The sequence below is a fragment of the Panthera uncia genome, unplaced genomic scaffold, assembly GCF_023721935.1.
Source record: "Panthera uncia isolate 11264 unplaced genomic scaffold, Puncia_PCG_1.0 HiC_scaffold_1293, whole genome shotgun sequence".
NCBI classification, from domain to species: Eukaryota; Metazoa; Chordata; class Mammalia; order Carnivora; family Felidae; genus Panthera; species Panthera uncia.
In genome coordinates, this window is record NW_026057913.1 from 1 (window position 1) to 144,179 (window position 144,179).

General features: G+C 39.2%; 2 protein-coding genes and 1 pseudogene across 2 annotated transcripts; 2 read left to right on the forward strand and 1 right to left on the reverse strand.

Annotated features, from left to right (window-relative positions):
- Positions 1–4,326: 4,326 nt before the first annotated feature.
- On the forward strand, positions 4,327–15,580 carry LOC125916889 (nephrocan-like; the record flags this gene model as incomplete). The annotated part of the gene is made up of 2 exons (XM_049623146.1): positions 4,327–5,228; positions 14,729–15,580. Coding segments are annotated over 2 exons (1,350 nt in total), but the record flags the coding sequence as incomplete, so codon positions are not given.
- A 10,574-nt stretch (positions 15,581–26,154) lies between these two features.
- On the forward strand, positions 26,155–57,685 carry LOC125916888 (dehydrodolichyl diphosphate synthase complex subunit NUS1). Its single transcript, XM_049623145.1, has 5 exons — positions 26,155–26,603; positions 43,411–43,536; positions 44,456–44,605; positions 50,983–51,082; positions 54,887–57,685. The coding sequence occupies exons 1-5, from the start codon at positions 26,189–26,191 to the stop codon at positions 54,975–54,977; spliced, it is 882 nt and encodes a 293-aa protein (XP_049479102.1). The 5' UTR covers positions 26,155–26,188; the 3' UTR covers positions 54,978–57,685.
- Positions 57,686–96,426: 38,741 nt separating this feature from the next.
- On the reverse strand, positions 96,427–98,853 carry LOC125916886 (ferritin light chain-like; annotated as a pseudogene).
- Between the last annotated feature and the right edge of the window lie 45,326 nt (positions 98,854–144,179).

Consider the following 144,179-nt stretch of genomic DNA (forward strand, 5'->3'; position numbering starts at 1 on the left):
CAAAACCTTAAAAACAACAACAACAACAACAACAACAACAACAACAAAACCAAAGGGTGAGGGGGACACCTGTGTGGCTCAGTGAGTTAAAGGTCCAAATTTGGCTCAGATCATGATCTTATGGTTTGTGAGTTTGAACCCCACGTCAGGCTCTGTACTGGTGATGTGGAGCCTGCTTGGGATTCTCTCTCTCTCACTTCTCTCTCTGCCCCTTCCCCACTTGCACGCTTTCTCTCTCAAAATACATAAATAAATAAAAACTTAAAAAAGGAAAGAAAGAAGAAGCAGTAGCATCAAGTTAGCTCAAGGGCAAAAGCATCTCTTTTTACATCTCTGGAGCACACCTCGGCTTAGTCCAGGAAAATGGAAAAACTAGCCTCGCAGAATTATTTTCCTTTGTCAGCTCTGTAAATCAACGGAAAAGTTGAAAATCAGTGGGCATCTTCTTCACTGTTTGTGGTACCAGAATTCCATATTCTTCTGCTAAATTCATGTTATAGCAGTAAAGTTAAAATAAAAATATGTGTGTTGGGGTAAGATAAACCTGGGTGGGAAGCTCAACTTTTACACTTGCTACCAAGATATACTTGGACTGGTTATTTTACCTTCTTGAGCCTTAGTTTCCCTTTCTGAAAAGGTAATAATCATGCTTGCACACAAGGCTTTATAAACATAGTAAATACTTAGACAATGCTAACCATTTTTTAAAAAGATTTTATTTTTAAGTAATCTCTATACTCAACGTGGGGCTCAAACTCACAACCTCAAGATCAAGAGTCACATGCTCCACTGACTGAATCAGCCAGGCATCCCTAGAAAATGGTAGCCATTTTAATTAATAATAATCAAGAGTAATCGGCATTGACTGACAAAAAGGAGAAAGAAAGGTCTCTGTGCTTCAGCTACCCACTGGATTTGCTTAAGAACATGAACAGTCTACTTAGGCCAGTCTGTACACTTCATGAATAGAAATAAAGACAAATTGAGGCTCTGATACCACACTTTGCCTAGTCCCCAAATAAATTGCCCATTCAGAGCCGTGTCATCTCTGAGCCTTGCTACATAAACAGTAATCTTTTAGGGTTTATGGTCAGTCAGATAAATGTAGAAGTACTAATAACACCAAGTTCTTTTGGGAGATCAACAATCTAAGAAATGAAGATCTATGTCTAGAATCACACATGACTTTATATGAAGGAAAGTCTAGAAAGGACACTTCAGGATGAAAAGTATTTCAGGAACAGTCTTGAGCAGGTCATTAAAAAAAAATTTTTTTTTTTTTTTTTTTGCCTGAAATTCTAATGGGAGATTTGAACTAGGTAACCTCTAAAGTTTCTGATTATCTTTTTTAAAAATTTTTCTTTTAATGTTTATTTTTATTTTTGAGAGAGACAGGAAGAGCGTGAGCGGGGGAGGGGCAGAGAGAGAGGGAAACAGAATCCGAAGCAGGCCCCAGGCTCTGAGCTGTCACCACAGACCCCCAACTCAGGGCTCAAACTCACACTGTAAGATCATGACCTGGGCCAAAGTCAGATGCTTAACTGACTGAGCCACCCAGGTACCCCTAAAATTTCTGCTTTTCTAAAACTCTCTGATTTGTGTCTAGATCTTATCTTTTTTGGAAAACCATTAACTGTAGACTAAATGCAATAGAGAATGGTAAGTTGAAGAAGAAAGGGCTGTAGAGTCCAATAGACCTTGTTGAAATTCTCAACTCTCAAAAGTTTGATAATAGCAAATTTGCTAGTTATTAGAAGAACTAATGATAATATGTTGTTAAAACACAAAATGCAACTGAGTACATTTGAAGATCTAATAATAAGTGATGCATGAATCAGGCAACATCTCATCTAGCAAGCAGAGATGCTCTGAGAAGTTGTACCAAATGGGAGGATTCATAGGCAGGAGGGTAGAGCAAAGGAGTTATTAACAAAACATAAGTAAGGATGGTTTCAGGCAGGTCAAGTTTCTTTGGGGAAGAAGGGACGGAAAGCGTTTTTATCATGGTGATTGCCTCACTAATGCTGATGAAGAAATTTCAGATTGACTCTTAAAAAGTCACATTTAAAAAAATTTTTTTTTGATGTTTATTTATTTATTTTTGAGTGAGAGACAGAGAAAGAACGAGCTGGGGAGGGGCAGAGAAAGAGGGAGAGAGAGAACCCCAAGCAGGCTCCGCACTGTCAGCACAGAGCCCGATGTGGGACTCTATCTCATGAACTGTGAGAGCATGACCTGAGCTGAAATCAAGAGTCTGAGGCTTGACTGACTGAGCCACCCAGATGCCCCTAAAAAGTTACATTTTTAGGAGAGGTCAAAACTATAATTAAGTCTTGATTTGCCATCATGGGTGGGGAGCAAATGACTCCATTTGGGGCTTATGTTTTTTTTTTTTTTTTAACAATATAAAAAAGTACTTGGCACTTGTAGATGTTCAATAAATGCAAGAAAAAAATTATGATTATTACTGGGACTAGGACTAATTAATACATCTGATTAATCATTAAGAAAATATCACATGTTAGCAGCCGCCAAAACTATTATGATTGGAAACATCTGTTATGGAAATTTTAACATGAGGTTTTTCTAACAGAGTATCATATTAGGAGAAGCTTTGAAATATACCATGATTCGGTGCCTGGGTAGCTCAGTCAATTAAGTGTCTGACTCTTGATTTTGGCTCAGGTGAAGATCTCTCGGTCATGAAATCAAGTCCCGCGTCGAGCTCCACACTGGGCATGGAGTCTGCTTGGGTTTCTCTCTCCCTCTCCCCAACTCCTTAAGAAAATTAAAATAAAATAAAATCTACCATAATTCACATCACATGTCTTCCCGGGATAAATAAATATATGGTACAAAATCAACCCACTTTGAAAGTGTTAATCATGCAATTGTTATTACAAAAGGGCTCAACTGCATAATTAAATCAAACATTTAAAACCTGTAGCTAGTAAGGCATAAAATTTTGCCCTGAAAATTTTAGCAATTGAATTCTAAAGCAGATTGAAAATTTTTGTGAAGTTTTACCAAGCTGAAGAAAATCTGGAACAATTCCTCTTTCTGCCTAGAGATGATCTTACTCTAAGAACAAAATACCAAGAATTACATCATTCAGAAGAAGACCTAGATGGCAAGCTAGGAGGTTGACAGATATGTGGAGAGGAGAGGGGTACTTGAACTTGCAACCTATGGAGAAAGCATATCAGATTTGATCATTTCTAAAATCTAGGACAAGAGTAGCATTAGATCTGGGGTATATGTGTGAATGGAATCTTTGTTCTACAGAGATCGAGACACGTGTATCCTGTTTGTTTCTTCATGGATCTTTTGCATCAATGAAGTACAGTTTGAACAATAGGGGAATATGGAGGCTAGTGTTTCAAATTATAACATAGTTGAAATGTTTCTCTAATAGGCCCATCTTAGTGATAGCAGTGTCTAGGACATTTAAAATTTTTATGTTTAATGCTTAAAATTTTTTAATGTAATTTATAACTTAAAAATATATGAACAATGCAAAATGAAGATAATGAAAACCTCTAGTAATCTTGCACTGTAGAGTTAGCAGCTGCTAATAGTTTGGTGAAAGATTTCCAGATTGTTCCCATTCGGGGCTATTATAAGATGATGCCACAAAGAACATCCTGCTTCATAAATCATTGTGCAACTAGTAAGTACTTCTGGCTAGAAATAAGCTTGCTGGTCAGAGAATGTACAGCAAAAGTTGACCAATGTAAAAAAAATTTTTTTTAATGTTTACTTTTGAAGGAGAGAGAGAGAGAGAGAGAGAGAGACAGAGCATGAGTGGAAGAGGGGCAGAGAGAGAGAGAGGGAGACACAGAATCCAAAGCAGGCTCCAGGCTCCAAGCTGTCAGCACAGAGCCTGATGCAGGGCTCAAACCCACGAGCTGTGAGATCATGACCTGAACTGAGGTCAAGACACCGAACCAACTGAGCCACCGAAGCACTCCAAAAAGTTGGCTAGTATTATGTCTACCAATAGTGTGTAAAAGTGCTTAACATATTTTTAATATCCTTCATGTTAGCAATCATGAATAAAACTAGTCAGGACCTGGGGTGCATGCCTGGCTCAGGAGGAGGAGCATGTGACTCTTGATCTTGGGGTTGTAAGTTTGAGCCCCACGTTGGGAGCAGAAATTACTTAAAAATAAAATCTTCAAAAAAAAGTAGTCAGAACCTGAGTTTCCATCCTTTTCTAAAAAATAATTTTAAAGAGGTCCTGAAGGGAAATCTGAAGTATCATTAGTATTGAATGACAACTGCATTTCATTGTGTACGGGTTTTTTTTTTTTTTTTTTTTTGTAGCTGTCTAGCTTCACCCGAATGTTGGCTCTAGAAGATTTTATTCTGCTGGCCAGTGGAACAGAGTCAGTAGAAAATGACACTTTCAAAACTCTGAGTACCTTGAAGACCTTGGAACTCTGGAAAAATAAGTTAAGACGAGTCCCCAGGGTTCTGCCAGCCAGTCTTGAAGTGTTAAAACTAAATGAGAATTCAATAAATGTCCTACACGGATCTGATTTTGAAGGACTGAAGAAATTAAAAATCCTTGAACTTAAAAACAATCTGATCTCTTCTCTCTCTCCCAGCACACTCTCTTCTTTGATCAGTTTGCAGAGTTTGATGTTGGATGGCAACATTATCGAATCTGTAGCTGGACCACTGGTACTTCCCCACCTGAAAAGTATGAGCCTGGAGAATAATAAACTGCATCTTATACCAGCTAGCTTCTTTGCTTCTCTTCAGGCTTTGCAATTTCTCAGTGTCAGTGGTAATTTTCTGACTAAAATTCCTATTAATCTGCCCAAATCCCTGCTCTCTTTAAAAATGGAGAGAAACCAGCTCAAAGTGGTAAGGTTTCGAGACATGAGACACTTGGAGAATCTTTCCCACCTTTATCTGTCAGAAAACTCACTCTCCTCCATTGATGGGGCACAGATCCTTGCCAATTTAACTACTCTTGAGTTGTCCCAAAACCAGGTTCAAACGTTGCCCCTTAAACTACCAGCAAGGCTACAAAAACTAGATATTAGCAATAATCTGATTCAGAGAGTTACAGCCCAAGACTTCCAGGACCTCCGAGACCTGAAACACTTGTTTCTGGACAACAACATTGTCAGCTTGTTCGAAGCTGGAGCCCTGCAGATGTGTTCCCAGCTCTCCAACCTGGCCCTGGAACAGAACCTGCTGTTGTCTATACCTCTAAGGTAAGGGAGAGTTCTCACTTATGTTGACTCCTTTTAACGTTTTCTGAAGATTGGGGCAATTAAGCACAGCATACAAGCAAGAAAAACAGAGCAAACGTAAATGATCTGATCAAGGCTATCCAAGGGTTCCAGGGTAGAGGTTTTAGACGGGCTTTTGGAATCCCCAGCCCTCTAACTGAATCTGCACTAACTTAATTGCTCTCACCTGTCAGACAAGACACCAACAGGGGCGATCTGTATTTGAAAATATACGACGCCACTTTGGCGGAGTATGCTAACAAACATAATATGGGGATGGTATTTGTAAAAATGTATTTTGGTTTTTAAGCATGTGGCCTGAGATCCAGCAACAGGTACACAGCCACTAGCGAAGCAAGGATATGTAAAAGAAATGAGAGGGAAGTTTAGTAAAATATTTTTAAAAGCATTGAAATAGTAGCTATGAAAAAAATCAGAAGTGTATAATCTCATCTTGTATTTACTTGGAATTCTGTTTTTGGGAGACTCGTTTTCTTCTCAGGGCTGTGATCTTTAAAGGACTTAATCCTGGTTCTGCTTCTAACTGTGTCTGCCTGTGGGTGTGTGAGTCCATTTGGGGTGTCTTACCTTGTGTTCTCGGTTGTCTCCTCAGTTCTCTCTCTCACAAACATGCATACACACACACTCCTGCACATATGGACACAAACACATACATATCCTCATACTCTGACACTTAATTTCTCTTTCCAAATATCCCTCCCTCTGTGCCCAACCCACCATCCTGTTCCCCCACCCAGTCATAACTATGACTAATGTACATGTTGACATTAATTGATGCTTTTTATGTAAACTTTATTACATGTTCTACATTTGTAAAGTAGATAATAAAGTAGAAGAATAAAGCCCTATTATTCTCGTAAAAAGATGTTATGTTATTTATTATATGTGCCTGTCAGTGGACTCGTTTTCCTTTTGGTGCTTTATAGGAAAAAAAGGCATCTTGCTCTGTTGATTATCATTATCAAATTGCTTGTAATTAATATACCAACTTCTGGCTTCTGTAAGACCCTATGGCACTCAATTTACTTATCTGCATTGCTAGTTACAATAAACAACTTTTTTTATGAATGAAAAAGGGAAAAATTATCTTTGATATGTACAGATGTTCATTTTTTTCTTTAAAAAGATTTTTTTAATGTTCATTTTTGAGAGAGAGAAAGACAGACAGAGTGAGCACGAGTGGGAGAGGGGCAGAGAGAGAGGAAGTCACAGAATCCAAAGCAGGCTCTAGGCTCTGAGCTGTCAGCACAGAGTCCGACACGGGGCTTGAACTCACAGACTGTGAGATCATGTCCTGAGCCGAAGTCAGACACTTAACCGACTAGCCACCCAGGCTCCCCCAGATGTTCATTTTTTCTAGTTGAAAAAAAGAAGTTTGTTATATAGTATGGTAACTGTACCCAATGCAAAACATGAAAAAATGATTTATCCAATGGAAATCAAGATTTTAAAATATTCAGGGTTATTTGAAATTAAGCAATTTCTTTTAATGTATAAGCGTATGCATACATACAATTAATTTACTTCAACAAATAAGTTTTGAGTGTTTTCCTTGTGCCAGGCACTTTACCAGGCACTTGAGATACACCAGTGCAACAAAAATAAAACTTCTTGTTCTATACAGCTTAAATTCTAGCAGGGAAAGAGTAACCATAAACACAAGGTGTACGTATATAACATTTACATGGTGTTAGGTGTTATAGTTAGCAACAACAAAAAAGGGTGGCTGGTTGCCATTTGAAATAGGGTAAGCATGGTAACCCTCACAAAAATGTAAGCTTTGAGCAAAGACTGGAAGGAGGTGAGGGATTTAGCTGTGAAGCTGTTTGGGGGTGGGGGTGGGGGAGGAAAGTGTTCTAGACAGAAGAGCTGATACAAAAGCCATAAAGAACATGCCTGCAGTGTGTCAAGACTCTAATACTTGTAATTTCAGTCATTTCTCTACTGTATTTCAAGCCTTACTTTCTATCACTATATGCCCCTTTTCCAAGAAAAAACAAATCACATATAGACTAAAAACTCATGAAAGAGATTGGGGAATGACTCTCTTGTCAAGGATTCTCAGTGGGCTGTAACAGCCATGGCAAAACTGTGAATCCAGGGGACTTCTCTATTCAGGTAGCTTTTAGAAAGCATTTGGCTAAGTAATCCTGCTAAGTTTAATGAGTGAAAAGTAGCTTAATTATTTACTCCCGCCAGGGCATTTGTGTGTTTAATAAGTGACTACAGAAAGCACAACGCTTTTACCCAATGGAGTGTATAATAGAATTGCAAGCCTGAGCTAGCCATAATTCTTGAATCTGACTCCACATTACAATTATCTGGAGAACTTTAAAAAAGCATACTTAGGCCCAGACCTCACTTCAAGCCAATTAAAGCAGATACCCAAGAGTTTTTGACCAGGCATCAGCATTTTTAAAAAGCTCCCAAGATCAATTTAATGTGCAGCCAGGGTTGAGAAGTAATGGGCAAGAATAATGGGGCAAAGGACATGAGATGAGACTGGGCTTTTCCTATGAGGATTAACTTAAGCATCACAGCTATCTACTTTGTCAAAGAACTTGGCCAGCTGTGAGAGCAATCTGCTTCTTGTGGAAAGTGATTTTTAAATTCTCCATCACCCCCCACCTCCCCAGCTTTTCTTTGAATTGGAAAGTGTGAATGACCCAGAAAAGGTTCTCTGTGGTTTTCCTCCCATAAAGCATTAAAACACAGTACGATCTGTTGTTTTTGTTTTTTTTTTAATTTCTGAATGTTAAGACTTTTATCCACAAGCTTAAAACAGGACACTTTTTATTTTCATGGGTTTTATTCATACACAAAATTGTACTTTAAAATTCAGTTTTGTATTAATAAACTATAAACACAGGCAACCTGTTACTAGTTGCTAACCTAACCTAATTTGTTGCTTAGTTGCTAGCTATGTATCCTACCACAAATCACAAACCCCTTCTTTTGCCGACCATCCTCCATTCTACATTGTACCAAGGAAGTAACAGTGGATGTTTTCAGGTGCACATATATTCAAATATCTACTACTTTTGCCTCAATACATTATTCGAAATAGAAAATAATACCTAGGGGCTGCTGGGTGGCTCATTCAAACACCCAACATCTGCTCAGATCATGATCCCACGATTCGTGAGTTCAAGCTCCACGATGGGCTCCGAGCTGACAGCTTAGAGCCTGGAGCCTGCTTCAGATTGTGTCTCCCTCTCTCTCTGCCCCTCCCCCACTTGTGATCTCTCTCTCTCTCTCTCTCTCTCTCTCTCTCTCTCTTTCAAAAACAAATTAATAACCATTTAAAAAAAAGAAAAAATAATACCTAACATAACATTAAGTACTGACTAAACCAGCAGTGAGTTCATATATGCATGTTATTTCCGATTACTCTTTACAACAAACCTGCGAATGTACGTACATTTTTTAAACTATTATTTTACAGATTACAACATTAAGGTTAGGAGGTATCAAGAAACTTGCTCAAAATCGCATCGTCAGTAAGTGGTGGAGTCAAGATCAAACACAGTAGTCTAACTCCAGAGTCAGGGAATTTTAGCCACCACGCGAGATTTACCCACCTCTGAGATTTACTCTGCTATAAACAATATATTATACTACTTAAAACTTAGAATGCCCAAGACCTGGGTCTCACTTTTGCTGCTTTTCATTTCACCAATCTGTAGCTCAGTGAACAAATATAAGTCACATCACCTTTTCTTTATCCACAATTTGGATAATTCAAATCCAGAATAGCTTTCTACAACCTAACACAGGCATAGCATTTTACCTTACTTACACTCAGGTGCCATCTACTGGTAAAATGGGGTGTACCCCTTTTTACTTTAAAAAGCCACAGACCCAAAGAACAAACAGCATTTTTAGAAACATGTTTGTCTTAAAATCAGGGAAACTTTTTGAGCATAAATCAGACTTATAAAGACAAAGTATATCAAAGCAATAAATGACCACCCTAAGTTCACAAAATCAGGACATTAGTGATTTCTCTTACAGTGTCATTTTGGTTATAATGTCCATAGAAACACAGAAGAAAAAAAAAAAGGAAGAGCAGGTATAAGTTTTAGATACCCACCCTAGAACTGTTCATTATATTTGTTTAAAAGAAAACTTGGCTTTCTCATTTTCATTAGCTAACATTTATTATGTGACTTCCGTGTATTAGGCACTTTCATCTATAGGGTGGAAAATCAGAAACTTTAAGCCAAATAACTTACCTGAAGTTGCGTACTGGTAAAAAGAATGGCCAAAGTTAGAACTCAAGTCTTAATTAGTAGACTGGACTCTTTGGTTTACTTTATCATATCTTTCCTCAATTTCTCTCCCTTGTACTCTGAAGGGTAATAGTGTCTTGCTTACTGCTACACCATCTGCTAATAGTCCATATTTCCTTGGGGAAAAAAGCTATACGTAAGATTTTCTGTATAACTTTTAGGGATGTACCTTATGTCAGTTGGTATGTACATAAAATACATTGTCTTGGGGACTGACTTCAAATTAAATTTAACTATCAAACTGTTGGCGCTCCTGGGTGGTGCAGCCGGTTAAGCGTCAGACTCTTTTTTTTTTTTTTTTTCCCCAATATATGAAATTTATTGTCAAATTGGTTTCCATACAACACCCAGTGCTCATCCCAATAAGCGTCCGACTCTTGATCTCAACTCAGGTTCCTGAGTGCAAGCCCCGCATTGGGCTCTGCACTGATGGCCCAGAGCCTACTTGGGATTCTGTCTCTCCTTCTCTCTGCCCCTCCCCCACTTGTTCCTCTCTCTCTCTCTCTCTCTCTCTCTCTCTGTCTCTCTCAAAATACATAAAATTTAAATAAAATAAAAAATAAATGTTATATAAATTTAACTATCAACTGTTAAAATGAAAGAAGTGATTTTTCCCTGGTAAGTTCATCTACTTTTTAAGGTAAACTTTATTCCAACTAAGGCGACAACACTTTAAATAAATAATCAAAATCACAAATACTTATATATGTATATTCACTGTACAGTTTAGGATATTAACATAAAATATACAATCATCATATAACCGGGACCACCACAATAAATGTCACTGAATACTAAAAGACATGAGTGCACACTCAGGGGGTTCACACTCTATGGAAATAGCATCTGGAAATAGGAGAATATGAAGCTGTTGAGTAGCAGAAAAATTTTCAGGTTCACAATTGGGCTTCTGTTTTTTGTTTTTTTTACTTTTTATCAATAAGCATTAGCATGACATTTTTCACATTGGTATCCACAGTGAAAAACTTTTTTTTTCCTGATTATAGAGCAGTACCTGTTCAAGACTGAAAACTTCATCTGTTGAAAAATGAAATATCATCCAAGAATTGCTCAACAAGAGCCTATGTCTAGACATAATTTGTTTTTATGTATTTGAGATCATTTAATTTTGTTTTTTTTTTCTATTTTTTCCATTGAACATTATAGAGTATTTTTCTCTCCCTTTACCCTTTCTACTTTTTCTGAGTATCACTATGGACCTAAGGAATCTTAATTTTTTCAGTGTGTTATGATCATTTCAAGTTGCTAGTCTCTTTTGATTCTCAAATTGCTCCAAATTTGTCTAGTGGGTGCCCCTCCAAGGTGGTCCCTGTGTTCATGAGACCCGATTCCATTATTTCTCTTAAAAATTTTTTTAATGTTTATTTATTTTTGAGAGAGAGAGCTGGTGAGTGAGTGAGTACATGTGTGCCTGAGAGCTAGGGAAGGGCAGAGAGAGAGGGAGAGAGAGAATCCCAAGTAGGCTGTGCACTGTCAGGGCAGAGCTGAATGCAGAGCTTGATCCCACAAACCGTGAGATCATGACCTGAGATGAAATCAAGTGTCTGGTGGTGCTCCTCCATTATTTCTCTTTTTTAAAAATTGAGGTCAAATACACATACAACTTGCTTAACCATTTTTAACTGTCCAGTTCAGTAAAATACCTTCTTATTGTTATGTAATTGGTCTCCAGAACTTTTTCATTTTGCAAAACTGAAACTCCACACTCATGAAGCAACTCCCTGTTTCCCCCTCTCCCAGCCTCTGACAACCACCATTATACTTTCTATTTCTATGAATTTGACTTCCCTAGAAATCTCATATAAGTGGAACTATAGTAGTTGTCTTTTTTGTGCTAGGCTTTTTTCGCTTAGCATAACGTCCTCAAGGTTTATCCATGTTGTAGAATGTATCAGAATTGCCTTTGGTTTTTTTGTTTTGTTTTGTTTTGTTTGTTTTTTGTTTTGGGTTTTTTTCATTTTTTAGTTTGTTTTTTAATGTTTTTTAATGTTTATTTTTGAGAGAGAGAGACAGAGTGTGAGCGGGGGAAGGACAGAGAGAGGGCGACAGAATCCAAAGCAGGCTCCTGGCTCTGAGCTGTCAGCACAGAGCCTGACACGGGGCTTGAATTCATGAACTGAGCTCAAGTCAGGGCACTTAACCTACAGAGCCACCCAGGTGCCCCGGAATTTCCTTCCTTTGTAAGGCTGACTATTCCATTGTATGTACATCTTGTATTTTGCCTATCAATTCATGGTCAATGTACATTTGGATTGCTTCCACATTTTAGCTATTGTGAATTTAATATGGGTGAATAACATGTAAATAATGTACAAGATTATTTAATATGTAAATATCTCTTTGAGACCAATCATGCTTTCAATTCTTTTGAGTATGTACCCAGAAATGGAATTGCTGGATCATGGGGTAATTCTATTTTTAATTTTGGGGGGAAGCACCATACTGTTTTCCATAGCGACTACACCATTTTACATTGCCTCCTACAGTGCACAAAGGTTCCAATTTCTCCATATCCTCATCAACACTTGTTATATTCTGGATTTTTGATAGCAGCCATGCTGATGGATATTGCTTATCTTTGAATATGTCATTGCATTCTGGCTCAGATGTTCTAGCTTACCTTGCTCCAGACATAGAATAAGCCATTTCTCTAAGAAGCCTTGCTTCTTTTAAGTGGAAACTGGAATTCTGAAATTAAGATCTGGGTGTTCAGTGTGCTATGCTATTGGAATAGCATTACCATTAGAGTGTAACTTTATTTCTAGATCCTTCCAGTATGCAGAATTAGGAAATATGTATTTTTAAGCTATGAATTCATATTAAAATCTCCAATTCACATTTAACATTAGAGGGTTTTTCTTATTTTATATTTGCATATCTTCTTTTACAATGAAATCTTGGTTCCTAATGATATGAATATACTTACTGATTTGTTTTGTATTAGAGCATTCATTTAAAAAGTTTCAAAATTTCATTACTAGGTGGTGTTAATAATAAGCATGCTAAGAGAAGTTTCCTTGCAGATCCTTTTGTCCCTAGTGTCTAAGGCTTAGATATACCCACCAAGGATATTTAGTCAGAGTACTTTTTCTTTCCTTTATGGGTTATACACCAACATAAACATTGATTAATTAGATATGTTTGTTTCTGTTTGTATTCAGTTTTAGGGCTTGTTTTTGCTTTGCCATTTTTGTTTTGTGAACATGTAAAACATTAATATGATTCAGAAGTTAAAACCATATGCAAACACTTCCTATAAGTAACCAGTTTTATTCACTTCTGGTTTATCATTCTTTTTTCCCCCAAACATAAGCAAATATATGGACATGTATTTTTATTTCCCTCTTACACATACTGTACATACTATTCTACTTTTTGCTTTTTCCCCTTAACCATACTTTCTGGAAATCATTTTGTAGTAATTCATAGGAATGAGTCCCTTCCTTTTTAAAGACTGCATAGTAGTTTTTTACTGTTGTATTTGGTTGTTTCCAATCATTTTGTATTATAAGTAATACCATAATAAACACATATATGCTGTTTTATATTTGTGAACCGTATATGTAGAAGTGAGATTTCTGGGTTGAAGGGTGAATACACAGGTTATTTCTTTAGGCTTTGCTGAATTCTCCTCCATAGGGGCTATGCTACTTTAGTCTCTGTGTATGAGAATGTCTGTTCCTTCACAGCTTTGCCCACAGAATGTGTTGCTAGAAATTAAGATTTTTACCAATCTGGTAGGTGAGAAATGGCATCTCTCTGTGGTTTTATTTTTCATTTCTCTATTTTGAGTATGGTTGAAGACTTCAGGGCTTTGCTTTTCTGTGGTTTGGTTTTTCTTTTAATTTATTTTGAGAGAGAGAGAGAGAGAGAGCTCATATGGGCTAGAGGTAGAGAGAGAGGGAGACACAGAATCTGAAGCAGGCTCCAGGCTCTGAGCTGTCAGCACAGAAACCGATACAGGCTTTGAATTCACGAGCTATGAGATCATGACCTAAGCTGAAGTTGGACACTTAACCGACTGAGCCACCAGGTGCCACACTTTGTCTGGGTTTTAAGGTGCAGATATTTTCCCCCAGTTTATAATTTATCTTCTGACTTTGCATATGTCTTTTGCTATAAACAATTTCTTTTTTTTTTTAATTATGTTTAATGTCATTGATTCATTGATCTTTTATAGCTTCTGGATTTTCAAGCCATAGTTAGAAAAGCTTTCTCATAGAATTAGTACTTCAAAAATGATATAAGTATATGATTTTTATTGTCACATAAGTTTATTATCTCTTAATTTACATATTAGGAGACATTAGTCTATCCTTTTTTTGCTGTTATAAGTATAATTAAATATGTGACAAACATGTTTGCAAATAAATCTGTTTGCTTCTGTTATCTCCTAGTTGAAAGGTATGACATTATTTAAATTTGATACATAGTACCAAATTGTTTCCAAAATGGTACCAATTTAAACTCCCACAATAGAGTTTAAGTTCTTACCTTACAACCTCTTCAGCAGCAATAAATATAAAAATTTAAAACCAGGGTGCCTGGGTGACTCTGTTGGTTAAGCACCTGGGTCTTGATGATCTTTTGATTTTGGCTCAGGTCATGATCTTATGGTTTCATGAGTTTGAGCCCCACATCGGGCTCCTCACTGTGGGTGCCCACCCTCTCTCTCAAAATAAATACACACTAAAAAAAAATTAACCAAAGCCATGTTCTAATTTCATATATAAAACATTGCATCACTTTTTCATTGCCTTTTATATTCATGAAGAACAACACTTTTTCATGTTTTTATTCAATACTTTTTTTCTTGTATAAATTATGGATTCGTGGCCTTTGCTACCTAAAAAATTGGGAACTTTTTTTCTTATCAATTTGTTTCTGTGATCCTATTTGACAACAAAAGAAATTAAAGAGTTTTATGGCTAGGAACCAGAAAACTCAGAGGGTTAGAAAACAAGACCTATGAGAAAGGGTTAAAGACCTATACATAAGACTTAATTTTTCAAAACAAGTCTTGTTTTCTAGCTTCAAACAGGACATGGTGGTACAGAAAAGGCTGGTGTTGCTCAGTCCAGGTTGCCTAGGTAGTTATGGAATGTTGATCATGGCTTCCTCTCACATCCTGTTTCCATACTTTTGCAGGCTTCCAGGGACCTTAGCCAGGCTGGACCTCAAAGGCAATGCCATCCAGGATATTACTGAGAGGGACCTCAAGGATCTGAAGCAGCTTCAGGTTCTAAACCTTAGGAATAACAAGATTTCTGCCTTAGACCTCAAAGCCTTGGAGGGGTTGCCTCGCCTCAGACATCTGTATCTGGATGGAAATCCGTGGAATTGTACCTGTAGTCTCATAAGAGCGAGGGAGATCCTGAAGGCCAAGGGCACAGATGTGAAGGGGGGACAATGTGCTGCACCAGCAGAACGACAAGGGGAAAGCTGGATGTCCTCCAAGAAGATCATGAGACAATGTGAGCATCAACTACATCTAACCGAGAAAAACAAAGAAACCAAAAAGAAATCAAAACCAGAAGAGCACTCCAGCATCAGAATCAACATGGATGATGATTATTATGATTATGAAATAGATTAAGTATGAGCTTTGCCTACAGGTTAGAAAAAAATTTTTTTCTAATAGACTTCATTTTAGAGCAATTTTAGGTTCATAGCGTAGTTGAGACCAAGATATAGAGAGTTCCCATATACCCCCTATCTCCACACATGTATAGACTCCCCCATTGCAAAATCCCCCTTCAAAGTGGAACATTTATTACAATTGATGAACCTACATTGACACATCATCATCAACTGAAGTCCATAGTTTACGTGAGGGTTCACTCTTGGAGGCATACATTCTGGGGACCTGGACAAATGTATGACAACATGTGTCCATCATAAGAGTGGCAGAGTAGTTTCACTGACTTAAAAATGCTCTGTGCTCCAGATGAAGTTTTATAGCGTTCAATCTCTTAAGCAGAAATATACAATAAATTTAGATACGCAAGAGTCTTTTTTGTAAGGTTTTTTTTTTTTTAAAGAATGAAATCAGAGGGGCACCTGGGTGGCTCAGTCAGTTAAGCGTCTGACTTAGCTCAGGTCATGATCTCACGGTCCGTGAGTTCGAGCCCCGTGTGGGGCTCTGTGCTGAGGCTCAGAGCCTGTGCTCAGAGCTTGGAGCCTGCTTTGGATTCTGTGTCTCCCTCTCTTTCTGACCCTCCCCCATTCATGCTCTGTCTCTCTCTGTCTCAAAAATAAATAAACATTAAAAAAAATTAAAAAAAAAAGAATGAAATCAGAGTTGAAGTAAATTGAGGTGGGGGGAGGAAAGGAGAAAGGGACAATGGTAAAAAGATATAAGATTCCTTCCACTTAAAAGGTAATTAGTGTTTTATACTGAAATCTACACAAATAATAATGCCAAATAAATTGCCATCTCACTAACTTCCTGCAAATAGAGTAGCTCATTTTTTCACATAAGATGTTGACTTTTGTATATGAAGCTGATGCCTGCAGGTCTACGCTACTGGCTTTTGACTGTAAGCAATAGAGACATACTCCAACTCAAGCAAGCAAGAAAGTATTAGAAAGATTGGGAATAGCCCACAGAATCAAAGGAAAACTGAAGAATCTGGGAAGAACGGGGATCAGAACTGCTCCAGGGCCCCAGACAGAATGATGTAATGGAGAGGCCCTCAGCTTGTTCGAGGTTCTCTGTGCAGAATGAAGAGCTCTTGCTATTACCAGTGTTCGCTTCCCTCTTCTCAAGAGTCATATCCTCAGAAGGAGAGGCTAATTGGCTTAACTTGGGTCACATGTTCATCCCTGCTAAGGGACAGTAGGCCTTGTGGGACAGTCTTATCAAGACCAAAGGGAAACCAAAAAAAGGGAAAGATAAACTGGCACCTTAAATATTACAGATGTCCCTATAATGGCCTCCCTGAAAAGAGTTGTGTTTTGAGTTACAGTCTGTTTTCCCTGAGTTGACCACAATCCCACACTGCCTTCCTTTTGATGAACTGCATACTTTTGAGAATTGCCTGTCTGGTCATAGAGGTGTGACTATAGAATAATTTTTTTAATCAGTATTTTTTCTATCAATCTACTAGCAATCTTTTTCTATCAATCTACTTGTAAATAAAATCTACAGGCATATAAATCTGAAACCCCATCTAAATTGGCTCCTTTCCTAATTAGTAAGATTTACCTATTGCAGCATTTTACAAAGACTTCCATCAAAATGCTTCTAAAGGCAGAGAAAGGAAATAGTAGAGATTGAGTGGATGAGTAATATGCCCACCAGAAGCTTGAACTTTCACCAAAGTGTCATGTTTTAAAATTTTGTGCAGAATTTGTATTACTTGCTTTATGTCCACATTTTCTTCTCCCAAAATCTTTATGAAATTGACATTCCTTGGAAAAGAGCCCTATTTTTATTGTGGCTTCTAGAACTCCTTGGCATAGTGACAGGTTTCCCAACAACATAAAGCACAGAAGTACAGAAATAAAGGAACTCTTACGTGATTTTCCTTGTTATGGTGTGGGTTTCAACTCTTGTGATGTGTCTGACCTATAATTCTAAGAAAAACCAGTGATTTGTGATATGTAATAATATATAACCACTACCATTGCCTGGGTATTAATAATCAGAATTTCCAAGCTATGAGGGCCTTGAGAAAGAATCTTAGCCTTTTACAGATGTGAGAGCCAGTCTCATAGGGGTGAAGTCACTGTCAGGTTCACGAACATAGAAACTGGCAGAACTAGGGGTGTGCCTGGGTGGCTCAGTCAGTTAAGCTTCTGAGATTTCGGCTCAGGTCATCATCTCATGGTTCTTGGGATTGAGCCCGGCATTGGGCTCTGAACTGACAGAGAGGAGCCTTCTTGGGATTCTCTCTCTCTCCCTCTCTCTCTGCCCCTCCCCCACTCTCTCCATCAAAATAAATAAATAAACTTAGAAAAAAGAAAGTGGGAGAACTGGAACTTGATTGCACCTGGGTTTTTTGTTTTTGTTTGTTTTGTTTTGTTTTGTTTTTTTACTTCCATTCAATACTCCTACTACAGAATTTGCTGTAAGATTCACTTAGGACACACTTTACTCACAATGTCCAGAATAGTAAAATGTTCCATAAAGTATGTGTATTTATTTGCTCTGGTGGCCATAACAAAATACTATGGCTAGGTGGCTTAAACAACAGAAATTCATTTTCTCACAATTCTGGAGGTTTAGAAAGCCCAAGATTAAGATGTCATCAGGGTTGATTTCTAGTGAGGCCTCTCTTCCTACGTTGTAGACCACTGTCTTCTTGCTGTGTGCACACACATGGAAAAAGATCTTTCCTGTCTCTTCTTCTTGTAAGGATACTGGTCCTATTGGATTAGGGCCCCACCCTTAAGACCTCATTTAATGTTAATTATCTCCCTAAAAGTCCTATCTCCAAATCCAATCATATTGGGGGTTAGGGCTTAACATAAGGATCTTGGGGGACACAATTTAGTCCATAACAGTATATATATATAGATAGATAGATAGATAGATAGATCAGTATATATATATACTGATCTACTTACCTATTTACCTATACTATCTATCTCAGTTTGGGGTTCTTGATTAAGTTTATTGATATCTTTACAGAAAAAAGAAAAAGAAATAAGAAAAAGGAAAGAGTGGGGAGAACAAAGTAGAAAAGGATCAGGAAATTTTAAGGCCCAATTATCGCACATTTATACTTATGTAGAGATTTTTAAAAATCAGATATTTAGTTGCTAATCTGAGAAGACAGCTAGCGGGCAAGGTTGAGATATAAGGCAGGTGAAACTTAGAAAGAAGAGTGAAATATAGATTGTGAGATAATGCTTCATGATCCTGGAAGACAGGTGTAGGTTGAGTGTTTTGGATTTGGAGAAGGGGCAGTCATCCTGGGCACAAGGGTACATTTAATATCTGAAAAAAGGGATTACTTTGTGGTAGATAAGGAAAAGGGGAGATTAATGTCCAGAGACTAGTTTTTCCTTTTACCTTTTAGTGCCACTGTCTCCTCATCTGTAAAATGGGGATTGTAGTATACCTCCTAGCGTTCTTTTGAATTAAACCTATATGGAAGAAAAACATTTCCTTAATTGCCCCCATAATTTGCAAATCCTCTTGTCTCTCCAAATGGAGACATTGTTCTATACCTCAGAGGCCAATCACACAGTAGCATATGCAAATGCCTCGCCCCCCCCCCCCCCCCCCCCCCGTTATGCAGTGGATAGCATGTGTCCATACTGAAGGCATTTTTCTTCTCTCACTGCTTTCCTTCTCCCTTTTCAAATCATGCCTGCTTAGACCTTCCAAGAGTCAGAACCGAGCCACTGCCTGGTCAATACTCTCCTACTGTGACTGTTCTCTTGGTAATACAAATCCTGGTTGAAGCCTTTAAATTGCCCCCTGCAAGGGCTTGATTGGTCTTTGATGAAAGACTAGTCTTCTACTCACCCTTGGAAAAGGGAGTGAGAAAAACGGAAATGAATAAATAGCTGAAATGAATGATCTGAAAAGAAGGCACTGAAGCTCCTTTCTAGAACATGCACATGGTCACATGCAAATGTACTACTTTTATCAGAGCTGATATTCTCATTCAGGAGCATACTTAGTGTCTACTTAGAAATACTCAGAATTTACCAACTTTGAAGAGTTTTTCCTCACAGACTTTATAACTTTCTGTTACACAATATGTGCAATAGCAAGAACTTTGGACTTGCCTTCTTGTGATGTGTAGGCTTTCTGTTAATGCCTTTGCAAAGGGGCTCACAAGTTTCAAATTTTCTGCTTTGTTGCACCTCTGAATCTCTTCCCTTACTTCATGGTTCATGGATGTTCTGGTTTTAGATGACAAAGATGTCTCTAAGGCCAATGCTCAGAAAACTCTCCTTTCTCTAAAGAAGTTCTTTTTTTTAATAGTTGTTCACTATGTCCCCTTATCAAATAATGCTCTGATATTGAGGCTGTAGCCAAAAATTCTGGTAAAACAACCATGCGGGGGTGGGGGTGGGGAAGGTTGGAAGAGGGTCGGTTGACATTTAATGCTTTCATCCCTTTTAATTTTTTCATTCCTTTTAAATACAGGTTATACAGATTTCACCAGCCCTGAGAAACAGAATAATCAGTATGTTTTTAAAGCTCTACTTTGCCAGAGGTCACGGTTCAGTTATATCACCCATCATTTAGTTAATTAGACATTTTGCTCTTAGCTGAATTTGCTTAAACAAATATGCACACAAATGAAAAACTACTATCTTTACAAATCAACCAAAAACTCAATGTTTCTCCATCATATAATTGTGTAGTGAATGTTAAAACTTGGATTCTTGCCAGCTTATTAGTCTGAAACCTCAGGGAATGTGTAAAAGTGCTCCCAAAGCGCAATTTTGTAAGAATGAACTTCGTGGAACTTCCTGGTATCATTCCAGTAATAATAATGGATTATCTTAACAGTTTGATTTTGTAACATTACTAGCATCGTCTCTGAGCTCAAGGATTACCTTTATTCCAGATGGTATCTGTTTTTGACAGGGAAGAGCTCCAATGATGGATTTCTTTATGTTTTTCCTCTAAGGTAGAATACTGTTCCAATATTCTCTATAGGCTGTCACAAAACACTGTTTTTAGGAACCCAATACAGAGGATTTTATTTAATAGCCATTATTCAACTTCTAAAACTGTCACTGACCATTGCCTCTCAAGTATTTGCATCCCAGTCTATCTTGGTTTCATAAAATACCTAGTGTATCATCATTCCTTCCCACCTGCTCTCTCCCCACAACACAAACTCCCCACAGGCTGCCCCACCCAGTGTTGGATCATTGTTATTCAGACTTCTAGTACTCATTTCTGCTTTAGGATTAACTTATCAACCACTTTTTTTAAAAGAATCACAAATGCCAGGGCGCCTGGGTGGCTCAGTCGGTTAAGTGTCTGACTTCAGCTTAGGTCATGACCTCACGGCTTGTGGGTTCAAGCCCCGCATCAGGCTCTGTGCTGACAGCTCAGAGCCTGGAGCCTGCTTTGGATTCTGTGTCTCCCTCTCTCTCTGTCCCTCTCCCACTCGTGCTCTGTCTCTCTCTCTCTCAAAAATAAACAAACATTTAAAAAAATTTAAAAAAAAAGAATCACAAATGCCACTGAAAATAAAACTGTCTGACAGACAATAAAGGTCCATGTATTACATGAAAAGTAATCCATGATAATTCTTCCCTTGGAAATGTGATGGAATTTCAAAATGGGATTCCTGTGTTAAAGGTTATGTGTATTTTTAATTATAATCGATAATATCAGATCATTTTACAAATATTACCTCCTCCAAATGTATCAACTCATCAGCAATGTTTTTAGATACCTGTTTCTGCCTGGTCATCATCATTTACCCTCAGTCTTTACTTTTTGCCCAACTGATGAATGAAAAAACAGTACCTCATTGTTTTGATTTTCACTTTACTGACTACTTGTGAGGTTGAGCATATTTTTATATGTTTGTTAGCCTTTGCATTTCCTCTTCTGTTGGTGATCTGTTCACTGTGCCCATTTTATTTTTTAATATGTATTTATTTTCAAGAGAGAGTGAGAGATCAAGCAGGGGAGGGGCAGATAGAGAAGGAGACACATAACGTGAAGCAAGCTCCAGGCTCTGAGCTATCAGCACAGAGCCCAATGTGGGGCTTGAACCATGAACCGCAAGATCATGACCTGAGCCAAAGTCAGATGCTGAACCCACCGAGCCACCCAGGCACTCCAGGTTGGTCAACTTTTAAGGTAAATGACCTAAGAGTACATATTTGTACAATTCATGCACAAATGAATGTGGCCGTGTTCTAATAACTTTTTAAAAACTCATAGTTGACTTATAGTTTATGATTCACCATGTAAGGAGCTTGGAAGTTGTCAATCTGTTGCAACCACAAATAAAAAAGCTGAATGAACTGAAAATCAACAACTCTTTTTTGATCCAGAAGAGAAAGCGAGATCCCAATTAGAGAGCCAGGTGAATGCAGAGAATCACAGGAGCAGAAAGCCCTGAGCAGAGGCCTCTGCAGGAACCTGTGCTATGGCAGAAAAATCTGACCTGTGATGGATAATTGCTAGAGGCTCAGAGTGGACAAGTCTGAGAATTAAAAGCTCTGGAGGGGCTGGCAGACACAGGAGGTCCCCCACACTTAGGTAAGCTTCACCTTCAGGAACTCAACCAGGTTCTCCAGTGAATATTAGGGGGAAAAAAATCTCCTCATGCTTCTGACAGCAGGAGGAGAAAAAGAGCCATTTTGAAAAATGCCAGAGCATTCTGTTCTTCTTAACAGGGGTACTCTCAAGAGAAACTATTTTACCACAGTCTAAATTATTGGGGTTTTATCCAATCTAGGGGGAAGGGAAATACCCAACGCCAGCCCTGTCTAGTCATCCTGGCCCACATAAGACGGGGGGTGGATTAGGGAACTGAAAAATACTTGCGAGTTCACAGACCAGAGGCACAAGGCTCACTAAAAGACTGAGATCTGATCATAGGATTGCAGAACGCTTCCCACCCTCTGCACCTTGACACCACATTACTAAAGGACTGTTCCTTCCACCCAGTACATCATGTCCAATCACCAAATAAAAATTACAAGGCATTCTAAATGGCAAACAAAAACAAAAACAAAAACCCAAAAAACAGTTTGAAGAGAGAGAGCAAGCATCAGAACCTGACTGAGATATAACGAGGATGTCGAGGTGACATATCAAAATGTCATACACTTGGAATCACAGCATGCTTGTCCCCATAATGTTTGAGACTTACCATATTTCTGAGGCTGTAGAATTCTTTCTGCATTTATCTGTCCCTGGTAGAACTTGGGTGGTGGGAATTATGCTTAAGAAGTTCAAAATTTATATTACACTTTATTTATATGAACACCTAACATTCCTAAAAGTGCCACATTCATTGCTTTTTTTCTTTTTTTTTGCAAGTGACAAAATTAGAAATTCTTTTTTTTTTTAATTTTTTTTTTAACGTTTATTTATCTTTGGGACAGAGAGAGACAGAGCATGAATGGGGGAGGGGCAGAGAGAGAGGGAGACACAGAATCGAAGCAGGCTCCAGGCTCTGAGCCATCAGCCCAGAGCCCGACACAGGGCTCGAACTCACGGACTGCAAGATCGTGACCTGAGCTGAAGTCAGACACCCAACCGACTGAGCCACCCAGGTGCCCCAGAAATTCTTTAGAAAAGAGACAAGTCCTTAAGCTTTGGATTGAATGGATATACATAATAAGATAATATGTTTTCCTATTGTTCCAGAATTGTGGCAGAAAACAACAGGCATCAAATCAAACCTCCTACTTTTTTATTTTTAATTTTTTTCAGCTTATTTATTTTAAGAGAGACTGAGACAGTGCGTGCAGGGGAGGGGCAGAGAAAGAGGGAGAGAGAGACTTCCAAGCAGATGCTGCACCGCAGTGCAGAGCCAGACGCAGAGCTCGCACTCACAAAAATGAGATCACGACCTGAGCCGAAACCAAGAGTCGGACGCTCAACCAACCGAGCCACCCTGGTGCCCCCAAATCCAGCTCCTTCTAAGGGCAGAGAAGTAGCTGGAATTTGACACTTCCATTCTCAGCCTACTGAAAGATGGCAAAGAAGAAAAGGGGGGAGCCCCTGCCTATCTCCTTTCAGGAGGCTGAACATTTTGAAGTCAAGAGACCTGTTACCCTACCTACGGTTACTCTTGGAGGAAAAAAACAAACAATTGAGGACAGGAGGCAGGGTCTGCATGTTGGGGGTGGTGGTGGTGGGATACTGTCAGACAGAAATGGAGCTAGAACCCCTTTGCTTAAGTTTGCAATTCAAGGAAGTACAAAAGTTGCAGCCTGCATGTGCCTGCAGACCTGAGAGCTGACCATGGAGAGATGAGACTGATGCCTCTAGTCTTGCCAGAAGTGGCAAACATTGGGGCATAGAGGTGAGTAGAACAGAGAAATGTAGCCGTGTGTGTGTGTGTGTGTGTGTGTGTGTGTGTGTGTGTGTGTAGGGGGCTGTCCCTTGGAATACACAGCCAAATTTCAGAAGGATGCTGGTGCCTGAAGAGCTTCCTTAGCAGAGCATCCCGTAGTCACATAAATGGCAATGGCTAGTGAGGAAGAAGACTGCAGGCTTTCCTGGTCACCACCTTTCCTCTCTCCCTCCTCTTTGTCCATCACCAGACAGAGGGACCGGAGAGATGTAGAAGGGAGTGAAGGGCGTGCCTGGTGCTTAGCCCTTACTTCCCCTGGCTGAACTGCCAAAGGGAGAAAAACTTTGACATGGACATGAGATTCCAGTTTCTTTTTTTAACGTTTATTTTTGAGAGACAGAGAGAGAGAGAGACAGAGCATGAGCAGGGGAGGGGCAGAGAGAGAGGAAGACATAGAATCTGAAGCTGGCTACAGGCTCTGAGCCGTCAGCACAGAGTCCGATATGGGGCTTGAACCCATGAACAGGTTCGAATTCACGAATCATGAGATCATGACCTGAGCCGAAGTCGGACGCTTAACCGACTGAGCCACCCAGGTGCCCCTCCAGTTTCAAAATAAAGTGAAGTGATGGGAGCCTGGATGGTTCAGTCGGTTGTGTCCCACTTCATCTCAGGTCATGATCTCACGGCTTGTGAGTTTGAGCCCCGTGTCGGGCTCTGTACTGACAGCTCAGAGCCTGGAGCCTGCTTTGGATTCTGTCTCTCTCTCTCTCTCTCCAAAATAAATGAACATTAAAACTCTCAAACATCTCTTAAAAATAAATAAATAAAATGAAGTGAGTCTTGGACAATGAGACTAGTCCAAAAAGTGACAATGACTGAAACACTAAGGTATGTGGCCAAGAAGTTAACAGATGTTTCCCGTGGGAAAAAGGGCTTGAGAGAACAAAGACTAGGTAGGCATTACAAAAATGCAATTATTTTATACATGCTATATGCAACATGCAATATTATATATATAAATATCTATCTATATTTTTATATATATTTATATATATATTCACATTGAACAACCCAGGTTTAGCTGTGCAGGTTCACTCCTACTGGATTTTTTTTTGATACATTTTTTTGATAAATGTATTTTCTCTTCTTTATGATTTTCTTAATAACATTTTCTTTTTCTCTAGCTTACTTTATTATGAGAATAAGGGATATGATACATATAACATACAAAATATGTGTTAATCCAGTGTTTGTACTACTGGTAGGGCTTCTGGTCAACAGTATGCTGTTAATAGGTTTTGGGGGAGTCAAAAGTTATATGAGGATTTTTGATTGAGGGGAGGGGAGTTTTGGCAGCCTAACCCACTATATTCCTCAAGGGTAAACTGAATATGAAAATGGAAAGTGTAATAAGTAGAGCCATGAAATTTGCAAACAGTGGTGAGATTTACAAGGAAGAAATGACTTCAGGCTAGGAGATCAAGAGAATTTTCACTGAGGACGTGGCCTGTACGATGATGCTCGGGAAATGGGTTGGGGCTCGGGCAACACCTACTTGGGAAACAGGGATTAAGGAGAAGGCAAGAGAGCAAAGGGGGCAGAAAAGGTACAGAACTCCTGCAGGTACGGAATTGGCCTGGAGGAATACTTTGTGGTCCAGATGGGCTGGAACAGGAGCCTGTGTGAAGGGGATGATGTCACTGCATGGGCAATTTCCACCAGAGAGAGGTGGTTACTCAGGTCGCTCATGCTGGTAGTCGGCGATCGCGTGCTGAACGAACAAAACAATAAACTGACTGGATTGCCAGGCCGTGGAACCCCCTTTTCTGTATTAAGCAATGGACAGCCAGTAAAGATTCCACTTAGAGGGGGAGGACATGGGCAGAACTATGTTTCAAGAGCACTCCTAAAGATCCTCATTCACATTTTGGGAAGAATTAGCCTCAGGTACAAGGTTTGACTAAAGAACAGGAGCAGGACCTCCGTAAGGCGCACGCTTCTGTCTTCCGTACCCCTCCTTTCCAGGACCCTCGTTGACCCCCAACATCAGCACTTGCTGAAGGCTACCTTCTGTTCCTAGGTTCTTTCTGGAGTTTGCAATGTAATGTAATCCAGTTGGGCCACTTTTATCCCTTAGAAACCGTTTCTGGCGGGGCCGTGCGAGGAGACAGGCAGTAGAAGACGCCCAAGGCCTCGAGGGACGCGGAGTGCCTGAGGTGGCCCATTCCAACCTTGAAGACAAGTGCCTTTCTGTCGAGTCCTGCGGGCAAGGGTTGGCGGCGTCTGTTCCTCGTTCTCCACACGACTAGGGGGCGCCCTCGGTCCCCAACCCGCTTAGTTCCCAGGAGCTCGCTCTCCTTCGCGGCGTCTGGTTAGGCCACATCCTCGGACTCAGAAGTCGCGTCAGAGTTCCGCATCGACCAATCAGAACTGTCCATGTACTAGTGGGGGCGGGGCTGCCGAGGCAGGAGGAAGATGGCGGCGGGGGCGAGGTGAGGTGTTGGCAGTGGAAAGGGGTTCAGGCGTGGGGGGCGGGGGAACGTGGAGTGATGGCCCGCGCCGGCCGCAGGGCTGGATAAGAAGCCGTCGCACCACGGGTGTGGGAGGGCGGGAGGAGAGGGCGCCTGGACGCCACGGGAGTATGACGGGGCTGTACGAGTTGGTGTGGCGGGTGCTGCACGCTCTGCTCTGCCTGCACCGCACGCTCACCTCCTGGCTCCGCGTTCGGTTCGGCACCTGGAACTGGATCTGGCGGCGCTGCTGCCGCGCCGCCTCTGCCGCGGTCCTAGCGCCGCTCGGCTTCACGCTCCGCAAGCCCCCGGCTGTCGGCAGGAACCGCCGTCACCACCGGCATCCGCGAGGGAGGCCGGGCCCGGCCGCCGCCCACCCCCGGCTGCGCTGGCGCGCGGACGGCCGTTCCCTGGAGAAGCTGCCAGTGCACATGGGCTTGGTGGTCACCGAAGAGGAGCAGGAGCCCAGCTTCACGGACATCGCGAGCCTCGTGGTGTGGTGTATGGCTGTGGGCATCTCCTACATTAGCGTCTACGACCACCAAGGTGAGGTCCGGCGCGGGTAGGGGGACCCGGGCGTCTCCGACCGGGGCGGGGGGGGACCGCACATCCGGCAGGTGTATCCGCGGCGCGCCGCGCACCGCAGCGCTCCCTGCTCTTCCAGTTGCCCCATCCCACGGCCCTTCAGGGCAAATTACGGTGCTAGCGCTTTCGAGGAAGGGAGATAAGCTTTATTGAACACAAACACCAACATCTGAGCTTCTCCACGTATTTGCCCTCCGCCCCAACCTTTTTTGTTGTTTGTGTTTTTTCCTACACTGTTTCTTCAGAGAGATTCAAGGCACTGCTCTTAAATCATTGCTAGTCTGTGAAGGCGCATAAGCTGAGTGGTTGGGGGCAGGTAGCGTTTGAACTGGGCTTACAAAAAGTATGTGAGAGTCTGGATAGGCAAAATGAAAATAGTCACGTGTGTCTTCAGAGGTCTGGGATAGTGTGCAATCCTTGATCCTTAGTGGCTAACACAGTACTTGATATAGTAATTGCCGTTTTTTAAGGTTCGATTGAGGGAATGCATTTAACCATGGGGAATTTTTTAAGTACGAGAATTCACCATTTATTGGGTGGCTACAAACCTTAAGCACTGTGCTAATAAACACATTCCTTGTAATCTTACTTTTAACTCCATGGATTCTCAGGTTTAGGGGAGTAGATACATAAGTAACTTGTTGGTGAATAGCAAGAAGTGTTGGGAGTAAGTAACCACGATGAGAATGGGGGAGAGAAATTCTGAATTGGAGGAATTTGAGAAGTTCATGAAGAGGAAATGGGCTTTCCTTTGGACTGAAATGATGACTAGGAGGTCAGGTTGAGGAAGGCTCTAAATGGCAGGTTTGGATTTCAGTCAGATCCTGAAAGTAGTGTCATTTCCTTTCCTTAGATATAAAGATGTGACGATAACAATGATTTAGGTGTATGGGTATGAAGGAAAGAAAACTAACGTTTTCTTCTCTGTTCAGTAACGTAAATTACTGGTATGCTCCACAGAGGCTACGGTTTGATTTTTTTTTTTTCCTTTAAATCTTTGTCACATAGGCAGGTGTAAGTGCAGGGTTTTGTCCGAAAGGGTACGTCAAGGTCAGACAGGAACTCTTGCAGGGTATTAGAGTAATCTTTGACTGACCTGTCACCTTCCGTGCAGTCAGCAAGGAATATAGTGACTCAGTAGTCTGTCATTATCAACTGATGATATAACCTGTAGGGTAAAGTTTAATAGGGGCTGACATTTTATGGAACTTGCCAAAGAACTGAGCAGACCAATAGAAATACAGGACTGTTAGGAAGCAACCCAGTCTTTGCTTAAACCAATGCAACAGAAACACTGTGTGGGGAAAGAAACAAGTGAAGCAGAAATGGAAATCAGTTAAAGCCATTAAACAATAGGATGAATTAACTTATAAGTGAATCCCTTATATACAGGTGATTCTTTTAAAGCAAGTACCTTTACGTTCTAGTAGGAAATGCAGATGTATATAGCTACATAGTTTAACTTGGTGACTGTGCCTACAGATTGTAATATTGCAACACTTTCTTCTTCTGATAATTCCTGTTCTTGAATTGCTGATATGGTTCAGAAATATCTTGTGCCATATTTGCTAAAAGAAAAGTGATTGTTGATGAACAGGGAGAAGTCAAGCTAACCAGATATTGACTGAAAACCTGAAGGAGTTTTAAGGTCATTTCCAGGGAATTGACATAGGGCACTTTGTGCCCAACTGTAAAAGCAGTTTTAATTATTTTTAAGGGGATAATTTCATTGTTTGAAACAAGAGACTTTTTTTTTTAATTTTTTTTTAATGTTTTATTTATTTTTGAGACAGAGAGAGACAGAGCATGAACGGGGGAGGGTCAGAGAGAGAGGGAGACACAGAATCTGAAGCAGGCTCCAGGCTCTGAGCTGTCAGCACAGAGCCCGATGCAGGGCTTGAACTCACGGACCATGAGATCATGACCTGAGCTGAAGTCGGACGCTCAACCAACTGAGCCACCCAGGCGCCCCTGAAACAAGAGACTTTTGACGTACCCATTCTTGATGTTCATTCATTCATTCAACAGTGACAGTTGGCTGTCTATTAACTATCAGGTATTCGTTTGGGCATGGGGTACACCAGTGCACAAAACAGACAAAAATCCCTATGCTCATGGAACTTACGCTTTAGTGGAAGCCTGACAAATATTATATAAGAGTAAAAGAGTGGTAAATTAGATCATAAGTGAAATGAGGAAAAATGAAACAGGGAATGGGAATGTTGAAAGGCAATGGTGGGGTGCAGCGTTAAGTAGGGTGGGCAAGGAAAGCCTCGTTGACTTTTGAGTATTGACCTGAAAGAGGTGAGGAAACGACCTGTGGATATGTGAGAAAAGTTGTCCTTTTCAGGGGAGGTATAGCTGCTTACGCTTTATTTAGTTTTCCCAAACAAACTTTTATTTAAACCCATCTCTTTATAAGTTAAAAAAAGTCCCATTGACATATTCACAAATGCCACATCTATTGAGTACCTTATGGTGTGAAGCACTGAGATACAAAGGGATACAAGAACTTGTGTTTCTTAAGAAAGTTAAAGTATCTCAAGGATGTCTACTAAAAATTAATACAAGCTAATATATAAATGCTAAGTGAGTGGCAGAGACTTTATTTAAGGAAAGAAAAATCCCTGCAAAGCAGGGTCACCCCCATATGCCCCTGATAAGGAAGGAGGTGACACTTGAGCTAGGCTTTGCCAAAGTAGGTAGAATTTGGATTAGCACGAACAGCAGTGTTCTCTCTCCCTCCCTGCTCTGTATGTGACTAGGGAATTCCCTTTTGGTGGCATTCCTACCAGACAAGCCTTAACAACGGTGCTGAGGACTGTGGGGAGCCGTAAATATAAGCAAGTTCTTATAAAGAAAACTTGAGAAATGAGGTAGGGTGAAGGTTTCCGTGACTGTTCCAGTTATTTACCCCGGGGCATAGTGTTTTAAAACAACAGCTTATATGTTGACTCAGTTCAGTTGGTCATTTCTTTTTGGGGGTTGGTCACTCATAAGGTTGTGGTCAGATAGTGGCCAGGACATAAAAATTTCTTGTCATGAGTCTGATACCTGGTTCGTAATGGCTGGAATCGATGAGGGCAGGTTGGTCATCTGTCTTCACACAGTCTTTCTACCTGACGTGCTTAGGCTTCCTCATTAACAGTGGCCTCAGGGTAGTCAGATGATAGAGTTGGCTTCTCCCAGAAAAAGTTCTCAAAGACCTAGCCAAAGGCCAAAGCTTACACGGTTTCTTTGACTTAGCTTAGGAAACCATGCAGTGTTACTTTTGCTGTACTCTCTTGGTTTGAGACATCACAGGTCTGGCCCAAATCAAGAAAATGGTGAAATAGACTTTACCTCTCATTGAGAAAATAGCTTATCCAGAAAGGTGCAAGGGAGACAAGTGTGGGAAGGATGGGGGTCAGGCAGGGGGATTGATGGCAGGGATCTCGGAGACGAGCTACTGTACCTCCTTACATCTTTCCCTGTCCTGTACCCTGTCACTTAAGAATTGGAGTTTACGTAAGTATTCATTCTAATTAATTATAATTGAATCTAGATTATATTTTATTCTTGGACTTAAAAAACCCCTTGATATTTACTTTGGTTTGATTGCCAGCAAACTGAACTTTTTATTTTCATTTACCTGCCATATTTCTTGATTGTAATAATTTCTGCCAGTAATTCTTTCACATATTAGAAATTGGAGTTGTTTTCTCAGGATTTCTTAAGCCCAGAATTCTAGTAAAGAGGTTCGCCCAATTTGTCTCCATGATTATAATTGAAGAAATGACCATAATTGGGATGGCACAAAACCTGGAGTTCAGGGACTTTTGGTATTACCACCTTAGGGGTGTTGTGCTGGCCTGGAATCTCACTTGAAGTATGCTGGGCTCCACATTATCTGGGTGTGTATTATTCATCTTCAATGATGAAGCCTGTTCTTCAGCCCAGTTATATTGGTGCCATGTTGGGGACCTTGCTGTAGGGCAGTATTTTTCAAAATGTGGCCTGTGGACCATGTGAGAAGGAGTTTCTGGGAATACTTGTAAAAACTACAGATTCAACACAATTATTGATCAGACTGAATTAGGGGAGTGGGACCTGAGCATCTCTTTTTACCCAACTGCCTATATACTGCCTTTGTGCCTTGAAGTTTGACCCTAACACAAATTGAGGGATACTCTGCTGCTTGCCTTGCCTCAAAGTATTCATTCTTCATGTTCCTTGTCATGAATGAGGAAATCTGGGTAGGATTTTAGTATTGCTCGTTATAAATTGGAGTGATCTAGGATAAGGCATTGCCTTCCGTGTGAGGATCCAGCAACAAGCAAACAGAAATCTTTCATGATGCTCTTTCTAGTGTTACTTCCGTAGTTGTATTAACAACTACTAATGTGTAGTACACATTAGTGTACTAGGTGTCTTCTGAAATTAGTTTTGGGTACAGATTTCTCACACTGGCATTAAAAATGTCTGTCCAGTGTACTCACGGCTTCCCTAACCTACTTCTCACATTTTATATACCTTTTGCCTCATCCACATTTAGGTTACTTGATGTTCCCCTTCCCGGAATGGCTCTTCTCCTTTTCCTGACAAATGGCTGTCTCCCTGTCAGAAGGCTGTCATTGATCCTTGTAAGTCTATCCTGTCACCTCTTATGTAGTCTCTCTTGACTGTTCCATTCCTAATCTTGCTCTTTTCTTGAATCTCCTCAGAACTTTGCATCTTGAAAGGTATTTGGATTTTCTAAAATAGTAATCATGTATATGTGCCTCAATTTTCTTACTAGATTTAAGCTCCCCAGATACTGTCCATCCTTCTCATCTTTGCTTCTCCTACAGCGTGTAGGTAGCTTGGTGTTCTCCGTGTAATTTGTTTCTGAGCACAAGTACCCAGGAACCTTAGAATAATGGAAGGAAACGAACATAGTTTCCCCTAGTTACATATTTGGCACACTGACGGAGATGCTGTTGGGAAGCATGGTCTTACTAAATACTACTTCTTCTCCTTATGTTGAAATACAGAGTTGGAAGGAGGGTTGAAAATCCAGTTGTACTGTGATTACATGTTGACACAACGAGCAGTACAAACTAGGCTACTTGTCTTCCCTCATGTGGAAACTCATGGAAGGCAACATCTGTTCCTAATCTTCACCTTTGTGTAGTTCACATCTTGTACATAATTTCACATATATCCTAGCATCCTGGAACGTCTTCTTCATTTTGTGCCAGAGAGTTAGCTACCTGTCAAAAGGCTATCATCAATTCTTGTAACGTCCGTTCTATTACTTCCTAGGTAACCTCTTGACTTATTATTCCATCCCCAGTTTTGCTGACTTTGAAAAGCTTTATTCTGCTTTTGGCAACTTTTGAAATGACCTTCTCTTGAGTACCCTTCTGGTTAACCATAGTACTGGATCTATTTATGAAAATAAACCTTTACTTAATGGGAATAATTAGTCTTTGTTGAATTCTTTCTGTGCAAAGAAGTCCGTTAAACCCTTAGCAGTTTTACAAATTAAGAAACTGAGACTGAGAAAGCTAAGAACCTTTATCTGGTAAGGAACAGGTCTAGAATTTGAACTAAATCTTATTCCAAAGCTTTTATACTTAACCATTTTGCTATACTGACTTACACTCCTAAGAGAATGGGACTACAATAGTCACTTTTAGTACTGTTCCTAATTATGTTAGGTCATCTGAAAGCCTCGGTAAAGTGGTTCTTATCTACAGGTGATAGAAATGATTTGTAACATAATATGAAGGCAAATAGAATTTTCTTCCTACCACTAATATAAACGTTCATCCTGTGACTGATAGGACACTTTTTTTATTATTTTTTTTTAATTTTTAAAAAATTTTTTCATTTTTTTGAGAGAGAGAGAAAGAGACAGAGCACAAATAGGGGAGGGGCAGAAAGAGAGGGAAATAGAATCTGAAGCAGGCTCCAGTCTCCGAGCTGTCAGCACAGAGCCCAACGCGGGGCTTGAACCCACAAACCGCGAGATCATGACCTGAGCCAAAGTCAGACGCCCAACCGACTGAGCCACCCAGGCGCCCCATAGGACGCTTTTTTAATCAACTAAATGTAATATCATGGTATTCCTGCTCTGTACTGAACTGTTTCTTTGTCAGGTGAGCAGAGTCTGTGAAGATACTCTCATTTTTAAAATGGGTACCCAGGGGCTGAGAGAGGCCACATGGCTTGTTAATTTTACACATCTATCCTGCTGAAGAGCTGGGACTTGAAACACAACACTCGTTCCATTATGCTGTGCCACCATCACACACATACCTTCCCTGCTACAACACGCTGATTCCTAATCCTGGGGCTCTCTCTTGAAATAAAACTGTTTAATGGTGTATAAGATTTATTTTTTTTAGGACTGCTTGAGTCATATAAAATTTTAATGGTAGTTTTTTTTTTTCTTAATTTTAAATAATTGCTCCATAAGTATTATATTTTCTTCACTGAAGATTGCCTCTGATAGTGTTGTAAATGGATTGTTAGAGAAATTAAATGAAGGTAGCCACTAGGTAACTTACTTAAGTGTCTAGTTTAAAAGGAAAAAAGGTAGGCCATTTTGAAGGACAGGCATTTATTTTTAAAGAAGTATTACATTAATTCCATAGCTGATGAGATGCTTTGTAACTAGGAGAGATTGTTTTAGTGTTTATCTCACTTTTCTGTCTTCCCTTCCTGTAGCCTTATAAATACTTGATGTTAGTTATATCTTAAAGTCTGTTTCTGTAGAAAGGAGGGAATAACCATGGTAAAAATTCTAATTTCAGTTAATTTTTTTTTAATGTTTGTGTATTTTGGGGGGAGAGAGGCAGAGAGAGAAGGAGACACAGAATCTGGAGCAGGCTCCAGGCTCTCAGCTGTCAGCACAAAGCCTGATATGGGGCTTGAACTCATGAACCACAAGATCATGACCCGAGCTGAAGTCAGATGCTCAACTGACTGAGCCACCTAATGCCCTGTAATTTCATATTTAAAAGAAAATATGTTAAATATGTGCTTTAAAAGTCTCATTTTATGGAATTGATTATTCATTTCACATAAATTTTAGAAGAAGCAGGATTTAAGGAATAGAGATAAGATTTGCTGACTGAATATTTGTCTAATTAAACTCCTTACTTGGTTTCCTGAATTTGAAAAAAGTATGTATGTCATGGGTGTATTAGCCAGTTAACGTGTACATGAGTTGAGTGAAAGAGTAGACTATATTGAAACCTATAATTCTAAAATGTCATTTTGATTGGTATAGTAAAGATTTCAAAGGACTCCAGTAAGGTACCTGAATATAGCATATAATCGAATGGGTGGATAGAGCATGCTTAATTCGCCTCTCTTTGAAACGTACGTATGCTTGGATTTCTTCCTGTCTTGCTATATGTTCCTTCTGAGCCTCTGGCTTCTCGTTTTTTTCACTTCTAAATTTTGGGGGGTCCTAGAGTATTGTGCTGCATATATGCCTTTGTCCTTCTGTTGTTCTTGCTATCTCCTAGGTCAAGGGTCAACAACTTTTTCTTAAAGGGCCAGCTAGTAAATATTTTAGGTTAGTGGGTTATGGGTTTCTGTTAAAACTACTCAACTCTGCCAATGAGGCCAAAAAGCAGCCATAAAAGAATGGATGTGGCTGTGTTCCCATAGCAGTAGTTTGCTGACTCCTGTCCCAGATGATTTCTCTAACCATATCATTTTAAAAGTCCTTTAAATGCTCATACCCAGATTTGTATCTCCAGTCCTTATCTCTCCCATAATTCCAGATTCCATATCTAATTCACTGCCTAACAGGTTTACTTTTATTAGGCATCTCAGGTACTTAACATGTCCAAACCATGTCTCGAATTTCACTCTCCTCAGACCTCTCTCACAGTTTTTCCCATCTTAAAACATACTAGTAAGTGCTCAAGCTAAAAACTTAGATGTCTTCTGTGAGTCTCTTACATTACATTCCACCTATAATCTACCAACAGGCCTCCCTGGCCCTACTTCTAGAATATGTTCCAAATTGGATACTTGTTTTGGTTTTTCGTTGTAGCCACCTCAGTTTGAGTTATCATTATCTTTCACCTGGATTATTGCTGTAGCCACCTGATTGGTCTTCGTTTATATTCTGGCCCCTGTATAATCCATTCTTTACTCACCAGCAAAGTGATCTTTCTTGATAACATCATTTAAGCTCTGAGTAAAACCTTCCAACGGCTTCCGTTGTACTTGGAATGTTTTCTCAGCTCATTACCAAGGCCCACAGACCCCTTTGTATTACCCCTTTGTCTGGCCTCATATGATGGCCTTCATTCCACTTAATTTCTATGTTCACCAATTATATTGGCAATATATTTTCTTTTCCTTGAATATGATGAAAACCTAAATGCTGAAAGAATATGCAATAGCTCTAGTAGTAATCTTAATCCTGGGAGTATTGATTTTTATATTTTGAGAGCTGGAACGAATCAGCAAAGGCTTTTCTGTTAAATAATGCAATTGTTGTAATAATCATGAGATTAGCACCAAGGAAGAATACATGTTATATAAATGGAAAAAGCAGGATATAAAATTGCATAATCATATAGGCCAGTATTATACATGGGTGGGAACAAAGACTAGGAATAGGAAACACTAAAAACTGGAAGTGTTATGGTGATGAGGTTAGGGAATATTCAGTTTAGGATGAATGGTTACCTTATTGTCTAAATGTTGAGCATCTTAAGTAGTTTTTAATACTAGAATTCAAAATAGATATTTCTTAGAATATGAGAAGTTTACATTTGGCCCCCAAAGTGTGTAGCTAATGTTTGTCAAGAAATACTAAAAACATTGTAGTCTTTCTGAGGTCCAATTTTTCTGGCATAATATTTTATTTATTTTTTTACAGAAATTGTAGATGTTTGTGTGTGTATGTGTGTGTGTGCATGTGCGTGTTTTAAAAGATAGTTCTTTTATATATATTATACACACACACACACACACACACATACAGTTTACACTTAGGAAATTGAGAATACATGAGGTATAGTTGTAGAGCAACAAAATATAAAATTCTTGAAATCATTATTGCAAAATCTTATGTTTTCTTTTTTCTTTTAATAAAACTTTTTTTAATGTTTATTTGTTTTTGAGAGAGAGAGAGAGAGAGAGAGAGAGAGAGGAGCGTGAGCAGGGGAGGGGCAGAGAGAGAGGGAGACACAGAATCCTAAGCAAGATCCAGGCTCTGAGCTGTCAGCACAGAGCCCGACACGGGGCTCAAACTCACAAATGTGAGATCATGACCTGAGCTGAAGTTGGACACTTAACTGACTGAGCCACCCAGGTACCCCAAACTTATTTTTTCTTAATTCAAATAATTGTCAGCCCTGTGAAACCTCCTTAAGAGTCTTTTCAAAAAGGGCTCTAGTTTTAGTTTTTTCAAAAGATACTGCTTATTTGTAAAAAAGCCAGTTTTATATATTTAATAGAGTTCAACTTTTAGGGAGGGGAATTCAGAATTTAATGGGTGTATTAGTAAAGTGGGTTTAGCATCATTTGTTTATCAATGTTAGAAATAGTTACTGAACTGAATAATTAGAATCCAGGAGACCTGGATTCCAGGCCAAAATCTTAGACTCTTGGCCAAGGACAGTTGCTTGACCTTTTTGGGTCTCTTTCCTCATCTGTGAAAGGATGGTTTAAAATAATTATTTCAGCTTATTACTGTATAATTCTGTAAATTACGATTTTCTGAAAAATGTATTTACAAATGTTTTTCCCTTAGGTCAGTTATTTCTGAGCGAATGTAGTCTCAACTTCCTTTTACATAAAATGACTTTTGTCACAGTTTCTTTTATTACACCATTTTGGCGTTAGTTTAGATTCTGTGAAGGCAAACAAGATGAAATGTGATATGAGAAAAAGAGCTCTGCAAGTATGAATACTTGCCTAATACCATACTATGATATTAGTGGAGGAATTGCCTATCAGAGACAAAGGCACTCTTATATCTTTCTGCATTTCTTGTGTATCATGAGAAGTATGTATGTGTAGACTTTGAATCCTGAAGAAAATTTTAAGATGATAGTATTGCCTATGGGTAAGTGAGATAGGCAGCATAGCATATAATCAGATTTCTGGAAGGGGCAAGCGTGAGTGATCAGGAATCATCTTGCTGATACTCTGTTTTATCTATACACTTCTCAGAAACTATACTTGGGCATTTAATTTCTCCATCCAAATTAGCTGAGACAAAGGTTGTGTTTAAAATAACTTTATGAACTTCTTTATGAAAGATACTTTGTAACTGTGGCTCTGTGTATTCTTCCTTTTTAACAGAATTTCTGCCTGTATGCAATAAGGAAGTGCCTGTTTTTATTGTGAGAGGTTCCTGGAAACTTCTTAAAAATTCCACTTAGTGACCTATCCATTTAGGTTTTGTTGTTAGGTGGCACTTTGTGCACTGATTAATTCAGTTTATTAAATAAACATTGAACTCCTGCTATGTGGAAGGTACCTTAGGGGAAAAGAAATGAGTAAGCCACAAGTTCACAAGGAAGACTACAGTTCAGTAGGGGGATTAAGCTGTAATTATGGTACAAAGTAGAATCTCGTTTATTATGGAGTTTGAACAAAATGTGTGTATTTGGAGGAGGTAAGGGTGAGTCAGAGGAGGAATGGGGCATATCTGGCTGGGGGATTGGGAAGAGTCTCTTAAGAGTAAGTGACATTTTAGCTGGCCTGTGAAGAGTTTGTAGGTGTGGGGCTGGGGAGGTAACATAAAGGATGGAGGTTAGGCTCATGTCATATGTTTTGAGGGGAATATACGACAGTTCTAATTTGCTGGGGACAGAGTACTACAGAGAAATAAATTCATTTGTTTCATAAACATTATTTCCACCCACCAAGTGTGGAAGCGTAGGCTGGAATCTTAATGCTGATCTGAGCAGTTTGTTCTTAGTATACTAAGCATTTTGGGAGCCATTGAAGATCCTAAATTGGAATATGTCAGGATTAAAGATGAACCCAAAGATTAATCTGGTTGTCAATCTAGTGATACATGCTAGAAGGGGCAAGAAGACCCATTGGAAGATCATGTGATTGTAATATTTTAATGAAAAAGAAAAACTTGAAACAGTTGGGGACAATGGACAAATGGAAATGGATAGGGGAAATATTGCTGTAGATGAGTATATGGGTTTAGCATGTTAATAGGGCATTGGAAGTGGTAGTGAAAATACTAGAGTGGAGAAGATATTTGGGTGACTGGGCAGGTAGTGATGCCTTTATTAGAAATAGAACAACATGGGGCAACTGGATGGCTCAATTGGTTAAGTGTCTGACTTCGGCTCAGGTCATGATTTCATGGTTCCTGGATTTGAGCCCTGCATTGGGCTCTCTGCTGTTAGCACAGAGCCTGCTTCAGATCCCTTGTCCCCTTCTCTCTCTGCTCCTTCCCCACTTACATGCACACATAAACTCTCTCTCTCTCTCTCTCTCTCTCTCAAAAATAAACTTTAAAAAAAAAAGGAACTCAAACAACAAAAAAGGCTGGTGGTTTTTTTTCTTTTTAATTATATAGTTTTACCCCAATTACCATTTTAAATCCCCTGTTGTCCTATCACCCTTATACATTCACTGTTGTCATATAGCCTATTCCCTTCCAAGCTTGGTTCCTAAGTGCGTATAAATTTTACAGTTATGGTACTGCTCCATTTTTTTGGTAAACTAGATATAGGGGTACCTGGGTGGCTCAGTCGGTTAAGCATCTGAGTTTGGTTCAGGTCTTGATTTCACAGTTCATGGGTTTGAGCCCTGCGTCAGGCTCTGTGCTGATAGCTCAGAGCCTGGAGCCTGTTTCTGATTCTGTGTCTCCCTCTCTTTCTGCCCTTCCCCTGCTTGCGCTCTGTGTCTCTCTCAAAAATAAACATTTAAGAAAATTAAAAAAAAAAAAAACTTGATATAAGTGTTTGAGAGCTAGTTTTATTTAAAAAAATTTTTTAAGTTTGTTTGTTATTTTGAGAGAGGGAGAGAGACAGTATGAGCAGGGGAGGGGCAGAGAGAGAGGGAGGGAGAGAGAATCGCAGCAAGCTCTGCATTGTCAGCACGAGACCAGAGCTGGGGTTCGAATTCACGAACTGTGAGATCATGATCTGAGCCGAAGTCGGACACTTAATCAACTGAGCCACCCAGGCTCCCTGAGAACTAGCTTTAAGAGATCAGCTGCTATGTTTTTTAGGTATGTTTCAGATGCTTACAGAACTTCTGGGTAGAATGAACTGGAATTTTCTTTTTTTTTTTAATGTTTATTTATTTTTGAGAGAGGAAGAGACAGAGCATGAGCAGGGGAGGGGCAGAGAGAGAGGAAGACAGAATCCAAAGCAGGCTCCAGCTGTCAGCACAGAAGCGGGGCTGGAACTCACGAACCGTGAGATCATGACCTGAACTGAAGTAGAAGGCTTAACAAACTGAGCCACCCAGGCGCCCCTGAACTGGAATTATTAAATGCTGATCCTTGTTTTTACTTAAAATTTTAATGTTTTGTTCATCATGGGATGTTTTTGCATTAAGTTGTTGAAGATAATGCGTTATTCTTTATCTTAGAGTTTTTTGATGCCAACTTAAGTTTTGCTTCACTTATCTCACCCTTGTCCTGGCCCTGAGTGGTTTTAAAGTCCCATGAGTGACTAGACTCAGAGAAAGAGGAGCACATGGACAGAAGGAGAAGGCTGAGATAGCAACTCTAGGAGTAATCTTCCAGTTAGAAGTGGGAAGAGGGAAAGGATTCAGTGCAAAGGGAGAAGGGGCCATTCAAGGCGCAGGCTGGGAGTAGAACCAAGAAAGGGAGTTTAGACAAGTTGTGGGATAAGGATGGAATTTTGAGAATGGAGCAGCTTGGTCATTAATGGTAACACTTCAGAAAGATTGAGAAGGAAAGGATACAGATCGAAAAGAGGTAGTGACCATTTTGGTGACAAAGAATGTCATCCATTGATTTGGAGAGAGCAAGAGTTCCTGAAATGTGTTCCTATTTTAATCTGGAAGCTAAGGCAGAGATGAGTGAATTAGCGAGCACGGAAGCATAGGTCTTTGGAGTATTGAAGGAAGGGATCAGTGTCCTGTAAATAGACAAAAGCAAGGGTTCCTAGTGGTGGGTTACTATTAAAATGAATCTACATTCTAGTAAGTTCATATGTTCTAGCAGTGTTGTAGAGATTTTACATTGTTTTTGAAATTCATATGCCTTCCATAATTTATTTATTATTTTATTTTATTTTATTTTTTGAATTTACATCCAAATTAGTTAACATATAGTACAACAATGATTTCAGGAGTAGCTTCCTTAGTGCCCCTTACCCATTTAGCCCATCCCCCCCCACACCCCTTCCAGTAACCCTCTGTTTGTTCTCCATATTTATGAGTCTCTTATGTTTTGTCCCCCTCCCTGTTTTTATATTATTTTTGTTTCCCTTATGTTCATCTGTTTTGTCACTTAATGTCCTCATATGAGTGAAGTCATATGATATTTGTCTTTCTTTGACTGACTGATTTCGCTTAGCATAATACCCTCCAGTTCCATCCATGTAGTTGCAAATGGCAAGATTTCATTCTTTCTGATTGCCGAGTAATACTCCAGTGTATGTGTGTGTACACACACACACCATATCTTCTTTATCCATTCATCCATCCATGGACATTTGAGCTTTTTCCATACTTTGGCTATTGTTGATAGTGCCGCTATAAACATTAGGGTGCATGTGTCCCTTCAAAACAGCACACCTGTATCCCTTGGATAAATGCCTAGTAGTGCAATTGCTGGGTTGTAGGTTAGTTCTAGTTCTATCTAGTTTTTTGAGGAACCTCCATCCTGTTTTCCAGAGTGGCTGCACCAGCTTGCATTTGCATGCCTTCCATGATTTATATCTATGATATAGACCAAAGTGTGGTCTAAATCATTTTTTATTTTTTACTTGCATAAACAACTGGAAGTCTTATAACATTAATAAGCCTATATCATGTAGCTGTCTTATAGTACATGCTTTTGTGTCATACATGTGAATTTTATGACTGACTTGAACATAATGTTAATATCCTACACATCTGTATTGTTGCACAAGTATTGCTGTCCTCAACACTGTTATTCCAATAGCTTCTGATATTAATCACCTTCCTTTAAAATTTTTGTTTGTCTTTGGGACTATGTATTTTTTGTTGCTTTGCATATGGGTACTACACAGTGTTCACTTTTATACTTCCTAGCTTTTGGTCTCATGACTGTGGGCTTTCATAAGGTGCCACAGCCTTAGCCCCCTGCTCTTCTTCACGTATGCTTCTTTACCTTTGCAGATCTTATTTTTCACTTCTTGTGTGTCTGTTTGGCTTCACCTTAAGGATGGTGACTCCCAAATGTGTGTCTGTATCCCCATCTTTTGTTATGTTACCTTCCCAGCCTTACCCCTGTAGAATTCTCCTAATTCTCCATGGGCTAGATGAAATGTCACTTACCCTAAAGAGGTCTTTTTAAGTCCCCTAGACAGTCTCTGACTGTTGCCTTCTTTCGGCAGACATTTATTTGCTGAGTGTCTGTTCTGTGCCAGGCACTGTGCTAGCCCCTGGTGAGCAAACACAGTTAAGATCTCTACCCACGTGGTGCTTATATCACCTCTTTTGGTTTTTTGTTTTTTTTGTTTAAGTACGCTCCACACCCAGTGTGGGGCTTGAACTCATGACCATGAGATCAAGAGTTTGATGCTCTATGGACTGAGCCACCCAGGCGTCTCTATGTGACCTTTTTTGAATGTCCTTCCTTCATGTGTCTTAATCACTTTTTCAGTACCCCTGCCCAAATATTCTATCATCAGGTGTCTAAAACTTAAGCTTATGTTTTCCTTCAAACCAGTTCTCTGCTAGAAATTCCACACTTTAAACAAAAGTTATTATTTTCTTTTAGCTAGGATTAATGCCATGGAATTTTCTCTGTTCACCTCTCATTAAGTCATGCTTTTCATTCTCTCAGTTCTTTTGTAATGAACTCCTTCCATTGTTTCATCAAATTACGAATGGACTATTGCAGTATTCTGCTGCCTGACCTTCTCTATACCGTTGCCAGGTTAGTTTTCCTAAAGTTATAAATTTCCACCTTCCCACATGGCTTAGAAATTGTTGGTTACCCACTTGGTAGGCAACATGAAATGAAAACTAGGTCCGTCCCCTTTTCTCAAATCCTTTGCACCAGCAACATTTGTCTGTCTTTTGAGTATTCAGTGTTTTTTTCTTAAACATTTTCCCAAACTAAATATCCTCTCCATCGTCTTTAACTTTCTAAGGTTGAAGCTCAGTTTTCTACCTTCCGAAAGCTCAGCTCAAGTCTTGCTTATTTTACAAAGCTTTCCCTACCAAAGGAGAATTTTTTTTTAACCTTTGAACTGCTATTACACATGGACTAGCAACGTAATGTGTATACAGCATATTCACCAGATTGTGTTATTTTATATATTTTTAACTATATTCTCTTTCCCAGTTAATCTTTGAAGTACTTTAAAGTCAGATCTGACTGAGAGTACAGAGTAGGAACACTTGGTAAAGATCGAAAAGGCAATGACCAGTAAAAAAGCTGCCCCTCTGAAAATAGCTAAATAGTTGTCACTTGTTTTTAGTTAGAACTCTCTTCATTAGTTTCATGTTAAATTTATGCCACATAGTTACTTCATCTTTTTCAATGACATAATAGTCGTTAAAAATTTTAGCTTTTTTTGTGCATGGTTGAAGGATCAAAAACAGTTTTAGGTAGAGTATTTCCATGCTTTGCTGGAATTTACTAAATTTTGATTTTGCTACTTTTGTGTATTCTCTCTATTTTCTACATAATTCTCTTTTTAAAAAAATTTTTTAATGTTTATTTTTGAGAGAGAGAGAGAGAGAGCGAGCATGAGCGGGGGAGGGGCAAAGAGAGAGAGGGGACACACAGAATCCAAAGCAGGCTCCAGGCTCTGAACTGTCAGCACAGAGCCCAACGCGGGGCTTGACTCAAGAACCTTGAGATCATGACCTGAATCGAAGTCAGATGCTCAACCGACTGAGCCACCCAGGCGTCCCTACATAATTCTTAATAGTTCCTCTTACCATTAAAACAACGAATCGGGGCGCCTGGGTGGCTCAGTCGGTTGAGCGTCCGATTTCGGCTCAGGTCATGATCTTACAGCTCATGAGTTTGAGCCCCAGTCAGCCTCTTTGCTGACAGCTCATGCTGTCTCTCTCTGTCTCTCAAAAATAAATAAACATTAAAAAAATAAAAAATAAATAAAACAACGAATCAAATAGAAGTAATAATATTGAATGCACGTAGTGGGTCTGCAAGGAAAGTGCATCAGACTGGGAGTCCACAAGATAAGGGCTCTGGGCCACTGCCACAGTTACAGATTCTTGAACAAGTCTCTTAAGGACTCTGGGTCCCAGTTTCTTAATCTGTAAATGAAAATTTCAAGTAAAAGATAGCTTAAAATTTCCTTCTAGGTGTAAATTTTTTTCATACTCATATTGGCTCCAAGTAGTCACCTCTATCCTTTTTTTTTTTTTTTTTTTGTTTTTTTTTTTTTTTTTTAATGTTAGCCTGACTCCATACTCTTATGTTAACAGAGTTTTGTTTTGTTTTTCTTTTAGACTCCGGTTGAGGCATAGTCAGCAATGCTTCATGTGGAGTTTGTTCAGTTCTGGGTGCAGTGATGTTTTCACAGCAAATATCCATTAATTGTTGAAGAGGATAAATTAACCTAGTTGGGATTTACTTGCTTTTTTTCTTTTTAAGGTATTTTCAAAAGAAATAATTCCAGATTAATGGATGAAATTTTAAAACAACAGCAGGAACTTCTCGGTTTAGATTGTTCCAAATATTCACCAGAGTTTGCGAATAGTAATGACAAAGACGATCAAGGTAAGCGTGAGTAGCAAATTGAGTATCTAACTTACACAGATGTATTTTGTGTTTCAAGGCAGGTCCTGTCACTCATTCATTCATTTTGCGCTGTTAGTCTTTATTGTCACGCTTCTTTTATCATCAGATTTAGACTTTTCTTTCTTCATCTTCTTCAAAGAATTTTCAGAAAAAGATAAAATCGTGACTTTCATAGATATTAAAAAATACACACATGTTAAAGATTTTATTTAACTAATGAATAACCAGGAACCAGGCAGATTTTGTAACCAGTTCAAAGAGAGTCCAAAGAATGGACACACTTACAGGTAAGTAATATTGCAATGAATATGTAAATGGAGGCAAAACTGGTTTTTCTGTTGGGTTAGAGGGAAGATAACTGAACCTCTACCAGACAAGAAAGAATTTGCATTCTTGTCTATAGACAAGAATTTGGCATTCCTGTCAGGTACCTAGAATCCTGTCAATTATAAAATAGCTCCCACAGAATCAGATTCTGATAAGGTAGACAGTACCTGTTTCATTGAAACACATTTTTTCCCCTATATTCTTCATTTTTATCTTTTGTGTTACTGCTAACCGTACTATGATTGTAGATGGCATTTTAGGTGAGTGAAAATTGTAAACTAGCGTATGATTCCTATTTTCTAGAGGATTTATTCAGAGATACAAGGTCTTTGAGTACTTTGAGAGGAAGGTACTATATAAATATACACACAAATGAGATGTGTGGGTCCTTTCAGAGGGGAGTAGATAAGTATGTTTTGATATTCAGTTTGAAGGACTTAAATGATCCATGTTTACTATAAGAACTATGCTTTTATTTTAGTCTGAACTTAATATTTCTTGAAACAGATTTTGAAATGTGTCTGGAACAGGATTTTTTTTTTTTTAATAACTTGTTGTTTTTTTTTTTCAGTTTTAAATTGCCAATCGGCAGTGAAGGTGCTCTCCCCAGAAGATGGAAAAGCAGATATTGTGAGAGCTGCTCAGGACTTTTGCCAGTTAGTAGCCCAGCAGCAAAAGAGATCCACAGATTTGGATGTAGATATGTTTGGCAGTTTACTTAGTAAGTCATATATAGACAGATATATATGTTTTCAGTTGTGTCCTACAACTGTACGTGGTTTACGAGGGTACACTATGAAGGAGAGCATCTGGGTTCCTTTTGCACCATAAAGCCTGATTTTGTTGTTGTTGTTACACTTGTAATGTTTCTGAAATTTTGAAGCCCCACATGTTGAAAATGATTTTGAGATAATGAGATTTGTAGTCAGCTCTGTAGTCAGCTCACTTGCAAGAGAACTTACTGGTAAAGGAGAGGATATAAGAGGATTTTGTGGGGGGCTGAAGAATGTTCTTGAATATCGGACTTCTGCTTGTCAGCCTTCCTGTGGGATGTTTTCCTACACCGTGAGTTTTCCAATTCTCCAGACACCACATGGGCGTCCAGCAGTTCAATTCACTTCTGACACTAACCACCCAGAGATAGTGTTTGACTCTGTAGGTTGAAGGGCTCAGTCACACAAAACGGCCCCCACTTCAGATGCCAGTTGCAGTTTTCAGGCCGCCTGTACAGGCCACCTGATCAACTACCTATAACTAGGAGGTCCCTATGACTCTCTCCTAAGGTTTGCTAATTTGCTAGAATGGCTCCCAGAACTCAGGAAGGAACTTGACTAAACTTTATGTTTACCAGTTGATTATAAAGGACACAACTCAGGAACCGTCCAGCGTAAGAGGCATACGGGGCCAGGTATCGCCAGGGGATGCAGTCATCTTCCGTGACCTCTCTGGGCTCATCACCCTCTCAGCACCTCAGTGCATTCACCAACCTGGAAGCTTTAGGAACCCTGTCATTTAGGGGATTTTGTGGAAGTTCATTTATGTTAGCATGATTGATGAAATCATTGACTATTAGGGATTGAACTCAGTCTCCAGCTCTTCTCCCCTACCTGCAGGTTGAAAGGTAGGGCCGGAAGTTGCAGCCCTCTAATCACATGACTGGTTTCCCCAGCAACTAGCTCCCATCCTAAAGCTATCCAGAGGCCTGCCCAGAGTCACCATTAACAGAAACTCAGCTGTGGTGGAAGGGGGCTTATTATGAATAACACAAGATACTCCTCTCACTCCTATCATTCAGGAAATTCCAAGGATTTTAGGAGCTCTGTGCTTGGAACCTGGACAGAGACCAAACACGTATTTTTTTTATTATAATATCGCACTCCTCTTACTGTTTCTTTTTAGTTTGAACTATCTGTTAAGTTTGAATTTAACAGCTATTTAGGAGGCAGTCCCAAGAATATAATCTTATTAGCATTCGTCACTTTATTTTTAGTGTTCTTTCTGTTATGTGATATGAAGTATACTCACTGTATTTGTCATGTTATACCAAATATAACATTATAGGGTTTTTTTCCTTCAACTATTTATAAAAGCCTTTAATTTGTTTATTCTCTGTAGAGCCTCCTAGGAATCTTTTGCTTCAACTTTATGGTCCTTCTGCTTACTGGCATTATCCTTGATCCTTTTGTTTTTTGTTTTTTGGGTTATTTCTTTTGTTTGGGAGTGGGCAGAAGGGTAGGAGAGATGGGGTGAGGGGAGGCTCGTAAGTAGGCTGCTTGCCCAGCACAACCCCTGATGCGGGGTTCGATCTCAGGACTCGTACGTCATGAACTGAGCCAAAATCAAGAGTCAGATGCTTAACCAACTGAGCCACCCAGGCACCCCATCCTTGATCTTTTGAAGAAAGGCAGTGCTTCTAACAAGTTCATGTCCATTAATAGCTTCTATAGCTATGCAATTTCAGACATACATTTTTGTTCATTCAAATAGAGTCTCCATTTACCTTATTTATTAATCATGCATTTTTTTTTTATCTAACTCAGTCATTTACTTGACTCTCCATTCTTGTTTCTTCCACATTGACACATGTTCATCATACAGCACATTTGCTCTCTGGCCTCCGGTCTCACCAACTCCTGTCTTTCACTGACTACTCATTTCTTCCCCTACTCTGGTATTCTCTCTCATTGCCTGGCTGTATTTAGGCTGAATGAATAGACTTAAAGTAGACCATTGTAGGGACTCATTGTAGGTTACTGGATGTTGACTGTTTCCTGGATTCTGTAAGGCCCCAACCATAGAGTAATTTATGAGGGTGTCCTAAAAGTGATAGAGGGACCAAAGGTGGTCCTTCAGGGAGCCTATGGAGAAGTGCCAAAGTTTTGAGACCAGGTGTTGCCTTCAGGGGTGGCAAACTCACGATAAGTGAAAAAGTACACAGTCCATAAGTTAACTTACTAATCTGACAGAAGCAGACCGCCTGAATACTGTTACCTTATGATTGCGAACTTCACCATTCCTACTTGCATACAAGGCAACTACATATCTGCTTTTTTTCTTTTACTATACTTTTATCTTTTCTAGAAATGTTATATAAATGAAATCATATAAAATAATCTTTAATGTCTTGTTTTCTTTCCTCAGCATATTATTGAGGTTCATCCATGTTGCATGTATTAGTAGTTCATTGCTTTCTGTTGGTGAATAGTATTCAGTTCTGTGGATGTACATTTCGTTTATCCATTCACCAGTTGATGTGCATTAGGTTTGTTTGAATAATGCTGCTGTGACTATTCACATATGAGTCTTTGTGCAGACATGTTTTCCTTTCTTTGGTAGATGACTAATAATGGAATTGCTAGGTTGTGTTGGTTGAGTGAATGTTTAACTTTTAAGAAACTGCCAAACTTTTCCAAAGAGGCTATAGTATTATTATATTCTACCAGTAATGTAGAGGAGTCTAGATTCTTCACGTCCTTGCCAAGACATAGTATTGTCAGTTTTTTGTTTTTGTTTCTTAATTTTAGCCATTCTAGTGGGGATGTAATAGTATCTTATTGTGGTTTTAATTAACATCTTCCTAATGACTAATGTCATTGAGCTTTTTTCATGTGCTAATTTGTCATCTGTATCTTCTTTGGTGAAATATCTGTTCAAGACATTCTGCCTACTTTTAATGGGTTGTTTGTCTTAGTTTTAAGAGGTCTTTATATATTTGGGGTACAGATCTTTTTTTCAGTAGTAAGATATGACTTAGGAATATTTTCTCACAATCCATGGCTTACTTTTTTTTCCTTAAAGTATTTCATCTTTGGGTGACTGGGTGGCTCAGTTGGTTAAGTGTCTGACTCCGGATTTCAGCTCACATCATGATCTCACAGTTCAAGATTGAGCCCTGCCTTGATCTCTGCACTGAACAATGCAAAGCCTGCTTGGGACTTTCTCTCTCTCCTCTCTCTCCCTGCCTCTCCCTCTCTTCCCCGCAAAATAAATAAATAAAAACTTAAAACAAAAACTATTTAATCTTTATGAAATCCAGTTTATCATTTTTTTCTTTTGTGGATCATGCATTTGGTGTCATATCCAAGAAATCTTTGCCTAACCCAAAGTCACCATTATTTCCTTCTAGAATTTTTATCACTTAACCTGTTCCGTTTAAATCTGTAAGCTATGTTGACTTACTTTTTGTGAATGGTGTGAGGCAGCCAAACTGAGTTGTTCTTCTGCCACCATTTTTTTCTCCCTTGAATTACTGTGACTCCTGTGTTGAAATCCAATTTACTATAAATCTTTGAATTTATTTCTGGACTTCTTACTCGCTGCCATTGGTCTGTACTGCCTGTCCCTTCAAATGCCCCAAGGTCTTGATTACCGTAGTGCCTACTAATGATAAACTTTGAAATCATGTCCTTAAAGTCCTTCAACTTTGATTTTCTTTTTTGAAGTGAAACAACTTTGGCTAGTCAGGAACATTTCATTTTCATGTAAATTTTAGAATCAGCTTCACCAACCCCAAAGCACCTGGTTTTGGTAGGGACTGAATTGCATCTGTAGCTCAGTTTGGGGAGATTGACCATCTTAACAATATTGAGTCTTCTAATCCATGAACATAGCATGTCTCCATATTTGGGTCCTAATTTTTCTTTTAACAGTGTTTTATAATTTCAGGATTTGGGATTTCTGCTTCTTTTGTTAAATTTATTCCCAAGTATTTTATGCTTTTGGATGCTGTTATTAATGAGATTGTTTGCTTAGTTTTGCTTTTAGATTGTTTGTTGATAATATATGGAAATATAGTTTTGGTTTTTTTTTAATATTGATTTTGTATTTTGCCACCTTGCTAAAATTCACTTACTAGTTCTGATAGTTCATTTGCAGAGTCTTAAGATTTTTTTTTTTAATGTTTATTTATTGTGAAAGAGACTGGGGGAGGGGCAGAGAGAGGGAGAGAGAGTCCCAAGCAGGCTCCGCGCTGTCAGATGTCACAAACCATGAGATCATGACCTGAGCTGAAACCAAGAGTTGGACACTCAACTGACTGAGCCACCCAGGTGCCCCTTAAGATTTTTTTTTTTTTAATGTTCATTTATTTTTGAGAGACAGAGACAGAGTGTGAGCGGTTGAGGGGCAGAGAGAGAGGGAGACACAGAATCTGAAGCAGGCTCCAGGCTCCAGGCTGTCAGCACAGAGTCCAACGCGGGGCTTGAATTCACAAACTGTGTGAGATCATGACCTGAGCGAAGTCAGACACTTAACCAGCTGAGCCACCCAGGCACCCTGCCCCTTAAGATTTTTTAAATACACAATTGCGTTGCCTATATATATATAAAGATGACACCCGTTGCCTCTTCTCAAATTTTCTATTTTTAATTTTATGTTTTAGTCTCACTTCTTGTGTCTGTCTAGTTTTATGTGTCAGACTGTCATTTGCACACTGGTTGTGCTCTAACAGCTTGAGTTTGGAAGGCTCCCCTGATCTGTATGATGTTGGCTGCTGGGTTCAGAGTTCCCACCAGTTCTCAAGTCTTCTTGGTTACTTTTCCTTGGTTACTTTCCTCCTTTGCATGTATGCAGTTTCCTCATCAGCTATGGGTATGTGGAGGGCTTAGCTGAGCCCTTATTTTCAGGATCTGCCTGGTAAATTTCTGACCATTAGACTGCTTGCCCTAACTGGGACCACAACATCAAGCCAACAAGCTGTGTGTTTTCCTCATTTATTTCCTTTTGAGTTTGCCGCTTGGTGCTTTTAACTGGCAAAACCCTGGGCTTTCATCGTTGCCCCCTCCTGCCCACAATCTCCAGTTCCAAATTGAGTTCGTATCTTTTGGCCACAGGCAACAAATCTACCAATTTTGCCATCAGCCCCATGCTGGTAAACGTATAATTTTTTCCATTTGATTGGGGGTAGAGGCATGGGAGTTAGGACCATTCCCAGGCAGGAAAGACAAAGACCCTTACCGTTCTTACCTGAAGCCCTAGTTGGTGTTTCATTTTTTTGTTATTAAAAGAATAATTGTCTGCTTCTGGCCAGTATCCGGTGCCCTTAAATGTTTGGTTTTGTCAGTTTAATACATATTTTTGGGGGGAGGATTCATCACCTTCTTCACACTACTCTTAGCCAGAAATTCCTTCTTGCCATTTTTTATTTAATTTTTTTTTTTTAACTAAAGATAATTTGCTCTTTAGCAGTTAGAGGAATATATATTCTTCTTAGTCCACGCACTTTTACCAATATGGACTTTAAAGAGACTTTTTTATGGAAATAATTCTTAATTACTGCTGGATGAGCCTGTCTAATCTAGTCTCCTTATTTAACAAGTGAAATGACTAAGCCCTGGAGAGGTTGTGCGACCGAAAGTTAATGGCAGAATTGAGGTTATTAGAAACTGTTGCAGCCTGGGTTTCTTGGATAATAGCATCTTTTCTGTTCTACCAGTGACTCTGTTAATATTTATTTTACTTTATTTTTTAAGCAGTTGAACTATCCTCATCCCCTTTTTTTCTCAAACCAGGTCTTGTATGGAAACCAGTTTGTGAGACTGAATGAATGGCCATGCCTTTGTTGAGGCAGGTGTCTGGTCTTTTCCCTCCCTAGGCTGGAGCTCTGGAGAAAACATTTATACTAGATAGCTAGGAGTTGGGTTTTTTTGTTCTCAGCTATAAAATAAGGGGTATTGGGGAAGGAAGGGTTGTAGTTACTTTTATGGTTCCTTTTCATCTCTGAAGTTCTGTGATTCTATGGCCAGAATAAGCATTTGTGCCCCTAAAACAGTATGGTTCTCAGGGTGCCAGGAGAACTTTGGAGTCTTGAAAGATGGATGGGATTTGGGGGCTGTCTGGTTTAGGATGGGAGTGGGGTACCTTCTTATCAGGTAATCCATTCAGTCAAATGGTCTTTAGAGAAAGCGTTCACATTTGGAAATAACATAGATACTAAAGTATATGTTGGGCAGGGGGGTGGTGGTATGGAAACATAGGAGTGAAGTTTGTGAAGAAAACAGATAAAGCATAAAAAGCCAATTTGATGAACAGATTTTGCCCTTGGTCATTTTATTTGTGAGCAATGCATGTTAAATTCCTGTGTATTTCTTTCTTTATAAGGTTCAAATGGTTTCCCCGATCCTGATTTAGTACTGAAGTTTGGTCCTGTGGACAGCACATTAGGCTTTCTTCCCTGGCACATCAGATTGACTGAGATTGTGTAAGTAATTAAAAGTGTACTGACTTTGATTGAATTCAGCAAGTGTTTCTTGAGCCTAGCACTGTACTAGGTATGGTGAGAATTCCCAAAGACTTATAATACTGGTTCTTTGCCTCAGGTATTTCACAGTATCAGTGGTAAGCTAAAGACTCAGACACAAGAGAGAGTGCTTGTGCAAATATCTGGCATTAATACAAATTGTCATAGGAGACGAGTGAGAGAGATATGCCTGTGGGTCAGGGTTGCTGATTTTATTGTGTTGTATTGTGTTTTTTTTGTTTTTTTTTTAATGTTTATTTTTAAGAGATGGAGAGACAGAGTGTGAGTGGGAAAGGGGCAGAGAGAGAATGAGAGAGAGATACAGAATCTGAAGCAGGCTCCAGGCTCTGAACTGTCAGCACAGAGCCCCATGTGGGGCTTGAACCCATCAGCTGTGAGATCATGACCTGAGCCGAAGTCGGATGCTTCACCAACTGAGCCACCCAGGTGCCCCCATAGTTGCTGATTTTAAAGAAAAGGTCTGACATACTCCAGGGCATGTAAAATGGATAGAATTTTTGTAATTACAGAAAGGGTGAGAAGTATAGGGGATGATGGACAAGGAAAAAAGAAAAGCTGGGAAGTGAGGAGTGAACATCTCATTTTAGAGAAATCATGAGGGAACCGGCCCTACCAGAGCACAGAGATTTGGCATTATGACATTAGATGGTAGTACACTTGACCCTGGAACAATGTGGGCATTAGGGGTGTGGACCCCCTGTGCAGTCCAAAATCTGTATATAACTTTTGACTCCTCAAAAACTTAATAGCCTACTTTTGACCGGAAGCCTAACTTAATACATATTTTATGTGTTATATGTATTATATTCTGTATTCTTACAATAAAGTAAGCTAGAGAAAAGAACGTTATTAAGAAAATTATAGGGAACAGAAAATACATTTATAGTACTGTACTGTATCAAAAAAACCAAAGCTGCGTACAGATGGACTCATGCAGTTCAGACCCATGTTGTTGAAGGGTCAGCTCTGTAAGATGAAAACAAATAATTTGGGTGTATTGATGCTGGGAAGGTTTTAAGTACCAGCACTAAGAATATGCATAACGGTTTAGACAGGAAGTAGGAAACCACTGAGCCTGTAGATAGTGTGGAAATGGTGATTTTAGAAGATTTGTTTGGCACCTGTGTACTAGAGTAGATTGGATTTGGGAAAGAACCTGGTAAAGAGACAAGTGAAGAACGCTTGGCTATGATTTAGGGCATAATACAGCGCGGAGAATGAAATTGCTTATCTAGAGCAGAGTTGGGTAAACTTTTTATATAAAGGTAAGATGGTAAGTATTTTTGGCGAATGTGTGATCCATACAGTCTCTTTGCAGCTACCCCTCAGCATTGGCAGTATAGCTGAGCAGCCACAGACAGCGCAGAACAAATGTGGGTGACTGTGTCGTAATAAAACGTCATTAAAAAAAAAAACAGGTGGCAGGCTCATGGGCTGTATTTGCTGACCCCTGATTTTAAAGAGACTTAGTAGCCTTAAAATATATTTAAATTCTGAGTCTTAGGAGGAACATTCTATAAATTCTGTCTCTAATGAGAATTATTTATCAAGCATAATTACAACTGTGCTAAAAGTCCAAGAAGAAATGAAATGACTCCTAAGCTGTTAAGCCTAATTATGACGTTACTGAGAGAAACTACAAAGTCAAGGGAGCATTGATTTTGAAAAAAAAAAAGGTTGATTTCAAGGATAAGATGATTTCAAAGCCATAGTCTGTTTCGTGGAAACACTTACAAGGGCAGATGAAGATGCAGAATTGGTCCATGGATGAGAAGTCAAGGGGCTAAAAAATGTATATTTAGAGTTTGACAGTACTTAGAAGTAGTAGTAGTTGAGTCTGTGAGAATAGAGGAACTTTCTCAAGTGTATATAGAAGAGCACAGTATCAAGGGATCTTTTGGCCTTTTAATAAATGCTCCAAGTTCAGGGGCAAGACAGGGTAAAGGTGTCAAAAAGGCAGAAAAGAACCCGTAGCATTGTAGAGTCAGAAAGGGCTGTAGATCATATGGTCCTGCCTCCTCATTTTGTAGGCGTGAGGAAAATGGGGAGGAGACGTAGCTCTTACTATTGCTTGTAGTAAAGTGGAATTAGAACCCACATCTCCACAAACTCTGGCTTTCCTATGATGGGTATATGTTTCTCTTGTTTCTTTTTCTCCAGGGGTTTTCTGAGTTAATTTCAGGTGCCTTGTGCATTGGGCTCCAAGGAAGGTAGCAGTGCTGCTTTGTGAGGTTGAGAGTAGTTTGAAGGGAAGAGTGTGTTTTAGAACAGATACATCTCAGTTTGAATCTTGGTGATGCTTTTCAGTAACATGACTTTGGATAGCTTTTAAACTTCTCTGTATTTGTAAAATGGGTATTTTAATAAGAAGTTGAGGATTTAAGTCAGATAATGGACATCAGATACCGAGCACATAATAAGCTTTCCTGTGGATCTTTGTACATATGTCTGTCATGGCCCTATCACGTTATATTAAGGTTTGCTTTGGATTTGTCTACTGCCCACCAGACCGTAAGCACCTGATGTCTTAACGTCTTAATCATAACATGGAGAAGTAGAAGGGTGGAGCCCTAACAGAACAGACAGGAATGGCAAGACCACTTTGGGGGCAGTGAGGAGGTAGTGGCGCTAAGTGCTTCTTGAGTGATAGGAGACGAAGCTATTGATGAAGAGGATAAAATGGGAAAGACTTAGTCAAGTGGGTTGTTTGAGGAGGACATCTGAATGAAGCAAGCTTCAGCAAGAAGAGTGTCGTTGACTTGTTGTTTGAGGATATCTTGTGAGGGTATCGCTGCAGTGGAGTGAGTAAGATAAAAGGTTGATGGCAGGATTAATAAGAGAAGGAAATGGAGGAAAAGGAGACTTGTTTCAGAATTTTTGGCAGTTGAAGGAAAAAGCTTATAAGTCAATTATATTTCAGTAAAGCTAGGGAGGGGAAAAGGAAGGACAAAGAAAGCCTAGCTACGAGAACCAGCACATGGTCAGACAGGAGTCTGTTTGTGGTAAGTTTGTTCAGTCTTTTTTTTGTGATGTATGTGCCTGGAGCTCCCAGTGCGACTTGTACTCTGACCAGGTGTTTGGCTCTGATACAGTTTGGAATTCCCAAAGCCTCACAAGAAAGCTGTGTACGTTAGAGAATTGTTTATGTCGATTATTGAAAATTATTCTAAGTATTTAAAACACCTAACAGGGAACCTTCTGGCTGTACATTCATTCTGCCCTTAAAGTGTCTTCACATCGCACTGTGATTGCCGCCTTGAGCGAATGGAAATGGTAGAGATGAACGTTCATTTGTTGGTTGCTCACCACGTGGCTTCAACATGCAGTCGCGTGAGGGTGCTGTGCTGCTCTGCCAGTGCTAAGCCTGGCTTTCATAGACCGCTTCACGCAGTGTGGGCTTTGCTCTGGCAGAGAGGACTTCCTAACGTGAACGTGAATGAGATCCTTACAAATAGGTCTCCAGTTCTGCATTGATTTAGACTTCGGCTGATACAGGTTCTGAATCTCTGTCTTGCTACAAGTTGCTTTTCTCTCCTTAGGGAAAGAAGGAGAGATTATTTTGTACTTGCGCTGTTTCCCAGTGAGTTTAGCTGTCATTTAGTAGAAATGGTTTGACATACTCTGTGTTTATCATTTACTTTCTTCTGTCCTTAACGTCTTTTGGGGTATTTTCCTTCTGGTTCCCCCCTCCACATTACAGTGTATCATCTAATTGCTTTTTTTCCCCCTGTGCTTTCTTTTCAGCTCTTTGCCTTCCCACCTAAACATCAGTTATGAGGACTTTTTCTCTGCCCTTCGTCAATATGCAGCCTGTGAACAGCGTCTGGGAAAGTAGTGATCCCTGGTTGTGTAATTTGATTTCAGGCTTTTGGAGAAAAGGACCCAAGTGACTCTGATGTTTACAAAGCACCTATGAAACCCTGTACACACCTAGTTCATAATCCTCATAATTTATCAACAAACACAAAAAAGTGTCTTACTTGAGAGTAAGGGTATGTGTGAATATGTGTGTGTGTGTGTGTGTGTGCGTGTGTGTGTGTGTGTGTGTGTAAATAAATTTATAAATGGGGGAAGTATTGGAGAAGGAAATACATAGATCTGCAACTTTGAGCAAATAGCAGCAGTGTTTTAGGAGCTGAAATTTCAGATTTAAAGACTTCAGCCTCAACTACTTCCCTATTTTTGTGGGGAGAGGAGGGGGTAACTAGAGCTATTTGGTTGTTTTGAGCGGAGGGGAATCGTTTTTGTTCAGTCTTTCCTAGTGACCAAACTTAATTTTTAAGAATAATGTATTGACTTATTAAATGGAACCGTTTTGAGTTTGAGGGATCTCCGGAAGGATGGAGTTCTGTGTTGGTCACATGTTAAAAGTTTGCTCACCTTTGGAGTAGAGGGAATACCTATTTTCAGATATCCGTCCATTTTCATCTCATTATAGTTAAACAATGTGACTTGTGAGTGTTGCTCTGATGTCTGTGTTCTGGGTTGTGAAAATTATTTGAAAAAGAACTCTTACTACATTGAAATGTAGAATTTAAAAAATTTAAATATCAGTCAAAAAAAGATGAAAAAGTTATAATCTTAAAGGATTATAAGTTGGAAAATTTCCTAAAATAGGAAATAAAGTTTGATTCCCTTATTTGGTGGGCAGTATGTACCCAAAGTTGGTTTAAAAAAAAGATTCCCATTAACTTTCTATTTAAAAGAGCATTTGAGGAAAGTTCTCAAGGCAGCTTTTTTCCCCTAAAGTAGTAACCTATTACTCTTTGGAATAGCACATTTAGGTCTATGTTAGTTCCCAGGATTTTTACTCAGTAAATCCTGATGGTGGGGGACTTTGCCTAAAAGATCTTTAAGTAAGATTGAGGCCTGTGTAGGTAATAAAATATTACCAAAGTCTACAAAAGTAATTTAAGTTAACCTTACATGTTCTCTTTCATGACAGAGAACAGCACTGGTTCTGTTATTTTTTAAATGAATAAATGATTTTTTGATGTTTAGTATTTCTTCCCTCACTACTGATCCTTGGACAGAAACCATTCTTTATACTTGATGGACTGTTTTCAGAAAAATCTTAAGTGTACAATAGTTGTCTAAAATTGTACATTTAGAATGGAGTAGCTTAAATACTAGGTCTCAGAAGTCTAAAAAATAGCAAGGAAGACTGGGCTTGGAAAGCAAGGTCTAAAGTTGCTTGTCATATTCTAAAGCTCTGAGGAGGAATAAATGTTTGGACTTTGGACTATAAGACCCCATTTATGATTTTAAAAACTACACTTGAAATAAAATGATTAAACTAAATTTTGGTTCAGTGACATTACTTTGCACTTCATAGTCCTTTGTACATTGTAAGACTTTTTTTAAGTCTTAATTTATTGCTACAAGTTTTGTGTGAAACTATAGCATATCCCTGAACTTTACCAATTTCTGATTTCTGTTCCCCTGTACTGTGATCCATGTTCAGTTGAGGGTTTTTTGCCTTAGTTTGAGACTGAATTTATGTCTTTTATAAACATGGTATGTGTCTTTTATAAACATTCTGGAATATGTATGGCTTCAATGAATAAATTTAATGGGTCTGGTTGAAGTGAAGGGATTTAATTTTGGTAAAATGAAGTTAATCAAACATTGCCCACTGGGATGTAGCCAAAGTCTCTAAAAGTTTAATGGTTAAGCCTCTGTACTTTTATTTTATCCTTCCATTTCATAGCAGTGTAGTATTACACATCAAAGTAAATCTGTAACCTGTGACTTGAGTCTGTTATAGTCCTAGAAAGAGACCCTTAACACAAGTTGCTGAGGATTCTGAATTCAGATATAAGCATTCCAGATCCTTCTCCTCATGAGTTTAACTGCTTGTATGGTCTCCACAACTTGAATGGCATTGGTCATTCTGGAATTCCTGCCAAAATCATCACAAGTTCCACATCATCAGGGCTCCCTGGGTACTCCCAAGAAGAACTGATATTCTTAAAGTTTAAACAAACTGTTACCTTTAGGTGTACTCAAGGTATTTGTCTTTAAATTGTTTCTTCTTGACACCCCTGACAATGGAAAAATTATCAAAGTAAACCTACTCTAAGGATGGCAGGTTGGAGCATAGCAAAAAGTCTGCGTGTTTGAATCCATTCCCAATTCTGGTTGTATTTTGTTTCTTACAACTGATTACTGTTACAATAGAGTTTGAAAGCTGCTTTTGACGTGAATAAAAGAAATCCTGGTATGTTGGGACTAAAGCTTAAGAATACTTGTCTCTGAGAGGAAGGTGTTCTAATGTTAAGGAAACAGTGCCAAATACACTGTGCGTATCTACAGTTTAATCTTTGAATGTATGTTATTTGATTAGCTCCCTCCTGTGTGATGGCACCATGCATAGAGTCAAATCTTTGTGATGTTTTGTATGGCTATAGACTTTGGCAACATGTACATAATGTGTAAAGCAAGTTTTTATGATTGAGGAATCAAATTTATTGAATTTTATTATTGAAAGTTGAAACAACATGTATGTACAAAAACAATAAAAGAATATACTCTTTTCATGGACTATAGTATTATGTGAATGCTACATTTATTCCAAACATTTAGGGCCTGCAGAAATGTACTGAGAAACTCATGGCTAGATAGCAATACTGTTTTTTTTTCCCTGATGGTATGTTTTTGATTGAAATATATTCTCATTTTAACCAGGTTAAGCATTTGGAATCTTAATGGTATTTACTTTTTGCTAGATAACGGCAAGATAAAACTCAGCTTTGCCATTGCTAGAGTTGACAAAATTCCACAGTAATTAAGATCAAATTGATTTTTGCTGAACATGGAATGCCAAGTTAAAAATGTATGTGTGTACTCTTTTAAGAAATTTGGCAGTCCTTATCAAACTAGGAAATAGAATAGTAAGAACCATGGTTTGTCTTACATTGCATAGAATATTCGTTTTCTATGTATCTAATTGCAAGACAGATTTTCATCTGAAATCAGGTTTTTCAAAGGGCACATTTTTAATTTTGGTTAATAGGAAATGCACTTAACAAAAATTAGGAAGAGTTCAGTATAGTTTGAAATAAAACCCAGGAACCAAGAGTAATGTAAGCACTTGTCCAAAAATCCTACTTGATAGGCCACAAACTGTGATAAAATTGGTGGGGAAAGGGAGTGCAGAAAGAATTTGCTTGTGGTTTTATTTATTTATTTATTTTTATTTTTTATTTTTTGCTTGTGGTTTTAAAGAATACTCATTATAGAAAAAAATAGAAAATTTAGAGAAGCTACAGTAAAGGAAAATAATTTCTAATACCATCATTCATTGGTTACATTTTTGGTGACAATCAAATTTTTTTGTACTTCTATTTGAAAAAATGAATTCTGTAACAGGTTTAATAAAGAGATTCTTTTTAAGCTACAAACTATAAATTGAGAGTCTTGCATTCTGTTTTGTATTTAATTATTGTGTCCCGATATAAACAGTCACATGAGCACATGAAAATAAAATGGGAGAAATTACAGTCCACGTTCAGTTACCCTTAATGAGTATTTAACCTTAGTCCAAATTCTTCAAGTAATTTTGTACTCCTCTTTTTTTCCCTCCATCTGTCTTGTAGAGATTTGGGAACTATACATAAATTTTAGCATCTAGATACATACATCCGGAAGAATGCAAAAGATAAAAATTAGATCTACTCCGAGGTCAGACTATTTGGATTACCTGCTACTGACCATGTTTATACTTCCCATCATTAGTAGTTTTAATCATCATTTAAATTTTAATGAGGACCAGGAAAACAGGATGTTTGGCTCAGAGAAGGAAAACCTGAGCAAAATGAAAAGATCTGAAGGTAGGGCAGTCATAACAGCATAGTTCTACTTGTATAGAGTATCTAATATTTCCATTCTGATAAAGATTGATTTCAACTGCTCTATCTTTAATGGATCTGGTTCTATGAAGCCTTCCTTTCTTTTTAGTAAATGTATATTTTGCAAGGTTATTCCTCAGTAACAGTTACTCATAACTGCCTTAAATTTCTTATTTTTACAAAATTTAATGGAAAGTAAATAGATAATGGGAATAGTAACCAACTGTTTTAACCAGAGAGGAATCAATATTTTAATTAGATTTCAGATAATTAAACAATGGAACATCAAGAAAAACATGGAAGTTACTTGACAGATGTTTGACAGCATTTGTCTAGAGCAGTGGTTCTCAACTGGAGTGATGACACCCCCCAGTGGACATGTGAAAACATTGGGAGACATTATTATTTGTCACAACAGGGGGCATACTACTGGTATCCAGTGGAAAGAGGCCAAGCTAGGGGTGGTGATGGATAGTGCCTAAAATATGCTGTAGCATAACTTTAAAAAGCAAATCAAGTTTACTTGAATCTATAGTTCATGGTTTAAAGATGAAATACACATTTGCTTGTATATGCATATTTTAATTCTGTGAAATGATACGTTAGCTTCTTTCCATGCACGAGTTCTCATTATTTTCACATTTTTCCTTGATGTTTTGAAACACCAGTTTCCCAAAGCCTGTCAGTTTGTTGTCTAAGCTTATTTGAAAGAAAGCAGTGTTTTTTGAAAGATGGTAATGCTTTACCCCTGTATGATGTTATAAGAAATTCCGTGCTTCAATTACCTGTTGTATAAACATCAAATTAGCAAATTTTCCCCCTTAATCTGCATGTAGTTGATTTCCACATTATAACCACCTAATAATGTTCTTAAAAATGCTTGTTGTAACATCCTGTGCTTGTTTTTGAGGTCATATTTCCAAGAATAATGATTAAGCATTGTTATTTTTTTATAATTTTTTTTTTAATGTTTATTTTTAAGAGAGACAGAGACAGAGTGCAAGCTGGGGAGGGGCAGAAAGAGAGAGGGAGACACAGAATCTGAAGCAGGCTCCAGGCTCTGAGCTGTCAGCACAGAGCCTGACGTGGGGCTCAAGCCCACGAACTGAGATCATGACCTGAGCTGAAGTCGGACGCTTAACCGACTGAGTCACCCCGGTGCCCCCTTTTTTATTTTTAAGTAATTTATCTGGTGGCCTTTTTTAGTCTTCTGAAAGTGATATTCAAGTGGCTTCAATCTAATGTGATTTTCCTAAATATTACCTGTAATTCAAATAAGTAATTGGCGTGCTTCTCATAAAGAGTTTTTTCTTGGCCTGGAGAAAGATGACTTCTCTGAGGGAAAATTATAGAGAAATAAGCCTGCTTTCATTCAGGTGTACACGGGATACATATGTGTACGTAGAAATAGTCCCGCCAAGTCTGTCACTGGCTTGGGAGTGTGAGATGCAACACCAAATATAAAGCATTCGGGAGATGAATAGGAATACACAAAGCATCTCCAGGCAAATGATTTCATTAAATATTAATTTATGAGTTACTTGGAAGCAGAAGCTCATCTATACGTAAATATGCAGAATACCTAATTACTTGCAAAATCAGACGCTATCAGATGTATTCTGAGGTCCTCAGCGTATCAGGTGGAGAAGACCAGCCATGATGCTCACAGAATATCAATTGGTGATGCTTTTAATTAATTTAGAAGAAAATCATCGCTGACCTGCTGCCTACTCATGAGGGCCCAGGCAGGGGAAAAGAGAAGTTAAATAAATGAGTACGTGTGCTTTGGAATGTGAGTTTTTGTCATCATAAAAAAAGAAACAGATATCACACAAAAACTAGTACTACTTGAATCCTGAACTGGTGATTATGTCCAAGAATTCTCTGGGATTCTAGTATTTTCTAATCTAGCATGTTGTCCGAAAAGATGAACCTGAAACTTGCTAGTTAGGCCTGGTTTGAAGAGGGCTTCTCCAACCTAGATGTCAGCATCATTCCTTTTTACCTCAAAATCTCTGTCTGTCTGCAAGCTGTGTGAGGAAAGGACGTTTCTTCGCGTCACAACTAATCCTCACACTGTACCTCTGATACCATCTCTTCCTCTCTTCAGGACCTTTGCGTTTTCCTTCCCATTTTCAGTCTCTGTCTGCTAAATACAGGGGATTCTTTCCCTGAGTTACAAATGTTACATTTCTAGTTTCTGGGATTCTATACTCTCCTGTATACTTGGAGTTTATGATTCATTTGTTTTCCTAAGAAATGAATTCTAGAAAGACCCAGTATTAGTTCCCTAACCTGTTTTTGTTGTTTAATTTAAAAATCTGCAGACCAGGGTGCTTGGGGTGGCCCAGAGGCTTAAGTGTTGACTCTTGGTTTCGGCTCAGGTCATGATCTCAGGGTTTGTGAGTTCGAGCCCTGAGTTGGGCTCTGTGCTGACAGCAGGGAGCCTGTTTGCAATTCTCTCTCTCCCTCTCTCTCTGCCCTTCTGCTTGCTTACTCTCTCTCTCTCTCAAAATAAATAAATAAGCTTAAAAAAAAAACTTGCCAACCATTATGGCCATCTTTTTAAAAAAATGTTTACTTATTATTATTTTTTAATCTTTATTTTTGAGAGAGAGAGAGAGAGCAGGGGAGGGGCAGAGAGAGAGGGAGACACAGAATCTGAAGGAGGCTCCAGGCTCCGAACTGTCAGCACAGAGCCCGACACGGGGCTCGAACTCACAAACTGTGAGATTATGACCTGAGCCAAAGTTGGACGCTTAACTGACTGAGCCACCGAGGCACCCCGTATGTGTATTTATTTTTAAGACAGTGCGAGTCAGGGAGGGGCAGAGAGAGAGGGAGACACAGAATCCAAAGCAGGCTGCTCTGCGCTGACAGCAGGAAGCCCGATGTGGGGCTCGAACCCACCAACCGTGAGATCGTGACCTGAGCCGAAGTCGGATGCTCAACCAACTGAGCCACCCAGGTGCCCCATGGCCATCTCTTTCATTCCAGGTATTATGCTAGATACTGAGGGTATGAAGACAAATGACAAAGACCCCACCTTAGCACATACAGTGTGAGATTAGTCTTGATAAGGAGGAACACTTTTACCCCAGAGACAGGTCAAGATATAACTCGCGGGAAATGGGTACCTAAGTGGATCATCAGGTTGCAGTGTGATAAGCAAAATCATGGTCACTTTACCATTTTGGAGTAAGGATGTCTACTCCAGGGCAGTGGTTGGAAGGACAGGAAAGGATTCAGGAAAGGAGTCTGAGCTGCATAAGAATTGCTTATTGACAGTGAAGGCAGCTGGGGTACGTCCAGCATCTCAGGAAAGCAAGACGTGAGCATGGGAACCAACAGCTGACACTGGAATATAAAGTGTGAGACAGAAAGTAATAACAGGGAGGCTCCAGAAGGGCTTGGTCTTGAATGCAGAGTTTAAAAGCTTGAACCCCGGCTGTAGTAGGCAGTAGGTGAGGGAGTGAAACGGTCAGAATCGCACCTTGCATAGTTCTGGCAGCCATGGAAAGGAGTCCTGGGAGGGATGATACAGAGACAGAGCACTTTGGGGACAAGGAAACCAGCCTTCAAGCCCCTCTCATGTCCACGTGCATTCCTCCAACAATCTCACCCATTCTCACGGTTCCCACTACCTCTTTACATAAATAGCTCAACCTATATTTTACCCACCATCACTACTGACTCACTGATGCCTAATTCTACCACATGTTGAACATCTTCACATGGAGGTTTTCCGGACACCTTACACCTCTCACCCCGTTTTCCCTTATTCCCCTTCCCCCATGGACTTTCTGATGCCTCTCTCTGCTAGTTCATCTTAAATCCACCCAGACTCCCTCTCTTTACATTTGTAATACCTATTTCTTTGCCCCCCAATTCACTTAACTGTCCAATTTTTATCGATTCTTCATGCCCCAAACTTCTGGCTTTTTTTTTTTTTTTCCAGTTTCCATGCTCAAGACTTTAGCTAAATTGTTATGTCCTCTTACTAAACCATCACGCTAATCTCCCAATAACTATCCAGCTTTATATCTCCCTTCTGATGTCTTCTATAGACTAGTATAAGAAGAATTTCCTAAAACATAGTTTTGCTTTCTTTGTTCCCCAAGTTAGGTCCTCCTATTTTCTAACCAGTAAATTCAACTGTTACACTGCCGTTCAAGAATCCTCTATATGAGTCCAGGCATTATGTTTAGCTATATTTCCTCTTACTTTTTAAAAAAAACACCCAATAGTCCAGCCATGAGGTACCACTTCCTATCTCTTAACTTAATAATCTCCTGCTTCCTTTCATTTGCTCGAATTGTTGCTTTTAATTGGAATGCTCCCCTTCTGTTTCTGCCTGCCACAGCAGTTTTCATTCTTCAAAACCCATCTCACCAGTGCTACTCCTTCCATGATGTCTTTTCCATCTCTTCAAACTAGATATAGCGTTGTCCTCATCTGACCACCTCCCCCAGAGCATTTCCCCCTTTTTGATGGACTTACATCACAATGATATAGTAATGTATATATCCCTTTGGTCCTGTACAAATGTAAGCTTCATGAGAGCTGGGACATTATCTATCTTGCTTAACCCCATACTTGGCACATACTAGGTTTTCAATAAATATTTTTTAATGTTTTAAAGATTTTGTGAACAGAAATTTAATGCTATTATTATTTTTTTCATCTCCCGCCATATACAACATGGTGCTTGGCATGAAGTAAGAGGTAAATAAACTGTTCGAAATAACTCGATGTCTTGGGATCTCCTATGTACGTATTACCATATTCACCTTTCTAAAACGTTCTTTTCATATCACTTTCCTACCCACAGACCTTCCTCTAATCTATGACATAAAGGCAGACTCTTAAAACAGACATCCAAAATCCAGGACACCTAAGTCCAAGTACTCAATCTCTTCTGAAAAGTTACTCTATTCATTGATGACAACCATCATTGTCTGTTGGGGGCCGGTCTCTTCCTTGCTGCCTAAATAAGCCATGGCCAACATCATGACTAGGATGCCACAACATCTCCAAACCCATGCCCTTCCAAATTCTATCCATCTCCAAAGTTGCACCCAACTCAAGTTTTATCTCAGTTATATTGTCTTGCCTCACCATTGTAGGCTCTTTCTCTTCTTCAGTATGGTTTAGTAGAAATAGCAGGGACTCTGGACTCAGTTAAACCAAGGTTTGAAAACCAATTTTACTGTATGATTGTGGGCAAGTTACCTACCCTCTACGACACTCTTTTCTTATCTGTGCAGAAACAACAAAGTGGTCACAAAGTGTGGCTATGGGTTTAGGTGAAATACTATACCTAAACCATCCTGGCACTTAATACATGCTAATTTGTCCCCTTCTTTTTTCAGTCATTCTTGAGAATGGACATTATTGTATTATTGATCATCTTTTTATTTTTTTGAGAGCAAAAACTTTCCCCCATTATTAAAAAAATATTTTTTTAAGTTTACTTACTTTGAGAGAAAGTGTGCATGTGCGCACATGCACGTTGGGAAGGGGCAGAGAGAGGGGGAGAGAGAGAGAATCCCAAGTAGGCTCCACACTCAGTGCAGAGCCTGATGCAGGGCTCAATCTCTCAACCATGAGATAACAACCTGAACCAACATCAGGAGTCAGATGCTTAACCGACTAAGCCACCAGCTTGGTACTAACAACATCAGGAGTCAGATGCTTAACCGACTAAGCCACCAGCTTGGTACTAAATACTTTCTTTTTTTTTTTTTTTTAATTTTTTTTTTAACGTTTATTTATTTTTGAGACAGAGAGAGAGACAGAGCATGAACAGGGGAGGAGCAGAGAGAGAGGGAGACACAGAATAGGAAGCAGGCTCCAGGCTCTGAGCCATCAGCCCAGAGCCCGATGCGGGGCTCGAACTCACGGACCGCGAGATCGCGAGATGGTGACCTGAGCTGAAGTCGGACGCTCAACCGACTGAGCCACCCAGGCGCCCCGGTACTAAATGCTTTCAATACAAGTTTTCAAACTTTAAAAATGTTGAAAGAATGGTACAACAAACATCCATATACTTTCCATTTAGATCCAACAATTGTTAAATATATTCCAGTATGTAATTTATCTATGTATCCATCTTATGTGTATATAGATAGATGTATAGTTAGATGTATGTATACATACCTACACTGTATATATACATGTGTGTGTGTGTGTGTGTGTGTGCCCATGTGTGTGTATACAAGTGTATATAGTAGTCCCTCCTTGTCTGTGGAGGATTCGTTCTAAGACCCCCAGCAGATTCTTGAAACTGCAGATGGTACTGAATCCTATATATGCTATGTACTTTCCTATACCTACAAACCTATGGTAAAGTTTAATGATAAATTAGGCACAATAAGAGATTAACAACAATAACTAATAATAAAATAGGACAATTATAACAATATACTGTAATAAAAGTTATGTTAATGTGGTCTCTCTCTCAAAATATCGTATTGTATTCTACTGAGCCTCCTTCTTTGATGATATGTAAGATAATAAAATGCCTAGGTGAGGTGAATGATGTAGGCACTGTAATGTAGTGTTAGGCTACTATTGACTTTGTGATCATATGTCAGAAGGACTACCTGTTTCCAAATGGGACAACTGTAGTTTCTTTTGGTGAATAATTTTTTTTTTTTTAATTTTTTTTTCAACATTTTTTATTTATTTTTGGGACAGAGAGAGACCGAGCATGAACGGGGGAGGGGCAGAGAGAGAGGGAGACACAGAATCGGAAACAGGCTCCAGGCTCCGAGCCATCAGCCCAGAGCCTGACGCGGGGCTCGAACTCACAGACCGCGAGATCGTGACCTGGCTGAAGTCGGACGCTTAACCGACTGCGCCACCCAGGCGCCCCTTTTGGTGAATAATTTGAGAGTAACCTGCAGACATAAGACACTATACGCCTAAATACTTCAGCAAGTATGTCCTAAGAATGAAGACATTTCCCCACATAATCATATTGTTCTTTTTTTTAATGTTTATTTATTTTTGAGAGATACAGAGACAGAATGCAAGTGGGTTAGGGTCAGAGAGAGAGGGAGACACAGAATCTGAGACAGGCTCCAGGCTCTGAGCTGTCAGCACAGAGTCCAACGTGAGGCTCGAACTCATGAGCTGTGAGATCATGACCTGAGCCGAAGTCGGATGCTCAACCGACTGAGCCACCCAGGCACCCCAATCATATTATTCTATTTCCCTGATCCATACCCAGAATGCCTCTTTTAGTGGACATGGTATTTAGAAACCAAGAAATGGACAAGAGGTGTGCTTATTATTACTGTCATTGCTTCTAGGTCCTTTCACGGAACGGAAAATAAGTTTTGTTTTTTTTTTTAACCACAAGGCAAAATTGATATTTCCAATATCAGTGGGTTTGTTCTGCATCTTACTATTTTTACTTATACCGGAAATATTTCTTTGCTATGACATAAAAATCTTCCTAATTATGGCTACATGGTACTGTGTTGTTTGGATGTTCCATAGGTTATTTCAGTAGCCCTATTATTTGGATTGTCTAGTTCTTTGCTATTACAAATAATACCACATATATTCTTTTTAAATTTTTTTTTTCAACGTTTTTTATTTATTTTTGGGACAGAGAGAGACAGAGCATGAACGGGGGAGGGGCAGAGAGAGAGGGAGACACAGAATCGGAAACAGGCTCCAGGCTCCGAGCCATCAGCCCAGAGCCCGACGCGGGGCTCGAACTCACAGACCGCGAGATCGTGACCTGGCTGAAGTCGGACGCTTAACCGACTGCGCCACCCAGGCGCCCCAATACCACATATATTCTTGTGTGCAAGAATTTTATTTATAGAGGTAGAAGTAGGGTTATGATTGCTGTGTCAAAGTGTAATTATTGCTAAATCCCCTTTATGGGACCTTTCACTTGCAATATATAAGAGTGCCTATTTCTTCAGAGTCTATGAGCAACTTCTAGATTTTTGCCAGTTTGATGGAGGGGAAATTTTTTGTAGTTTTAATTTGCATTTTATGGTAGATTGTGTTTCCAAGGATGGCTGTTAACAATTCCCACCCCCATGCTTTTTTTTTTTTTTTGACAATGTTACCTTGCCAATTTTCCATAAGGAAGTACAATCTGTTCCCCCTTTCCTTGACACTGGGCTGACCAGTGTGACTATGATTAATCACCAGAAGTGACACTGTGCAACTTGCAAGCCTGAACCTTAAAGATCTTGCTTCATTTTCCTTGCTCTTGGAGCCCTGAACTGTCACATAATGAGGTCTACCTTACTGGAGAGGTCACATGAAAAGAGAGAGAGCGAGGGCAAGAGAGAGAGAAAAAGAAAGAGAGAGAGAGGGAGGGAAGGTGCTAACTCAGTCAGCTCTCAGGTTGTTCTAGCCATCCCAGACAGGTGGGTGAAGGCTTCTGGGATATTTCAGTACCAGCAGAACCCAGCTGATGTGGTCTCAGGAGTGCCCCCAGGCCACGTGGAGCAGAATTATCCAGCTGAGCCTTGCTTAAGTGTCTAACCAATAGAATCATGAGCAAATAAAATGGCTGTTATTTTAAGCCAGTGAGTTTGGGGGCAATAGAAAACCAAAACACATTTCTCTTATTACAAATAAGGCTGACAACTTTTTCATAGGTTTATAAAACCATATCCTTTCTTTTTATCTGTAAATGTACATGTCTTTGTTCATTTTTAATTCTGTTTTCTAGTATATGTTTTCCTCTTTTTTATGAGCTCTTTACAAATTAGGGATGTTTGTCCTTTGTCTGTAATATGAATTGCAAACCCTTTCATTCCAGTTTATCATTTACATTTTGATCCTGTTTTTAGCTTTATCTTTTACATGCAAACATTTTTTTTTATTTTTATGTTGTTTAATTTATCAATCTTTTTTAGGTTCTAAATTTTGATTTATAGTTAGGCAATATTTCCCCACTTACAGGTTATAGAAAAATTCACCCCTATTTTCTTCTAGTATTTCTATAGTTTCTTGCCCTCCCTCCCTCCCTCTTTTTCCAAATGGCTAACCAATTGTTACATTTTTCCCAGGTCCATTTTTTGTCCAGTGATTTGAGATGCCATGTTTATTGTACAGTAAATTTTGATTTGTCTTTGGATCCATTTTTGTACTTTTTAGGTTCCATTAGTCTGTTTACCCATGCACCAATACCACACAGTTTTGATTGTACTGTCTTTAATATTTGATAAGGTTTGGCATCCCTACTGTCCTTTTTCAGGATTTCTGAGCTATTTTTGCTTACTTACATAATTAACTTTAGACTAAGCTTATTTACTTCCAGAAAATAACTTGTGTTTCTTTGTTATTTTTGTTGTAGTTTAAATTTATACAACTTGGAGAGAATTGACTTTTTTATGATGTGGAACGGACTTTCCAAGAAGAGGAGACATCATTCCACTTGTTCAAGTTTACTCATGAGTTTTTCAGTCCTTCACACTTGTTTAAAATTTTTATTCCAGGGGTGCCTGGATAGCTCAGTGGGTTGATTGTCTGACTTTGGCTGAGGTCATGATCTCACGGTTTGTGGGTTCAAGCCCCGCGTAAGGCTCTGTGCTGACAGCTCAGAGCCTGGAGCCTGCATCTAATTCTGTCTCCCTCTCTCTCTGTCACTCATGCTCTGTCTCTCTCTCAAAAATAAACATTAAAAATTAAAAAAAAAAAAAAAGGGGGCACCTGGGTGGCTCAGTCAGTTAAGCGTCCGACTTCGGCTCAAGTCATGATCTCGCGGTTCGTGAGTTCAAGCCCCACATCAGGCTCTGTGCTGATGGCTCAGAGCCTGGAGCCTGTTTCAGATTCTGTGTCTCCCTCTCTCTCTGACCCTCCCCCATTCATTCTCTGTCTCTCTCTGTCTCAAAAATAAATAAACATTAAAAAAAATTTTTTTTAATTAAAAAAAATTTTTTTTAATTTTAAAAAAAATTTAAAAAAAATTTTTTTAAATAAAATAAAACAAAAAAATTTTTATTCCACGTATTTCAAATTTATAAGTTTATTTTTGTAAGTATTTAATTTTATTTTTTTCCTTTTTTTTATTTTTATGTTTATTTTATATTCTACTACCTTACTGAATTTTCATATTGTTTATATTAGTTTTGCTTTTGTTTTTCTTAGGTTTTCTAGGTATTCTATCACATAATAAGCAAATAGAGATAATTTTACCTCTTCCTTTCCAATATTTGTCTTTAGCTGTTTGTTTGTTTGTTTTCTGTTCTAATTTTGTTGGCTAATATCCTGAATATAAAGAGTGGGGGAGATAATGGTAATACATTTATTGACACAATTTCCCAGTAAGTCTGTGCACTGCAATGGAGAGAGTCTGCCTAAGACTTCCAAATTCATGTTCGAACGACCCACCTAAGCAGTTTATAGCTCTGTAGCACTGCTACATATTTCACTTTTCTAAACAAAATTCTCAGTGCTGATGACACTTTCTAGTTTTCATTTGCTCTAATATCATAAGTAAGAATTATTTGGCAGCTTTACCAAAAGAATATGGCCACCCTAGCCAACAATTTAAAAATGTAGCTGGGTGCCTGGATGGCTCAGTCAGTTAAGCATCCGACTTTGGCTCAGGTCATGACGATTGGTGAGTTCCAGCCTTGCATCTGGCTCGATGCTATCAGCACAGAGGCTGCTTCAGATCCTCTGTTCCCCTCTCTTTGCCTCTCCCCTGCTCTCTCTGTCTCAAAAATAAATAAACATTAAAAAAATATTTTTCAGAGCTCCTGGGTGGCTCAGTCAGTTAGGTGTTGGACTCTTGGTTTCAGTTCAGGTCATGATCTCAAGGTTCCTGAGTTTGGGCCTGCATTGGTCCCTGCTCTGACAGCGCGGAGCATACTTGGGATTCTCCCTCTCTCCCTCTCTCTCTGCCCCTCCCCAGCTCACACACTCTCTCAAAATAAATAAACTTAAAAAAAAATGTAGTTTCAAAATTACTTAAGAGCAAAATGACAAGCTTTCGAATAGGAATATTGTATTTTTATTATACAAACAAGTTCTAATGACCAGGCAGCATGATCTAATGATCAGGCCTGCTAAAGCAGCATGTTTTAGGAGGAAACTACCAGAGACAGACTAAATAATATTCAAGGGATCCCATGCTCCATTCAGTCTAGAGAAATGCACAGAGCTAAATATATGAATGCAGGGCTAAATATTCTATTCCAGGAGGACAGTTGGATTATTTTGCTGCTAGGCTGCATGAATAAGAACGTACTGGGCTTCCTGCTGTGATCAGGGCCAAGGAGAATGTTGACATCAGTCTTATTCTAATAGCTCAGACTTTGAGTCCAGGTATATTTATGGGGTGTGGGTTGAAGTATCTCTCCTTTTTTGTGTTCAGGGACTGGGTCCAAGTCCTATGTGGTAAGCTAATAGCAAGATTTACCCATCTCTGTCGTGGTATAACCAGAACACAGGGGTCCAAGATTTGGGGTTGACTGGGAATGATTCCCTTAAGTACAAGACATAGCCTATGTCTGTGGAATTTTTCATATTCCAATTCCGTCTCTGGGAACCAGTCTTTAGGAAATCAATACTAGACAAACTAACAATTAGTCCTCAATTTCCATCACAGAAAGACCATTATGTTGTCATTTCATATGTATTTCACTATATATTTATATAAAAATCTGTAAACATTTGAAATGGTTTCCACTGATAAGTCACCATATTATGATTTGAACCCAGTCAATTGTGAGAAAGTTACTTTTGACTGTAACACTTAAATTTGGATGTTTTTAGTATGGAAAAAGAGAAAAATACAAGTTATCTTTAAAAGGAAGTAAGTGCTTTGAATATAAAATTTGCTTCCCTGAGGGCAAAACGTAGTTTGCTTACTGCAAATAATTTTCAGGCTACAATATGCTTCTGCAAAATTTCTAAACCTAGTTTTTATTATAATTCAATTGATCTAACAAACAGCAGTAGGCAAAACAATTTTGATATATTATTAAGCTATAAACTGATTCAGAATAGGAAATCAGAAAGGAAGAAACTTTGGGGATCTGTGAAGATGGTTTTTTAATTAATTTCTTCATATATTTGAAAGTAAAATATAAGTAACTGAAAAAATGAAATATTGATACTCGTTTTGTTTCATGCTTCCTAAGCTTTCATAATTTATATTATTTTTTTTATTAAGGAACCTATATAGTAAGAATATTTTATATTAAAAGAGCCAGAGTTTTATATTTTCTGTGTATGGCATTATTTTGTTACTTATATAGATTTTTTTTTAATTTTAAAATGTCTATATGATTTTGCATTTTTCTTTGATTAACCATTAAAAAACTCAAATGTGTTTGGTATTTTCATTGACTACAAAAAAATAAATTTCTGTTGGTTTAAGCCGCCAAATCTGTAATTTATTGCAATAGCCACAGAAAACTAATACAGATGGAAAATATGGAAAAGTTATTAAAGTGATTATTAAATTGATCATGGTGGTAGAAAATAGCCTGACTGGTTAATGTAGATGTGTCAACTGATGTGGGTATGTCAAATAAATTTACAAATAACCAATTTGTCTTTCTATGTAATTAATATTTAAAATATTCATGTAATCTGTAACTATTTGTCTATATAATCTCTGAATTGATTCTAAGTATTGTGCTAATATAGACTTAAAAGTTTTTAAGACAAATTGCTTAAAAGGCAGAGTTCATTTAAGGCTGAGGGGAGTGTGAATTTGGCTTTCTCAGTAGGTCATTGAATGGACAGCATGAAAATTACTTTTTCTTCTTTTTTGATTTTTATTTATTTTTGAGACAGCACAAGTTGGGGAGGGGCAGAGAGAAGGACACAGAGGATCCGAAGCCAGCTCTGCATCAACAGACTGATCAGCAGTGAGGCTCAAACTCACAAAACTGCAAGATCATGACCTGAGCTGAAGTTGGATGCTCAACTGAGCCACCCAGAGCCCTGAATATTACTTTTTGAACAAATAGTTATAAGGTGGATGCCAGTCTCATGTTGCTATGTCTAACAGTTCAAAGATGTATTGGATAGTCAGCATTTCTTTTTTTTTTTTAATATATTTTTTAATGTTTATTTTTGAGAGAGAGAGAGCACAAGCAGGGGAGGGGCAGAGAGAGAGGGAGTCACAGAATCTGAAGCAGGCTCTAGGCTCTGAGCTGTCAGCACAGAGCCCAACATGGGGTTCGCTCAGGAACCACAAGACCATGACCTGAGCCAAAGTCAGACGCTTAACAGACTGAGCCACCCAGGCACCCCGCATAGCCAGCATTTCTATGGCATTTCCAAACTTTCACTCCTGTTAACTCACTGTTGGTCTCGATAGAACACAGGGTCCTACCTCCCATTATAGTAACCACAATGGCCTGATTCTCTTTCTCCTCTCCTAGGAGCCAGGACATGGTCACGTTACTTGGGTTTGGTTAAACACTCCCACCCAGGACTCTGACTCTTTGGTGACTGACGTTTACATAGAGACAGGCGTAATTCATAACAGCAGGGGCAGTTATTTCTGCCAAAAGCTTCCTTTTTCTGCCCTTTAACACTGCATTGGTGTTGGCCATATTCCAAGTTTGGTCTTCCAGAAGCCCACTAATGACATCAACTCCTAATATTCTTTGATAAATCCCATTTACTCAAGAGAACTGGTGTCAGTTCTGTTATTTTTGCTTTGGAGGTTTCTAATACGTATAACAGTCTTTCCTAGTATTTTAGTATCTATCTTCAGATTTTCTTTTTTTTTTTTAAGTTTATTTATTTATTTTGAGAGAGAGAGAGAGAGAGAAAGAGAGAAAGTGGGAGAGGGGCAGAGAGAGAGGGAGAGAGAGAGAGAATCCCAAGCAGGCTGTGCACTGACCGCACAGAGCCAGATGTGGGGCTCAAACGCACAAATCTTAAGATCACGATCTGAGCTGAAACTGACTCCAATGCTTACCTGACTGAGCCATCCATGCGCCCCATATCTTAATATTTTCTTAGGAGTTCAGGCTTCAGTAATCCAATAGGATTTCTAACTCAGAGATTGTGAAGGTGAGCCATCATGTACAGCCCTAAAATTGTTAATGTTGATTATCTTTTCGAGACATACCAAAATGTATAAAGTAATTGAAACATCTATGCAGGTCTTTGTGACAATGTAGCAAGTGTTTTAGCATCCCCATGATCTGTCAGGATAACTAAAATTCTGCTTGATATTTAATTTGTATAAGATAAAAGTGATAAGGTATTTTGGTTGATTAACAATGTGGTGCAGACTGGAAACAATATAATAAAATTTATTATTGAATGCGCACTTCATGCCAGTCATTGTCTGAAGCATTAAACACATACTATCTTATTTAATCCTCATAATAATCTTATGAGCCAGGTACCATTAAAATTCTCCAAGGAATAGAGACACCGGCAAAAGATAAAAGAGGGGAGGAGTCAAGAGTTCTGTTATTTCCCATTGTTCACAACTTTAACCACTATTAATGAGTCATTTCTGTAAGACTTTCTGACTTCTCAAGTGCAATCAGGTCTAGAAATTCAGTCAATGCAAGACTTAATGTGTCCTTTTACCGACAACTTAAGCATGGCTCTCAAAAAAGCACCATCTACAGATGGTGTGGCTGGAGTGGCAGATATAGATTGAAGCCATCTGCAGAAATTCAAAAATAAATCTGTAGTTTAATTTGCTACAGATGTAATGATTATAGAGAGGTAATAGCTGTGTGCTATCTTAATGTTTAATTTTTTTTAAATAAACACCTCTTTATTTAGGAAATCATTTGGTGGCACAAAAACAGACACTCAGATCAATGGAACAGAATAGAGAACCCAGAAATGGACCCACAAACATATGGCCAACTAATCTTTGACAAAGCAGGAAAGAATATCCAATGGAATAAAAACAGTGTCTTCAGCAAGTTGTGCTGGGAAAACTGGGCAGTGACATGCAGAAGAATTAACCTGGACCACTTTCTTACACCATACACAAAATAAACTCAAAATGGATGAAAGACCTCAATGTAAGACAGGAAGCCATCAAAATCCTCGAGAAGAAAGCAGGAAAAAACCTCTCTGATCTTGGCCGCAGCAACTTCTTACTCAACACGTCTCTGGAGACAAGGGAAACAAAAGCAAAAATGAACTACTGGGACCTCATCAAAATAAAAAACTTCTGCACAGTGAAGGGAACAATCAGCAGAACTAAAAGGCAACCGACAGAATGGGAATGGTGGCTAACAGGTACATGAAAAAATGCTCAACATCACTCATCATCAGGGAAACACAAATCAAAACCACAATGAGATACCACCTGTCAGAATGGCTAACATTAACAACTCAGGCAACTGACACATGTTGGCAAGGATGAGGAGAAAGAGGGACCCTTTTGCACTGCTGGTGGGAACGCAAACTGGTGCAGCTGCTCTGGAAAACAGTATGGAGGTTCCTCAAAAACTTAAAAATAGAACTACTCTATGACTCAGCAATTGTACTACTAGGTATTTATCCAAGGGATATAGGTATGCTGTTTCGAAGGGACACATGCACCCCCATGTTTATAGCAGCACTGTCAACAATAGCCAAAGTATGGAAAGAGCCCAACCAAATGTCCATTGATGGATGAATGGATGAAGAAGATGTGGTATATATATATATATATATATATATATATACACACACACACACACACACACACACACACACACACACATTGGAGTATTACTCAGCAATCAAAAAGAATGAAATCTTGCCATTTGCAACTATGTCGATAGAACTAGAGGGTATTATGCTAAGCGAAATCAGTCAGAGAAAGACAAAAATCACATGACTTCACTCGTATGAGGACTTTAAGACACAGACCAGATGAACATAAAGGGAAGGGAAACAAAAATAATATAAAAACAAAAGGAATATTAAAAATATATAAAAAATAACATAAAAAATATACAAATACAAAACATAAGAGACTCTTAAATATGGAGGACAAACAGAGGGTTACTGGAGGGGTTGTGTGGGGGGGGGATGGGCTAAATGGGTAAGGGACACTAAGGAATCTAGTCCTGAAATCATTGTTGGACTTATGCTAGCTAATTTGGATGTAAATTTAAAAAATAAAATTTAAAAAATTAGTTAATTAAAAAACACAACTTCAGGACATATGAATACATTGTTAACTTTTACTCATTACTGTACCATAGGGAGATATTAAGTAAACTATGCAAACTTAGATTGTTTTGGATATGGAAAATATTACTCAATTCTTGGACTATAATTATAAAACTCTGTTGTCAATATTCTGGGGTAAATAAGTAACAGGTAGAATTTTATTGAATCTGAGTTTTTTATTTAATTTTTCTTAAGTTCTTTAACTGAAACAAATATTTATTGTTCCAGAAAACCATTTGGGATTGCTTAAGGCAATCTCAATTTTGTAGCTCACTGAAAACCTTATGGAGAATCTTGATATAGAGGTGTAGACTAAAAATAACTTTTAAAGTAGTCAATGTGGCTTAGGTTTCATGGTCAAACTGGTAGAAACAGCTGGCTTTTAAGTCTGTTCTGTTTTCATCCCATACTTTTACCCAATGATAGTTTACCTCTTTATTGCGGTGGGCTGAAGGCCATCATATACATGGGATGGATTGTCTGAAGCACGTCTATGATTCAGGCATCCTCCTGCTTCCTCTGGATCATATATACGCCTCAATTTCCTTTGTTCTTTCATCTTCTATTCATTCTCAAACAGCTTCTTACCTCCTTCTCCTCCTGGCCCCAACTTTCCCTCTGCAGCTTATTCCATTAGGTGTGTTTCAGTTATTTACTGCTGTATAACAAAGTACCCAAGATTTACTGGTGGAAAACAAGAACTGTTTTGTTATTTCTCACCATTCTGTGGGGTAGGAATTCAGACAGGGAATAGCAGAGATGACTTTTCTCTGCTCCATGTCATGTCTGCTGGAGCTACCATGTCTAAGCAGTTTCCTAACTTGCATGTCTCATGCCTCTATTTGGAAGTTGTCAGTGGTAAGGGCTTGAATGACTCTGCTGGGGTCATGTTTAGTGCCTTGTTCTTCTTGTTGGCTGGGTTCCCCAGTTCTTCTCCATATAATCTTATGACCTTTCCTCTCCCAATGTTGTCTCCATATGGCCTCTATATGTAATTTCTTCAGTAGGGTAGACAGACTTCTTACATGGAAGGTCAGGGGACTTCTGCCTTACTTTTGGTTACAATAGGTCATGGGATTGGCTCGGATTTATGGGGAGGAGATTACACAAGGACTCCTTTGAGAGTCACCAAAGAAATACACCAAGTGTACCAGTGATGTAACGGTAGCATTTCAGCTGCCTTTTGTACCCAACCATTATGTGCAGAAACACGCAACAAAAGCTTTTTTTCCACTCTTGCATCAGTTCAGATCAGTATTATCTACTCACAGATGCAAAAATAATTACTTCACATACTATTCTTTTAATGCTGTCATTGCTTCTTTGGGTTAGGTCAGATTTATAATAGCTTTGGTCAGAGGTTAATACAGAATTTAGAACAATGAGTTGTGCCTTAAATTCACAATAAAGGTCAGATCAGGGAAAAGGGAAAACAAATTTCTAAGAAAAGGAATACGTAAATCCTATGGGTTGATTTTATTAAACTGACATTCTTAAAGTATAATTTATGTAATATAATTTAAAGTATAATTAATAAAAACAAAATATATAGATCCTGAGTTTTGACAATATCATCACATATATAAATGTTACCTAAAACAAGACAGATCATTTCTATTACCACAGAATGTGTTCTCATGCTCCTTTCCAGTCAGTTCCCTCTTACCTCCCAAAGCAGCAATTGTTCATATTTTTATTACCACAAATTAGTTTTGCTGGTTCCTGAATTTCATGTAAATGGCATAGATAATGCAACCTTTGTGCTTAGATTTGTTTACTTACCATGGTGTTTTGAACTTTATCTGTTTAGTTGGTGTATAAGCAGTTGGTTCTTTTATTATCTGTTCCTTTCTTAACGAGTAATTTTCCACTTATGGATATACGACATTTTGTTTATCCATGCTCCTATTGAACTGGTAGACATTTTGTTTGTTTCCAGTTTTTGGCTACTATAAACAATGATGCTATACCCATTCTTGTACCTCTCCCCAACCCCTTCTCTCACACAGATCCACATACTTGCAGAGTCAAAGAGTAACTTATGATAAAGTATGTGAAGTATATATTCTGATACAAGCCCTATGTGTTAAAATTATTTTTATTCCCAGACTATGGATCCTTATTCATTTTCTTAATGATATCTTTTGATGAGCAAAAACGTTTAATTTTGATTAAATCCATGTTATAAATTTTTAATTTTATGGTTAGTGCTTTTTTGTTTTGTCTAAAAATATTTTAACAGTCTAATATCACAAAAGGTATTTTTCCAAGTTTTTTGGTAGATACTCTATGATTTTAGCTTTATATTTAGGTCGAGTTCCATTTAGGCTAATTTTTGAACTTCCATTTGAATTAATATAGTGTGAAATAAATGCTGAGGTCCATTTTTTTATATTTTTCTCCTATTGAATTACCTTGGCACTTTGGTCAAAATAATTATATATATATATATATATATATATATATATATATATATAGCTTCTTGTCTAACGTCTTTGTTCTGCTTCACTGACCTATTTATTTATTTATTTTTTTTTTTCACTGACCTATTTAAGCTCATACCAATGTCACACTCTCTTGATTAATGTACTTTATATTAAGTCTTAAAATCATAGGATATAATTCCCTCAACTTTGTTCTTCTTCTTCATGTTTGTTCTTCTTCAAGTTTATTTTGGCCATTCTGGACCTTTGTCTTTTCCTTTTCTTTTCTTTTTTTGTTAATTAAAAAATATTTTTAAATTTAATTTTTATTTTGTAATGTATATTTTTAAAAAGTTTATTTATTTTGAGAGCTAAAGAAAGTGAATACGAGTCGAAGAGGGACAGAGAGAGGGAGAGAAGGAGAGAGGGAGAGAATCCCAAGCAGTTTCCACACTGACAGCTGGGCTGGCATACATGACTTTGAGATCATGACCTGAGCTGAATTCAAGAATTGGCTGCTTAATCGACTGAGCCACCCAGTCGCCTCAAGACCTTTTGCTTTTTCATATAAAGTTTAGAATCAGCTCTTCAGTTTCTGACAGAGTTTCTTGGAATTATGATTTAGATTGCATTGAATCTACAGATCAATTTGGGAAGAATTCAAATCTTAAAATTTGAGAGTCTATCAATCTATGTACATGGCATATCTCTCTATATAGATTTTCATGAATTTCTCTCTGCAATGCTTTGTGTGTGTGTGTGTCTGTGTGTGTGTGTGTGTGTGTGTTCAGATTTGCACATCTATTAAGTTTGTAGATAATTTTTTTGATATCCTGTAATATGGGTAATTTCACTATTAATTTATTAGTTTTTATAGATGCTATAGTATTTTCTTTATAAACAATGATGTCACTTGTGATTAAGGATAGTTTTACTTATTTCTCTCTCATATTTATGCTTCTTATTTCTTTTTCTTGCTTTATCAAACTAGCTAGGGCTTCCACTATAATGTTAGAGAGAGTACACATCTTTTTGTTTTCTCCAGTCTTAATGGACATACAGCAGTATTTCACCATTAAATATGATGTGGGCTGTGTATCATATTAAGAGTCACCCTCTATTTCTTGTTTGCTGCCAGTTTTTATTTTTTAATTCATTAATTGGTATTCAAACTTATTTTGTTGTTATTCTCTATCCCAATTGTTATATAGCTTTTCTTCTTATTGTTTTATGTGATGAAGTACATTGATTGATTTTCAAATATTAAACTAATCTTACATTTCTGGGACAGAATCCACTTGGCCATGATATGTCATACTTTTTATATGTGTCTGGAATCAGTTTGCTAATTTTTGTTAAGGAGTTTTAAAATATGTGCTTATGAGGGATATTGATAGTGTGCTTTTCATTTATTGTAATGTATTTAGTTTTGGTATGAAGGATATGCTGGCCTCATAAAACAAGTTAGGAAATGTTCCTTCTTCCTTTATTTTATAAAAGCATTTACGACAGGTATTATTTCTTCCTTAAATGCCTGATGGAATTCATTGGGAAAGCCATCTGAGCCTGAAGTGGTTTTGTTGTTGTTGTTGTTGTTGTTTTGTTAATGTTTGTTTATTTTTGAGAGAGAGAGTGAGACAGAGTGTGAGTGGAGGAGGGCCAGAGAGAGGGAGACACAGAATCAGAAGCAGACTCCAGGCTCTGAGCTGTCAGCGCAGAGCCTGATGCAGGGCTTGAACCATGAACCATGGGAACATGACCTGAGCCAAAGTAGGACACCCAACTGACTGAGCCACCCAGGCACCCCTGAGCCTGAAGTTTTCTTTGTGGGAAAGACTTTGATTACAACATCACTTTCATAGATGTACATCTATTCGGGATATTTATTTGTTTTCTCCTAAGCGGGTTTTGGCAGTTTGTATTTTTCAGAAGATTTATCCTCTTCATCTAGCTGGTTGAATTGTACTGGCATAAAGCTGTGTGTAATATTCCTTTATAATTCTTTTAATATCTGTAAGATCTATAGTAATGCCCTCTTTTTTATTTGTGATACTGATAATTTACATATTCTCTCTTTTCTTGGTAAGCCTTTCAAGAGATTTATCAATTTTACTACTATTTCTCAGGAATCAGAAGAAGCAGTCCCTAGTTCTAGTTTGGCAACTGAAGATAAGTTATTTAAGTTTTTCAAAGCTTAACATATGGTGCAATGTTAGTGTCAGGTGTAGAATTTAGTGATTTATCATTTCCATATAACACCTGGTGCTCATCACAATAAGTGCCCTCCTCAATACCCATCACCCATTTAACCCATTCCTCTGCCCCCCTCCCCTCCAGTAATCACCAGTTTGTTCTCTATAGTTAAGAGTCTGTTTCTTGGTTTGCCTCTCCCTCACCTCCTGTATTCATTTGTTTCGTTTCTTAAATTCCACATATGAGTGAAATCATGTGGTATTTGTCTTTCTCTGAGTGACTTATTTTTTTCTAAGTTTTTATTTAAATTCCAGCTAGTCAACATACAAACAAATAAACATAGGGGTAAAAAAAAAAAGAGAGAGGCATTAACATGCACCGTATGTTAACTAGCTTGAATTTAAATAAAAACTTGGAAAAAAAGTTTTTCAGGTCTTGATTTGCTCATTTGTTAGAGTCGCTCTAAATCAGTTTTCAAATCTTATTTTAAAGCAGTAGAGCTCCCTTTTCCATCAAAAATCCAAGTCCTAAATATGAAGCAGATAAAAAAGAAACTTCTCCGATTAAAAATTCCTTATGTAAAAGGCTGAATAATATCCCATTGAATGGATCTATCACGTTTTCTCTATCCATAGAGGAATGCAATGGGTTTGGCCTGGAAGCTGGGACCACAGGATACAGTCTGGAGCCTGGGTCCATGGAGGGTGGCCTGGCACCAGGGGTCACTAGGGAATACTTGGTTCTTGGATTCACCATGAACTGGGTGCTCATTTCACTCTCCTTACCCCACTGGGAGGCTGTCTCTGTCTGTGCTGGGCTGGCTTGGTTTGAAGGAGGAGTGATGGGGGAATCATGTGAAACTGTTTTTCCTACCCTCCTCAATGCATCTGTTCTTGTTTCTGTTCTCTATCTGGGTGCTGTAGTCTCTTACCTGGAATCCTTAGCTCTTGTGAAGGTGTTTTCATGAGTTGATAGTTGTTCAAAATGGTATCTTTTTTTTTTTTAAGTTTATTTAGAGAGAGAGAGAGCAGGGGAAGGGGCAGAGAGAGGGAGAGGGAGAGAGCATCCCAAGCAGGCCCCGCACTCTCAGGGCTGAGCCTGACACAGGACTCCAACTCAGGAACCATGAGATCATGACCTGAGTCAAAACCAAGAGTCAGATGCTTAACCCCAAGGCATCTGGGTGACTGAGACACCCAGGTGCCCCCAAAATGATATTTCTGTGAGGGGACAAGCACTGGAAACACCTATTGTACCATCTTGCTGATGTTACTCCAAACTATTTTAAAACTGGACACAATAAGGGCCATTTTTTTGATGGAGTAATCTCGTTGCTATCCCTGTCTTAGTGTTATAAATCTCATTTCTCAAAAAGAGTTGCAACATCAGCAAATTTTGACAAATTAGTTATTAAGTATATTGGCTCTGATGAAGGCAGATTTGTTTCCTAATGATCTTTAGCATACCGAAAACAGTAAGTCTTGTGTATGTTAGTTTTTGCGCAGTGAATATTAATGTTCTCTTTATTTTTCCCGGTGATATAATATCAAATAGCTTTTGACAAAATCAGTCAACTGAAACAAAATTCTGAGGTCACCTTAATGCCTGATCATTTCATTTGGGGTAGAGTTATATGCATTGTGTTTATTTTTCTTGTTTTATTTTCATGGCAAGACACATGATTTCAGGGCAATGTACCTGGAGAAATCACATTTCTATTACATATATTACATGAAATAGGAAGGAGAATTCTGCCATCAGAGTATAGGAATTGATTATCTACCTATCATCACCTATTATCTATCTCTAAATATATCCTACCTCGTAGGAGAGAAGATGCCTTTGGTGTCTCTAGAGAATATTCAGGTATGGGGCTTCTGGAAAGAATTTGTTGTACTTCTGAGTTACTAGTGGATGTTTCTTCTATCAACAGTATTCATCTTCATCCAATAGGTCCTGTTTCTCCCTTTGCATCGGCTACTAGGGTAGCACCAAATGAGTATTCCACTTTTATTGAGTACTCTCATTATTAATTCTGCCTTCATATTATAATTTTTAGCTTTAGTTTTCATTAAGCCCAGTTTTCTCATTTGCTTATTTTAGTTTTTGAAAAGTTTAACTTGCCATATCCAGGTTGTCCTAAAAAAGTGGATATTACCTCTGCTCACATTAAATCAAAAAGTATTGGCAATGGGGTGAGGGTGTTATCAGGCTTGAACAACTGGAGGAATTAGTCCCATCAACAAAGATAGCCCAAGTCTCGCTGGCTCTTGTCCTTGGACTTCTCTCCACTGGACTCTGAGACCTGTGCACCTGGTGACAGATATGTGCCCTCTGCTTCCCTTTCTCCTTTCCCAGGAGCACAACCTCTGGAGGCAGATGTTCTCCACCCATTCTCTCTCCTCCAGGCAACTCATGCAAATAGATTTCACAGACTTGCAAATGCACTACTTCATTAAAATTCCTGAAATGCTTTAGCTCAATCTAGATCCACACTATAGGTTTATCCAACCCGGGAGGCCACAAAATGTACCACAGAGCACAGTAAAATCACCAGACTTGCTCTATTGTCTTTTTTTTTTTTTAATTTTTTTAACGTTAATTTATTATTGAGAGACAGAGAGAGACAGAACATGAGCATGGGAGGGACAGAGAGAGAGGGAGACTCAGAATCCGAAGCAGGCTCCAGGCTCTGAGCTGTCAGCACAGAGCCCTATGCAAGGCTCAGACTCACAAACCATGAGATCACGACCTGAGCCGAAGTCGGACGCTTAACCAACTGAGCCACCCAGGCGCCCCAGACTTGGTCTATTTTCTTTCCCTCTGGTTTATTTCTCTTCAACCCCAGAGCTATGTTCCCATTCCAGGTAGTCCAGACACTCACCGCTCCCTCTCCTACCATTACTAGGTCACGGTGTCTCTGCCATTTACACCCATGTTGGTCATGGCCTCTCACATAGTCTTACCCTTTATGATTTTTTAAAAAATTTCAACTCTGACTTACATGCTATTGGATATAGATGGAAATAGCTCAGTGAATTTCCTGACACTTGGAAGAATATGTGATTCTTGAGAAAAACAGTGTGCGCTGATAATCTATTGGGAGAAGTCCAAGGGTCCTATGCCCTTTATGGATTCAAAGAAAAGAACATTGACTAAGGAAATTATTCCCCTCTTTTTTATTTGAGTCCTTCCAAGTTAGATTTTCTTCCCATTCATGAATTATTCTCTTTAGCTATTTGATTCAAGTTTGTTCAATTAAATATTGAACTATATGTAAAGCAGAGTTATAAGCTATAAAATAAATAAGGCACTACTCCTATTCATACGAAATTTTAGAGTAATACATTTTTTTTCTAACCTCTGGCTGCAAAGAAGAATCACTTGGGGAGGACATAAAAATACTGATGCCAACAGTCTATCTGCAGGAACTCTGATTTAAATGATTTGGTGTGGGGTCTAGGACATTTCTTTCAGGTGATATGCATGTGCAGCTAGAGGTGAGGACCACTAAGGCCAGCATGTGGCCTGTGCACAAAATACCTGTGCTACAAAGCAGAATATAATTGAACGGTGATAAGACCAGACACCATTGTTAAGATAAAGTCCCTACTCCCCATGACTTTTCATAAGCACCTGCCCCTCTCTCCCACTGTATTCTGGGTTAGTTGCCCCACCAATCTTTTTTCATAAATCCCTACAGTTACTGCAGACATAGCATTTATCACTAACTTTTTCTCCCCCATTTATCTATAACCAATGTTTTTGTTTAGATCAGGGCCCAAGGTCTGCAGTCAGATTAATGTGATTTCCCGTCTGGGCAGCTCATGATATAGGCAAGTTACTTAACCTGCTATGCATCCTAGTTCTTTATGTGTAAAACGTCAATAATAATAGGGTCTAGGTGAGAGGGTTGACATGAAGATATAATAAAATATTGCCTATAAAGCATTTAGTTCAGTGCTTGTAACATAATGAGTGAGCCACTCGTTAGCTATTGTTATTACTTGTCTCTCTGACCTCAGAATCCTGCATGCTGATTTGTACTTGTTAAGTATTTAATACATAAAAATACCACTATACTTGACTTCACAGGCCAGATTTATTAAGTTCCGATGAGTGTTTAAATACTTCTTTAACAAAGGCAGGCTGCTGTTTGTCCACACTGTGCCTCTGTGCAACTTAGGAAAAGGACCCCATGCTGGTTTTTCTCTTTTTGTTTGTTTTGTTTTGTTTTGCTTTTTTTTTTTTTTTTTTCTGAGATCAATCTGTTTTCCACACTTCCCTGTCATGGTGCCTGACCATTCGTGACTACATCACGTGGGCTCCCTTGCCAACAGACTTGGGTTCTGCCAATGGGAAAGTAAAAGGGCAGAAGGAGAGTTGGGATCTTTACTCCTGCTCCCTGCTTGGGGCTGCATCTCTGGCAGTGGCTGACATCTGTCCACAGGGCTAGAGCTCCAGTTTTCACTGGATTCTGAGAACACCATTTCCTTCTATGCTCTCAGGTTTAGGAATGGTGATGCCTTCCCGTTCTTGCCAGTCTCCAAGTGCAATATCTCTTACTGGTCTCCTTAGCTTGGTCCACACATGGAAAGGGTGGGGAGGCAATCTCTTCATTGAAGTCTTTTGAATGGAGTTGGAAAAGCAGGTGCCTACCACCTGCTTTTTCCTCATGACATTTTACTGCCCTCTGCTGGAAACTTGTGGTAAGCAATATGCATTTCTTAAGTCTCCAAAGGGAATGCTCCCACTTAGATGTGGGTTGAAGTAAACTCAAAGCACGGCAAAGTCAGAGGCACATTGATGGCTTACTATACCTATCCAGCCATCTTGTACCTCAGGACGAGACCCCAAAGCCTCTACAGTTAGTTATCCAGGGTGTCACCTGTGAATGCTTCTTCATTCTGTTTCTCTCTTCAGCCTCTTTCATAATAATTATTATTTGGTGGGGGGCACACTTATATGAAAAAGTATTCATTGTTTATCTGAAGTTTAAAATTTAACTGGTCATCCTGTATCTTTATATACCTAATCTGGCAACTACTCCTTGGACCATTAGCAGCACAAACATTGTTCTAGGGCCAAAAACAAAAGAGAAATGTAGTTGATTCAGGGTCACACTTCTACAGGGCAGGTCTGATTCGTCCTACCATATGCCTTCCCACTGCTTGTTTGTCCCTTGAAGAAACTTCTCTTTATCAGTACTGGTGTGCTCCTTCCAAGTGCAGCTGAGTCCTTTCTGGGATGTGAAAAGAACAAATGTCACCACTTAGAGTTGGAATGTAGCTTTATTGTTTCTATAAGATCCAGATAGTGAGCAACATGGAAAATAAAGGGGGAAGTTTTGTTATGTTTGCATAATTTTCAGTCTCAACTTTAATGTCTTAATATTATTTATTGATGATTAATAATAAAGGGTCCTTTAAACACCTCATTTTTAATTACTTTGACATATTGCTGATATTGCCCTGGTATAAATGTTAATATATCATCATTTATCTCAAATGCCTTATTAAAATACTACTAGTTATTCAGTTTTGACCAGATCAAAACATTATAAAAATACCAAACATACCAAACATACCTAACTGGGCCTTCTCTATGGTACATGTGTCTCTTTGCTATGTTTACACTTACTTTTCATTCACCAACACATATTTTTAATATATAGAATGAAAATGACATTTTTTTAAAGTTTATTTTTGAGAGAGAGGGAGAGAGAAAGAGAGGGAGAACGTGAACAGGGAAAGAGAGAGGGAGAGAGAGAATCCCAAGCAGGGTCCACGTTGTTAGCACAGAGTCCCATGTGGGGCTCAATCCTACAAAGGATGAGGTCATGACCCGAGCCGACATCAAGAGTTGGATGCTCAACCCACTGAGCCACCCAGGCGTCCCAGATATTTGATAGGCACAGTGTGCAAACAGTGTAAGTCCCCCTCACTGGCTCTCAACTTCATACTTCGACAAGGGCACCACAAATACTTGGTGGTTTATATTAGTTACTCCTATATAACAAATTAATCCAAGTCTTAGTGGTTTGAAACAACAGCATTCATAGCTCACAGTTTCTGTAAAAATGTTCCAAATATTTAGTGTTATCTTTTTTTTTTTTTGCCTCTGCCTTGAACCTCATAACTGTCCCTCCTGTCCCACCGCTGCCATCCTGGGTGGAGCCAGCCATCTCTCTCCGCTGGATCACCACCAGAGCCTCCCCTCATAGCCACTCCTGCCCCTCCAACATCGTCTACACAGCAGGAGATGATCTTAAAACCAAACCATACCGCTGCCTTCTCCGGACCCACCCAAAGTCTTATGCATTTATACCCCACGGAATCTGGGGGCACAGCTTAACTGGGTCCTCGTACCCCACGGAATCTGGGTGCACAGCTTAGCGGGGTCCTTTGCTCCAGTCTCAGAGTCTGCGGTCCAGGATGGCCAGGGCTACGGTCACACCTCAAAGCTTGAGTGGGGAAAGAGTTGCTTTTAGCTCACTCAAGCTTATTGGCAGGATTCAGTTCCGAAAGGATTGTTGGGCTGAGGGCCTTAGTTCCTCACTGGCTGGCATGTGCTCTCAGTTTCTTTTCAGTTGTTTCTTTTCCCAGAGGCCTCTCTACACTGCAGCACAGAACATGGCAGCCAGTTTCTACCAGAGCAAGGAAGCAAGAGGGCCAGGGAGTGCCAGCAGGAAGTCACAGTCTTTTGTAACTTAATCATTAAAGTTACACCCTCATACTTTTGCTATGTTGTTTGTTAAAATGAAGTCTTGAAGTCCAGCCCTTAGGAGAAATTAATTTTAAGAGCAAAAACTAAAGTCACCTTTAATATACTTTAATTTCTGGTTTTGTTTTCTAAAAAGTCTGAGCTCATTGAAGTGATTACCTTGACAGAGAAGAATAGAGGGGAATGGTTTTTAAAGTAAGGATGGGTGAGTGGGGGGGGGGCGGGCGGTGGGGTGGGAGTGGCAGGAGAGATTTCCCGAGGAAAGAAATTTGCAGCCAAGGAACCTGTTGAGAGCTACTGCCTTCTGGCTGAGTGGGAGGAGGGATCCGCGTTGGTTTTAGCCGGATTTAAAGACAATAAGTGCGTATTTCTCCCACACCCACGTAGATCTGTGGACTGAGAGTCATAGTCACTTCTGATATTTGTTAATGTTTATTCACTTTAAAGGCAGACACGTGGTGGAGAGGGGCAGACGCCCAATGCCTTGAACTAATTGCATAGTCATTTTATGGGTTCAAATCTTGGCGTGTATAATTTAAATTGGTTGTTCGTAGAATTCTGTAAAGCCTATATGAAATCATGCTAGGTAGAATTAGTTCCAGAGCAATTATTGATGCTTCCACCAGGCTTAATATTCCTTTTCATAATTATTTTCCAATACATGAAATCCTGAAAAAAAGACCAGAACAAATGAGTTTTTGCTCATTTAACTTACTATTTTTAGTTATCAGAATATAATGTTTATTGGACTTGGAAGATAAAAATGTTACAAACATTTCTGAGTTAGAGATAAAATCTTAGTTAAATGAACAAAAATAATGATACATTCCATGTCTCATTCTTAATTCTATTGCTTCTTCCATTTGGGGTGGGAGAGTGCAGGGTGGGGGAAGAGGCAAAAGCATTCGCTTCAGTAAAAGAATAAAAAATTCATATAATGGATGCCGCCATTGTATCACTAGAGTTTCAATGTAAAAATGTCCCTCCACCCCGCAAAACATAAACCTGTTTCAAACAAATGTATAGTTTTGGGGGTTTTTTTAAAGGTATTTTTCTCTTTTGGCACAAGAAAGCTACAGAGAATAAATGACATACCATGCGTCCTGTAATTGCTTAGCTAATTGTAATACTATGTAAAATTATGAGAGCAAACATTATTCCTCAAGAAAAAAAAAATCAAACATTTAGTGTCACTTCTTGTTCTTCTATCTGGGACCTCAGCAGTCAGATCACACGACTCCCTTCTCAAGACCTACCCAAAGCTTCTCATCCAGCTTTGAATAAAGCACAAACTGTTCAGCTCTCCCTAGCCAGCTTCTCCAACATCAACCCTACTCTCCTCCATCCTTTGTTTCTGTCCTCATACTTACTAAATTCTGGAGCCTAATTTAGATGAGTGAAGCATGCTGAAAAACAAACAGATGAATAAACAAAAAGTAAATCTGCTGGAGGTAGTCAAAGTATGCACACTGATTATTTTCAATGGATAGGTTTCCCATGAGCTTTTGCCTGGATCCATTCATGTTCTGTCTCATGGTAGAGCCTCTAGTTCATTCTGTCAAATGACTGAATATAATTGAGGACTTAGTGTGGGAAGCAGATTAACCCAGGCTTCTTTGCCATTACTCTCCAAGGTGAGTGAAAATGGCCTGCTTGGCTTTTGGCGAATCTTTTATTTTTTTATTTTTTCCTTTTTAAAATTTACATCCAAATTTGTTAGCATATAGTTCAACAATGATATCAGGAGTAGATTCCTTAGTGTCCCTTACCCATTTAGCCCATACCCCCCCCACAACCCCTCCAGTAACCCTCAGTTTGTCCTCCATATTTATGAGTCTCTTATGTTTTGTCCCCCTCCCTGTTTTTATATTATTTTTGTTTCCCTTCCCTTATGTTCATCTGTTCTGTGTCTTAAAGTCCTCATATGAGTGAAGTCATGTGATTTTTGTCTTTCTCTGACTAATTTCACTTAGCATAATACCCTCCAGTTCTATCCACGTAGTTGCAAATGGCAAGATTTCATTCTTTTTGATTGTTGAGTAATTCTCCATTGTATATATATACCACATCTTCTTTATCCATTCATCCATCGATGGACATTTGGGCTCTTTCCATCCTTTGACTATTGTTGATAGTGCTGCTATAAACATTGGGGTGCATGTGTCCCTTCAAAACAGCACACCTGTATCCCTTGGATAAATACCTAGTAGTGCAATTGCTGAGTTGTAGGGTAGTTCTATTTTTAAGTTTTTGAGGAACCTCCATACCTTTTTCCAGAATGGCTGCACCAGTTTGCATCCCCACCAGCAGTGCAAAAGGGTCCCTCTTTCTCTGCATCCTTGCCAACATGTGTCAGTTGCCTGAGTTGTTAATGTTAGCCATTCTGACAGGTGTAAGGTGGTATCTCATTGTGGATTTGATTTGTATTTCCCTGATGATGAGTGATGTTGAGCATTTTTTCATGTACCTGTTAGCCACCTAGATGTCTTCCTTGGAGAAGTGTCTATTCATGTCTTTGCCCATTTCTTCACTGGATTGTTTGTTTTTTTGGTGTTGAGTTTGATAAGTTCTTTATAGATTTTGGATATTAACCCTTTATCTCATATGTCATTTGCAAACATCTTCTCCCATTCTGTCGGTTGCCTTTTAGTTTTGCTGATTGTTTCCTTTGCTGTGCAGAAGCTTTTTGTTTGATGAGGTCCCAGTAGTTCATTTTTGCATTTGTTTCCCTTGTCTCCAGAGACGTGTTGAGTAAGAAGTTGCTGCGGCCAAGATCAGAGAGGTTTTTGCCTGCTTTCTCCTTGAGGATTTTGATGGCTTCCTGTCTTACATTGAGGTCTTTCATCCATTTTGAGTTTATCTTTGTGTCCGGTGTAAGAAAGTGGTCCAGGTTCATTCTTCTGCATGTCGCTGTCCAGCTTTGCCAGCAGTGCTTGCTGAAGAGACTGTCTTTATTCCATTGGATATTCTTTCCTGCTTTGTCAAAGATTAGTTGGCCATGCGTTTGTGGGTCCATTTCTGGGTTCTCTATTCTGTTCCATTGATCTGAGTGTCTGTTCTTGTGCCAGTACCATACTGTCTTGATGATTACAGCTTTGTAGTATAGCTTGAAGTCTGGGATTGTGATGCCTCCTGCTTTGGTTTTGTTTTTCAAGATTGCTTTGGCTATTCGGGGTCTTTTCTGGCTCCATACAAATTTTAGGATTATTTGTTCTAGCTCTGTGAAGAATGCTGGTGTTACTTTGATAGGGATTGCATTGAATATGTAGATTGCTTTGGGTAGACATTTTAACAATATTTTTTCTTCCTATCCAGGAGCATGGAATCTTTTTTCATTTTTATGTGTGTCTTCTTCAATTTCTTTCATAAGCTTTCTATAGTTTTCAGTGTAAATATTTTTCACCTCTTTGGTTAGATTTATTCCTGGGTATTTTATGTTTTTTGGTGCAACTGTAAATGGGATCGATTCCTTGATTTCTCTTTCTGTTGCTTCATTGTTGGTGTATAGGAATGCAACCGATTTCTGTGCATTGATCTTATATCCTGCAACTTTGCTGAATTCATGAATCAATTCTAGCAGTTTTTTGGTGGAATCTTTTGGGTTTTCTATATAGAGTATCATGTCGTCTGCGAAGAGTGAAAGTTTGACCTCCTCTTGGCTGATTTGGATGCCTTTTATTTCTTTGTGTTGTCTGATTGCAGAGGCTAACACTTCCAATACTATGTTGAATAACAGTGGCAAGGGTGAACATCCCTGTCTCGTTCCTGACCTTAGGAGGAAAGCTCTCAGTTTTTTCTCATTGAGGATGATATTAGCGTTGGGTTGTTTATATATGGCTTTTATGATCTTGAGGTATGCTCTTTCTATTCCTACTTTCTTGAGGGTTTTTATCAAGAAAGGATGCTGTATTTTGTCAAATGCTTTCTCTGCATCTATTGAGAGGATCATATGGTTCTTGTCCTTTCTTTTATTGATGTGATGAATCATGTTAATTGTTTTGCAGATATTGAACCAGCCCTGCATCCCAGGCATAAATCCTGCTTGATCTTGGTGAATAATTTTTTTTAATGTATTGTTGGATCCGGTTGGCTAATATCTTGTTGAGGATTTTTGCATACATGTTCATCAGGGAAATTGGCCTATAGTTCTCCTTTTTAGTGGGGTCTCTGTCTGGTTTTGGAATCAAGACAATGCTGGCTTCATAGAAAGAGTTTGGAAATTTTCCTTCCATTTCTATTTTTGGAACTGTTTCAAGAGAATAGGTGTCAACTCTTCCTTAAATGTTTGGTAGAATTCCCCTGGAAAGCCTCCTGGCCCTGGACTCTTGCTCTTTGGCAGATTTTTGATTACTAATTTGATTTCCTTACTGGTTATGGGTCTGTTCAAATTTTCTATTTCTTCCTGTTTCAGTTTTGGTAGTGTATATCTTTTTAGGAATTTGTCCATTTCTTCCAGATTACCCACTTTATTGGCATATAATTGCTCATAATATTCTCTTATTATTGTTTTTATTTCTGTTGTGTTGGTTGTGATCTTTCCTCTTTCATTCTTGATTTTATTTATTTGGGTCCTTTCCTTTTTCTTTTTGATCAAACTGGCTGGTGGTTTATCAATTTTGTTAATTCTTTCAAAGAACAAGCTTCTGGTTTCATTGATCTGTTCTACTGTTTTTTTTTTTTTTTGGTTTCAATAGCATTAATTTCTGCTCTAATCTTTATTATTTTCTGTCTTCTGCAGGTTTTGGGTTTTATTTGCTTTTCTTTTTCCAGCTCCTTAAGAAGTAAGGTTAGGTTGTGTATCTGAGATCTTTCTTCCTTCTTTAGGAAGGCCTGGATTGCTATATACTTCCCTCTTATGACCGCCTTTGCTGCATCCCAGAGGTTTTGGGTTGTGTTGTTATCATTTTCATTGACTTCCATATACTTCTTAATTTCCTTTGTAACTTTTTAACTTGGTTAGCCCATTCATTCTTTAGTAGGATGTTCTTCAGTCTCCAAGTATTTGTTACCTTTCCAATTTTTTTCTTGTGGTTGATTTTGAGTTTCATAGCATTGTGATCTGAAAATATGCACAGTATGATCTCGATCTTTTTGTACTTACTTAGGGCTGATTTGTGTCCCAGAATACGGTCTATTCTGGAGAACGTTCCATGTGCCCTGGAGAAGAATGTATATTCTGCTGCTTTAGGATGAAATGTTCTGAATATATCTGTTAAGTCCATCTGGTCCAGTGTGTCATTCAAAGCCATTGTTTCCTTGTTGATTTTTTTATTAGATATCTGTCTATTGCTGTGAGTGGGGAGTTGAAGTCTCCTACTATTATAGTATTACTATCGATGAGTTTCTTTATGTTTGTAATTAATTGATTCATACATTTGGGTGCTTTCTCATTTGGCGCATAAATGTTTACAATTGTTAGGTCTTCTTGGTGGATAGACCCCTTGATTATGATATAATGCCCTTCTGCATCTGTTGTTACAGTCTTTATTTTAAAGTCTAGATTGTCTGATGTAAGTATGGCTACTCTGGCTTTCTTTTGTTGACCATTAGCATGATAGATGGTTCTCCATCCCCTTATTTTCAATCTGAAGGTGTCTTTAGGTCTAAAGTGGGTCTCTTGTAAACAGCATATAGACGGATCTTGTTTTCTTATCCATTCTGTTACCCTATGTCTTTTGATTGGAGCATTGAGTCCATTGACATTGAGAGTGAGTACTGAAAGATATGGATTTATTGTCATTATGATGCTTGTAGAGTTGGAATTTCTGGTATGTTCTCTGATACTTTTTAATCTTCGTGGCTTTTGGTATTTATTTATTTATATATATATATATTTTCATCTTTTCTCCCCTCAGAAAGTCCCCCTTAAAATTTCTTGCAGGGCTGGTTTAGTAGTCACAAACTCCTTTAATTTTTGTTTGTCTGGGGAACTTTTTACCTCTCCTTCTATTTTGAATGACAGCCTTGCTGGATAAAGAATTCTTGGCTGCATATTTTTCTGATTCAACACACTGAATATATCCTGCCACTCCTTCCTGGCCTGCCAAGTTTCTGTGGATAGGTCTGCTGCAAACCTGACCTGTCTTCTCTTGTAGGTTAGGGACTTTTTTTCCCTTGCTGCTTTCACGATTCTCTCCTTGCCTGAGTATTTTGTGAATTTGACTATGATATGCCTTGTTGATGGTCGTTTTTTGTTGAATCTAATGGGGGGTCCTCTGTGCTTCCTGGATTTTGATGTCTGTGTCTTTCCCTGGGTTAGGAAAGTTTTCTGCTATGATTTGCTCACATAACCCTTCTACCCCTCTTTCTCTCTCTTCCTCTTCTGGGACCCTTATGATTCTGATGTTGTTCCTTTTTGATGAGTCACTGATTTCTCTAATTCTTAAATTGTGCTCTTTTGCTTTAATTGCCCTCTTTTTTTCTGCTTCGTTATTCTCTATAAATTTGTCCTCTACATCGCTGATTCTCTGTTCTGCCTCATCCATCCTTGCCGCCGCTGCATCCATCTGTGATTGCAGCTCACTTACAGCATTTTTAATTTCACTCTGGCTAGTTTTTACTTCTTTTATCTCTGCAGAAAGGGATTCTAATCTATTTTTGACTCCAGCTAGTATTCTTATTATTGTGATTCTAAATTCTGGTTCAGACATCTTGCTTGTATCTGTGTTGGTTAAATCCCTGGCTGTCGTTTCTTCGTGCTCTTTCTTTTGGGGTGAATTCCTTCATCTTGTCATTTTGAAAGGAGAAAAGGAATTAATGCGGTAGAAGAATTGAAATTTTAAAAAATTAAAATTACAAAAATATTAATATTAAAAATTAAAAACACACACACACACAAATCGAATAGATGATGCTAGATCCTAGGTGTGTTTTGGTCTGGATGTTGAAAGTGGTTTGACAGATTAGAGAAAAAAAAGGGGGGGAGAAAAAAAGGAAATCGTTTGAGAATTTGAAAAAATGAATACACTGAAGTAGACTAAAATGAGATGATGGGGGTAAAATAGAGTTTGAAAAAATATACACAAAAGTAAAGAATATAGTAGAAAAAAGTGAAAGAAAAATATTTTTAATAAAAATTAAAAATAAGTATGAATTTTTTCTTTTCCTGTGTTTAAGAAAAAAAGAAAAGAACAAAAAAGAGAAGAAAGAAAAAAAGAAATTGGTTGAAATTTTGAAAAAGTGAATATACTGTAGTGGACTAAAATAAAATGATGGAAGTAAAATAGAATTTGAAAAAATTTACATAAAGGCAAAAAATATAGTAATAAAAATATTTTTAATAGAAATTTAAAGTAAAAATTAAGTTTTTCTCTCTCTGCATTCAAGAAAAAGAAAAGAAATGAAAAAGGGAAAAAAGAAAAAGAAAGAAAAAAGGAAATTGTTTGAAAATTTAAAAAGGTGAATATACTGAAGTAGACTAAAATAAAATGATGGAAGTAAAATAGAATTTGAAAAAATTTACACAAAAGTAAAACATATAGTTATAAAAATTAAAGACAAAGATTTTTAATAAAAACTGAAAATAAAAATGAATTTTTTTTCTTTCTGTATTCAAGAAAAAAAAAAGAATTGTAAAAGAAAAAAAAAAGAAAGAAAATTGAATAGATGAACCTGCTAACAGATTGAAGTAGGACTGAAATTGCTTTGTTTTCCCCTAGAAGTCAGTCTATGTAGCTCTTTATAGTCTATAAATTAAGCCAGCGGTGAGACTTGTGTTCTTGAAGACTGAAGTTTGCCCAGTTGTGCAGGGCGAAGTGTAACAGCTCCGCTCTCCACTAGATGGCGCTGCTAGCCTACTGGGGTGGATTGTTGCGGTGCTCGTAGGTGCGTATACGCATGCGCGGGAGCGGTGAAAATGGTGCCACCCAGCTACCCAGTCTGTTCTCCTGGATCAGCAATCGTGCAGTGGTCCTCTCTTTTCAGGTTTCGTCCACTCCCCACTTTTTCATTCTCTGTGACCAGGCCCCAGGCAGTACCTCTCTCCCAAGTTTTGTCTCAGATGTGGCTGTTTTCCCCTGCCCCTTACTTCTGAAGGACTGCGGCTTTGACCCACTCCGCCCCTCTACGGGAGGGTCTCACTGAGCAATGGCCGAATGAGCAATGGCCGAATATTGGCTGTACCCAGGAACTCCTGCTGGACCCTGCTGCTGCCAGTGTCCCAAGACTGAGGCCAGTTGCCAGCCTGCCCCAGAAAATGTTCGCGAGATAGTGTAGCAGCAGCTTTTCAGGGATTATGGAAAATCACAACACACATCTGGCACCAGGCTTCACCCTTAACGACCTCGTTCCAGCACCAGTGAATGTGGCCGTTTTTCTGGGGTCTGCTGGGACCAGGTGGCTTCAACAGTCTCTACCAAATGTCCTTCCAGCAGTGGAACTGCTTTTCCCTGTGTGGCCCAAGAACCTCCCGGACCCCACTCTGTTCCTGGGGATTTGCCCTTCCCACCAGAGCACCGCCAGGTATCGAGCTGCAGAGTTGCAGCCTTTGTGCTCCCCTTGTTTACAGTCTTAAGGGAAGTTAAACCCTCTCCTTTCTCCTTTCTCCCTTTTTAGTTTAGTCCCTGTGGCTGTTTCCAATTTTCCACTTTCTCTCCAGCTGCTTTTGGGGACGGGTGCTTTTCCCGTATTCTCCCTCCCTCCCCAGTCTCTGTCCTCTTTCCTCCTGCAAAAGCGGTTCCCTACCTGTCACAGCTTCTCACTCCCCAAGTTCAGCTCTCCATACCGCGTACCTGCTGAATTCTGTGGTTCAGGTTGTGCAGATTGTTGTGTTAATCCTGCAATCAGTTTTCTAGGTGTGTAGGATGGTTTAGTGTTGGTCTGAATGTATTTCATGGATGCAAGACACACAAAAAACTTTCATGCTGGCTCCTTCTCCGCTTTTGGCTAATCATTTGAGGAGGGTTAAAAGATTCATAATGTATCTGTTTGATGAAGTTGAGCAGTAGTATCTGTGGGCCAGATATTTCATGGTATTTAGAGACTAGGCAGTGGATTGTGAGCTTGGGGCAAATTTATTTGTTATTAATTCTTTTTCCTTCAGCTCACCTCATGAGCAGATATATAGTTTTCAAAAATAACCTGTCAACAACTTTGGAATCTCCCAGTTGGGTAGGTCCTTAGAGAGGAGATAGATTTTCTTGATTAAACAATGTACCACCTCACTAGACAGGCTTGAAAGAGATGGAAAAAATGGAGTTATTAACCATCTCAGTGCTCTTCAGAAAATGCAATTTCTATTTCAGCAAGGCAAATAATTTCTCTTTGGGTAAATAACAAAAGTGGACTGTAAACTCTCCTTCCCTTTGTGCTATGCCTGAGAACTCAGGTCTGTAAAGATTCCACAGGTTCACTTCCTTCTCCCAGTTGTCTGTGCATGGTGGACAGAGTTGAGGCCTGGAAATGTTATGTTATGACTTTTAGAACTCTTGCAGAGCACATCCTGCCTACTGGGCTTCAAGTTCTCAAAAGAAAATATAAGATGTTGTGCAAACCGTATATTAACAAGATGATGAAAACAAAACACAAGATGGTACATTAAAAGCGTTCATCGTTTCCTCCAGAGATTCAAAGACATGCCTATCAGGCACCTATAATATGCTTAGTAATTGGTTAGGATGAACAAGCCATTTATTGGGCATTCAGTAATGACATATACACGATGAATACTAGGAGTCAAATATAGCATGATAGAAGACAAAATCAGATACCGTAAGGACCAAAAGGATGGTGGTCAAGAAAACTGAGATAATCAGCAAAACCTTTAAGAGTCTTCACTAGTGAGAATGATTTGCCTAGTAGCCAAAGCCTTCATTGTTTTCCTTATGGAGCCAACATGATACATTGCCTGATTGTTTTTTATCAGCTAACATTCCATGCCCTCAGAAATGTGATCATTTAGGCCACAGCAGGCTTCTTCTACAGAGGCCTAAGTCCTCCTGAGTTCTTCTATTTATCTGGGGACTCCAGAAATTTGCAGTGTATGGTCAGGCTTATGAACCATATGGTCGAGGAGCCCCTCAAAGGACAGCTGGGCTTCAGAGACATGCCCAAGGGTGAGCCTTTGGAAGAGATACTCAGCCAAGCCAACCTATGGGCCAACGAGCCTGCAGATCTTAGTCAGGTGTTTCCCCATATCCTTGACGAGTTTTACCTCTACATCCAGAAAGTGGTTCTCCAGGAAGTCACAGACATGGGAGTCTACTCAGGCAGAACCCAGGGCATGCATATCTAAAAGGGCCTCGTTCAGGTTCTTTTCCAGAACCAGGTGGCTTCCGAGGTGTCCAGGGTTTTACCTATGCATCCTGGGACAGCTTCTGCATGTTCTAGAAGAGGGTGTGGCTGCTGCACTCGTTTTGCATCTTCAAGAGAAGCTCAGTGCCCTCCAACCTCTCCTCAGCCAACCACAGAAGAAGTGCCCCCTTCCTCACCCCCCAGCCACATCCTTGCAGTGGAAATAGAAGCCAAGAGAGAGGTAGGTGTAGGAGGCCCTCAGATGCATGTTGACGATGAGGTTTTTGGCAACCTCCACCTCAGTGTAATATTTCTAACTAATCTGGGAGCTCGTGGTTGATTGGTAATTAGGAGCTAAGTTGGAAAGAAAGTATTGGTTGGTCCCAGAGGCAGATGGTGGCCAAGAAGATGGCTCTGGTTGCCACTGGCAAAAAGGTTAGAGGGTGGTCAGAGGCTAGTAGAGGGGGCATTCCTGGGTCTGTTCTGTCCAAATACTGTTGAAGCAAAAGACAGATCCCTGGAACCACTGGGCACACCGCCTCACTGCCCCTGTCTTCTTCTCAAGCCTTACTGTTATTTTTTTTAATGTTTATTTATTTTTGAGAGAGAGAGAGAGAGAGAGAGAGGGAGGGAGAGAGAACAAGCAGGGGAGGCACAGAGAGAGAGGAAGACAGAGGATCCAAAGTGGTCTCTGTGCTGACAGAGGCTTGATCTCACAAACTGTGAGATCATGACCTGAGCTGAAGTCCCACTCTCAACCAACTGAGCCACCCAGGTGCTCCTCAAGCCCCACCATTATTGAAGGGGCACAGACCTTGGAATCAAAGCAAACTGGGCTTGAGGGGTGCCTGGGTGGCTCAGCCAGTTAAGCGTCCGACTTTGGCTCAGGTCATGATCTCACGGTTTGTGAGTTTGAGCCCCTCATCAGGCTCTGTACTGACAGCTCAGAGCCTGGAGCCTGCTTAGGATTCTGGATACCTCATAGCATTCGGAATTGCCCCTCCAGTGAAATCCTAAAGATCTACATTTTTTACATTACCTTTTCATATCATTCTAACTCTCTTATTTCTATACTCATACCTATTCTCCAATTTTTCTTGATTCTCCATTCATCCTTGTTCTTCCTCTCCTTTCTTGTGTCTCAAAGTATAGGCATGACTAATAACACTCTTTGACAACTTTCTTGTTTCCTCATCTAGCCTCATTTAGCAGCAAAACTCCACTGCTAAATCAAACCACATGATTACCTCTTCTGTTTTTATACCCAGTCTCTAGAGAGCTATTAGAAAAACAAGATTAAACTTTGGTGAGTATTTTTAAGTATACTTTTTCCAGCCCAGCTCTGGTGAAGTTCCTCTGAGCTCTTCACATTTCAAAACACAACATTCTCCTTGGGTTTCCTGCATATCACCTCTCTGAAATCTCCCAGCTGAAACTCTAGCCATGTACATCATGAGAGGAACTTCCCTATCTTTTCTGCTACTTCCCCTCTCTCAATCGTTTCCCAGTTCCTCCCCCTATAATTACATAGATCCACATAGTAGAAGGTTCTGTACTTATCTTTTCCTATTTACTTTAGGACGTCATTCTATTGTTCACCCCTCTCTCTTCTGTTGCTTTACTCTTCATCCACGTACTTTCTTTCTCTCTCAAATTGAAATATGTCCAGGGTCTTCTCTCCTTCATATGCTCCCCTTCCCCAGACACTATCTTTTCTTTAATATTTATTTATTTATTTATTTACTTTGAGAGAGAGAGAGAGAGAGAGAGAGAGAGAAAGTGTGCATGTGAGTGGGGAAGGGACAGAGAGAGAGAGAGAGAGAGAGAGAATCCCAAGCAGGCTCTGCACTCTCAGCACAGAGCCTGACTCAGGTCTCCATCTCACAAATCATGAGATGACGACCTGAGCCAAGACGAAGAGTCGGGACGCCTAACCGACTGAGCTGTGTAAGTGCCCCTCCCCAGACACTATTAACTCTCAGTTTGAAACATTCCTACTGGTCTTTGCTGTTATAAATCTCCTACCTCTCCTTCCTCCTCCTCTTTCTCCCCCTCTTCTTCCTCCTCCTCCCCCTTCATCTTTGGTCTTCCAGTAAATACATGAACACTTTGTAGAGTTCTATCTTCAACCCTTTCCTACCGTCATTCTGGATCATCTCATATGGAGATTCTGGTCACAGTATTTAATAACTGGCAAAGGTGGGCATGGACAAATAGAAACAGATTCTGGCCATAAGCATCTGACAGAGCCATGCCAGAGCATCACAGCTGAGCATTAGCCCTGCCTCCACGGCATCCACAGTCACCTGTTCCCCAATCTGTACCACCACCCTGAACCTCTTCCGTAAATCAAAGTGGACACATTCACTGGGACATAGCACAGGCACCATAAGTTTAACGTTTCCTAAACTGAGCTCTTCTTTCCCTCTTTCTTCCAAATGTGTCTTCTCCTGCACTGTCTGCACTTCTAGGGAGTACAGAGAGGGGAATGGCATCCTATTCTATGTGGAGTAAAACTGTTTCACCGCTGTGATCTTAGGTCCATTTTCTACCTTTGCTGCAGTGAGAAGAATACAAATCTTGAACTGTGAACTTCCCTGCTAAAATCCTACAATGGCTTTGAACTGCTTTGAGGATAACAATCATACTCCTTAGGGCATCCAACGCTCTTGCAGACTTGGCTTCCACTTACCTCGTTGACATGATTGACCTCTCAGCATGTCTCAGCACCCTTAACCCTTCATGCCCTCCACTTTATGCTAGATGTAGCCCCCAATATCAGTCCCCAAAGATTGTGCTAGTTTTTCCTTGTGCCTTTCCACAGCACCTCTTGGCTACCTGGGCCATCGTTATCACCACCAACTCACCCTGACTTCTTTGTTAGAATAGCTCCTACGTAACTTTAAAAACCTAATATCTAGTTTTAAAAAACACAAAAAACAAACAACAACAACAACAATAACAACAACAACAACAAACCTAGTCAGAGATGTCATTCCTTTTAGGAAGACTTCTTGAGCTCCCCACTTTCCAGTTTGGGTTAAATACACTCCCCTACTCATGACACCTCACGGTTACCTCTTCCATTCCACTTATTAGAAATTAATGCATCTCTCTATTTACCTGTTTGCTCTTCACCGCGATGTGAAGTCCTTAAAAGCAGTTGGATTAGTGGCTGGCACACAGTAGGAGCTCAAGAGTTTATGGATTAAGGGGCTAATTGCACCAAGCAGGAAGATCATAAATGAACACCAACATGTGACATCCTGGTGTCTGTTCTTTGTTGGTAAAAAGGTTTGTTTATCATTTGAAAAAGGCTTGAAACACTGCCTGGTCTTTGTTCAGTGTTTGGAAAAACTATCAAGACACATGAAGTGTCCCTCAGGAGTTTCTGAGAATCTAAAACTGATGACAGGGCTCCGTGAGCACTTCCTGCCCCCCTGTGGGCACCACAAGTGCCTAATGAATCTTGACTGACTAACTCTACCTCTCCCGGTGCTTTGCCAAAACGCCTAGAAGGCTTTAGGTTAGTTTCATTTATCGTCCTTCTTTCTAGATTTTTCTCTCATAGAGTAGAAATGGTAACCAAATGGACATAAGTAATAACTTTGCTTTGTATTTTGGGTCTTTCTCAAATCCTGTCTCTATTTTAATCATTTCAGTAGAGCTAAATAATTTATCTTGTAATGTTTCTCTGTTGCCCTGTAATTTTGTCACATCAAAGTCTGTTCCAGACACAAATTGTGATTTAGTATGTATTGTTCTGGATCCTGTATTGCCTGCAGCCATTTGATTTAAAATTCTAGAGACAGGTGTTGAGATTACTAGAGGCTGAGCCACTGTGTCTGGGTGAGGGTGGGGTGGGGTGGTAAATATGTGGAGAAAAAGCAAGTCTGTGAGCAGGGAAGGAAGAGGTCACCTTTAGTCATTACAGCAGGCAAAGTAATTGGGAACAGATTAACTGCACGGTGGTAAAGGTCTCCTTCTTCAGAATCATCTTATAAATTGTTTTCCAAATTGTGGTTAAAACATTCCCTCACTTGCCCTTCCCATCCTCATCTCTTACTGCCCAACCGCCCCCCCTCCAAGGGAGATTAGCAAAAAGTGGACAAAATTAATTTCTCAAATTCTTAAGTAGAAAGAAGTTCAAACCAATTATATCAGAGCATTTTATCCTTCTTGTGCAGATGCTGTTGATGATAATTTGAATTTTGCTTATGATTGAAATGCAAAGTAACTTCTTCCATTTGTGATTCTTCCTGGGGCTTCCTGATCTTATTGTCTGTCTCAGACCATTCTCAGTTTCTTTCCTTCCAAGGCTAACCACCACAGGGCCTTGTGTTGTCTTCTGAATGTCCAAATGGCAAGGCTGGTGTTTCTTAATTCCAATTAGCATTAAGGAATGTAAGGGAATTAGCATTTATTGATCACACAGGATGTGCTAGCACAGTGCTGGGTGCTTACAGATGCTATCTCCTCTAATTCTCACCGTAATCTAGCGATGAAGAGATTATTTTCAGCCTGTTAGATAAGTACATTGTTGATTTGACCAACAGAACACAGATTGTGGGGGAGCCTGGACTCGAATCCAATTAAGATTGATTCTGAAAGCTCATTATCATTCTGTTGCAAAGGTTACATCCTGCTATGACCATGGAGTTTCACAAATTTAGCATTTAATTTCTGTTATTCTTAATTGAGTTTTTCTCTTAAACATTTCATTGTGGTTCTTTAAAAAATATTTTGTAATGTTTATTTATTTTTGAGAGACAGAGCACGAATGGAGGAAGGGCAGAGAAAGGGGGAGACCCAGAATCCAAATCAATCTCCAGGCTCCAAGCTGTCAGCACTGAGCTCGACATGGGGCTCGAACTCAAAAACTGCGAGATCATGACCTGAGCTGAAATTGGATGCTTAATCGGCTGAGCCACTCAGGCGCCCCCTCATTATGGTTCTTAATGAATTCTCTATGTCTCTTATAAGGTGCTTCAGAGGATACTGTGCATGTACACATACGTGATATGCATTAGAAATTAGAGATAGTTCTGTTTATACATTAGGATATTTAGCCAATAGCATTTTCTTTTTTTTTTTTAATTTTTTTTTTTTAATGTTTATTTATTTTTGAGACAGAGAGAGACAGAGCATGAATGGGGGAGAGGCAGAGAGAGAGGGAGACACAGGATCGGAAGCAGGCTCCAGGCTCTGAGCCATCAGCCCAGAGCCCGACGCGGGGCTCAAACTCACGAACCGCGAGATCATGACCTGAGCTGAAGTCGGAGGCTCAACCGACTGAGCCACCCAGGCGCCCCAGCCAATAGCATTTTCTATTGAGAATTCTTCCGTTTTCTATACTTCCCAAATTGAGAGTTTTATACAATGACCTATAAATGTGAAGGGCTTCTCTGCACAGATTTTGGAGTAGTTGACATAGTCCAAGTTCTTTTGCTCTTCTCTATCTGCTCTCATCACCTCCCAACCTCATTTTCATTTGCTTGCGTTGTGTTCCCTCGCAACCTGACCTCAGTTGATATCAATTCCCAGCAGCCTACTCCACTCCTTTGTCCCCTTCTCTTTTTCTGAGCTGGTGTGTCCTTTTTTATGAAACCTTTCTCTGTCTACTCTCATCTTTGAGTTCTTCTTAGTCAGAAAAACCCACTTGAAACAGTGAGATAAAGGATAAGTAATTGTTCGCAGTATTTCTACAACTAAATGAAAAGAGCAAGGGCATTGGTTTATGATTTTTTTTTTCTTTTTAAAACTCGTCCACAGTGGTTGGACAATGCTGGTATATGGTGAGCCCTCAACAAATATTTCCAGGTGTTGGTCAGGGATGCCTATGAGGTGATAAAAATACAGGGGCTATTCAAAATGGCTTTTTTTTTTTTTTAACTTTACTTTGAGAGAGAGAGGGGAAGCATGTGGGGGAGGGGCAGAAAGAGAATCTCAAGCAGGCTCCACACTGTCAGCACACAGAACCCAATGTAGGGCTCAAACTCACAAACCCGTGACATCATGGCATGAGCCAAAATCAAGAGTCAGATGCTTAACTAACTGAGCCTCCCAGGCGCCACCAACATGGCATACTTTAACTGTTGTCGGTTTCCATGTCACAAACTCTGAAAGTGACCAACCCAGTGAATGAGGCGAGGCCTTACCATCTGCCAGGTACATCTAGAGTAAAAAGTCTTAGGAAAGGATCCTTAATACAAGGAATACGTTGGCATTATTTAAGGGCCGAGTTAATTAGATGTTGTGATATACACTATAAACAGAGTCTCACATGACCCAATCTTTCTAGCCTTGTCGTTCTGTCCTAAACATACTCAGGGCTTTGGCTTCCTCACACCTGCTTTGTGCCATCAGCCCCAGTCACCAGCTTTTCTCCATTTTCACTCACGGAAGTTCCTTAAGGCCCACGTGTGCTTCCAGAGCATCCCATACTCCTGCTAGCAAAGCACTTACAACAATTTAAATTATCTGTGTGGCTGGGTAACGTATCATGACCTCCCTGTGAGGCTATTATATGCTCATTGCTTCAGAGGAATAATGTGGAGAGCAGAGAGCAAAAGGCTCCTTCAACATTTTGGAGGGAGAAGGGCGTCCCCCTGTGGCAGAATTTGCTATCATGGAACAGAAGAGTGGTTCCATTTGTATCAATGGTGGCTGTGGGGAAATAACTTCACATCAGTAAGAGCAAAGAACAGGTTGGGTGAGCCTTCTGTTGGGGGATTTGTCCTTTGCTTCTCAAGACCAAAAAGCTAAATGTCACTGAATCTATTTCCAGGAGGACAACATGAGCTACTGAAATAGTAATTACCAATGGCAGAAGACTATCACTGTTGTGAAGGCTCACTCTCATCCGTGTTTAACTGTTAGGGTGCCAAGCCATAGCAGGCTTCCACTGTGATAGTTGATTTGTAAAACATGAGCTTATGCATTTCACATGCTGTGTCCTCATGACTTTGATTTCAGTCATAATGAGCACGAGCAGATATCAATAGTGTTTTGTTTATTTACATATTTTTTTCTAGTGAAAAAAAATTTTAATATAATTTATTGTCAAATCGGCTTCCATACAACACCCAGTGCTCATCCCAACAGGTGCCCTCCTCCATGCCCATCACCCACTCTCCCCTTCCCCAAGCCCCCATCCACCCTCAGTTTGCTCTCTGTATTTAAGAGTCTCTTGTGGGTTGCCTCCCTTCCTCTCTGTAACTATTTTTCCCCCTGCCCTTCCCGCATAGTCTTCTGTTAAGTTTCTCAAGATCCACATATGAGTGAAAACATGATATCTGTCTTTCTCTGACTGACTTCTTTCACTTAGCATAATACCCTCCAGTTCAATAGTGTTTTTATATGAGCCAGAAATACATTTGTTCATGACTTGAGAGTAGTTATTTTTGATAATACGATGATGTAAGATAATTTCAATACTGGATTTTCATTTCACAGGGTAATTATAACCACAGCAATAATTACCAACATTGTCATGATGGGGACCATTTGTTGAGTGCTTACTTGGAATACCAGTTGTTCTAAGAATAATTTTGAACCTGTGGTTTAACTTTTTTTTTTTTAATTTATTTTTGCGAGAGAGAAAGCATGTGCACACAAGCAGGGGAGGGGCAGCAGAGATGGGGACAGAGTTTTCCAGTGAGCTCTGCACTGCCAGCAAAGAGCCCAATGCAGGGCTCAAACTCACAAGCCCACGCCATGAGATCATGACTTGCACTGAAGTCAGACCTTAACTGCATGAACCACCCAGGTACCTTGGTCTAACTGGTTTTGAATCTAGGCCTAAAAAAGAAGGAGGTATCCTTCTCCTGTCCTTCTTGGGACCACATCTTGAGAGCCTTATGGGAACAGCAGAAACTCCCAGAGTGGCCTAGGGGAAACAGAGTATGGGAGACTGGAATCTCACCTTCTTTTTTTTTTTTTTTTTTTTTTTTAATTTTTTTTTCAATGTTTTTTATTTTTATTTTTGGGACAGAGAGAGACAGAGCATGAACGGGGGAGGGGCAGAGAGAGAGGGAGACACAGAATCCGAAACAGGCTCCAGGCTCTGAGCCATCAGCCCAGAGCCTGACGCGGGGCTCGAACTCACGGACCACGAGATTGTGACCTGGCTGAAGTCGGACGCTTAACCGACTGCACCACCCAGGCGCTACGGAATCTCACCTTCTTGAATATAGCTTGGGGATTGCCAAGACTAAGAGAGTCTCTGAGTTCCGGATGATAGAGGGTTGAATTATGGGCTCCAAGGGATACATCCACCCAGAAGATCAGAATGTGACCTTATTTAGAATAAAGGCCTTTCTGATGAAGTTAAGGTAAAGATCTTGAAATGATATCACCCAGGATTAGATTGGACCTTAATGATATCACCCAGGGTTAGGTTGGATCCAGTGATGAGCATCCTTATTAGAGACAGAAGGAGATACAGAGAGAAGAAGGCCTGTGAAGAGGAGGGCAGAAATTGGACTTATGCAGCCTTAAGCCAAAGAACGCCAAGGGTTGCCAGTGGCCACCAGAAGTTTGAGAGAGTCTCAGAACAGATTCTTCTTTAGATCCTCCAGAAGGAGCCATCCCTGCAACACCTTGATTTCAGATTTCTGGCCTCCAGGACTATGAAAGGATAAGTTTCTGTTGTTTTGTGACCCCCAGTTTGTGATAATTTGTTACAGCAGCCCTAGGAAACTAATGCAAGAGCACCAATAGTCAGGCATGGGCCTGAAAACAGTCTTCCAGACACAATTTGCAAATCATCACATAGAGAGCCCCTGACTGTCCCAGCTCAAGGGGTTGTTCTCCAGCATACAGCTGGAGCAGCCCAGAAGAGATCTCAGGCCAGGATAAGAGGACAAGGGAGGATAAGAGCGTGGGTTGGTTGTCTATTAAGTTGTAAAAGTTCTTTATATATTCTAGAAAAAATCCTCCATTGGACATATGCTTTGGCAATTTTTTTCCCCAAGTGTGTGGCTTGGCTTTTCATTTTTCATAACTGTGTCGTTGGATGAACAAAGTATAATTTTGATGATGGCGAGGCCTGCAACTTTTGTCTGTATAGATCTAGGAGAGGCACTGTGACTCTGGTCCCAACAGTTGTAGATGCAGTGGTTTCTCCTACCTAGGGTTGGAGAATCCTGGAGCTAAAAGCTACAGAAACTGTTCCCTGTCCCCTTAATATGCTGGTCTTTTGCCTATTTGCTTACACTTCACCCTGCCTTACTGTGGTCTGTGTGCGTCAGGGCAAGCTCCCTTTGCAGATTCCCTCCCCAGTGGGTGTTTGGTTATGTTTGGCCAGTGGGTGGCGATGTCAGGAGACTGGCAAGGCAGGTATAGAGAAGTGAATTCTGTCCTTCTTCCAGCATTTGGAGGAATAGTGGTGAGGGCTACAGTGGCTGAGGCTGCACCAGCAATAACAGTAGCTGGAGTACGGGCTCTGGTTTCTGCACAGGCAGCTCAGGTCCAACGGGAAGCTCAGCAGCACATTGAGCCCTGGCTACGAGTAATGCTATTTTCCCTTTCTGCTCCTCCAACTACGGCCGGTAGTGGTTTCCCACAAATACGGATCCCCAAGGAACGTTATTTTTCTTCTTTTGTCTTTCCAGCTGTTCCAACACCCTTGCAACCAATGCGTGTATTAAATTTCCTCTGTTGGAAATTGAGAGAAGTGTTTTTCCCCCTATCCCGATTGAACTTGACTGATATATTTTACTTCCAAATGTGGCAGAGAATCCTGTCCACTAGCAGGCCAGCTCTGCAGAATTGTTCTAGGAAGTATTGTTGAAGGCTCTCCGTAAAGGCTCTCCCCCTGCCCTTCTCAATTATTCAGGAGGCTTTCCCCTGCCCTTCTCAATTATTCAGGAGGCTCTTCCCCTGCCCTTCTCAATTATTCAGGAAACATCCTGTACACCCATCTCTCTGATCTAGCTTGGGGCTGTGGTCAGGAAGTCACACATACGATGTGGTGACCAGAGATCCAGCATCTCTTGAGTGTCATAAGAGTGAGTGCTGATTGCTAGCAAGAACACAGTGTGGACAGGTTGGGAGTGTTTGTGGATTTCACTTTGTTGGGTATTTGTGACCACAGCGATCAGTTGTATGATGCCTTGTAGGTGTTTTGTTTTTGTTTTTGTCTTTTTTGTTGTTGCTGTTTGGGGTCTTCTTTTCTTTTCTTTTCTTTTCTTTTTTTTTTTTTTTTTTTTGCACACATTGACAATAAAAGTGTGGCAGATATGCACACAAGTTTTAATCAGACAGATCTGAGTGAATCCAAATCTTCCCCCTTATGGCCTGTAGGTTAATGTCACACAGTCTCTGTTTTCTCACTGAGGGTAAAATGTCAGCAACAGCCTTCTAAGATTTTGTACAAGATTAAGTGACATTACCTGTGGATATATATGTAAAGCACTCAGCTTAGAGTTTGGCATATAGGTAAGTATTCAGTAAAAAAATAGCTATTAAATTCCTGGATTTGCAACATGGTTTTTTTGCCTGTAGGTATACCTTTTAAGGACGTGAAGGTACAAATTACCAATTTTAGCAAATCCACCAACTTGGGAGACTGCTTGGGCCGGGGCCAATTTGTGTCACTGGATGCTGTGCCTTCTCCTGAGACACAAACCCAGAGGTCTGCTTTGAGGAGATGGGAAAATGGCTACTTACTCCTGCCAGCCCCAGTGATGGTGGATCGTTCAAGATAGAGCATGAGAGGAGCACACTAGGAGGAGTCCAGGTAAACTCCCAGCTGGTTTCCTTCACAGACCTTTCCTAAGAGGCAAATGTAGTCACCACCATTTCATAGAAGTCTGCAAAAGGCTGCTGATGAATGTGTTCCACTTTCTCAGTAGAGTGCAAGTTTTGAGATTGGGGACAATTTTTTGATGTCTTAACTCATCAGCAACTAAAAAAAAAATTTTTTTTTAAAGTTTATTTGAGAGACAGAGACAGAGCATGAGTGAGGAAGGGGCAGAGAGAGAGAGAGAGAGAGAGGGAGACACAGAATCTGAAGCAGGCTCCAGGCTCTGAGCTGTCAGCACAGAGACCGGCATGGGGCTCAAACCCACAAATGGTGAGGTCATGACCTGAGCCCAAGTCAGAGGCTTAACTGACTGAGCCACCCAGGTGTCCCACTCATCAACAATTTTGTTAAGAAAGTCTCCCTAAAACAAAGGCCGTTTCTGGGAATATGCCTTACAGACCTCCATGAATGATTCTGGGGAGGAAACCTGTAGAGAAAATTTAGCCACGGACATAAGAAATCAACTGGGGGATTCTAGGAAAGATCTTCCAGGCTGCAGGAGACTCATCCCATCTTTCCTGCTTTGGAACTTATCAACATTGTCAGAAGTTGTGATGCTTGGTGCTATTGCAGCCATCTTGCAACCATAAGGTCACGAGAATCACAGAGATGCACAGGTAGCACTCTTACATTATGTCCCCACCCCGTAAGTGCCTACTCTATTGTGTTGCTTTGACCCTGATTCGGTCTGGGCGCAGTATGATGTCCAGTTGGAGTTTGATAATATCTACTGGTTGGTAATATCTACTTGAGTGTTGCTCCCAAATTTTTCTCATTATACTTTCTGTACCGGACTATACTTTAGAATATATGGCAAAGGAGTCTGACTCTGTTGGTAGAGACTTTCTGTCTCTGAATCAATCTGGTACAGAGAAGATTATGTAGTGTGGCCGCTCCTCATCCTGGTGTCTCTGGTAAACAGGCTTACACACACAATTTTGTCAGGGCAGCAGAGATTTCCATACTGAGAGACCTTCAGTTATATTAGTGCTGTTTGGCTGTAGACAGGCTCATGCTTGCTGTCATAACCTCGGTAACTGATTCTACAAGTAACCCCTCCAACCCCCACATCAACTGAAGCAATACATTCCTGATGGTTATATTTCTTTATTTTTTATAGCGGCTCTTATACAACATTTTTGTGTCATCTTCTTTTGCTTTTTATGTTTTTTGGTTGTTTTGTTTTTGTTTTTGTTTTGCTTTTTTAATTCTTGAATCCTTGAAATTTTTGTGTTTGGCACCAAAAATGTGTTTTGCTTGCCCTAATGGCTAATTACTTGAGGTGGGAAAAAATCTGAGCTACAGACTGATTAACAACATAAGCTTGGAAGTTACCACCCACATGTGGAGCCACTCTTTTTCAATGAAAATATCTCACAGACTTACATGAATCCATAAAGAAGCTTAAACCATATATTTTGGGAGAAGAGGAAACGGGCTTCCCTTGGAAAGGCTCTTGTGACCTCTATTTAATCACAACAGAGACCTATTTGTATGGTTATAGCCCTGGCATATTTTAGAGTCAAGAACAGGCATTGAAATTGCTAGCAATTTTGCTCAAATAACTTGACTGGATATACATGTTTAATAAGAAGTTTTAGAAAAAGTTATTATTCCAGTAATTTCCATAAGATATAATATTTATACATAATACCATTTCAATAACATTCTGTAAACTTGAAAAAGAGCATCCCTTCTTTTAAGAGAGCTATCTTGGTTTCGTTTTGATTGTAAGAGTAACACATGCTCTGTGACAAAAATTCAAACTACATATTCAAATGTTCAAACGTATAGTGTGGAGGTTCCCTGTAAGCTCATCTCCCAGAGACAACCACCGCTAACTCTTTAGTGCATAGACTTCCAGTTTTTCATGCATACATAATATATTTATATAAATGGGATCTTACTCAACATACAGTTGTATAAAGTGCTTTTGTCACTTAAAAAATATATCTTGGGGTGTCTGGGTGGCTCAGTCGGTTAAGCGTCCAACTTCGGCTCAGGTCATCTCACAGTTAATGAGTTCGAGCCCCGCATCAGGCTCTGTGCTGACAGCTCAGAGCCTGGAGCCTGTTTCGCATTCTGTGTCTCGCCCGATCTCTGCCCCTCCCCCCCTTCTCCCTCTCTCTCTCTCAAAAATAAACGTTAAAAAGTTAATATAGATATAGGTATAGATATAGATATAGATATACCTATAGATATATCTATATATATCTATCGTGGATATCTTTTCACTTAAAAAATGTATCTTGAGCATCTTTTCAAGTTAAAAGTTACCTACTTCAGCTTTTAAAACAGATGCAAACTGGTGCAGCCACTCTGGAAAAAAGTATGGAGGTTCCTCAAAAAAGTAAAAATAGAACTACCCTAACGACCCATTAATTGCATTTCTAGGTATTTATCCAAAGGATATAAAAATGCTGATTCAAAGGGGCACATGCATCCCAATGTTTATAACAGCATTTTTAACAGTAGCCAAATTATGGAAAGAGACCAAATGTCCATTGACTGATGAATGGATAAAGATGTGGTATATATGTACAATGGAATGCCACTTGGTGATGAAAAATAGTGAAATCTTGCTATTTGCAGCAAAGTGGATGGAGCTAGAATGTATTATGCTAAGTGAAATAAGCCAGTCAGAGAAAGACAAATACTGTATGATTTCACTCATTTGTGGAATTTAAGAAACAAAACAGATGAATATGGGGGAAGGGAAGGAAAAATAAGATAAAAACAGAGAGGGAGACAAACCGTAAGAGACTCCTAAATACAGAGAACAAAAACTGAGGGTTGCTGGAGGGGAGTTAATTGGGGAGATGGGCTAAATGGGTGATGGGCATTAAAGAAGGCTCTTGCTGAGATGAGCACTGGGTATTATATGTAAGTGATGAATTACTGAATTCTACTCCTGAAACCAATACTACATTGTATGTTAACTAACTGAAATTTAAATAAATTAACTTAAAAAACAGATGCATAATAGCATAATGAGTAACTATACTATATTTTATGTAATCAAATAAATAAACATTTAAAAACGTTTTTTTTTACTGTTTTAAATAAATCTACAGGTAACACCTGCATCCGGATATACTTTGATTATTTTTCTGAGGATATATTCTAAGAAATTGAATGACTTATTAAAGAATAGTTTAAAATTTTACACAATTTGCCAAATTTCTCTAGAAAAGTTATCTCTTTTTGCATTCTTGCACACAATGAATAATTCCTTTACCAATATCTTTACCATTGCAAGCAGTAACAATTGTTTGAATGCTTGTCAAACTGAAAGATAATATCACTGATGTTTTGTTCTTTAACTAATGACTGGTGTGGTTGAACATCTTTTCATTGGTTTATTGGCCACTTGCATTTTATACTTTGTTAATCACTTGAGCATATCCTTTGCCTTGGTCAATAAGAGGGTTAATCTCTTACACATGAGAGTTTCTACAGATTAGAGGCTTCAACTGTTTATGTTTGTAGAGGTTACTTACTGGAGATTATTTATCTAGTTTATGGAAGGTTAGTCACGTATATGGCCCCAGTCTTCCTGGGAAACAAGTTGAGTTGGTTCCTCCTCTTTGTTTTGTGCACTTCAGACATGCATTCACTAGAACACTTGTCACTCAGTACTGACTCGTTCATTAGACATGTAGCTCATGAAACACAGGGAAAATCCTTGTTCATCTTTGTGCCTTAGTATGAGCATGACACTATGAGAAACTCACCGAAAGTGGTAACCAAAGCAAAGCCTTTTGGGTTTCCTTTTTTCCTCCATCTTCCAAAGTGCAGCTCAGGTTGAATCTGCATAGTAATAGGGCATGCAGGTTCGCTCTCTCCAGCCCAGTGTTGAGCACTTTCTGGGTGCCAACATTAGAGCAGAGGCAGGTGATGACCAGAAAAGGACTAGATCCTCTTAGTCATTTGCCTATTTTTCAGTTCAAGGGAACTCTCTCCCAAATTTGGAAAGTAAGGGCCAAACTGTCTGTATATGTGATACTGTATATGAACGGAGAATGGAAACAAAATGACAGATGCTGGCAAGATTTAGCCTTAAAAATGCATCAAAAATGATAGCTATAGATAGGACAATGACTACATTTTGAACCACAATTAAGTATTTACTCATTTATTTCTAGATGCAAATGTATCCAGCTTTTGTAAATTCATTTTGCAGCTTATTCTCTTTTTAGTGATCATGCTGATAACTGAAATTTCTGAAGAGCTGTTGCTAAGCAATGTAACTTGAAGCATGTAATGAAGCTTTCTGGTGACTGCTTAAATGTAAGAAAGTCCTATCATAAGTTTACTACTTCGTTATCAATCTACTTTTAATGTTTGTATGATTGTATCATTCCTTCTTACTTAATTAAAAATTTTTTTGCAGTCATCTAAAACTGATCTAATAAGGCAACTGAAGACTAAGGGGGAAATCTCTTTCAGAGAAAAATATTTATATAGTGACAAGGAGATAAGACTTTGGTATTCAACATTGGGTTAACTGTCATTATCTAGCTGGGTGACTTTGAGCACCCAGTCCCTCCCTCTTTCTAACTCAAGACTTTACTGGAAGTCTCAGCCAATGTGATAAGACAAAGGACATGGAATATAAGCAAGGGGAAAAGACAACATTTTCTGAATAGGTTGTAGTCTATTGTACATGTTGAAACTCCAAATGACTTTATGAACAAGTTATTAGATAAAATGGTTCAGCAAGTTTTCTGTATAAAAGATTGACATATGGAGTACCTGGGTGGCTCAGTGGGTTAAATTTCTGACTTCAGCTCAGGCTATGATCTTGCAACCTGTGAGTTTGAGCTCCGTGTCAGGCTCTGACAGCTCAGAGCCTGGAGTCTGCCTTGGATTCTGTGTCTCCCTCTCTCTCTGCCCCTCCCCCGCCGGCACTCTGTCTCTGTCTCTCCAAAATAAATAAACACTAAAAAAAAAAAAAAGATCACCATACAAAAATCATTTGTATTGCCATATCAGAAATAAATAAGAATAAAAAATGAAAGAAAGATGCCATTCCAAGAGCACCAAAAACCCAAAGGTAACCTAGAAGTAAATGTATGTGAGTTATCCATGGAGAATATTAAAATACATTACTAAAGGACCTAAGGAAAAAATCTGAACAAGTAGAGGTATATACTATGTTAATAGATGAAAAGAATTGATATTGTTGTTATTAAAATACTTGATGTTATTTCTTCCCCCAAAAGCTTACAAACTCAATAACATTCCAATAAAATCTCAATAGAGTTTTTCATGGAACTTGACAAATTGACCCTGAAATTCATATGAAAAAGGCCAAGAGGCATCTCATATAAGGGCCAGAAGGAGCTAAAACAATTTTGAAGAAGGCAAGGAGGGGAGGCTCACCCTTCAGATATGAAGATAAATTATAAAACTATAGTAACATAAGATTGTGCTTTTTTCCCCCAGAGATAAAGATTAATGGAACAGATTGGTACAAAATAGAGCCAGCAAAAGCCCAAACTCATATGAGCATTTGACACTTGCCAAGGAGACCTCTATAAATCAGTAGAAAAAGCATGGGCCTTATTAAATAGTGACAGTACAATTTAATAGCATTAGATAAATTTAAAAATAAATTCCAGGCAGATTAGAGAATTAAATATGAAAGACAGAATTTTAAATCTCTTAGAAGAGAATACTGATGACTATCTTCATAATATCTGTTAGGGAAGTATTTCTTAAATATAAAGTCATGAAAAAGGATAAACAAAAAGTTTGATAAATTTGAATATATAGACACTGAAAAGTTCTTTGGTTATAAAAGATATTTAAAAGGTTCATTTGCAACTAACAGACTGGGTAAGATATTTGAAATAAATATTATTTGGGGCACCTGGCTGGTTCAGTCTGTAGAGCATGTGACTCTTGATCTCAGGGTTGTGAGTTCAAGCCCCATGTTGGGGGAAGAGGTTACTTAAAAAATAATAATAATTAAAAAAAAACTGCCAGCTTTTTTTTTTTTTTTGTTAAAGAAAAGAAGTGTAATTGACAGAATTAGTATCTAGGATGTGTAGAAAAGACCTACGAATCAATGGGGAAAAAAAGCAAACAGCCCATTATAAAAATGGGCCAAAGATACATGTGAACAGGCAATCACAGTAGAAGAGAACACCTGAATGGCCAATGAACATATGGAAAACAGCTCAACTTCTAGTTGGGAAAGCGAAAATAAAAGCAATCATGAAATAACATCTCACATACACAAGATTGGCAGAAATGGAAAAGCTAGATAGTATTAAGTGTTGCAAGACTTTGGAGGAATGAGAACTCTCTTCTAGGACCTTTGGAGGCCAAAGAGAAGAGAGCTTAGTGTTTACTAGTGCGGACTCTGGAGCTATGTGACATACTTCAAATACCCAGACTTCTGCTTCCTTGTCTACAAAACACTAATAACAATAATAAAAATAATTTAAAAAATGATAATAATAATAACCACACTTAAACAGAGCTTCCTGAGACTGGGAGGTATCTGTTCTAAGGTACCTCATAGGGTTTGTGCGACGATTCAATGAAAACAGTGCCTTGTCCCAGTGCTTAATTCATGAGAGTTAATACTGTGCAAGTGTCAGGTTTTTTTCTTTTTTAAGTTTATTTATTTATATTGAGAGAGAGAGTTAAAGAGAGCACATGTGAGCCACAAAGAGGCAGAAAGAGTGACAGTTCAGAGCCCAACATGGAGTCCGAACTCCCGAACCCTAAGATCATGACGTGAGCTGAAATCAAGGGTCAGATGCTTAATCGATTGAACTACCCAGATGCCCCAAGTGTTAGGCGATTTTATTTGTTATTACCTAGTAAAGCTAAAGCTGTCCATACACTTCAATCTGATGATTTCAGTTTGAAGTGCAGACTCTTGCACATGTGCTTCAGGGAATTTATAATATGTATTGCCGTGTTGTTTATTACAGCAGAAAGTAAAACGGCCCAAATGTGTAGGAGAAAAGTAGATAAGTAAATTGTGGTACTTTCATTCAATCTTGTAGGAGCTCCATAGAGTTGCATGAGTAAGTGTCAAAAATATAATTTTTTCCCAAAAATGTAATGTTAACTGTAAAGCAATACATAGATTGATACATGTGATAAGGTACCATTTATTTAAAGTTTAAACACGTGCAAAACAACACGATGTGTTTAAGAACAGCTGTAAGTGTGGCAAAAGTATAAAACCAGTTACGAAGGACCCTACCAACTTCAAGATAATGGTTACATGAAGGTCAGAGAGGGGCATCAGGAATCAGGGGAATCAGGGATCCAGGCTGATGGGAACACAGTCATATCATGGTTGCATCATCTGGAACACAAAACCTCTTCTGTTGCTGCAGAAGCAGACCAGCAAGACAGGAAGGGCACTAAAGAGCTTTCTACAAGCTCAGCCGGGAAATGACAGAGGTTATTTCTGCTCACATTTCACTAGCTAGAACTAGTCACATGATCCCACCTGTCTGTAAAGGACTGGGAAGGGCATATTTTGACAAGCACTATTGATGTTTGCCCACGCTTGGCCTGTAAACTGTCTTTTTTTTTTTTTCCTCTTGGTCTGAAACTCCTCAATAATTCACTCTCTCTGGATCCCTTGATCATTGGATCTTCAGGACTAGCTCTGTCGTCAAATGCCTCGAATGCCTTCATAGATACTAACTGCTCATTTTACAGAATCACCAGATGGGAGCAGAGGTTACCAGGATTTTCTCTGACAGTGACTCAAAAAGAAAGTCTGCAGTGGTTCCCAATCTTTTGGAGGTTTTGTACAAGTATCTAGAATATTTTGGTTAAAAAAGTAAATGTTAAATAGTAGTTGTTTATAATTATCCTTTTAAAATAATTTAGGATAACTCCTTAGTGACTTAATAAAGCTCTTTGATTAGAGTCTTTGAATGAGGTACATGCTGACTGGTGGATCATCCATGAGCTTGGGAAGCTTTGAAAGGCTCATTCATCAAAGCCAGCAGTTTTGGCAAACTCTGAGCTACAGCTTTAATTAGCATTATGTTGCTTTCTTCAGTTTGGATTTTGCATAAGTTAAAGCAGCCAGGGAAACATTTTACTCAAATCCACATGCTCACTCAGCATCACCTACCGCTTTGGTTTTCCATAAATAGCTCAGGATGAAGAGTTGACAGTCTACTTGTTTCCGTACTCACAGCTTGGGTGCCTCAACTGAACATATGGAAAGGTAGATTTCAGGGGCTTTGTGACTCTTTCTGAGCCAGGGAAGTGGGTACCTGAGGCTGTTTTTTTAGTGCCTTCCTTGATCCCCATCTGGCTTTTAGGTTTGGAGCTGGCCTTATAATTAAGTCAGAGCTCTAGCTGGCTTTGATGTTGCCTTGGCGTGATCTTCTACTTTTTCTGACTACCTTCAGAAACCAGCGCTCTCATAAGTCACTCTCAGAACTGCCTAGATCCTTGTAGACACCTGTGTCAATGTGACTCATAATTCAGTGTAAGTGTTAAATAATTTGGGTCTACCATTAGGCCAATTTCTATAAACATACTATTGGAAGAGAACAAAAACCTCTCTGTGGGATATACTGTATTTTACAGTTAGTTCTCCCTACTATTGGTATATTCTTCACTCATTTCTAATTGAATAGTGTATGAGTTTTGAGCATTTGTCTCCAGCACTGGATGGGACAGGAAGAGGAACATGGATGAAGGTGTGCCGATTATAATGGGGCTAGCCATTCACCATGCTAGGAGATTGCTTAATGCTTTCTGGCAGGTTGGTGGAATCTCTTTGTCCTCCTTTGCTTCTGGAAATGGATACCTGACTATAGATAGATCCCATATCTCACAGAGTTTATTGATCCCCTTTGAACCAGTTGAGCACTTTCAGTGCCTTCCAGGATAAAAAGGGAAGTGGATCTTTTCTTTCTGCATTCCATATTCTTCTATGAGCAGATGAGCATGAGAGTTCACTTAATGTAAGCAAGAGTGTGTTGAACATGGAGATACATCTCCTAGATTCTTTCCAGTGGAGAATTTACTGCAAGCCTCTCACCGCTCCTTCAGCGTCAGCTGCCTCACTCAAGGGCTCAACTGGTCAAGATGGGGGTATAAAGGCCTGGACATTTGGGCCTGATGTGGGCCAACTTTGATGGGCAATATTTGCCTCTGAGGTCCCCCCTGGGATCGGCTGAGGCTTTATCATGCTGCATTATAGACTTTTCCCTCCACCCAGTACTGCTCTTTCCTCTCCCTTCCGTAGGTGCTGATCCTTCATAATTCCCTCCATTCCCACTGTGTCTCTGCATCTGGTTTTGGATAACTGTACCTGCAATACAAAACAAGGCTCTTTCCTTTTCAGCCAACCACATATGCCACACTCAGCTGTGACTTCTCTATATCCAAGAGCAGTGGCCCGTGGTGGTGGGGGGAGGAGTATAGAATCCAGTTGGGCCATGAAATTATGGATTCCAAAGATACTGATAAGCAAGGGCGTGGGTGCTTTGAGTTCATCGAGTCCAGATTTTCTGAAATCATATTCTGAGGAAGATGTTAAAGAGCATTCCCTGCAACAAAGTTCCCAGGGTGGAAACATTTAGGAACTACAGCACATTACATTTCTCTTTGGAGACTTGTCATGCATATTAATGCAAAATTCTGTTGTAAAGAACATAATTTAACTTTAGCTTAATGATCATTATCCAAATTTATTTGATTTTGGAATCCTTTTATTCCCATGAAACAACTATTAGCAGCCCACAGTGCTACAATTCTTTTGATGGCCCTTTGGGAAGCTTCAATGAAGACATATGTAGAAATTGAATCTTGAATAGACACAGTAACTCCCAATAGTGGCAGAATTAACTCTTGGTAGAATCAGGACTAGAATGTGGGGCTCTTGATTTTTTTAAAATATGTTTTAAACATTTATTCATTTTTGAGACAGAGAGAGACAGAGAATGAGCAGGGAAGGGGCAGAGAGAGGGAGACACAGAATCCGAAGCAGGCTCCAGGCTCTGAGCTGGCAGCACAGAGCCTGATGCACAGAACTCACGAACTGCGAGATCATGACCTGAGCCGAAGTCGAAGTCGGACGCTCAACTGACTAAAGCCACCCAGGTGACCCAGGGCTTTTGATTGTTTTCCCAGTACTCTACCTGTGAGGTCCAGCTGCCTCTCTTACGTAATCCTAAGGGGATGTTAAATTGTTTGGTCTCATTTTCAGCTGAGGTTCAAAGCCGGTAAGAGCAAACTTCTCCCATATTCCAAATTATGGTGTTAGACCTCTAAGCAAGACTCCCCACATGATGAGGCAGACCACTTGGAGCCAGCTCTCACTAAGAGGCTGAAGTGGGAAACTGGACAGTTGTCTTAAGAGAGTGGTCATTATATAATGACATAAGGGGTGTTACCTTGCCCTTCAAGTACAGTGACAGTGGCTTCCAGGGACTCCCCCAAGGGCTACTTTGCATCTCCTGCCCAAAGGGAGGCTAGAAATCAGCCTGCAGCTGCAGATCAAAGAGCTATGCTTTAGGAAATAACCACAGTCCTACCAGTGATGGGACAAAAAGGACATTTTCCCACAGTGGGTTCATGAGAGAGTTGACCTGGAGTCCTCAAAAAGGGCTTGGTACAGGAGTAGCTTCCTGGAGTAGAGATCAAAACAGAAAAATGATTGTGAAGGTGGATTACTGAGTTTCAGAGCCAAAGAAGGGTTTCAAAAAGCTACTCGGAAGACACAGGAGGAGTGTCATCCAGTGACTGGGGGTTGTCCAAGAGCTCACAGAGTCTGCCACAGAGACCCAGTCAGGTTTAAACACTAGTGTGGCCAGGGTGAGCTAATGCTGGCTCAGTGTAGGAGGTATTGGCCCCCAGTTCTCCCTTACCTACTTTCTTTTCCTTCAACATCATGGTAGCTGCTCATGGGAGAACTGGAGGAACTGGCAGGCTGAATGAAGAAGCAGCCAACCAGGACCCCTCTCCTGGAGCAACACCCACAACGGCCATTAGCTGAGAAGTGCTAGGTGCTAAGTACTAAGTGCTAGGAGATGCTTGTTCAGAGCTTTACAAGTTAATATTACATTGGACTTCATCTATTATTTACCTAATGGTGACGGTTCTGATGCCTCCAAGTTACTTGAAGACTTTTATTCTCTAGAAGAAAGGCTGTGAGATGCCCAGGATTTCATTCAGGGAGGGAGTGGGGTACAGGTTATCTAGACAAAGGAGCTGACAACAGATTTGCAGAGGCAGTGCTGAGAAAGAAACATCACTGGATGAATCCACGAGAACACTATAGTCGTGAAGAGCAGGGGCTGTGGAGCCAGATCATCTCAGTTCACACCCTACACGTTGCTGTTTCCAAGTTACTTAAATTCTCTGTTCCTCTGTTTCCTCATCTGTAAAATGGGAATAATAATAGAAACTACCTCATAAAGTTATTTTGAGAATTAAATTGGTTAACGCATAGCAAACACATAGATTAGTGCCAGACATCATAATAAATGCTTTATAAATATTGGCGATTATGGGTCTAGCACTTTTGTTACCTGTTACATAAGCACGAATGTTACAAAGCAAGAATGACTGTTTCAGAGTTGATGGTAAACCAAAAACCAAGTTATTAAGTGAATTTTCTCCCCTCTTGAACTACTTTCTGTAGTTCAGGGATTGGTCTGTGTCCCATGATAATGAGGTAAGCTCATTACCATTCTATTGATAGTTCCACAGATTTCCTTTCTAGGAAAAGGTATGATGTATGCACAGCTGGCTGTGTAGACTCTGGCATAACTCCCTAGCCTTCCAGTCTTCCCTGAGGCCTCTGCACCAGGCCTTACTGTTGAAGGCAGATTTCATCTGCACGTCAGCAGGAAGTGCTGTCCCCGGGCCAATCTGGCAGAATTGGAACATGCCATTCAGCATTCATGACCTTGTGCCCTAAAGTGAATGTTTAGCATCGTCTGAAAAAGATTTCAAGTCTGATTTGTTGAGTCACATGAATTCCAGCGTCCCCTAATAGAAAACCTTTTTAGTTCCTTGCCCGTGACTTCAATCTGTACCTTTGCCAAGGAGGAAGGGATAGAAACTCAGATTTTTTTCCCATCTCTTGGAAAATGAGATGTTTGAGGTTTGAAATCTGCCTAGTAGTTTCCAACTATTCAAAGCAGAATTTAAAACAGGAAATTGAAGAGAATTTGACATTTAATTTCTATATTAATGAGTCATGTCACTTGTTCTTAACTATGATCTACACACTTAGCATTTAAAATCAGCAATCCATTTTGCACCATATGCAGTTGAGTTAAATAATAGTCACATATGAACAAGAAGGTCAAAGATGTATTTTTTAGTTTTATGTTCCCAGTTCGCTTGTCTCTGTTTTGTATTTATTTCTTCTCTTGTCACATAAACGATCTGAAACGTGATATTCCAGCACTAGGGAAATGACTGAGACTATATCAATATGATGACTTCATATATGGTCTAACTAAATTATTATGAATACAGAATAGATATTACCTTGTCAATGTGGAACTTACACACACACACATAAATTAATTGGAGGTGCATTGTTTAGATTTCTTATGTATCTTTATCTGTGTGACAAACCTTTGACTTCTTAAAAAATATAACTGAAGTCAATGACTACTAATTTTGACCCTATATTGGCCTTTGAAACCAAGAGCCATTTAGTTAGTTCTGTCTTCCTAAGATCATTGTCTCCTCACTGGAAACCTCTGAAGGAGATTTTGCCTGGATAGGGGTATGTCGGAAACAGTGCTTCAGCCAACTGTCATCTAGAATGACTGGACCACTCTGCAAAGTTAATTTTATGGCAGTTTATTTTATTTTGTCATGTACTTATTAGAAGGAATAACTTGTCTAAAGTTCTATTTATGGTAGGAGAAAGTTTGTCGTGTAGCAGTGACGGAACATTCAATGGCTCTATGATGTTGGTTTCATAAGATGCAATTGACCCCTACACAGTGTGAGAATATGTGTTTCCTTTAATGTGAATTCAAATTTTCTAAAACTCCAAATCTCTTATACACATTAAGTATTAAAATCCAAATAGCTCTTACTAATCATATATATTCCAGGTAAGAGAGAGACCCCAAGCAATTAATTGGTTCCAGAAGAAGCAATCATTAATCTTATGTGATTTAACAGAGCGTAAGTATACCTGAACCTAGCAACAGATCTGCTCTGGCATTAAATATAATACATTTAGCCCATTGTGGGTCATAGGTTTTTTTATAAGCTCTCTGGATGCATCTCAACCAGAAATGGAGCTAATTGGTGAGTCAATTGCTATGGATTCTAACGCACCTCTCAAGGGAGAGTGAAGTCAGATAGGAATGTTGCTAGCCCAAGAGTTGAACCCTTAGCCAGAAGAAGACTGGAGGAAATTTGCTCTTTAGGGCTTATTAGGATTTATGTCAGTCCAGTTAAATGTGTGAATTAGATATCCATAAGAAGCCAGAACTAACCAGAAGAAACTCATGACTCCGTGAAGTAGGAATACACTGCTTTTCCATTATTGCCTGGTAAACTTTTGATAAAAGCCAAGGAGGGAGACCAAACCAAGAGCTTCATAGCCATTAAGGACAATAGGGTAAAAAGAGGTTTAGGAACAAAGGAAAATTCTCTTTAGTTTGAAGGACAGCTGAAAACTTACTTGTGTGTGTTTTTTTCTCTGTTTCATCTTTTATTGATGGCATATGTGTAGAGGTTATAAAGTTATTATAAAGTGAGAACTGTTTATTCCTGAACACTTTAATGAATTGTCTTAATCTGAGTTATAGCAACTCTTAAAGAATTTTCTTCACCGGGGATTAGTTATCGGCAACCCACCAAAGACATTAAAAAGTTTCAGGGATCAAAATATGCCACTCTACTCATTCTACTTGTGAATTCAGTGAAAAAGAATTCATCCAGTTTTGGTCAATTTTCCATTACTACCTGATATTTTCAGATTTGTCTCAAATGCTGTAAAGGTAAGACTCATCCAGTTAATAAATGGTAAAAAGAGGACTACATTTGTGCATATCAGAAGGGTTCCCCGGATCAGACTACATGTGTGACTACTACAATTGAGCTAGAACTTGGCTGTGAGTGGCCTCACATGGGAGATAGCATGACATAGTTGAAATCGTGGTGACCTTGGTTTAGGCAGACTCCTTAGCGAAGACTTCAAAGCCATTGGAATCTTAAGAATCAAGGCCTGAGTTAGGGTTGGAGAGATGGTACCAGGTCATGCTGTTTGGCTCAGGCCTAACTTTCTTCATACTAAGGACATCTTTTCCAGACTTTGATGTCATTTCCAAATCAACCTGCCAAATATCACAGTTACAGCATTGAAAAATGACATTTATCACCAACTTCCATTCCTGTCCCCTTCCCAGACCACAATGACTATAGTGGACTATGAATTAATAGTCTCTTGTAGGTGTTTTATGTTAAAGGATTATTAAATGTAAACATTCAAAATATACAGAAAATTGGTGACATTTTATTTTTAATATAATGGTAGCCTTTTTAAAAAATGGAAGTAGCTTTGTCTCTATTATATTGTATGTAATTCACCATCTACTTAAAAGTCATTAGTTAGCATTTGAAAAATCATAGTCAGGAATCCAAACTCCAGAGCTAGCTAGTTAAATATTGTTATCTAAATCTGCAAGAGAGGGTTTTGTTATTTAGACAAAGGGGTGTTACAAATAATTCTTCACTGGAGGAATGAGTAGTGTTCAGGGTAAATAGTCGACTAGAAAGATTGAACAGGCATTTTTATCCTTTTATATATATATATATATATATATATATATATATATATATATATATATAAAAGTGACCCAGCAAAAGCCAATAAATATAGCGGCATGAAATGTGTGGAGGTGAAATGTGCACATGAAATGTGCTAAGGTGTGGACACCTTAGCTCTAGAACTCCCTTTGGTCATTTGTGTCTCCCGTACTGGAAATCTAAAAGGCTTATTGATCCTATCTTCAAAATATCATTAGATCTGCTTTGGAATTTCCTACAGCATGCTTTTTAGAGCCAAGAGTTGTCTTAGCTCAGGCTGCAATAACAGACACTTACTTCTTACAGTTCTAGAGGCTGAGAAGTCCAAGATCAAGTTGCTATCATGGCTCAGTTCTGACGAGAACATTTTTCTTGACTTGTAGGTGGTTGCTTTCATGCTATATCCTCACATAATGGAGAAACAGAGAGAAAGAATGAGAGAGAGAGAGAGAGAGAGAGAGAGGGAGAGAGAGGGAGGGAGCAGTCTGGAGTCTGAGTCTTCTTATGAGGGAGCCTACTTCCATCATAGAGGGTTAACTCTCATGACTTTAGTGAAGCCTAATTACCTCCCAAAGATCCCACCTTCAAATACCATCACACTGGGGGTTAGGGCTTCGACTATGGATTTGGGGTGAGGTACAGACATTCAGTCCATAACAGGGGTACTCTGAGGGAAGACTTTATTAAGCTTATGGGAACTGGTTGCTGGTTCTGTACCTGCTTGTAAAGATATGTTTGCATGTGTGGCACAATTCAATCTGACTTATTTTCATTTAACATACACTCTGGCAGCCAGGTGGTGGGGAGGAGACGCATAGTCCTGTTCTCTAATTGTCGCTGTCAACCTTGGGAGGTCATGCTCTGAATATAACAACTTCATTCTGTAGCTTTCATTAACCTTTCAGACTGGAGGAGCAGTTCTCAACTGGATTGTATTTTTTCATCAACAAACCCAAACCATGTAAATAATGTGAAATCATATGAATGAACTATGTATGTAAAGAATTTCAAACATGATCTGGAGATATTTCTTCATGCAAAGAAATCATTCCTTATTACTCTGAGTCCTGAACCAGAGAGATAGTTCAAGAGGATCACAGCAGAAAGGTATGAGGCACTGAAAACTGTCCTTAGGGATAAGCAGAAGGAATGGGGCAATCACTCGATTATTTAATTTCAGTGACTCAGATTCTTTCCAGATTCTTCCATTAACTGTGGAAGTCTATTTAATTTTTCATGTTTCTAGTCTACAAGTCAGAAAGGCATTCTTTTCATTTTTAATCAAAAAAAATTTTTTTAATTATAGTTGACACACAATGGTACATTAGTTTCAGGTATAGAAAGGCATGATTTTAGTGCAAGTATTGCACTCAAGTATTGCACTATGGGCAATGCCCATAGAAAACAAGTTATTTAGGGGTGCTTGAGTGGCTCAGTCAGTTAAGCATCCGACTTCAGCTCAGGTCATGATCCCACAGTTCGTGAGTTCAAGGCCCAAGTGGGGCTCCAAGCTGACATCTCAGAGCCTGGAGCCTGCTTCAGATTCTGTGTCTTCCTCTCTCTCTACCCTTCCCCTGCTTATGCCCTGTCTCTGTCTCTGTCTCGCTCTCAAAAATAAACATTAGGAAAAAAGAAAGCAAATTATTTATTTGGAATTTACTTTTATCTTTTCTTCTTATTAAGCTACTCCATTAAGTGTTATTTATAGGCTTACGCTTTTATTTTTTTATTTATTTGTTTTATTGCTTTTTTAAATGTTTATTTATTTTTGACAGAGTTCGAGTGCGGAAGGGGCAGAGAGAGAGGGAGACATAGAATCCAAAGCAGGCTCCAGGTTCCGAGCTGTCAGCACAGAGCCCAACACAGGGCTCAAAGTCACTAATGGCGAGATCGTGACTTGAGCTGAAGTCGGATGCTTAACTCACTGTGTCACCAGGCACCTCAATAGGCTTATAATTTTAAAAGTGTGACCATTTGAATCTCTTTGCAAGGGTGACAATGTGTTATTTTTAGAACAATTGCAGATACTTTATTGACACTATTTGCTCAGGGATGAAGTATTTGGAGTGTGGAGTTTGAAGTAGAAATTCAAAAATGAAGGAAGGACTGAATAGATAAAAAATTCAAGGCTCAGATTGGTGACAAATTAGTGTAATATGCCTTAAGGATTTGCTTATGCTAGATTAAGAGCCTTGTCCATTAAAATCACTGTATATGTAGAGCCTAGTAAAATAACATGTGCAATTAGGAAATTAGTACATTTTTATTTGACCAGGGTTTGGGAAAGCGCTCTGAGGCATTAAATCAGGCATGCAGAATTTTGCCTGACAAAAAACAGGTTCCCTCTTCCCACATTGGATGTTTGTGTGTCCAGAGACCCTACTTGCCAGTAAGGAAATGAGACCCACTGACTTTAGAACCCAAGGTATCCCCCGTAATCTTTCATGTGGATGAAGCTTAAGGGCAATCCATCAGACCCCCAGCCATGAGGTCTTGTGAAATACAAGTTTCGTTATGTCATTGACTCTACAATTAAACTTTTGCGTTTCTTCAAAAGTTTAGCACAGATTATTATTTTTTTCTATCTCTAACTTACTTCCTAGTTTCTTCTGATTAGGTATAGGGTATCAGCATGTTTATTATTATTTTTCAATATAATATCTTTGATCTCTTTGTTTCAAAAGGCAATTTGAAAGTGGAAATCTTCCTTTTTCTAAAGTAAAGACCAAAAAGGATATCTAATAAATCCACTTTATTTATTTAAAAAAATTTTTGTTAACTGTATTTTGAGACAGAGCATGAGCTGGGGAGGGTGGAAAAAGAGAGCCTGATGTGGAGCTTGAGCTCATGAAACCATGAGATCATGACCTGAGCTGAAATCAGAAGCTGGACGCTTAACCGACTGAGCCACCCAGGTGCTCCAAATGAATCCACTTAAAAAAAAAACAGAGATCTTCACGTTCTAGGCGCTGTGTTAAATGCTCTAAACAACAACCAAAGACACGTTGCTTTTGCCTTTAAATCTACTGATTGCATGCTTTGTTCTGTAATTATGAAACATTCCCTCAGAATTTGAACCTGGTTGTCTCTCTTGAAATTTTAAAAACGCATTTTCACTCCTTTGCAAAACTGTCCTTGAATTTCTTCTTTTGGAATCTGCATAATTTCTGGTTTTTCCTTAATTTCTTGTTTGAATTTGCTTCTTCTCCTTTCTTTAGCCATTTTTCTGTTTTAAAAGGATGCTTGGTTCTTCATAATACTCTTCCACCCCCAACCCCAGGTCTCATTTTGTGCTTTGGCTGATATTTATTCAAGGACTTTGAGAAGTTGTATTCAGTTATTTCCAGGCTTCTTGGGGGCTTCAAAGCCTCCTGTTCTAAAAGTGAATTATTTGTCCTTATACTAACTTTGTTTTTCAATCTCTTATGATGAAATAAAAATTCTCCATTATTATTATTATTATTATCTGACTTATTACTTCTTCTCAAGGTACTATAGCTTTTGGGTCAGTTGCATTTTCCAGTCCAAGTTAATTTTGTCAAGCACAGAACCACCCACAGAGGTTCTGTAGTTTCTTACTTAAAAAAAAAAAATGTTTATTCATTTATTTTTGAGAAAGAGACAGCATGAGTGGGGGAGGGGCAGAGAGCAAGGTGGGCAGAAAAGATCCCAAGTGGGCTTTGTGCTGACAGCAATGAACCCAAAACAGGGCTTGAACTCATGAACTGTGAGATCATGACCTGAGTGGAAATCCAGAGCCGGATGCTTAACTGACCGAGACACCCAGGCACCCCTGTAGTTTGTTTTTTGTCCAGTAAATTGTTTTTGTAAGATTTCTATGCTTTTTTCATGGATACAGTCCATTTTAGTCCCCCTTTTACATGTATTTGTACCCTTTAGAATTCTTGGCTCCGCTGAATTCCATTGACTGTCCTCATGTCTTCAAGGATCTAAGATGCTGTTTTAGTCAGCTTGAGCTGCTCTAACAAAATACCATAGCCTGGGGAGGCTTAAACAGCAGACATTTATTTCTCACAGTTCTAGAGGTCCGGAAATCTAAGATCAAGGCGCGGGCAGATTCTGTGTCTGGTAGGGAAATTCTTCCTGGTTTGCAAATGACTGCCTTCTTGCTGTATCCTCACTCGGTAGAGAGAAAGGACCCTTCCCCTTCTTATGAGGACGCTAATCCCACCCTGAAGGCTCCACCTCCATGACTTCATCTAAACCTAGTCGCTTCCCAAATGTTTCATCTCCAAATATCATCATATTGGAGTTTAAGGCTTCAACATATGAATTCGAGGGGAGCAGAAGTATTCAGGCCATAGCAGGTACTTATTATATGAAAGCCCTTGATTGTTTTTTTCCACGGAAAGCTTTAGTAATACACACGCGCGCGTGCACGCACACACACACACACACACACACATGCACATTTTTTTAAAAGAAAAAGTTTATGAATAAAACTATCTGATTATGATGATCATTAATGTTGGGTAAGATCACACCATATAAATTTTAAGATAAAAATTATCTTAAAATAAGACATCTTTGATCAGTAGATCCTTGGAAGTAAGAGATCATTGCAGTGTATGTATGCTAAATGGTATTAGGATTAGTCTATAATATAAATGTAATCAATATTTAATCAACTCTTCAATGGAATAAATTATTTGTTCTCTCATGGATAGATTTATAAAGAATCACAGTTTCAGCTGTGATATTTGAAACACAAACTGGAGTAAGAGGAAAGTCAGAAGCTGTTGGTGAATTTACATATCGTTGCTGCATTTATTTTTTAAGGGAACACAAATATCTTGGGAGGGGCAGGAAGAAGCAACACTTTTATGTCCTGCCACCACAGCCAAATGCAAGGTCTTTACTTTTTTTTAAACATTATGTATTCATGCCTGATCTTATGAAGTTATGAAGACAATTGAGCCTTTGATTATTTAAAAATATTAGAAATGATGGTACAAAACATAAGGTTTTCTGGGGTTCACTTTTATAAACGTTTAGAAAAATAATAAATAAGAGGAAAATGTATTCTTTTTGGTGACATTTCTTTAAAACTTTAAAAAGAAATTTTTTAATGTTTCTTCATTTTTGAGAAAGAGACAGAGAGAGAGAGAGAGAGAGAGAGAGGGAAAGTATGAGCAGGGAAGGGGCTGAGAGACAGGGAGACACAGATTCCAAAGCAGGTTCCAGACTCTGAGCTGTCAGCACAGAACCTGACATGGGGCTTGAACTCATGAACCATGAGATCATAACCTGAGCTGAAGTCTGACGCTTAACAGACTGAGCCACCCAGGCGCCCATTTTTGGTAACATTTCTAACACCGTATGTTTTAGTTTGAAAAAATGTAATTCAGAGTGCCTGGGTGGCTCAGTCAGTTGAGCAGTTTGAGCGACTGACTTTTGGTTTTGGCTCAGGTGCTGATCTCATAGCTGTGGGCTCAAGCCAGGAGACAGGCTCAGAGCTGACAGCACAGAGCCTGCTTGGGATTGTCTCTCTCCCTCTTTCTCTGTTCCTCCCACACTTGCATGCACTTTATCTCTCTCTCTCTCACTCTCGCTCTCCCTCCCTCAACATAAATAAATAAACTTAAAGAAAAGAAAAAAGTAATTCGGCATCATAAGGAGTAACAATATAAATAGCCAAAATATGTCAGGAAGTAAATTCTTGAGTATTTCTCCTGAACCAAATTTTTTTCTGAGAAAATTCTGTCTTCCAATACCAATTCTGAATTGTTCAGTGGATGGCTCTGTTCTCTGCTTCCTGGCATTAGAACTAGGCTGTCCTATTAGGTGATAAAGATATTCTAATACTGATATTTAATGGTTCATACACAAATACTTTTTAGTAGGGTTTATAAACTCTAGATTTTTGTGATTTTGTCCACGTAAAGTTCTGCCAACAAGTCATTTAATCAACATTATCAATAAAATCAGCTAAAATTGGTGAAACTGATTGAGTTTACTTTCATTAATTCAATAAATTTTTATTGAGCTCTTACTATGTGCCAGATGCTGTTCTAATCAGAGTAAACCAAACAAACCTCCTTGGCCTCAAGAAGCTTAGTAGGGAAAACACACAAAAATAAATAAATATGTAACCATACATACATATAGAGATCTAGAATAATGACTGGCATGTAATAGGCATTCAGTAGCTTTTACAAAAATAGTTTTTATTGAAGTAAAATTCTCATAAAATGTGGTAGGTAAGACAATGGCCTCCCAAAGATTTCTATGTCCTAATCCCTGGAACCTGTGAATGTTACTTGATGAGGAGAATTAAAGTATAGATGGGATTAAGATTGCTAATGAACTGACTTTAAGGGAAGGAAATTATCCTGGATTATCTGGATTGGTCCAATGCAGTCACAAAGGTCCTTCAGGTGTGGAAGAGTCAGTGTGAGACTAATGCAGTGTGGAAGGACTTGAATAGCTATTGCTGGCTTTATAGATGGAAAGAAAGAAAGAGCCAAGGAATTCCGGCAGCCCCTAGAGGGTGGAAAAGGCAAAAAAATGCATTTTCCCTTAGAGCCTCCAGAAGGAACCAGCCTGTTGACACCTTGATTTCAGACCACTGAGACACATTTCAGACTTCTGACCTACAGAATTGTGAGATAATACATTTGTATTGTTTTAAGCCACTAAGCTTGTGTAATTTGTTGCAGCAAAGATGGGTAAGTAACTAATATATACAGTAAAATTTACACATCTTCAGTGTATCATTTGATAAATCTTAACAAGTATCTTTACATATGTAACCAACCGAGTTACAGACATTTCCATCATCAAGAAACTTTTATCATTAGCTCCTTCTAGTCATACCATTCTCCCCCCAGATAGAAGGAATTAACTGATTTATTTTTTTATTAAAATTTTTTTGTTTAATTTTTAAAAAATCTGTTTATTTTAAGAGAGAGAGTGAGAGACAGAAAACATGAGTGGGGGAGGGGAAAAGAGAGAGGGAGAGAGAATCCCAAGCAGGTTCTACACTCAGCACAGAGCCTGACATGGGCCCAATCTCAGGACTTTGAGATCACGACCTGAGCAGATATCAGGAGTCACTTAACTGACGGAGCCACCCAGGTGCCCCTAGATCTGACCTTTTATGTAAAATTGCCCTTCAATGTAAAGAACTTCCTTTAGCATTTTCTTTTTTTTTTTTTAAATGTTTTTTAATGTTTATTTATTTCTGAGACAGAGAGAGACAGAGCATGAGTGGGGGAGGGGCAGAAAGAAGGAGACACAGAATCGGAAGCAGGATCCAGGCTCCGAGCTGTCAGCACAGAGCCCTACTCGGGGCTTGAACTCACAGATCACGAGATCATGACCCGGGCTGAAGTAGGACGCTCAACCGACTGAGCCACCAAGGCGCCCCTAGCATTTAAAAAAAAAATTTTTTTAAATATGTTTTTAAAGTTTATTTATTTATTTTGAGAGAGAGAAAGAGAAAGAGAGCATGAGCAGGGAAGGGGCAGAGAGAGAGGGAGAGAATCCCAAAGAGGCTCCTCACTGTCAGCGTGGAGCCCGACTTGTAGCTCAACCCCATGAAACCATGAGATCATGGCCTGAACTGAAATCAAGAGTTGGATGCTCAACCAATTGAGCCACCCAGGCACCCTTCCTTTAGCATTTTCTAACATTAAAAACAAACAAACAAACAAACAAACACCATTTCTAACCAGAAGGTTGGGGAAAAGTTCCCTTGGTTTTATTTTATATGAAAAAAAATATTTGTTTTATTCTTATTAGTTTTTTTAATGTTTATTTTTGAGACAGAGAGAGCACGAGCAGAGATGAGCAGAGAGAGAGAGGGAGACACAGGATCTAAAGCAGTTTCCGTGCTGAAAGCAGAGAGCCGAATGTGGGACGCAAACCCAAGAACCTTGAGATCATGACCTGAGCCAAACAAAGTTGGACGCTTAACTGACTGAGCCATGTAGGCACCCCTATTTTATCCTTATTTTTGAGGCGTTTTTCACTGGATATAGAATCATAGTTTGACAGGTTTATAAAAGTTTCTTTCGCTATGGGTTGATTGGTATGTACCTCCATCCCCTATCATATGTTGATGTCTGAATCCCCAGTACCTCAGAATATGGCCTTTTTTGGAGATAGGGTCTTACAGAGGCAATCAAGTTAAAACAAGCTCACTAGGGGGCCCTAACTCAATATGACTGCTATCCTTAGGAAAAGATGAAATGTGGATACAGAGACACACATATAGGGAAGACAGTGTGAAGAGACATAGTGAGAAGACAGCCATCTCCAAGCCAACAAATTCCCTCATAGTCCTCAGAAGAAACCAATGTTCTCAGGATCTTGATTTTGGACTTTCAGCCTCTAGTACTGTGAGGCATAAATTTGTGTTGTTCAAGCCCTCAGTCCATGGTGTTTTGTTATGGCAGTCCTAGAAAACTATTACGCTTCTCATCACTTTAAAGATTTTGTTCCATTTTCTCCAATTTTTTTTTCTAATGAGAGGTTAGTTGTCATTCTTATGGTTATTCTCCTATATGTAATGTGTCTTTTCTTCTGGATATCTTAAAGATTTTTTTCTCTTTGGTGGGGCTCAGTGTGGTTATCTTTGTATTTATGCTGCTTAGGGTTATGCAAACATTTTGGATCTATGAATTAATTAAAAAAAATTTTTTAATATGAAATTTATTGTCACATTGGTTTCCATACAACACCCAGTGCTCATCCCAACAGGTGCCCTCCTCAGTGTCCATCACCCGCCCTCCCCCCCACCCCCCATCAACCCTCAGTTTGTTCTCAGTTTTTAAGAGTCTCTTATGGTTTGGCTACCTCCCTCTCTCTCTCTTTTTTTTTCTCCCCCTCTCCCATGGTCTTCTGTTAAGTTTCTCAGGATCCACATAAGAGTGAAAACATATGGTATCTGTCTTTCTCTGTATGACTTATTTCACTTAGCCTAACACTCTCCAGTTCCATCCACGTTGCTACAGAAGGCCATATTTCATTCTTTCTCATTGCCACATAGTATTCTATTAATTTTTTAAAATTTTTCAAAAAGATTTTATTTTTAAGCAATCTCTACACCCAATATGGAGCTTGAACTCACAACCCCAAAGATCAGGAGTTACATGCTCCATTGACAGAGCCAGCCAGGCACTCCTATTAATTAATTTTTTAAATGAAATTTGGGAGCATATCTTCCATTACTTTTAAAAATATTTTTTCTAAGTCATTCTGTCTCTATTCCCTTGGATGCCAATCATCCAAGGAAATTATATTGTCCTACAGATTATTGAGGCTCTGTTCTTTTTTTTTTTTCAATTTTAGTCCTTTTATTCTTCAACTTGAGTAATTTTTATTGATCTGTCTTTATGTTCACTAATTCTTCTTCCACAAAAAAAATCTGATTTTAAGCTAAGCCAGTAAATTTTTAATTTCAGATATTGCATTTTTCTAGGTTTAGGATTTCCATTTAGTTCTTTTTTTTTTTTTTTTAATTTTCCATTTCTCTGCTGAGCTTTTTCATCCATTCATTCACTCATCATCTATGGTTTCTTGAACAAATTTACAATGTTTTGAAGAGTTTATCTGCTAAATCCAACATCTGGACAATATTGGGGTCTGTAGCTGTTACCTGGCTATTCTTTTTATTGCTGATCACATTTTCCTGTCCCTCTTCCCTTGCACACCTAGTGTCTTTTTTATTGTGCACCAGGTATCATTGTGGATGACACATTGTGAGGAGTCAGGATCATTCTGAGCTTTGTTCTGGCAAGCAAATCAAATAACTGGTGAATCCTCTTGACACTGTCTGGATTGGTTTTAGGCTTTACTGAGCCACATATATTTTGGTCTAGTCATCATTCTAGGTCATGACTGCTATTCTTGGGAGTGCTACTTATTCTTAAGGCATGGCCTCTCTGGGTCACATTTGAATGCCTACTGCTCAACAAGGTCTCTCAACTCTGGCATGGTTCGGACACCAACTCCTCTCAGAATGGCCTGACTTTAATATCTTTGTTCAGCTCTTTGTCACCCATGAGTCTCTCTCTGCTATATCCTTGGGGTTTTGTGTTGTTATGTTCAGTTCAGTACTCAGACAAGTACCCAAGGGTAACTACCACACCCATATCTGGGGTCCCATCTGTATTGCTTTCTCTTAGCTATACCGTGATATGTGAATTTCAGTCACCTCAACAGCCCCAACCTATTCTGCCTCCTCACATCACTGAGATCATTGCTCTTCTCCTGGGTTCCATATACTGGGGTTGCCAAGAAAATGCCCCAAGGAAGAAAATGGCAGTGAATGTGTAGCTCCCTTTGTGTGTTTCCTGTCTCTTAATCATCAGAACCAGTGCTCTCTGTTGTTCAATACCTGAAAAAATTTTCCACTTATTATTTTTCCATGTTTATAGCTGCCTTAGAGGAAGAATAAATCCAATACCATTTACTCCATCATGGCCCAAAGTGGAAGCCCAATACTCAATGCATTTTTATGCATAAATGTGTGAATTGAGTTCATGTTTCTAGGGTTCAATATAAAATCTGGCACAAGAAGAGCATAATAAATGTTTGATGGATAAATTTCTAAGATTTCAAAGAAAACCCACCCTCAAATTTTATATTAGTCTACTAAAAGTGGAATACAGGAAAGTAGGACTAGAGGAAGTTATTAAATATTGTCATGGCACTTTTTTTCTTATTTCAGTTACCTTTTATTTTGTGCAAATAGATGTTTGCATATCCGGAGCCATTTTATTGGTAAACTTTTCAGAGGAGACTGAGGTGCACTGGCACAGTGAAGATTCCTTTCTAGCTAGAGAGAAAATGGACTTCTATTGCAGACACGGCTGGGAAGAAACAACCATGTTGTTGAGACCGGAAGTACACATGATCTTCTGCAGGGAATAAGAAACAGGTGACTTGTGAAGAGATTCATGTATCACTTGATTGTGGATGTCATTATTAGCTTTCCAAGATGCTCTGTAAAGAGGTCAAACTTTTTTTCCCTTTTCAGCAATTTCCACTTTGTTTTCAGAGGGATTGTGTGTGTGTGTGTGTGTATGTGTGGTGCGTGTGGTTTCACACCAGGCCCAGCTGGGTCTAAGCAAAATTGGCTGGGGGAATTCTTCTGCGTTTGGGTCCTGCAATTTCATTCTATGTCACCCACTGGGGTGGGAGTTGTCAGCGTTAAGCTTAGTTGTCAGTAGACGGTCTGCCACCGCTACCAGCATGGTGACCCCTCCCCTTTGTGCCAGCAGAATAGAATATTCGTTGCCTCAAGTTTTCGTAATGACAATGCTTTCACTGTTCTCCTTTTCAAGCTGGGACTCCCTCTAGAATATCAGTTAGAGGAACCAGCTGGGATTCACTGTTGTAGCTTGATGCCCACTCTTTTTCTTTAACCCCTTTACTCCAGTTCTCTGCACATTATATGTAGATACGAATGTCTGTTCTTGTTTCCTCGAGAAACAAAGAGACGGCAGAGTTAAACTTGGCTAATAAATCATGTGACCATCTATAGTACAAATTTTATTGAAAAACGGACTAGAATTATGCAGATCTCCCTCGCTGCCTGAGTCCTGACATTTCTTCCTTCAAAGAATTAATTGGATTCAAGGCTCTGGAAGGCAAGACGATGAGTAAGATATTAATAAGATTGATTTATGCAAAGGAAGCCACAACAATGAATATATTGTGCATTATGCAAACCAGAGGCAATGCACTTCAGAACCAGAGTCACTTGAAATCTTAATTACAATGACTATACACTGAAGTACACAGCAGTGACAATGTCCCACATTAAACATTTAACCTCAGAGCCATCAAGTAAAAAGATGTGCATTTAAGAGAAAATGTGAAAAAGCAATTAAAAAATCACAACCCCTAAATTGTTGTGAATTTATATGTATCTCTAGACTTAACAAGTATGACAAGATGACAAGTGATAAAAGACATCTGACATGTGACTTTCTGCTCCACAACATACCTTATGTGCCTAACGAGGATATAACCTTTTCTATTATAATACGGCTCACATCCCACTGGGGAATGAGGCAGCCATTAACGCACAGCTGTTAGCTTCCATGGAATGCATGGATACGGAATGAAACAACCTCTATTTAGCTGTTGCCTTTTTGTGAAACAGCAGTGAAATTTCCTACAGTAATACTAATGATAATACTCCCTTACATTTATGTAGCGATTTACAGTTTACAAAGCGTGTGAAGATAAAATAACAATGGCTACCATGTATTCACTGTTGTGTGTGTGTGTTGGGCACTTTCTCAAGCGCATTTCACGTACTTTGTCGGCTTAACTGTTACGAGGGCTCTGCGAGGTAGCTGTTGTTGTTCACATTTTCCAGATGAGAAACTGAGCTTTGAGGGATTAAGCGATTTAACTGAGATCATGTAACTAGTAAGAGGTCAGAGCTGAGATCTGCGTGACTACAAAGCCAATCTTCAAAACGGTGTTCAACTGCCTCATTTGATGTCACAGCAAATACATTCTCATGTTAAATAATTATAGCTGCTCCCTATCATGCTTCCAAAGTGTTATATACTGTTATGATTTGAAAAATAATATATTTACATAAAATGAAGAAAAAGGAAAAAGCTGTTGCCTGGCTAATTTTTTCTCTTCATTTGCATAATTATGCTCCGTATCTTCTACACCCTCACATACAAACACCTCAGACAGAGCATGCCATTCTTTAGCCTGTCCCCCGCTTGCTGTCCCTTATCCTGGAAGTCCTCCTGGCTTCCCAGTCATGAGACAAGCAGCATTCAATAGGGGACTCTGTTCTTCTATGACAAATATTCCACTGTGTGTGTGTGTGTGTGTGTATGAGGTGGTGGGGGGGGGGAGGGAGGGAGAGAGAGATTGAGAGAGAAAGAGATTAGAGCCAAGTTTAGCAGGATCACATACAAAGGGAGAAATTGGTTTTTCTGTGGCAAAGGTAATAGGCTTTGCCGAGTCATGCCTGGATATTATTCATATTCTCTCACTCACTCACCACTCACTCATTCAATGAGTAATATTTGAGCATCAACTCTTCACCAGGCTTTGCACTAGATGCTGTGGAGGTATAAAATAGTAACAGATATTCCTTACCCTCAGGGAGCTTATAGTCCAGCTAGGAGAATAGATGTTACCCATTATAGTATATATGAAGAAGGAGGTTTTGCAAATGGTAACAAAGCACAAATCAGAGACCAGCAAAAAGCAAAGTAGCTTTTGGGAGTGGGGGAACACTGCCTCTGAATTCCTGATCTTTCCATCCTTGCTGGGGGACATGAGTTAGGGTGACATCCAGCATTTCTCAGTTTGTGTTTCATTTTCTGGATGTCATTCTTACTTGTCTTCACTTTTGGCCATCACCCTTTTCCATTCAATCTTACCTGCTTGGTGAGTTTGAGAGGAGAGATGAGACACAGAGAGAGCTCCCCCCCACTTCCATTCTCTTTCTCTTTGGGGGCTCCTGCCCACTGGAATGATACCCCCTGTCTGCTTTTCTATGGTGTTCAATTATCTCAGACAGGCTCTGCCCTCTGGGAAGGGTGGTGGATTTCAGCCCTGCCCGAGACTGAGTAGGTGAGTCTGTTTAATTCTGTGGTGCAGTATTTGAAACACATTGTTGCTGACCATTGAAGCCACGTTCTTCCATATCAACTTAAAGATTAATAAAGGTGATACTTTCACCCAGTGCATCTTACTCGCTGGTATTATTTCTCAAACAGCTCAGAGAAGCATTGGAGTGGGGAGAGACTGTTGTAAGTTAAGTTCTGTACTGATCATAACAAGTATCTTTTCAAGCATCTCTACTTTAGATGAAGATGAAGAAACATGGAATTATTTTCCTAACCCAGCTGTCAAAATGATTACTGCCTGTTATTTTATTTCCTACAGCAATGTCATTCCTACAGAAATCTTTGTACAAACGTAATGCTGGAATGAAAAGTCAAAAAATTGTTCTGTGTTCAATTATTGATATCTAATTCCTCTTTGACCTTTACTACTTATATAATTATTAATGGTAAATTTAACTTGTAACTTTTTATGCGTGAGTTTTCCTAGTTCTGTAATAGTAAGTCATGAGATTCATTTCATTTTTTTTATCATTATGTAACAGTTATGCAGAAAAGTTCACAAAATATAAATGCCCACCAGCATGAATTGAATTATTGAATTCTTGGAGTTATTACTGGATATCCACTGCTCATGGTGCAAATTCTGATGGGGAAGGTAACATGATGGGTACGTTTTAATATTTTTTTTGAGGGCTTCCTTCGTCAATGAATCTAGGAAGCTCTGGCATCAGCTAACATTTTGGCCGCTCACCCTCATCTGAGCAGTGCGGCTGTTAGAATACAATCGGTGATCAGGAGGACACCTTCCCAACATGTGACTTGCCTCTTACTGACCACGTGGGTGTTGTGAAAACTGCTGTTTACTCTTACCCCATCAGCATCTGTCATCATGATGTGTAAGTGTAAAAGGTTCATAGAGAAAAGCTGTCAAACTGATAGTATTATTACATTTCCTCAGGGACTTAGCAGGGCTGGATGGGAAAAAAGAGAAAATTTAATCACCTTTTTTTTTTTTTTTCATTTTAAGTGCTATAAGTTATATTTTCAGAGACGAATCCTTTGGTTCACTTAACTGAGAGCTGCATCTTTGCTTGGTTAACTCCAATCCAAATACAATCAACTCTTCCTCGAAACTGTATACATGTGCAATTTCCACCGTACAGATCTGCGTTTGCTAGGTGTTGTTCTTGTGTTCATTCAATCATTTATTCAATGTTTAGTAAGCCCTTTGCTCGGTCCTGGGAATGCAAATATGAATGGGAAACAGAAGGATAACAAAGTAACCAGCTCTTGAGTATATTTAGGGAGTAGATGTGGGAGCATGGAGGAGAAAGTGTCTAACACAGATTGGAATCAAGAGGGAAGACTTCAGGGTAAGGGAAGGAGGAAAAACACTCTGGGAGGAGAAGTTTATTTACAGAGGATTTGGAGGTTCAAAGGGTACAATGGAGCAGGCGGAGATGAAATTCGGAAGTGAGGAGCTAGGAACGTGTGGAAGACCAGTGAGGTGGAAATGAGGCTGGGGGAAAAGGTGGATCATCCCAAGGGCTTGCAATCTGGATGACCATGCAGAGTGATGTGAAGAAAATTAACTGGCTTCAAGTTTCCAAAACGAGTGCAGGGAAAAATTATTTTGGAGATGCCCAGACTTCAGCTATTTTTTTTTAAATACTCATGGGAATGCTATTGGGGTCAATATGGCTCACTATCAATTAGAAAGGAGAAATGTTGGAAGGCGAGGATGGCAAGAAAGAGTTTATACTTCAGAAAATGCATTTCTGAACTATCTGGGTTGTGATAATTATCCTCTTACAGTATACGAATGTGACCTTAAATTCTTTCACATGCTTGTGTCTCTGTGATCCTTTTTTTTTCTAATATGGAAGCTGTTACATTATAGGAATCATACTTTTAATTTTTCTTTTTTAAAAATATATATATATTTAATATTTATTTGTTTTTGAGAGAGAGACAGAGCATGAGTGGGGGAGGGGCAGAGAGAGAGGGAGACACAGACTCCAAAGCAGGCTCCAGGCTCCGAGCTGTCAGCATAGAGCCCCACGTGGGGCTCGAACTCACGACCGGTGAGATCACGACCTGAGCCCAAGTGGGACACTTCACTGACTGAGCCACCCAGGTGCCCCTATATTTCTAATTTTTAAATCTACGTCTCCATCCATCACTTCATAGTACAGAATTTATATATTTTGTTATAGCTATTAAGTATATGACAATCTTTTTTGGCTGTAAACTTCTTCAAAGCTGAAATTTTAGTCATCCTTAGTTATTAGCTTGTATTTAGTAATCACTTGATAAATGTTTCTTGAGCTATAAAAACAGAGCTAAATGGAACAGACGAGGCTCAGGTGTTGCTGTCTTCCATGAGCCTAAGGAAGACAGGAGAACAACAAGTCTCCAGCATGCTAACTCCTGTTTTGCCTTGATCTGTAGACATCCAAAGTAGATGCTTAACATCTACCTCCCACCCCAAGGAAAATATTCTCTGTGAAATAACAGAATATGCCAAGACCTGTCAAAGCTAACAGCTGTAAATATTAATAATTTTTCTTCTCTCCCCACCCATAAGCCTAGCTTAGACTTAGAGAAATAGTGAGAGAAGTTTTTCTCTTCTACATGACACTATCAGCCTTATTGAATGTCTTGTTGATGTAGAAGAAAATACTTAATTAAAAAAACTAAGTATTTTATGTTATATGTTAGGACACTTGCTTCTGTTTCGCTTTGTGCGAAAACTGTTGGTATTTCATGATCTCCAGATCTCAGAGGGATATATATATATATATTTTAAGTTTATTTATTTATTTTGGGAGACAGAGAGCTAGCAAGGGAAGGAGAGAGAGAGGGAATCTCGAGAAGGCTCTGTGCTGTGATCATACAGCCCGACATGGGGCTTGATCTCATGAACCATGAGAACATGACCTGAGCCGAAATCAAGAGTTGGATGCCTAACCAACTGAGCCACCCAGGCTCCCCTCAGAGGGATATTTTTAATGAACAGAGAAGGAAGCAATATGACGCTGAGTGACAATTACCTGACAATGATTTTCATCTTCTGTTTTGATTTTTTAAGTAAGCTTTTACCTTTTAAAAGAGTTGTAGATTGACAGAAAAATTGTACAGATAGTCCAGAGTTCCCGTATACTTCTTACCCAGTACCTCTTGTTGTAATTTCACATGAATGTGGTACATTTGTCTTAATTAAAGAACCACTCTAGACATATTATTATTAATGGAAGTACATATCTTATTCAGAATTCCTTAGTTTTCCTCCACTGTCCCTTTTCTTTTCCAGGATGTCATCCAGAACACTACATTACATGTAATCACTATGTCTCCTTAGGCTACTTTTAAAAGTTGGACATGTTGTATCAAATAATAGGAACTAAGGTGAATAAGCCAATACTGGGTGTCTTTATAGTAATTGGGCTAGAAGTTGGGCTATATTAGTGTCTGCTGTTGTTAACAGTTGTCAGAGCCTTAAAAATTCCTCTACTGATCTTGTTTTTGTCTCCTTCCTTGACTTGGGGCTTCCCTCAATACTCCCCTTCAGAAAGAGTCTTTGTCCTGAAGTTTCCAGCTACAGTCCACTTTGATTATACTGGAATCCTGTTGCTATTGTGATAAAGTGTGGACCTGAAATAGCATTCTGTCATCTTGCGATGAAATCTCAGTCTTGTACTGGGCCAGCATCTTGGGGTTGTGATCTTTCTAAATAGTTCTCTGGTGGTATAGCTTTTCCCTCTTGCTCTTTACTCCCTCATCTCACTGTCACATTGCTATTTTCTTGAAGCCCTGATTTCTGTGGACTATGCTTTTTCCCCTTTGATGAACCTATTAAAAATTTTATTTAACATTTACTATGTTCCATGTATTGCTTTGGCACTGGAGGAATGATTTAGTATTGAGAAAAAAAATTGATGTTGCAGGGGAAATTGAGGATAATATTTGGAATGATGTCCTTGATTAGGAGACAAAGGATATGATTTGGTTTACAAGTGGAGAGATTAGCTTTAGATAGTAGCTTGTATAGTTGATCATGGGAGCTTGTGATAGGAAAGAAGACAATAACTTGGCCCACATGCAAATAGATTGATTTGGCTTCATGAGGGATTGAAGCCAGGAAAGTCATTGGAAACAGACAGCTAATTATTCTCTCTCTCTCTCTCTCTCTCTCTCTCTCTCTCTGTGTGTGTTATTCTTGAACTTCATGGTTTCTCATAACTCTGGTTGTGTGCCTCATTCTTTATTCTTTCCAAAGGCTGATGTCCAATACTTAGGCAGAGATGTGATAGGAAATGGCTCCACCAAAACTCTCTCAGGTCATTAACTTAAGAGCTTAGAGTTGCTGTGTCTCAATTACAAACTTCTGGGAGAGAGAACTGCATTGTTTTCCCATCTGAGGTTAGGTGACTAGCACTGTTTCAATTACTAATAGCCAGTAATTTGCCCTACAGCTTACTTTTTAGGGATTGAAGAACAGATATGAGCAGGTTCTGTAAGAGCATGTGGAGTTAAGGAGGAAATTATTTCAATTTCTAGCCAATGAGTGCATGTGTGTATGTGTGTGTGTGTGTTTACATGTGTGTGTACATGCAGGCAAGTAAAACAACCAAAGTTAATCTGTAAATTTCATTTAACATCCTTAAAAATATAGCTCTGCTCAGGAGAACTTAAGATTTGATTTTGGAGGGGCACCTGGGTGGCTCACTCTGTTAAGTGTCCAACTTCAGCTAAGGTCATGAGCTTGAAGTTCGTGGGTTCAAACCCTGTGTCAGGCTCTGTGATGACAGCTCAGAGCCTGGAGCCTGCTTAGGATTCTGCGTCTCCCTCTCTCTCTCTGCTCCTCCCCTGCTAGTGCTCTGTCGTTCTCTCTCTCAAAAATAAATAAACATTAAAAAAATTTTAAAAAGATTTGATTTGGAATTAAGAACCCAAGAATAGGGAAATTATATTTTGTTATAGTTTCAATTATTGATGCATAGTTTAAATTATTGGTACATATTTTCTTACTATGTTTGAATTTCGTACTCAAAAATATAGTTAAATATATATTGCCAGATGAATTCTACAGTGTGGGAATGAAATGTGGTTCAGTAAGTGTAGAAGTGATTACTCCTTTGCTTTTAGTCCTGTTGCCACACCCCAAAATGTCTTTTGAAAGCTAGCCTTTCAGCCCAGATGGCTTCTCCTGTTTTGCTTGATGACCACTTAACGATAAAAACAAATTCTGCTTCGTTGTAACACTTGCTAACACTAGCTGAATTATTTAGACAATTGGACACTGTTGGAACTATTACTGAAGACAAGTCTTTATCCCTTTGGCAAAAAGCAAAATTGCATAAGCAGTAAAATGCCATAGGAAAAAATTCCATTTTGAATTTATTTCTTTAATTATTGAGTATTATAATTGTACAGTCCATCCAGAAAATAATGTATTTTAAGTTTAGAAACCTCCTTTCATTTGGTAAGAGCCCTACATGAGAACAGAGGTGGGGAAATAGGTAACCTTCTTTCTCTCAGTATGTTTTATTGGCACATGTGGTTTACCAGTTGTCCCTCAGAATCTAGCCTTCTTCCTTGGTGATAGAACCCCCAGTTTTCATCTAGGAACAGGCAATAGGATAAAGACTACATCTTTTCTGATTCTCGTTCCTTACAGCTGGATGCGACTATAATTAATTTCCAAGAGGTCTTCTTAAAAAGAGCATTTTTCTCCTTTGTCATCCCTTGTTGGTTTCCCACTCTCTGGGATGTGTATATTTGGATGTCATAGCTCAGCAGCAATATTGGATGATGAAACAGAAGCCACAAATTGAGGTTCAAAGCTGCAAAATATAAGGAGCTTGGGTCCCTAACACTTCTAAGGTTTCATGCTTGCCCGACTGCCTTGTTCCTATATCGTTTCTCTATTGCCACAAGAATGCTAAGTAAAAAATATTCACAAAGCCTGAGCAAGGTACAAAAACACTTATTTCTCATGCATCTGTGGAGTTCAGCTGATCTGATCTCTCCTGCTTCCAGAGGTCAACTGAGCCTGGTCTAGGCTGGGTTCAAATGGGACAGTTGGTATAACTCAGCTCTGCTCCATGTGTCTTTCATCCTCCAGCACAGCAGTTGGGCACATCCTTCTCATGAAAGGCAGAGGCACAAAAGATCAAGTGGAAACACGAAGAACTCCTTAAGGCTTAGGCATGGAACTGGAACACCAGCACTTCTGCCTCCTTCCGTTGGCCAAAGCAAGCCACAAGGCCAGCTCAGATTCAAGGAATGGATTCCACCTATTTAGTGAGAGGAACTGCAGGCTACATAACAAAGAGGATGATATAGAAGAGGGAAGAATTGGGCTATTTTTGCAATCTTTCTCATTTTCAGCCTTCTTTTATGTAAGAGACAAACTGCTGTCTTGTTCCTGTAATTTGGTTTAGTTTAATTTTGTTTTTGTTATATGTAGCTGACCCTAATGCTACTCGACTTACTGAGCTCTCACTGGAATGTGAATTCCATGAGGACAGGATTTTTGTCCTTTTAAATTCACAGCTGAATGTGCAGAATGGAATAATGCTTGTTCATAGTAGGCATTCAATAAATGTTTATTGATACAATAAATAAATGATATGGCAATTAAGCTTCATATTTTAAAAAAGAACCCATCTGAAGAAAGAACACAAACATGCAGAGCGGCAGCCTCTCCCCCACTCCCTCCCCCCCACCAAAAAAAACCCCAAGTAAACAAACAGGACTGTGAATAGCTTTAGAACCAAATTAGACTGCTATAAAATAAATGTTTTAAAATGCTAATGTGCCTTAAAATAATTTGGTGACTATGGCAGATACTATAATTTGGCTCAGTTCCCATTCTAATTCTTTTTATCTTGACTTCTAGAACCATGAAGTCTATAAAGCTAAAATCTGTATTTTCACATTCCCTACCAACCCTGGTGCTTCGGGAAATCTAGCTTCCCCCAAGCTGACCCACCTACACTTGGGTTAGGGTTAGCATTGTGCAACATGGGTGGTGGCTATGCACAGGTGTACCTCCCAGCATGACTGAGGGTAGATGTACCTAGTTCTTCTGGGTTGCTGTAATGAGGTTTCTGACCTGGGGTCACAGGTATAGAGTGATGGGGGGCAATGCACTTGTGCTTTGTCCAATGGTGTCTTTCAGCTTTTCTCCTGTCTGCAATCTTCTGGCTGTGTGTATCCAAACCCAGTACTTGGACATCCCAAGATAGTTATAAACTACATGATATTTCTTTTTTTTAAATTTTATTTATCTGTTTAGAGAGAGAGAGAGTGTGTGAGCAGGGGTGGGCAGGCACAGAGAGAGAGGGAGAGAGAGAATCTCAAGCAGGCTCTGCACTTTCAGCATGGAACCCAATGTGGGGCTTGAATTCACGAAATGTGAGATCATGACCTGAGCCAAAATCAGGAGTCAGTAGCTTAACTGACAGAGCCATCCAGGTGCCTCAGCTACATAATATTTCTAGAAGAACTTTTTGGGGCACCTGGGTGGCTCAGTTGGTTAAGCGTCTGACTTCGGCTCAGGTCACGATCTCGCGGTCCATGAGTTCGAGCCCTGCGTCGGACTCTGGGCTGATGGCTCAGAGCCTGGAGCCTGCTTCCAATTCTGTGTCTCCCTCTCTCTCTGTCCCTCCCCCGTTCATGCTCTGTCTCTCTCTGTCTCAAAATTAAATAAACGTTAAAAAAAAATTAAAAAAAAAATAAAAGAACTTTTTATTGTCAACCACACAAAGGGTTTTCTGTTGTCTTGCAGTTACTTTCAGAAACAACCAAAGATTTGATCATTTATGGTAGCACCACATTTGCTAGGGTGCCATTTTTTGGATCTTCAGTTAAAATGCTGTGGAAACTTATTTTTGGTTAAGGACAGAGGTGGGGAAACATCATAAATGGGTACCTGTTAAAGATATATCTTTGATTTTTTGTTTATTTAAAAAATATTTCATTGGCCAGCAAAAAACAGTGACATTACAAAATGGAATATATAATTAAAGCATCGAGAAGTGGAAATTATTAATACTTCAAATGTGTTTTACAATAATTGTGTTCTATATCCATAAAGTATAAAGATGAAATTTTATTTTGTTCCTTTTTTCTACATGCCCTTTCTTATATCCTTGAACAGGTTTCTAATCCCACCCAGAATACTGATAAACATGAAAACATTAGTAATAATGCATTTACTTTCAGTGATAGTTTTGGTATGATGTTTCTAAATGAAGTAAACTGATTTTTATTTAAAAAAAATTTTTT

Coding starts and splice junctions, on each gene's coding strand:
- LOC125916888 (XM_049623145.1), top strand. CDS start 26,189: ATGACGGGGCTGTACGAGTTGGTGTGGCGGGTGCTGCACGCTCTGCTC. Junction 26,604..43,410: donor TAGCGTCTACGACCACCAAG/GTGAGGTCCGGC, acceptor TTTCTTTTTAAG/GTATTTTCAAAAGAAATAAT. Junction 51,083..54,886: donor ATCAGATTGACTGAGATTGT/GTAAGTAATTAA, acceptor CTTTCTTTTCAG/CTCTTTGCCTTCCCACCTAA.